The sequence below is a fragment of the Oncorhynchus masou genome, chromosome 12 (assembly GCF_036934945.1).
Source record: "Oncorhynchus masou masou isolate Uvic2021 chromosome 12, UVic_Omas_1.1, whole genome shotgun sequence".
In the NCBI taxonomy this organism is placed as follows: domain Eukaryota; kingdom Metazoa; phylum Chordata; class Actinopteri; order Salmoniformes; family Salmonidae; genus Oncorhynchus; species Oncorhynchus masou.
Window position 1 is genome coordinate 48,709,154 of NC_088223.1, and position 113,721 is coordinate 48,822,874.

Genomic DNA, 113,721 nt, shown 5'->3' on the forward strand with positions numbered 1-113,721 from the left:
ATACCACTGAGAATGTCCTGACCACTTGTATCATGGCCTGGTTGGGAATTGCTCCGTTCAAGACCGCAAGCCCCTCCAGCGTGTGGTGAAGACGGTCCAGTATATCACTTGAACTTGACATCTACTTGAAACAGTTTCTGAGGTAGTCCCGCAGCATCATCAAGGACCCCAGCCATGAGCGGTTCACTCCCTTACCGTTGGGCAGACAGTATTGGAGCATGAGGTCTGACACCAACTGGCTCTATCTACAAGCCATCAGACTGCTGAACACTTGAAATGCACTGACCACCTGCCCTGTCTATCTGCACCTTACTACACATATACACTCATGCTACACACACACATCACAACTGCTGCTGCTACCAGACTCCTATTGATAATACTGCACAATTTAAACACTTGCCCCCCAATCTGAATCATTTTAAAATATTTTACTCTAAATGTTCTTCCTTTATTAAAGCTATGCTAAAATGTTTATTACAGTCTACTGATTATACTGCTTAATTTATACACGTGTTCCCCTCTTCCCCAATACACAAGTAAATACTGGACTATAAATTCTGCCTTCATGTATTATACTTATGCTAAAATATTTATTCTGTTACTGCCATTTACTATGTTCAAATTCTTTATCTTTTAATAATTCTTATTGTTGTTGCATTGTTGAGAAGGAACCTACAAGTAAGCATTTCACTGTACAGTGTATGCCATGTGTATCCTGTACATAGGACTAATGAACCCCTGCCAGTACTTCCTGCAAGACATGCATGCAAACTGCAGGTCCAATAGTTCCCCTGTAGAGGTCCCTGTGTACCATTATATAGACTGCCTTGTGATGTACTCAGTGAACACTTCTTATTCAAATCTATCAACCAGACACAAAAAAACGGGTCTACTTGGAGCAGGTCAATCGGTGCCTTCAGAAAGTATTCAAACCCTTTGACTTATTCCACATTTTGTTGTGTTACAGCCTGAATTCAAAATGGATTACATATGTTTTTTCTCTCTCACCCATCTACACACAATACCCCATAATGACAAAGGGAAAACGTGTTTTTATAAATGTTTGGAAATGTAATACACAAATATCTAATTTACATAAGAATTCACACCCCTGTGTCAATACTTTGTAGAAGCACCTTTGGCATCGATTACAGATGTGAGCCTTTCTTGGTAAGTCTCTAAGAGCTTTCCACACCTGGATTGTGCAACATTTGCCTGTTATTATTTTCAAAATTCTTCAAGCTCTGTCAAATTGGTTGTTGATCATGGCTAGACAACCATTTTCAGTCTTGCCATAGATTTTCAAGTAGATTTATGTAAAAATATGTAACTCGGCCACATTCACTGTCTTCTTGGTAAGCAACTCCAGTGTATATTTGTCCATCTGTTTTAGGTTGTTGTCCTGCTGAATGGTGAATTAATCTCCCAGTGTCTGGTGGAAAGCACACTGAACCAGGTTTTCCTCTAGGATTTTGCCTGTGCTTAGTTCCATTCTGTAAAAATGTTTATCCTGAAAAACTCCTCAGTAATTAATGATTAAAAGCATACCCATAACCAATGTTTCCTTTAAGATGCCTGCAGTAGCCTCGAGACTGCAGGGCAGAAGAAATATGGGGCACAAAAGAAATATCAGCCCACAGAGAGAAGCATGAGATTGAACTTCACTTGAACTTTCTAGAGAAGTGGTCACCAACCGGTCAATTGCGATTGAAGGCATTTTTAGTCGATCACCAAACATTTCTGTAAAAAAAATAAAAAATAAAGCCTTATGTTTCAATTATTTTTTAAATTCATTTTGTGCTATTGGCGGAAGGTGTACCTGATTCAGCTGCCCTGCGCGCCGGGTAGGTGAACTGTTGCCATTTTGAACACGGCCCGTGTACACTACTGACGATATGCTATGGTGAAACACTACTAACTATTCATTTTAAATGAAAGGAAACCACTGGGTGATGACCAATCATGTGGAATGGTTACTGTGATGAATTTGAAGCTATGCGACCCAACGCTGGAGACTTTCTTCAGCAAAGATTGCTGACAAAAATACTAGGATGGAAGCAAATGTAAGTAATTATAACATCATAAAATGTACAGTGGAGAGGAATATGTTAGTTAATGTAGAGACAAACGATCATAAAGTTGCTAAATCGCTATTTAGCAAGCTAGCCAACATTAGCCAGATAGCTAGCTAGCTTTATGTTAGTTGTGACATGAGTGTGAAATTGAAATACGTGTTTAATGTTTTAACGACTCCTGAGAAAACCACCAAACCAGGCTGTTGTCTTGTGAAACAGTGGATGTAAATAATTTACTGCTAATTTAATGTACAATTTTGTAAGCTTGCATTGATGACATTTGCCATGCAATGCAGCTGAAGTAAAGTAGCTAGCTAACTATTTTATTGTGTAGTGGAGGATAAAAAAATACCTGTATACCTATGAATGTGATAGCAATATATCCGATCTGTGTATGGACCCTAAAAAGTTTGGTATAAATATTAGTTCAGAACAGTGGTTTTAATTGCTTCCACCAGTTAATCATTCATCCCCAATAAATTGCAGAAACTTACTGTTACATGTCAATATTATAATGTCAATGTTAGCTAGCTATAAACCTCAGCTATCACAGCCAGTTGTATTGACTTCAAGACAGTCTGAATGGCATCAATGGATTGAGTAGAATATAACATACCCGTATTGTTCCAAAGATTCAAGTCATATAGTAGTAGTTATCACCAATCATGAGTACCCCCACATTGGAGCCTGAATATATTCACTGATCATGTAAGGTGCGGTTCAGGTATGAATATCTGTGACATTCTTTTATAGTCATATCCAACACCAGGAGTATAAAACTCCAGTCTTTGAATGATGCTGTCTGCATGTATGCATTACAATAATACACTTCAACTGTGTAAGGTCTATTTGACCAAGAAGGAGAGTGATGGAGTGCTGCATCAGATGACCCCTGGACAGCAGAGTGAAGGAAAAGAAGCCAAAAAGTGCTCAGCATATGTGGGAATTCCTTTAAGACTGTTGAAAAAGCATTTCAGGTGAAGCTGGTTGAGAGAATGCCAAAAGTGTGAAAAGCTGTCATCAAGGCAAAGGGTGGCTACTTTGAAAAATCTAACATTTGTTTAACACTTTTGGTTACTACATGATTCCATATGTGTTATTTCATTGTTTTGATGTTTTGATGTAGAAAATAGTACAAATAAAGAAAAACCCAAACTTTTGACTGTTACTGTATGTTAGCAGCTCGTTTGATTTAGCCTGCACTGTAGCTAGATAGCTAATAATCCTTCTTTTTTTACATTTTCAAAATGTATTTAATTACTTGAATAGCTTCTTCCCGCCATGTGGACAATAAGTAACAGGGCAGCAAGTTTGTTTGTCACCAAAGTGGTAAGAGCATATTACTATTTACCTGTGAATAAATTCATGGAGAATGGATTAAACTATTTATCCATTTAATAACCAAACCTTCATATAAACTTGCTATGTTAAATTATTGATACACAACCGAACTACTGCCATATGCTTTTATTATTATTATTTACCTTAATTTAACTAGGCAAGTTAGTTTAAAACAAATAATTTTTTACAATGACGGCCTAAACCGTCCCCTAACCTGGATGACGCTGGGCCAATTGTGCACCGCCCTATGGGACTCCCAATCACGGCCGGTTGTGATACAGCCGGGGATCGAACCTGGTCTGTAGTGATGCCTCTAGCACTGAGATGCAATGCCTTAGACCGCTGTGCCACTCGGGAGGCAAAACGAGCCACTCTGGGTGGCCGAAGCAGCATGCCTTATAAAAAAAGATTGCAGTCAGAGTGCAGTAATACTGAGTGTGCTGCAAATACTGCGTCCAAAATAACACCTTTTTTTTACAGTAAGTTTGGTATACAATGCAGTATACGGTGCATTCAGAAAGTATTCAGACCCCTTGACTTCATCCATTTTTTGTTACGTTACAGCCTTATTCTAAAATGGATGAAATTATTTTATTTCCTCATCAATATACACACAATACCCCATAATTGACAAAGAGAAAACAGGATTTTTGAAATGTTTGCAAATTAATAACAAATAAAAACCTGAAATATCTTATTTACATAAGTATTCAGATGCTTTGCTATGAGACTCAAAGTTGAGCTCAGGTGCATCCTGTTTCCTGTTTTATACAACTTGATTGGAGCCCACCTGTGGTAAATTCAATTGATTGGACATGAGATGATTTGGAAAGGCACACACCTGTCTATACAACATCCCACAGTTGACAGTGCATCAGCGCAAAAACCAAGCCATGAGGTCGAAGGAATTGTACCGTAGAGCTCCGAGACAGGAATGTGTTGAGGAACAGATCGGTGGAAGGGTACCAAAATATTTCTGCAGCATAGAAGCTCCTGAAAAACACAGTGGCCTCCAATACCCAACCTCCAATACCCTACTCAACAAATTGGATGCAGTCTATCACAGTGCCATCCGTTTTGTCACCAAAGCCCCATATACTACCCACCACTGCGACCTGTACTCTCTCGTTGGCTGGCCCTCGCTTCATACTCGTCACCAAACCCACTGGATCCAGGTCATCTACAAGACCCTGCTAGGTAAAGTCCCCCCTTATCTCAGCTCGCTGGTCACCATAGCAGCACCCACCTGTAGCACGCACTCCAGCAGGTATATCTCTGGTCACCCCCAAAACCAATTCTTCCTTTGGCCGCCTCTCCTTCCAGTTCTCTGCAGCCAATGACTGAAACGAACTACAAAAATCTCTGAAACTGGAAAAACGTATCTCCCTCACTAGCTTTAAGCACCAGCTGTCAGAGCAGCTCACAGATTACTGCACCTGTACATAGCCCATCTATAATCTAACCCAAACAACTACCTCTCCCCCTACTGTATTTATTTATTTATTTTGCTCTTTTGCACCCCATTATTTCTATCTCTACTTTGCACATTCTTCCACTGCAAATCTACCATTCCAGTGTTTTCCTTGCTATATTGTATTTACTTCACCACCATGGCCTTTTTTTGCCTTTACCTCCCTTATCTCACCTCATTTGCTCACATTGTATATAGACTTATTTTTCTACTGTATTATTGACTATGTTTGTTTTACTCCATGTGTAACTCTGTGTTGTTGCATGTGTCGAACTGCTTTGCTTAACCTTGGCCAGGTCGCAATTGTAAATGAGAACTTGTTCTCAACTTGCCTACCTGGTTAAATAAAGGTGAAATTTTAAAAAGGGGCTTTGGTCAAGGAGGTGACCATGAACCCGATGGTCACTTTGGAAGAGCTTCAGAGTTCCTCTGTGGAGATGGGAGAACCTTCCGGAAGGACAACCATCTCGGCAGCATTCCACGGATCAGGCCAGACGGAAGTGGCCAGATGGAAGCTACTCCTCAGTAAAAGGCAGATGACAGCCCACTTGGAGTTTGTCAAAAAGCATCTAAAGGACTCTCAGACCATGAGAAACAAGATTCTCTGGTCTTAGTAAGAATGAACTCTTCAGCCTGAATGCCAAGCGTCACATTTGGAGGAAGCCTGGCACCATCGCTATGGTGAAGCATGGTGGTGGCAGCATCATGCTGTGGGGATGTTTTTTAGCGGCAGGGAGAATTGTCAGGATCAAGGGAAAGATGAATGGAGCAAAGTACAGAAAGATCTTTGATGAAAACCTGCTCCAAAGCGCTCAGGACCTAAGACTGTGGTGAAGGTTCACCTTCCAACAGGACAACGACCCAAAGCACACAGCCAAGAGAACACAGGAGTGGCTTCGGGATAAGTCTCTGAATGTCCTTGAGTGGCCCAGCCAGAGCCCGGACTTAAACCCGATCGAACATCTCTGGAGAGACCTGAAAATAACAGTGCAGCGACGCTCCCCAGCCAACCTGACAGAGCTTGAGAGGATCTGCAAAGAAGAATGGGAGAAACTCTCCAAATACATGTGTGCCAAGCTTGTAGCGTCATACCAAAGAAGACTCGAGGCTGTCATCGCTGCCAAAGGTGCTTCAACCAAGGGTCTGAAAACGTATGTAAATGTCATATTTCATTTTTTTTATACATTTGCAAAAATGTATAAAAGCCTGTTTTTGCTTTGTCATTATGAGGTATTGTGTGTAGACTAATGAGGGGGGAAAAAAACATTTAATCAATTTTAGAATAAGGCTGTAACGTAAAAAATGTGGAGAAGGCAAGAGGTCTGAATGCTTTAGAATGCACTGTAACTGTTGAAAGTTGATACTGTGAGAGACAGTCAAGAAATACAGCAAAGAGCGGCATTAAAAAAAATGTACCACTTTTTTTCTCCCCAGTTTCATGGTATCCAATTGGTAGTTACATTCTTGTCGCTGCAACTCCCATATGGACTCGGGAGAGGCGAAGGCTGTGAGCCGTGCATCCTCCGAAACACAACCCAGCCAAGCTGCACTACTTCTTGACACAATGCCCACTTAACCCGGAAGCCAGCCGCAAAAATGTTTTGGAGGAAACACTGTACACCTGGCGACCGTGTCAACGTGCAATGCGCCTGGCCCGCCACAGGAGTCGCTAGTGCGCAATGGGACAAGGACTTCCCTGCAGGCCAAACCCTCCCCTAACCCGAACGACGATGGGCCAATTGTGCGCCGCCCCATGGGTCTCCCGGTCGTGGCTGGCTGCGACAGAGCCTGGACTCAAACCCGAAATCTCTTGTGGCACAGCTAGCACTGCGATGTCGTTCCTTAGACCACTGCACCACTCGGGATGTCCTCGAGCTGCTGTTTTTATGAGTGAGTTCAGGTTTAAGTTCTTACTCAGCACCAGGGGCGCAATGTTCACTGGGGACAGGACCTCCCACATATTCTAGAATTGCCTTTTTGACCCCCCCATGCGACACTGTTGTGCTTTAGGACCTTGCAGACACCTCAGAGCAGTTGGGTAGGCTGTTTTACGGTTTTATACGGCTGGATTTAGGACCATACGGACACCATAGATCGTGCGGACAGGCTGGCTGGGTGAAGGCAAAGCTTTTAAAAGGCTGGTGTATAGGACCAGCACGGGAGAGATGAACAGAGGCAGCTGCTGTCTCTGTGTGTTGCACTTTTTCTCAGAGTTGTAAAAGCAAGCAGAGCAGAAAATGGATACTCTTTAGTTGACAGATCTAGCTAGCAAGGTAACTGCTGTTTGACAGAAAAAACATGTGTTTATTCCCAGTGCTGAGCTAGTAGTGTAACTGACATGTTACGTTAGCTAATGTTTCATCCCCTCTCCACTGAAGTGAATTAACCACTAGTAGTTAGTTTAGTTTGCTAGCTAGTAGCTACCACAGCCAGATCAGGTCTAGCTAGCCTCTAGCTATCTGTCAGGTGGCAGTATCTAACAGCTCTTGTGTGTATGGAAATGTTTTGTAGCCTTTGTTTTGTCCTGTTTCAACAGAAGTACATTTGACGATGTACCATTAGCTAGAGCTAATGGTAGCTCACTATCTTTAGCTATTAATTTATCCCCAATCACACTAGACCTGAAACAAACAATGAAATCAGCAGCAAACTATTTAACACCGATTCTGATGTTTAATTCAGTGCAATGTGAGTTTTTATTAGTCAGTATAGCAATGTAACATTGTTGATCTTCAGTTTTCCTAGCTAATTCCCTACTTTTCAAACTGACATGGGATAAACAGTTCTACAGGCGTCACTGTCATGGTGCACAGTCAGTACACAACACTGTGCTCATCATGTCTTAGCAGGATCGGATGGTGACGGGTGTTCCAGCAGGGTCAGACAGCCAGGGAAGACCAAACTAAGGAGTTTAGGTGAATTTTGCAGTACATTATAACAATCAGTGGATGGATCAACCCAAGATGGATACAAAGTTCCATCTTGGGTTGATGGGTAGCTACAGTCTAGGATCTGTGAATAATGGTAACTTCAATGATTGATCTTGGATAATATAATGTACACCAAGGTAATGCTTTGTCATTCCTCATCTGAGCAGGATCAGATGGTGACAGGGGTCTCATCAGGGTCAGGTAGCCAGGAAACTTTTGCAAATGCAACACTTTATTCTCTGCGCAGTAAACACTGGACAAGCAAGAAGTTTCCAAGATTGAAACTATTTTAAGGTAGTCTGACAAACCTCGAAGTTGACTTTCAAATTGTATCAAGGGTTGATAGAGGCTTTTCCCGATGACACAAAACATGTCAAACAAAAATGTGAGGAAGACGCTATTGATGATGATGAATGGATATATGTTAGAATGCCCAGCCATGTTCATATAATCTCAGACATAAATTACTGCAGTTTAAGACCATCCATAGAACTAACTATATACCAGTTAAACTGAATATCATGTGTAACAGTTTAGCTTCCGTCCCTCTCCTCGCCCCTACCTGGGCTCGAACCAGGGATCCTCGGCACACATCAACAACTGACACCCACGAAGCATCATTACCCATCACGCCACAAAAGCCACAGCCCTTGCAGAGCAAGGGGAACAACTACTTCAAGGTCTCAGAGCGAGTGACGTCACCGATTGAAATGCTATTAGCGCGCACCAACGCTAACTAGCTAGCCATTTCACATCGGTAACACATGCACTCAGAAATGTAATTATTCTGCTGGAGGGGTAAAACACAAAAGGGGACATATTTGTATATGTTATTTATATTTTTTGTTATTTAACTAGTAAAGTCAGTTAAGAACAAATTCTTTTTTACAATGACAGCCTAGAAACAGTGGGTTAACTGCCTTGTTCAGAGGCAGAACAACATATTTTTACCTTGTCAGCTTGGGGATTCAATCTAGCAACCTTTACGGTTACTGGCCCAATGCTCTAACCACTAGGCTACCTTGTGGTCTTGTGAATTCTGGCTGAATTCTGGCAAAGAGTATGTTCTGTCATCTCTGCATGTCTACAGATTCTGCCTGTTTTTGTTTGCTTGAAAATGTTGATAATGAGACTGTTATCAGTAGAAAATGTGTAATCTAGCATTTGTAGCGGCTAAGAAATGTATTGTCATTAATTGGAAGGTTGGTTATCCTCCCATAATGGATGGCTGAAATGTCAAATTATGTATCACTAGATTTGATTTATTACAAGATTAAGGAAATACTGTGCCAACTTTCATAACGTCTAGGTGGAATACTGTACGACAAAAAGAGTCTGTATTGAAATCATGCCCACATCAGGGTAGACACCTATTTAGGCAATCCCTAGCTGCTAGGCTGCTCAGTCCTGGCCCTGGGGTTCTGCAGTACTGTTGGTTGTCACTCTGGCCTTGGCCTAACACACATAAAACCAATAATGAATGTTTTACTAAGATCCTAAAGCTGAGTGGGGTGTGTTGGGTTGGGGCGCTGCAGGGCCGTGAACCCCTAGAGGCTGGATTGTGTGCAAAAAGCCCGAGCTGCCTGCACACCTGACCCCCTCTTTGCAAGTTAGTGAGTTATTAGCCCCGTTATAGGTCATTTGTAGTCAGCAATAGGGAAGTGATCGCTTCCTACAAGAGCACAAAACATGTACATTTCTAGACATCTTTGAAAAGAATGTCAGGTAAAGAGCCTCTTAAAGGGGTCGTGTTGTATTTTGAGACAGGCTTGAATAAGCTAAGTATCCAAAAGGCAGAGGGAAGCATAATTTGTCTGATTCTCTGTAATAATGGTATGGGAATAATAATGCATTTTATTTTGTAAAATGTCTTCTTGCATCAATCACCACAACATGTTTTTTTTCCAAAAATCTCATGGAATGTAGGTCTACATTGAACACCAAACATTGCCTGCACAGAATTTTCACAATGTTTAAGTTTGCACTCAGCAGACCTGACATTTGCTCAGAGCCAAAAAACAGGGAAGATTGCTGTGGAGAGCGGTACTCAGTAAAGTGATGGATTTGCCCCAAACATAACACTGTATTCATACACTGTGTGTATTGATACATCATCCAAAGTGTAATTAATAACTTCACTATGCTCAAAGGCATATTCAGTGTCTGCTTTTTCTTTTTTTTACGCATCTGCCAATAGGTGGCCTTCTTTGCGAGGCATTGGAAAACGTTCCTGGTCTTTGTGGTTGAATCTGTGTTTGGAAATCACTGCTCGACTGAGGGACCTTACAATTATCTGTATGTGTGGGGTACAGAGATGAGGTAGTCATTCAAAAATCATGTTGAAAACGTATTGCACACGGAGTGAGTCCATGCAACTTATTATTATTTTACTCCTGAACGTATTTAGGCGTTCAATAACAAAGGGGTTGAATACTTATTGACTGAAGACATTTCAGCTTTTCATTTTTAATTAATTTGTACACATTTCTAAAAACGTAATTTCACTTTGACATTATGGGGGTAGTGTGTCGACCAGTGACAAAACAATCCAAATGTAATCCATTTTAAATTCAGGCTGTAACACAACTACATGTGGAAAAAGTCAAGGGGTGTGAATACTGTAGACTTACAGTGACCTAAAAGTCCCAAAATAGGTTGAGAACCTGGTATCTACCTGGGGACATATTTGTATATATTAATATAATATTATCTTAGTCATGTTTCAAATCTGGATACTAAAGGTTATACATATCATTTGGGTATAACAAGGTTATATGGTTGATCTGCGAGCAAGACGAAATAGAAAACTGACCAGAGGCAAATAAGATCTCCCACTATAAAGCACCTACTTCAATAAGTAAAATCTCTATTGCATAAAATAGGAACAATGTTATTTTTCCAGTAATATAAAAACATACACTAAAGTCCCTGCAGGACTGTTGCACACATTGCAAGAGATGATTGTAAAGACACTTAATGCGTAATTCATGCGTAATTCGTTTCCCCCAAAATGTCTCCTAACAAACACAGATCATATAATTTTTTCTCAGTTCAGAACATTCTGCAATCTAAAATAGAGGGCTTGGAGGTGGGGTAGTCCAATGGATCTTTTTGATGGGGCAGGGGTTCAGAGATCCATACCCCCCCTCCATATTTCCCCCCAAAAACCAGGGCCGCTACTTGCTGGGTCCTTTAAGAGTGTTGAAATAGTCTTTCAGAGTTTCCTCGATGTTGGGCACGCCAAAGTTTTGAGCTGCAAAAATGCCTGTGCAAGTCCCAAGGACCACGCCCAAAACCGCAGAGGATCGCAGCCTAGACACAACATACCCTGCCAAGAAGCCCTTGAGGAAAGGAGAGGCCAGCACACTGCCACCCTGGAACAAATAAATACACAATAATCCTTGTGTTAGAAACAAACACAACACACAGGTGTGTAGTTGCTCTCATCTGACAGTTTGACAAGATGTATGGAAAACCTGTGCACTATGCATCCATGCACACAAACAGACTTGATATATAGCCTAATAACTACAGAAAAGAGAGGGCCTGTATGAGGTCATGTTTGTGTGAAAACACAGCCCGAGGCTAGGGTGCCCAATCAAAAACGTATCTTTGACCAATTGGTAAACTAATAAGTTAATTGTGTAGATAATCCTCTTAAAAAACCAATAGTCCAAACTTCATGTCACCCATCATAATACATTCAAAAGCTATTGGATTGTTTACCCTTATACTTTTGTAGGATGGCCGGAATTAGGGTGTCTAATTCAATGGATGCCAGAGAAAAGAATGGTGGGTCAAAGAAATCTGGAAAATTGCATCGCATCAAACTAGGCTGGATTCTGTGCAAGAGTTAAGGCTACTGGCTACCTGACAGGCTCGCTTTTTCGTTGAACTCATCATCTTTCTTCTCAAATCCGCAGGACATTAAACAACATAGAGGTAAGGTGGATATCGATTTTGAGACATGACATGTAGTATTTTCACATTTTAGTATACACTTTAAATATTAATTTGAAATTCCTTTCTCACCAACAAAAAAAAAAGATTTCTTTGTGAAATGTCAACGGAGAACTGAGGATCTATCAAACTTTTTATTTTCAAAGCGTTTTACTTTTAATTCAGCTCTTGCAATGCTAATTTTGCTTTTTTGGCGACCCGTGGAAACAACTTTGAAGACAAAGGCCACAAAATGTAAAATCCTCAAAAGTTGTCACGAGAAACCTGCACCACTAGTTAATTAAGTTATGTCAACAGATCTCGGTGCTTATTATCGTATGCACTAGGTTACGAAATCTGACTTTTTGGGATATAACGTTAAAGATATGTTAGAGAAAGACCCCACAGAACGATTCAGAACATGAACAATCATATTTGTTTTGGTCAAAAAATATTTTATAACATAAGAAAGTGAAATTTCATCACCAAAGCACGTTTTCACCTACTCATATCATGGGTGGACACCATACTGAGTCCTGTGTGCGTGTCAGGGTCCCCCCCCCCACAAAAAAAGATAAACGAAAAGACAAATAAAATTAGCTCCGGCCAATTGTCCAGGAGAAAAAAAAGAATCCCATTGCGAAAATGCATTTTAGCCTATTCATTGGTTGAAATACCTGTCAATGTAGCGCTAAAACGGATTACTACAGCTAATCAAACAGCTTGCTCGTTAATTAATGGTGGAGTGAAACATGCTTTTATAAGCCTAATAATTGGGCAACAATTCTGAATGTAATCGCTTGTTAAAAAAACAGTTTTGATGGCCACGATTAAAAAAAGAGCTAATATATGCTTCCCATTTGCCATTCAAGGACATCACACAACACATTGCAATAAGCTGGAGGCAGTATGCATTTTGAAAACATATAGGACTACTTCAATTTTTGATACCTGAACGTTTTACTACATAAAATCCAACCAAACGTGGAGTAGGAAATTATTTTATAAAGACTATGCCAATTTGATCAGTAGCCTATTCTCTCATGTTCAATTGGTTTTCAAATGTCTTTCATTGTCCAGTAGCCAAAGGCACAGTCCTAGTCATATTAGCAACCCATGCTAGTTTTTGCATCTTTAGATCTCCACTCTTTCTAAATTTCGAACAGATATTTTCATCTCGGTATGAAATCACTCACATGTGCTGTGCGCTTTTGCCAATGGTGTTTTCCCACTCATTTCATTATGGAATAAACATTCACGTGTAGCCTACTGCCTTGTGCACATTGCTGCGCTTATAATGTAAAGAAATCCTAGTTGTTCAAAATCTTAAGCTAAACGTTCTGATCTGTTGCATGAGTCTCCTTGCTTTTTAATGTTTTTTGGATGTAGCCTAGGCCTAATGGTTGTATTAATTTGGGATCCATCGTCCCACAATGGTCCCAGAGTCCATTTGGCTATTTCTCTGGCACAGAACGACAAGCTTAGTTGACCAATAGAATAGGTAAACTTTTGTACTAAAGGGGATAGTAGATTGACATAGGCTAGTGAGTTTGCTGTTCATTACTCCTCTTGTTGGCTGAGGAAAGGTAAATGTGGACAGTTCTTCAACATCTTCAAATTCGCATCGGAATTCCGTAAGAAGGGCACACAACATTGCATCCTCAAGTTGCATGTTCTGTTAAAATTAATTAGGCCTACCATCATCTAAATGTGATTTCAGTCATTCTGAGCACTGCGTGTGGACGCCATAATCAGGTTAAGCATCCAATGCATATGGGTCCGGTAAATTTCTTAAACGTTCAGTAAATTAAAGTGCTGCCGGTCAAATGTATGGCGCCACATTTTTGGAAACCCTGGTTTGTGTGTCGGACATCTGACGGCTCACCTGTGGGATCCCAGCCTGTACTTCCTTCTCCACACGGCGCTGAATGTCCTCTAGCTGGTCCTTGAGCTCTGCCAGATCCTTTAGCTGTCTCAAAGGATAGTAGTACAAGTCAAAAGTCAATTTAGGACTGCAAGCAAGGCAAGTTATTGACACAGAAAACATGTGTCTGTCCTCCCCAATTAAGGTGCCACCAACCTCCTGTGCCAGAGTGCCTAGCTGCTGCTACTCTCTGTTATTATCTATAAGTTACATAGTCACTTTAATACCTCTACCTACATGTACATATTACCTCGACTAACTGGTGCCCCGCACATTGACTCTGTACCAGTACTCCCTGAATAGAGCCTCGCTATTGTTGCTCTTTAATTGTTTGTTACTTCTATTTCTTATTCTTGTTTTTTTTAGCTATTTAAAAAAAATTGCATTGTTGGTTAAGGGCTTGGAAGTAAGCATCTCACTGTAAGGTCAATAGTGTATTAATACCTGTTGTATTTGGCGCAAGTGACACATATTATTTGATATCTAAGGTAGATCTATACTCAAGTGATTCTTTAGTCCAACATGTGTGTCCCAAAATAATCCAATATTCCATCAAAAATCCTTCCTCTTCCTGAGTCCCATTGTATGTATACGAAATCCATTCTTCGCCGATACTAAATGCATGAATGAATTTAACATCTTGATCGACTATTGATTACTCTGGACTGGTGTGCACAGTTTTGCCAAAGATATGTAAAACCAAGATATTTCATCTGTCGTTTCCAATGGGCGCAAATGAGGCATAGTAGGCCGAACAAGCAAGGAGGTGGGCAGAGCCAAACATAACCTAAAGAGATTATATGGCGAGATTAAGCCTCATTTGCATATAACAGTTAGAGAACGCGTTCCCTGTGAAGTGCGCCGTACTCAATTAGCCCCTCCAATCTTTGTAAACAACGCACATTTTTTTTAAACTTTGGCAAACGGTCACGTCTACCAAAAAAAATGTGAGCATTCTGTTCGTAACAATTTATAGTTTTGCGAGCAGAAAACTATATTGAGATCGGGCTCTTCTTCGATGAGAAAATGACCGGAATGTCGGTTCAATTCCATCTCGCTGCATAGTCCCTCGTCTCCTCGACATATTTGGAATTTCAACCGGATGCTTCTGATTTATACATCTGGTGAACACCGGTCTGTTCGTCCTATCCGTGTATTCTACCGGTTAAAACAATATGCCATATGAGCATCGTGTTTCCAGTCTACATTCTCACGATCATATCCAGTACAATTGCTAGCTATGGCCCAGCAGGTCAGGTTGCTACATGAATGTAATGTTTAGTAAACGTTAGCTAGTTCGCATAGCTGGGCTAGTTTTGACAGTTTCTTAGGAAAAACATACAGCTTGCAAGCTAAATAACGGTCACACGTAACCTTAGCTACACCGAATATACCTAAAACTAGCTAGTAAGCAACTACTACAACCGCGAATACAAGCACAAGATGTTTAACTCTCCATAGGCTAAAGTTTAAGGCACTAACCTTGTCGTCCGCCATGTCTTTAATCAATGCTTGTGGTGCTGATTATTGACTGGGCTCGATTTTCTTCCCTGCTAAAATATGTGTGACTAAAAGTCATGTGTGGTGTGCCGACTGTTTTTACTCAGTTTCCTTTCTGGACTACATCGCTGTTATATGCATTCTTTACAATGTGGACAATATCAATTAATTTGAAAATCTAGCTACTAGCGTTATTATTTATTTATTACATGATTAGAATTGGAATCGAGGGCAGTACAGTTACAGGACACGACAGGCGTAAAGTTAGCTTGCAGAATTCGCAAGTAAAATGAACTGATTTGAAACAATTAGTCATTGTAATCGGACAGCCTTTTGGGGGGATTATATGGGGAATATTTGCATAATGCTATGAAACTGAATATCAAGAAGTACAACAATATTCACAATTCTAAGAGTTTGCACAAATACATGGCTCTGCCTGATGTCATCAGAGGAGCTTTGTACATCAAGAGGGGTTGTAATTCCACAAGCGAACCGGGTGGAGGCTTCATATATACGGCTTCAACCGTAGTGGAGGCTTCATATATACACACATTGAGTGGAGGTGAGAAGAGGATGATGCAAGCAGACTGAACGATGACGGGCAGTGTGATCCGTCAAGACATGGATGCTGATTAAGGTGGACCATAGAAATAAAGTACACGATGGCACTACAGACCATGTGATGCCAGTGGCAGTCATGTTTTCCAAGATATTTCCATATAAGATGCTCAAGAGGACACGTTATTAGGCTATGTCAAATCAAATTTTATTTGTCACATGCGCCGAATACAACAGGTATGGCCATTTGATTCATGAATATGTAGCTTGGAGGTAGATTGTCTATGGATTGTACTGGCCATATGACAGATGCAGTCATAGGCTCTCTATCTTACATTGCCTCTAACGTTTTGCTCTGTTGAAACCTCTGGTTGTACTGTGATAAGGATAGTTTAACTGACAGATTATTTTACATTGTTTAGCAGACACTCTTATCCAGAGCAATTTACAATAGTGAGTGGATACATTTTCATACTGGTCCCATGTGGGAATCAAACCAACTGAGCCGCACACAACCACACTACAACATTGCATCTAGGGAAAAGAGATGGGTTTAGAAAAGCTGCAGCAACAGACGTTGCCTTTAAGGAAGCCTGCCTATAGAACACCCTTCCTCCCGATAGAACACCCTTCCTCCCTATAGAACACCCTTCCTCCTTATAGAACACCCTTCCTCCCAATAGAACACCCTTCCTCCCTATAGAACACCCTTCCTCCCGATAGAACACCCTTCCTCCCTATAGAACACCCTTCCTCCTTATAGAACACCCTTCCTCCCTATAGAACACCCTTCCTCCTTATAGAACACCCTTCCTCCCTATAGAACACCCTTCCTCCCGATAGAACACCCTTCCTCCCTATAGAACACCCTTCCTCCTTATAGAACACCCTTCCTCCCTATAGAACACCCTTCCTCCTTATAGAACACCCTTCCTCCCTATAGAACACTCCTCCTCCCTATAGACATTTACATTTACATTAGAACACCCTTCCTCCTTATAGAACACCCTTCCTCCTTATAGAACACCCTTCCTCCTTATAGAACACCCTTCCTCCCTATAGAACACCCCTCCTCCCTATAGAACACCCTTCCTCCCTATAGAACACCCTTCCTCCTTATAGAACACCCTTCCTCCCTGTAAAACACCACAGCGTACTGATGCACAGGAAATCATCCCGTATTCTGTGATGTTGCTGGCGTTGCTATGAAAAGCACTCTCAAAGTGTCCCTTCTCATATATTTTTAAGAGTAGGGCTTGGCAGATGCAGGTTCTTTGCGAGGGGCAGATTTATGTCTCTAATCTTCCTGAGACACCCCTTTTACACAGAGAGGCATCCCATCTCAAGTTGAATTCAATCCTATTACGACTCCCTCACTACACAAATACTCGATAGGCTACACCAGTCGCATTCACCCTTCGAGGAAGCACGTTTGTTTTGATGTTTGTATTATTGCCCTCTTGTTGGTCTCCATATAACTGTAGTAATGTATTTATTCTAGAAAAAGCATGCTTTTTGGGTCTGTTTGCTGGTCTGCACTGTGCCTTTGTCCTTAGTGCCTTTTCTCGGCCTCAGCAGTCCTTTTAAGGCACCGAGAGACAGGGGACAACCAGAGAGGCAGGGAGAAGATTTTTCTCCTGACCCCTCCTGTCTTAGCCTCCAGTATTTATGCTGCAGTAGTTTATGTGTCGGGGGCTGGGGTCAGTTTGTTATATCTGGAGTACTTCTCCTGTCCAATTCGGTGTCCTGTGTGAATCTAAGTGTGCGTTCTCTAATTCTCTCTTTCTCTCTCTCGGAGGACCTGAGCCCTAGGACCATGCCCCAGGACTACCTGACATGATGACTCTTTGCTGTCTCCAGTCCACCTGGCCGTGCTGCTGCTCCAGTTTCAACTGTTCTGCCTTATTATTATTCGACCATGCTGGTCATTTATGAACTTTTGAACATCTTGGCCATGTTCTGTTATAATCTCCACCCGGCACAGCCGGAAGAGGACTGGCCACCCCACATAGCCTGGTTCCTCTCTAGGTTTCTTCCTAGGTTTTGGCCTTTCTAGGGAGTTTTTCCTTACCACCGTGCTTCTACACCTGCATTGCTTGCTGTTTGGGGTTTTAGGCTGGGTTTCTGTACAGCACTTTGAGATATCAGCTGATGTACAAAGGGCTATATAAATAAATTAGATTTGATTTTGATTTGAGAGAAAGGGGAAGAGCGATAGAAAAGCTCGAGCGTGTGAGAAAGAGAAGTAAGGGGTGGGGAGAAGGAGGAGGGGGAGTGGCGGAAGCTGCAGGCACCGCTGAGCGCAGTACAAAGAGAGCGAAGCGAAAGGCAGCAGCAGTGAAACAAACAGCATCCCTCCAGCACAGATAAAGAGATAGAGACGCAGGATAGAGAGAGAAAGAGATCAGCAAGACGGACGGAGAAGACTCCCGAGAGTTCCCGGGACGGGGCTTGCACAGAGAGTCAGACAGAGAAAGAAATATATTTTGAATCCTCTTGGCATGTGAGTGTGTCCCTTGACGCTTGGCGCTGTGTGCAGTTGTAACGAGTGTGTGCGGGGAAGAGTTGTCCTGGCAACATCAGGACATTTTGGTACGGGAATGTGGTGCAGCTAAGCCAGGTTGGCCAGGAAGGAAGGAACACCTATCAGCATGCTGGGGAAGGATTACATGCTCGCCATCATCATAGTCAATTATGACGGTGAGTAAACACACACACACACTGTCCTGGGCTCCTCCAGACATTTTTCTCGCCTCGTCCCTTGTTCCTCAGAGGGAGAGGAGACGGCCGGCCGAGGAGTAGTGAGTGCAGTAGGTACTGGCCTGAGTGCAGTAGGTACTGGGGTGAGCTCATTGTCTGATTTTCACTGGTAGACAGGCTCAACTACAGGTGTTGTGTCATGTAGGGCCGGCCAGGCATTCTGTCCCACACACTTCGTAGAGTGAAACTGGAAATACATAATAATACTCATTTGGCGGGTGCTTATATTTGTCTTGTTTCACACATGTAAAAGTGTGTATTGTACGCATGTGTGCAATGTAAAGGTGTTTTTTTCTCACCTTGTCAGCTCGGGGGTATTTGAACTGGAGACCTCTCTGTTACCGTCCCAACGCTCCCTGTCGGAAAGTTTGAAGGGTTATTAAGGTTGAGTTGTGCGATTGTGTGTTTGTTGAGAGTTCAGGTAGTGAACTAGAGTGCTTCCATTAGACAAAGAACATTTTTGATCTATTGATTATTTTTGTATTTAGCTTTGAATTCAAAGGATAGTTCACCCAAATGGCAAAATAACATTAGTTTCCTTACCCTGTTAGCAGTCTACAGCAGACCATGCTTTTGGTTTAGTTTCCCTGGCACTGTTTCCAAATGCTAACGTTGTAGCATTTGTGGAAACAAATCCCATAGAGCTTGCCAGCTTGTAGTCCTTAAATCCGGAAATGAGTTACCTCTAGTTCGTTCAGCCATCCCTATGGGGAAAATGAATGAGAAAGAATAGGGTTTAAGGATGAACACCGAAAATAAGGTCTGAGGTTAACACAGGTTTAGGAGATCTTATACATTTTGTTTTATGAGATAATATCAGTCACTTAACCTGACCTTTAGGAATTATGAAGCCTTTATGTCCTTTATGAGCTTTTTTAAAACAAATTCTTACGTGCGTCAAAATTCACAGAATGTGATGTTTGCTGATGAAGATTGTCTCATAGACCAAAGGAATAATATCTTCTAAGCCTGTGTTTACCACATACCTTATTTTCGGGATTTATCCAAAAACGGCATTCACTTCCCCATAGGCTTTGTCAAACGTATCACGGCAGAGTTAGTGCCTACACAAAAAAAGCCATTACTATTTCTCTCTATTCAAGTCAAGACACAAATACAATTCAAGTCAATAGCATTTTTTTGCGCATCATTTCCAAATTATCCCAAAGTATTTAACATTTATTGTGCAGCTCAAACAAAATAATTTATAGATGATTTGAACATGATGCGCGAGAAGTGCTAATATCTATACCATGACTTGACTGGGATTTGTTTCCACAAATGCTAAAACTTTGTGACGGGGAAAATAAACCAAAACATGGATTGCTGTCATACCTTGTCTATAGACTGCTTACAGGGTAAATCAACCAATATGTAATTTTGTACTTTGGGTGAACTTTCATGATAATAATGGCGATGGTGGGGATTTCACAATCAGTGATGTATCTGTCTGTTGCTTCTAAACAGTTTCATATATTAGTGTTACTAGGTGTTCTTGCTCACACATCGTTATGGGATCATTACGCCCTTGAGAGTAGAGGTCGACCGATTATGATTTTTCAACTCTGATGCTGATTATTGGAGGAACCAAAAAAAAAGCCTATACCGATTAATCGGCCGATTTTTATATATATGTTTGTAATAATGAAAATTGCAACAATACTGAATGAACAATGAACACTTTATTTTAACTTAATATAATACATCAATAAAAATCTATTTAGTCTCAAATAAATCATAAAACATGTTTTTTGGTTTAAATGATGCAAAAACAAAGTGTTGGAGAAGAAAGTAAAAATGCAATATGTGCTATGTAAGAAAACTAACGTTTAAGCTCCTTGCTCAGAACATGAGAACATATGAAAGCTGGTGGTTCCTTTTAACATGAGTCTTCAATATTCCCAGATAAGAGGTTTTAGGTTGTAGTTGTTATAGGACTATTTCTCTCTATACCATTTGTATTTCATATACCTTTGACTATTGGATGTGATTCGATGATAAATGATTCAATGAGAAATTAACAGGTACCACATTGTTTATATGCAATGTAGGACAAGCTAGATAAACTAGTAAAATCATCAACCATGTGTAGTTAACTAGTGATTATGTTAAGATTGATTGTTTTTTCTAAGATACGTTTAATGCTAGCTAGCAGCTTACATTGGCTCCTTGCTGCACTCACATAACAGGAAGTCAGCCTGCCACGCAGTCTCCTTGTGGAGTGCAATGTAATCGGCCATGATCGGTGTCCAAAAATGCTGATTACCGATTGTTATGAAAACCTGAAATCGGCCCTAATTAATCGGTCATTCCGATTAATCGGTCGAACTCTACTTGAGAGTCCCCCCGGACAATGTTTTTTTTACAGTTTGCCCTTTTACTCTGTGTTCCCGGAGAGCCGACATGAATTCTACTCTCCATTGCATGGCTGGTTAAACTTCTGTGCATCGTATGTTTGCCACTGATCTTTATGTAATTCTTGTAATTTTGCATTTTTTTTACCCTTTTTCTCCCCAATTTCATGGTATCCAATTGTTTAGTAGCTACTATCTTGTCTCATCGCTACAACTCCCGTACGGGCTCGGGAGAGACGAAGGTTGAGTGTTCCTCTCTCCCCACACACAGTAAACGAAATCAAGCCCAGAGCTCTTATTTACAGAGGACAGGATGTGTTGTTCACCTTGGTGACTGTGTGGGCTGCCATGTGACTTGGTGTTGTTGTGGTAACTGTTGCTCTCCTGGCGTTAGGAGTGGCTGGTTTTTATTATGGAGGGTAATGCATAGCACAGTAGGCAGCAGGCACAAAGGAGAGCAGAGTCAATGGAGAGTCAATTATACGTTTGTTGACGAAAATGTTGATATTACCAAAAATGATTTATTCGACAGTATAGTATTGTAAGCAATGATGAATTAAATGTCAAGTCCAATGCATATTGTTGAGCAACAACACTGTTCATATCCTCTCTGGAGGCTATTGAAGGCTTGTACCTTTGTTGTGCCTTTTTTTGCTATCAACTTTACCCCCCATTCATAAGCCCAAACACCACAGGTTCCTCAAACAAAGCGTCTGCCTTGACTGGTTACGTCATTGCTCCCAAAATAATTCCCCTCGAAAGAGGCGGCGGGAGAGAAATGGAGAGGTAGAGAGAGCGTCATCCTTATGCTGAGCATGGTACATGTAAACAGGGACACTGTGTCAGTAGTTTATTGGAACATTGTATTGTCTAATGTTGCATCGTATACACATTATCCTGCAGGGTTGGAGGGGGTTAGGGTGGGGAATGGAGTTTTAATAGCACCCTGCGGAACATAAAACTGGTCCCATATCTGTACAGTATGTGTTTTGAATGAATTTATCTGACTTTCGTTGTCATGCTGTCCATGTTTGGGTTGGGTTGGCACTTAGGCTTCAGATCTACGACTCGTCAAGGGGTGCGTGGCATGGCTGGTAGAAAAGGATATAGCCGTCCTGCTCCCGGATTGAGAGCTGAATCCCAGATTGAAGTTGTGATCTACTCTGGCCCATAATCCCTCTGGCAGATAGAGCCCAGCTCTGACCTTGCACAGACGCACCATTGGGATTACTCTCTCTCCTCCAGATGTACTGTAGTCTCTCTCTCCCCCACCCTCTCTCTCTCTCTCTCTCTCTCTACAGTTACTGTTATATTACTGTTATTTATAGTCTCTACTTAATTCTCTCTGCATAATGTAATTTCTGGTCTCACTTTGTCTTTGTCTCTAGTCTACAGCACAGGTGTTTTACATTGTTATAAACATATTCTACATTCTTTCTCTATTTTTAATCGTAGCTCTCATTTCTAAATCCCCATTATGCTTCAATATTCCATTTGCTGTCCCAGTTACTCGTTCCCCATTCTTTAGTGTAAGGGGCAGTTCTGGGCAGAGAGAGCTACCCGACTGCAATCACTGCCATCACGACTGCTCAATTACAGCTGTTTACAGCCTCGTAGGGAGAGCAATCTGCGGTTCGGTCTTGATTGGCCATTTTGGAGTGCTTTGGTAACAGGCTCAGTCCCAAATGTGTGTTGAGAGACTCAAGTGTGTATCTGTATCTAGAGTAGAGTAGATAGTCACCCATCAGTGACAATAACAAGGGGGGCAAGGACTGTACTGTACACCCTCCCCCATAGAAACACCGCGTCCCTACATCCACTTAGTCATAATGGAGACTTGAATTATTTGAACGAGGACCATAATTAAATAAACGCCTGCCAAAATCAATGTAACAAAATACTTAGGAACACCTCTCAAGTGCAGACTGGCACCAATGAGTAAAGGCAACTCTGACAAAGCTATGGCGGATACCGCATGGTGGACTAGCTCATTTCTGCCTGTCATGGGAATAGCAGTCACATTCATGCGCATGCATCAATCTAATGCACGTGCACCACGGCGCACACAACAACAATATCACACGAATGTCTGTTCCCCTGTTAGCTCATTGGATCAGCTGGTTTACAGCAGGAGTTGCTATAGGGACTGATCACGCAGTGCAGACTCTGGGATTCATCAATAATTCACTAACACCCTCTGCTGGAGATTCACTGCTGTATGGCACACTTTCACGAGTCTGTATTCTGCTCTCTACTCCCGACACTAAGTAAAACTGTAGGAAATGCATGTGTAGCTTACCTTCTGTGCGATTGGAACACGTACACCTTTTCACCTTACTGGTCAGTACAATCCACGGACAGAAGCCAAGTACTACAATGGAAGTCATAATGGAGGCTTCACTTACATCAGATCACTAAGTATTTAGGTAGAAGAAAAGCCATACTATAGAGGAGATTATTTATGATAATAGACAGGAACTGGTTCAAAATAGCATGGCGATGACATATATTACTTCAGAGATGACCAACCACAGACTTAATTATTACTCCCCTGTGTCATTGGTGTTGAGACAATACCCTAATACTTCACGAACTTCATGAACTCCACTATTCAATAGAAAGCCCTCTGAGTCAGGAAAGGCATTGGTGCAGAGACTCCGATTGTATTCCCAAACTAAAAACGTTGACTTCAAAGTTTAACAAACCGTACAACTCTATGCAGAAGGACTACTTTTAACAATTTACACTGAACATTTTACACAAAACTCCTTCACTTTGTTGATTGCCCCATCTATATCTTTAGCTTCCACGCCTTTGCTGGCTCGAGAGGTTTTATTGCCTCGGTTGGCATGGCAGGCGCCCATCCCACATCATGCCTCAGCCGGCTTGCACGCCTCAGCCGGCTCGAACGCCTCAGCTGGCTCGAACGCCTCAGCTGGCTCGTCGGGCTCTCACGCCTCAGCCTGCTCGTCGGTGCTCTCACACCTCAGCCGGCTCGTCGGGCTCTCACACTTCAGCCGGCTCTCACGCCTCAGCCTGCTCACACGCCTCAGCCTGCTCACACGCCTCAGCCTGCTCACACGCCTCAGCCTGCTCACACGCCTCAGCCTGCTCACACGCCTCAGCCTGCTCACACGCCTCAGCCTGCTCTCACGCCTCAGCCTGCTCACACGCCTCAGCCTGCTCACACGCCTCAGCCTGCTCACACGCCTCAGCCTGCTCACACGCCTCAGCCGGCTCGTCGAGTTTCATTCAACTTGGGTTGAGCCTGACTCCTGTGGTGAAGCTGACTTTGGTCAAGAGTGTCACTTCTGTCAAGGTTCAGGTCATTGGAAAAAACGCCTGTCCGGTTCTCAGGGCTAAAGGTAAATGCAGTGCTTACGTTAAATCTAAGCCTATGGCGTTATCAGCGCCTGTCCCACATCAGTTCACTCCTGACACACTGTCTCATGCCCAGGGGCATGTGAAAGTCCATATTGATCCAGACTATTTACCTTTCATTACGGTGGGTTTTGTGTCAATGTTAGGAAGTAACGACCCAGTGCCAGTGAAGATCCTGAGACACAGGTGCCTCTGAGTCGTTTGTGTTGGAGTCTGTGTTACCCTTCTCTGCCGAGACTGATTCGGGGAATAGTGTTCTAATTAGGGGAATAGGTTTGAACACTCTTGTCAGTTCCATTCCATAAACTGATGTTGGATTGTGGACTGGCGAAAGGTGAGGTTGTTTTGGGGGTGCGTCCTTCGTTGCCTATTGAGGGGGTCGACGTTATCCTTGGGAATAACTTGGCTGGTGAGCGTGTATGGCCTGTCGTGTTTCCATCTCCAGTGGTTCCAGCTGTAAGCCGTAATTTGTAGGGATTCCTGATGAGTGCGCATAGTTTCCCAGAGGTGTTTTCTGCGTGTGCGGCGACGCGTTCTATGAGCCGTTGCGACCTGGTCACTGCGCCGGCTAATGAGAATGGCACAAAGAAATCTGTCACTGCTTTCCCTGTTATCCCGTTATCTGTACCCCTCTCTGGTCTAATCAAGGAGCAACGGACTGATCCCACACATTGGAAGAGTTGCGTGCCTGTGGAACAGTTGGTAAATGTCGCCCATGGCTATTTTCTCCGAGAGGATGTCCTGATGAGGAAGTGGGTGTCTCATGGTAGTTGTTTTGTGGGGGAGGCTATTAGTCAGGTTGTTGTACCAGTTAAGCTTCGTGAGTTGGTGTTGACAACTTCCCACGATGACGTTGCTGGACATATGGGGGTGTGGAAAACCTACAATTGCATATTAAGACATTTATTTTGGCCTAGGTTAAAGAGGGATGTTTCTGAGTTCATCAACACACCTGCCAATTAACTGGTAAACCTAATCTAGCTACTAAGCCGGTACTACTGTTTCCTATTCCTGTACTCAGCCAATCTTTTGAGTATCTGATTATTGACTGTGTTTGTCCTCTGCCTCGCTCTAAGAATGGTAGTAGTTACCTGTTGACTGTGATGTATCAGACCACTAGGTTTCCTGCTGCCTATCCTTTCCGGTCTATCACCACTAAACTGAGTCAAAGCTTTTAGCACAGACTTATCTCACTGTTTGGAATCCCTAAAGTCATTCACAGTGATCAAGGATCTAATTTCACCTCTAATCTGTTTGGTCAGGTTTTCCAACAGCTCCATATTAAAAACAATTTGTCTTGCGCCTATCACGCACAGAGTCAAGGAGCGCTGGAACATTTCCATCGAACACTTAAGTCTTTGTTGAGAGCTTATTGTACTGAGATGGATAAGGATTGGTAGGAGGGGTGGCCTTGGTTACTGTTAGCCGCTAGGGCGGTTTCACCAGAGAGCACGGGTTTCAGTCCAAATTACCTTGTGTTTGGACAGGGTGCGTGGACTTCTATCTGTTCTCCAGGATGACTGGAAGTCTCCCAAGCCCCCTCAGTCCCTGTTATCTTATGTGTGTGATTTCCGGCGACGCCTGTACGCCGCTGGTGAAATGGCTAAAGAGAAGCTATCATCTTCACAGGAGAGGATGAAGGGCATATTTGATGGGCGAACTGAGCCTCGTCACTTTTGTCCAGGTGACCAGGTTATTGCTCTGCTGCCAATTGTTGGTTCTCCTTTTCAAGCCAAGTTTCAAGGTACATATACGGTTACTTGCCATTCCAGAACGGTGAATAGCACACCATTTACATTACATTTAAGTCATTTAGCAGACGCTCTTATCCAGAGCGACTTACAACTGTGCCATGTAAATCTGTTAAAAGCATATTATGCACGTTCCTCTGAGGCTGAACGGTGGGAGTCTACAGAGGACGATACACCTGTTCTTTTGGCCAATACCGTTATTTCGCTGGGTTCTTGTCATGCTAGGTCCGTGCATGGGGAGGAAGTTCCTGGTCCTGACGATTGCTTACTGCAGGGTAGATTGAAAAATTCAGAGACACTGGATATTTTAGACGGCCTTCTCGCTCATCTACCTGTTGATGGGCGGGAAGAGATGGTCGGTCTGATTCAGAGATTTCCAGGTTTGTTTTCTGATACACCTACAAACTTAATAGAACACGATATTGACGTTGGGGATGCTGACCCCATTCGTCAGCGGTTCTATAGAGTTTCTTCAGAGAAACTACGTTGTCTGGATACTGAGGTCAGGTACATGCTGGAGAGTCAGATAGCAGAGCCTTCTTTCTCCAGTTGGACTCCTCCCTGTATCTTGGTCAGTAAACCGGATGGGACAAACAGATTTTGTACAGACTACCGTAAGGTAAATAAATGGTGTCACTAAGCCAGATTCATTTCCTCTTCTTCGGATGGAGGACTGCGTTGATCAAGTCGGAGCAGCTAAGTTTGTGAGCAAATTTGACCTGTTAAAGGACTATTGGCAGGTGTCACTGACGAGAAGAGCACGTGAAATCTCTGCCTTTATTACACCCTCTGGTCTGTACTTGTATTCGGTTATGAGTTTCGGTCTGCGTAATGCACCTGACAATTTTCAGGGACTTATGAACAGGGTTGTCTCCGGTCTGGCCGGGTGCGCTGTTTATCTGGATGATGTAGTGATATATGCAGATACTTGGGAGTAACATCTGTCCCGTATTCAAGCCTTGTTCGATCGCCTAGCTGCGGGTCACCTTACGATCAATCTGGCTAAATGTGAGTTTGCTCAGGCGACCGTTACATATCTTGGAAAGGTGGTTGGGCAGGCTGAAGTGCGTCCTGTTTGGGGCTACGGTGGTAGCTATTGATGCTTTTCCACCACCAACTACTAAAAAGGAACTGATGCGTTTCTTGGGAATGATTGGTTATTACCATAGTTTTTTTTAGGAACTTCTCTACTGTGGTCGCCCCCTTGACGAATTTGCTGAAAGCTAAGGCCGTTTACGTCTGGTCTTCTCGTTGTCAACAGGCTTTTGAAGATGCGAAGAGGTTGCTTACCTCAACTCCGGTGCTGGCTACTCCTCGCATGGATTTGTCATTTACCTTGCAGGTGGATGCGAGTCACATGGGGGCAGGTGCAGTCCTGCTACAAGCAGATCTGTCTGGGTGTTGAGAGGCCAAAAAGTTGAACCTTTATCAGTTGAACTACTCGGTCGTGGAAAAAGAAGCGCCAGCACTCATATGGGCGCTACAACACTTTGAGGTGTATGTCGGGTCAGGAGTAGTACCTATTATGGTCTACACCGACCATAATCCTCTCACCTTCTTGAGTTCCATGATGTGTCCTAACCAGAGGATAATGAGATGGTGTTTATTCCATATCAATGTGCGGCACATCAGCGGGACTGCTAATGTCGTTGCTGGCGAGCTGTCTCGTGCGCCCTGTTCCTGAATGTCCACGTGACTGACCCCTGTTATTTTATGTTTGGTGTTGTCCTGTTCTATCGCTCCTGTCTGTTCCCTTCTGGTCTCGTTTCCTTCTTTCCTCTTAAAGGTTGCTTCCTGTGCGCAAAGGTTGCTGAGGTCTGGAGAGGATGAGGTTGGCCTGGGCAAGAGGAAGTGTGAACACGTACCCCCCCTTATGGATTTGGGACGCAGGCTGGGTATTCTATTAGGATCCAGGGCAGTATTTTGTTTGTGTGACTGGTATGGTGTTCCGGGGTCCTTGTCGGTGGGCGGAACCTGGAGGGTTATCAGCGAAATGGGACTCACCTGGGCTCGGGTGTGTCCCGGGATAAATACACCTCTTCCCCATTCGTTGAGACTCTATCCATACAGACACACTGTTAGAGTTTGGTTGTGGCATTTTTTGTGGCCGTTTTGTTTGTTTGCTTTGGCACCTTTCAACCTCCCTCATTATTACATTTATGCACGCAAACACTCACTTACACTACTGATTACTGACTACACACACCATTGTTAATTGTATTTACATTACCTCAGTTAATACATATATTTTTGTTATTCCTAATCTCCACGTTGTCTCTCTTACTGTTACGGACTTTGTGCCGGTTCGTGACACATGATAACTTGACTTTTAAAAAATCTGTTTTGTTTATTGAATTACAGTAAGTGAAGTGGATTTACACCCGGTATCAGAATGATCGTAATAGAACAGCAAACTACAGTGGAGTATAGTTCTGTTCACTACAGAAAAGTAGAATATAGTACAGAAGAGTACAGTTCTTTATAGTGTACTCAACTCTAGTGTGCTCTGTGTACTCTACTGAACTCTATTCTATTGTACAGGACTGTACTTTACTCAACTTTTTAAAACTTTACTATATTGTGTTTTACACTTCTGTGCTCTCCAAACTTGTCAAACGTGGACGTCTATGATTTGGACCTGACTGGACCAAATCGGAACCAGTCATGGACGTCTGTTTGGGACCAATTGAACCAGACCAAAAATCAAAACAAACCCTGGACATTGAAATGAAAGCCTTTCCAGACCGTACCAAAAAAAAACATCTGTGAAATATCAAATAACTGCTTTTCAATGTCCATGAACACCCAGTGTTTTGTCGGTGCTCAGTGGATGCTGGTTACAGTAAATGGAGAGAGAGAGGGAGAGAGAGACCTCACTATTGCTTTGCCCACCAGAAAGAGAAAGAATTCAGTTATGAGCTGAATAACAGTACTAGGTCTACCTTGTTACTTCTGAACTACCCTTGTCCTCCCTCCTCATGAAGGAGGGAAATGAGATGTGTTATTTTTGTAACAGAATGACAAGACCCTAGACAATCTTTCTTAAACTTACAGAAAGCAAATAATTTATCGAAAATGAAATATAAAAGTATAAACACAATCTTTTAACAGATTTCTCTGGCAGATGTTTTCCAAGACCCCTTTTTCCATCTGTTTGACCAGAAATCAAGGCCTTACCTTAGTCTTAATATTTAGGATGGAACATTTTTGAAAAATGTATATATGCCTTAATTTCTCAAAGATATAGACTTGTAGCTTTCATTTGACACGAGATTTGAACTTCACATGTTAGTGCTCATGGGGTCCTTTTACATGGAAATGCCCAATTACAGATCCATGCAAACTGTAAACAGGGGCTATTTTGTGCACTGTGTCAACATCAAAATAGTTACATCAATACTATTCGCTTACCACAGGAATTGCACGGCACATTTAATCTGTTATTGGAAATCATTTTTACAGTGGAGACTGTTCATGATAGATTTTCCCATTTCACAAAGCTTTTTTTCTTTTAGTGGCTGTCCCCAAGTGTGCTTCGTCACACGATGCTGACAGCACAAGAACTAGTCAGCCAAAAACACACAAAAAAAGTCATTTGGGCGGTCATTGCTTATGGCCTGTCAGCAGAAGGCTTTGCTGCAGCCGATGTGGGAACAGAAGAATGTTTGATCGGTTCATGATTGGAGCTATTGGAACTCTCATCGGCTTCCATAGATCCCAAAAGGACAGGACATTCACTCTGCACAGTTGGCAGTCTGAGCAGTACGATGTTGCTACCTCGGAGAGGATTCGTGCCACTATCTTGGTGAATGGGGTCAGTTCCATGGAAAACGATGATTCGCTATGTTTTGGCTTTCATATTGAGGGCTTGTGATATGAGGATTACCCATCATCAGCCCTGGTGTCAGGTTATATAATACCAAATAGCTTGACTTAAACTACAAACCCACCGTAGGAGTAAAAACCCAGCATAGAAGAACCCAGGGTAACGGTAAGAACCCAGCATTAGGAGATGAAATTTTTTCCCATTCCTCCTTGCAAAACAGCTCTCATCTGTGAACCACCTTTGCAACATGGATTAGGACTCACCTTTGCCACATGCTTCAAACATAAAGATATAAAACTGTAGAAGAATTGGATATTTCAAGTTAATACTTTGGGGTCAGTTCAGTGAGGTTGGATGGAGAGCATCTGTGAACAGCAGTTTTCAGTTCTTTCCACAGATTCTCGATTGGATTCAGGTCTGGACTTTGACTTGGCCATTCTAACACCTGGATATGTTTATTTTTGAACCATTCCATTGTAGATTTTGCTTTATGTTTGGATCATTGTCTTGTTGGAAGACAAATCTCCATCCCAGTCTCAGGTCTTTTGCAGACTCCATCAGCTTTTCTTCCAGAATGGTCCTGTATTTGGCTCCATCCATCTTCCCATCAATTTTAACCATCTTCCCTGTCCCTGCGCAGGCCCAAACCATGATGCTGCCACCACCATGATTCAAGTGATGAGCTGTGTTGCTAACGTTTTGCATTTTGGCAATTTTGGTTTTGACCAGAGCACCTTCTTCCACATGTTTGGTGTGTATGGCAAACTTTGACACTTTTTATGGATATCTTTGAAATGGCTTTCTTCTTGCCACTCTTACATAAAGGCCAGATTTGTGCCGACTGATTGTTGTCCTATGGACAGAGTCTCCCACCTCAGCTGTAGATCTCTGCAGTTCATCCGGAGTGATCATGGGCCTCTTGGCTGCATCTCTGATCAGTCTTCTCCTTGTATGAGCTGAAAGTTTAGAGGGACGGCCAGGTCTTGGTAGATTTGCAGTGGTCTGATACTCCTTCCATTTCAATATTAGCTTGCACAGTGCTCCTTGGGATGTTTAAAGCTTGGGAAATCTTTTTGTATCCAAATCCAGCTTTAAACTTCTTCACAACAGTATCTCGAACCTGCCTGGTGTGTTCCTTGTTCTTCACGATGCTCTCTGCGCTTTTAACGGACCTCTGAGACTATCACACCCAGGTGCGGAGATGATTCCACAGGTGGATTGTATTTATCATCATTAGTCATTTGTCAACATTGGATGATTCAGAAATCCTCACTGAACTTCTGGAGAGAGTTTGCTGCACTGAAAGTAAAGGGGCTGAATAATTTTGCACGCCCAATTTTTCAGTTTTTGCTTTGTTAAAAAAGTTTGAAATATCCAATAAATGTCGTTCCACTTCATGATTGTGTCCCACTTGTTGTTGATTCTTCACAAAAAAATACAGTTTTATATCTTTATATTTGAAGCCTGAAATGTGGCAAAAGGTCGCAAAGTTCAAGGGGGCTGAATACTTTCGCAAGGCACTGTAGACTCAGAGCCTTTGTTCTGATCTCAAGGAGCATAATTGGGAGAAAGGCTCTACTCCAGTCTGGTATGAGCAGTGACAGCATCAGCCATTGTGATATACAGTAGTTGTTTGTGACAAGTACACTTTGCCATTCCATTTTTAAAGCAGAAAATATCAATTTCTTTCAAACTGTCATACATTACGATGTCCCACGGATGCTAGTTCTTACAATCCCTCCCCTGTCTTACTCACTGGTCAATAATGGGAGAAGGGAGGCTACAGTAGGAGAGCTCTGTGCCAAATTGTCTCCTCTGGAGGCCTCGTCCTCAGGGTTGGGATGAGTTCTAATTCTTCACACAGCTTCATCACGCCCCGGAGATGGTGCACTGACCCGTCAATCAGACTGTGAAATGTATTGAATAGTAGTGTCATCCAAGCCCAGGAGGCCTGCCCGCCCGCCTGCCTGCCTATAGAAGCATCCACGAAGACTGAAGAGTTCTGCCTCCATCTCTCTCTAACACTGCGGTCTCTTATACACTGCTGTCTCTTATTGATTTGTCTCTCCCTGTAGCAGGGTTCAGCTGATCTGTTCCTGGGTATAATCTTCCCATGCCATTTATCCCAGGGATGCGTGGTGCTGTTTTTCATTGCCAGACACAGGGGTGACCAGGGTTAAAAAGCCAGACGAATGGGGATGAGATGTACAAGGCATGAAATCACGTCAAATTCATTTGGGTCACGCACACACACAAACGACAGACCAGAATGAAATAAAGAAAAATAGGCATCAGTGCTTTTTGCATGCTTGATTTAGCCTCTCTATTTTCATTCTGTGCCCCCAGGTTGAGGGTAACACAGCCACTGTGGCACTCTGCTGTGAGAGAGACACCCGTGCCCAGGTGACCTCGGCGGTGTCCCAAATTGCACCCTATTCCCTATGTGGCCTGGTCAAAAGTAGTGCACTACATAGGGAATAGGGTACCATTTGGGACACAGCCCTCATGTCACTACTGACCCACTTCTTGCGTTCTCTCTCTCTCCTTACATTTTTTTTTACCACCTCTCTATTCGGCTTGCTCTCCCTTCGAGCTGAGCACATTGAGTTAATGTGCAGAATTTGTCATTTCGTGAGTGCGTTACATAATCATTTGCCCTTTCCGAACTCGAAGCGGTTCCATCACATATTCAATGTTAGGAGAAAACAAAGGAGTCGAGCCTCAGACACTGTAGCTATTGCTAGCCAGCTGTGATGCAGAGGGACTGCTCCGAATTCCGATCTGGCATTTGGCAGAATTAGCATGTTGCCAGGCTGTGGAGAGTAAGGTCAGCCGTGTGGCTGTCATGGGCTTCAGACTGGGTGAGGCTAACGATGCCGATGGGATGCAGCCCCCTGGGTACGATGGACCCCAGAGCTGTGTTTGTGCTACGTCCAGCTACAATTATGAACATAATGAAATATATAGATCTGAAACTACTGTTAATTATCGTCCTCATCACTTCATTCACGTGACACCAAATGCACTGTAATATTGGTCATGGGCACTTATTCATTAAGCTTACTTGCTTTCGCCTCCCATCGTTGGGATCCCTGCTGTGTTCTGTGTTCTTCAGACAACATCTGGAATGACCCGAGTCTTGATCTGGACACTGACCTGCCGTCAGGGTGGCGCACCATCCGGGACAGCACTGGCACCTACTACTGGCACGTGCCTACAGGCACCACACAATGGCAGCACCCATCCTACAGCAATGAGGAGGACCAGAGCGCCGTCAATGGCGTCACTGCCACGGACCTCAAGGTTAGGGTTTCAATTTCAAAACACAGTTCAGTCCTGCTGTTTGACTTTGGCTGCTTTATACTTGGATGTGATTTCGTCAGAGAGGAAAGGATCACACCTCTAATAATGTCCCATGTCCTATTTTCCAGAGCCTGGATGCTGGTGGCAGACGTGGCTCAAGGGCAAGGCTGACAGAGAGCCCAGTGGCCTCCGTAAATGACAGGTACTCCTTCAGAATCCTCTGCAGACCCACACCAACACTCATTCACCTTCACAAGCACTGTAGCCTTGTTACAAACTCGTTCAGGCCATCCATGGTAGAGTATTGAGTACGACACAATTAAGCTCCGTGCCAAAGTTATTCTACAAGGTTAATGGGTCGATGAGGTACATTTGTATCACCTGCAGATCCGGATGCTTGCGGAGCTCTTTGAAATAAAATACGTTGATTGTGTAAATCAAATGAGAGGGTTAGTGCATGGGATGTATTCTCTCTCTTTGAATCTGTTTTGATGGCAAAAGGGCTCATGATGGCTTCACTGGCCCGGGAATGTGGCAGACCACATATCCCTATGCCTCCTGGAACAACACCCACTATTCAATTGTCTGTGTTCTGAGCAGAGGCCAGATCTGTCCCCTGCCTTATCGGGAATGGATAAGTTCTTTGAAGCGTCATGTGCAGATGGGACAACCACTACGGCATATCGTTACAGTCCAGCCTTTGTGCCATAATCTGAATACATACAGGCAATTGCAGGGGGGGGGGGATCTGTTCAATATAGTGCCTGAAGATAAGTCTAAACCATCTGTCACACAAACCAGTATTCTAAGGTTTCTTTAGCATAAAGCAAAGTACAACCTGTTTGGTCAAATCACCTGGGTGGTTGTTCATAAGTTCTTTAACATTACATATGGCTGCCTTGCTTTTACCATTACGGGCAAAAGTACACAACAATTCCATTATCACAAGTTATTCTGGCACTGTGTCCTGTAACATGTAGAGGTTGTTGAATCCACCGATAAGCACAGTCTCTGCTGCAGTGGTCATGTGTGGAATCAGGGTGCATTTGACACCTGGGAGCTTAACATTCTGTATGGGCAGAGATTGCGGAGAATAGTGAAACTCAGCTCACTGAGCACAGCATCAAGAAATCCATAGGTCTTATAATGGACATAATCGCATCCTACTCTGCTTCACCAAAGAGTGCAATGGAAAGGGAGGGAGAGTCTTGACTCAGTGGGCTCCTGGTTGCAGGAATAGCAGCCTCTTGGGATTGTCTCCAGTCAGCTGTATCAGAGGGCTAATGAGAACTCCACCTCTGAGTCAGTCCGCATGAAGGCGATCAAACCAGCTCTCTGTTTGTTTTTGTCATCCACTGCTCACTCAACAGCTGTTTCCATCAGTGGCAGGCAAGGGCTTTACTTTCAAAGTCAAACACAAAACAGATCAACAAAGGACGAGATGGTGACATACAACACAATATTCCACACAGCATCATCCGGGGAAGCAGTGAGGGATGCAGAAAGGGCTACCGTGTCATTTGTGCTGTCGTGGTGGTAATCCTTCATGTAATTTAACTGTTCTGCTAATCTCCCACAGAATCTCCTGGCAGGACGATTATTTCTGCACCAACATGGATCCTGACTCCAAGGTAGAGTGGGCTACGGTGTCCAAATCCCTCTCCTTCTGCAGCACAGCATGTTCTGACCAATAACATCCATAAAACCAGATTTGTCCAATTACGTCAGCTTATTGTAAAACGTTTTTCTTTTTTTCATGCATTCTAGCTGAATCAGAACTCTAAACAGTATTTGCCGTCATTTATTCGCTGAGGGTTAAAAGAGGACACCTTTTTTTTTTTTATGCAAGCCCTGGTCGATAGTTGTTTTTCTGGCCCAGGCTAGGCAGCTCTTAGAGGAGTTCATAGACCATGTCCACTAAAAGGATGTGAGAGTTATCTTTGAAGTCACAGTGAGGAGCAGTAGTGATTGAAAGTCGCTAAATGCATTTCGTGGATGCATCATGTTGATATACTGTAGATGCCGAAGACACTTATAACCTTTTAGGCTGCACATGATCGGAAAAACACTGCGCATCCATATGCATATCTCTCTCTTACACTCTCTGTTCATTCCCTTTTCTTTCTGCCTCCTCCTCATCCCTACCATCCACTCCTCTCCGCTGCCTCCTGGGCCCTGTTGGCGTGGTGTGGTGTGGTTGTCTTGGTCAGTGTTTTGCGGTGCGCTCACTGGGCTGGGTGGAGATCCCAGAGGAGGAGCTGACCCCGGGGAAGAGCAGTCTGGCTGTCAATAACTGCATCCAGCAGCTGTCCAGCAGCAAGGCTGAGGGCCGCGATGCACTAGGCGCCTGGGGAGAGGTAAGAGGAGGCGGGGGGGGGGGGGGTTGAGGGAGTAATGGGGGTGGTGAAGTAAAATACAGTAACATTACTTGTTTATTAGGTTTTGTTTTAGTTTGGTCTATTTTGGCAAGCAGTACATGGCTCATTGTGCAATTGTTTATTGTGCGTTACTCCTTTAAATGAAACCATTAGTAGCTTTGACAACCCCCAGTACCTCATTCGACCTTGGGTTTGGTCCAGTACATGTGAGCTTGCAATTTGCTTGCAGGCCAGATTACCCTTACTGCCACCATAAAGCAGTCCCACTGAAGCAGTCCCACCCTGTCACCTCTGTCTCTCCCAGGGCCAGGACATGATGATGGTGCTGAAGAAGGACACCCTTAGCCTGATGGACCCAGTGGACCGCAGCCTTATCCACTGCCAACCTATCATCAACATCCGTGTGTGGGGCGTGGGATGCAACAACGGCAGGTGGGCCAACCTGGGGATCGTATGGGCAAATACCCCCAATCCTCTCTCCCAGAATCAAAATATCACATCATTTGGTCAGCTTTGTGATTTATTTCTGGGTCCATAGGTGTTCGAAATTGGGAGTTCCGGTTTACGAAGTCTCCCCCCTCGCAAAAGTAAACTCTCAGCCATAGCTAATTTCACCACACGCGCGAAGTTCCCCCGTCCTGATATGTACAAATAATCAGTGACGAAAACCCAAGCAACGGAACCAGTGCTGCTCATTATCCTACACGCTCCATCCTGTCTACAAGAGATGAATATATCTGTAGTTACATTTTGAAACACGGTATAATATGGTGAATTGACCAACTAAGCACAATGCTCTTGGGTTGTTCGGTCAGGAAAGACTGTTCAAAGTTGTTGTTATTGTGTATACTTGATGACATGGAAATATTCCATTGAGTGAAGAAAGTAAATGATTTATATGATATTGTTTTTCTATGGGCTATACAGCCTTGGGTAAGGTTAGTTCTTCTGGGTCACAGATGTTTATGGCCAATTGTAATACACTGGGAGCTCATGTTGAGTGGATTTGAGGGCAGCTATATTTCCGTCTATGCTCTTGGTGGAGAACATTCAGGCATTGATCTGATGGCAGTGTCAGTGGAACAACATCTAAGTAGAATGGAATAGCCCCGAGGAAGAAACGTGACAATGATAGAAAATGCTAAGGATTTGAAAAATCCAAGACTGAAACGAATGAAAATAAGTCAATATATAGGTGCAACATTTTTACACACACTACGCTATATTGTGTTATGATCATAGTTGTAAACCAATGCAAGAGTTTTGTCTCATATTTGAAGTAGTTGTAATAATGAACTTTCTTTCTTTTTTTTAACTGCCACTCATGAAAACAGAGACAGGTAATCACTCTCTTCTTGGTCAACTCATTTTCTGTTGACGTGCCATTTGTGACTTTAACAGCTTGCATCATGGTCGCAAGTGAACGCTTGGCGCCTCAGGAAGCTTCTGTGTAGTTTCTGTAGTCATGCTCTAGTGTCTCATCGATAATGTAACGTGCTTCTGTCGACATGTAATGTACTGTGTGTGAATGCCTGCCCTGTTTCTCATGCATGTTCAAAGGAACCCATGTCTATTTCCTTCTCGACTTGTAGTGACCCTTGTTTCTTATGCAATGTGCTGTTCTGTCCTTGTCTCACAACAAAATGCCCACTCAGTACTATCCCAGGCGGTTGTCTTGCCAAATTATTACTGCTGATGATTGATCGATAAAGTTAGATTCATAATGGTATACAAGTATACCTGAGGTAAATTCAGCTCAAACTGCATTTGAATCAATTAGAAGCCATAGTGATTGCATTCCTTTGAGAGCCAAGTGGAGGACGCATCAATGTGTTTCTTACAGTGTGTATCTCAATGTTCATCTCACAGGTTTTCTACTACAGTTGAATGGGCTCTTTTTTTTGACGAATGGACCAGGAGAGATTGCTGGGTCGTGTCCAATTGATCAGCTCCCCTGAGCCAAGTTGCACTCCTTTCTACACTGCCAGTCTGAGTTAAACTGTAAAGTCGCACCTTTCACCGTGACAAATACTCCCCATATACAGTGCCTTCAGAAAGTATTCCCCTTGCCTTATTCCACATGTTGTTGTAGTACAGCCTGAATTCAAAATGGATTAAATATATATTTGTTCTCACCCATCTACACGCAATATCCCATAATGACAAAGTGAAAACATGTTTTTACAAATTTACTGAAAATTAAATACAGAAATATCTAATTTACATAAGTATTCACATCCCTTCTAACACACATATTAGAATCACCTTTGGTGTGAGTCTTTCTGAGTAAGTCTCCAAGAGCTTTGCACACCGGGATTGTACAATATTTGCACATTACTCTTTTAAAAACACTGTCAAGTTCATTGTTGAAGAGCTATTTTAAATTCTTGCCATAGATTTTCAAGACGATTTAAGTAAAAAAAATGTAACTATACCACTCCGGAACATTCAATGTCGTCTTGGTAAGCCTTGTGTTTTGGGCTATTGTCCAGCTGAAAGGTGAATTTGTCTCCCAGTGTCTGTTGGAAAGCAGATTGAACCAGGTTTTCCTCTAGGATTTTGCCTGTGCTTAGCTCTCCCTAGTCCTTGCCGATGACAAGCATACCCATAACATGATGCAGCAACCACCATGCTTAAAAATATGAAGAGTGGTACTCAGTAATGTGTTTTGTTGGATTTGGCCCAAACATAGCACTTTGTATTCAGGACGTTAAGTTAATTTCTTTGACTAGTTTTTTGTAGTTTTTTGTAGTTTTACTTTAATGCCTTTAAACAAGTCTATATACGATGTGAGCAAATGAGGTGAGATAAGGGAGGTAAAGGCAAAGAAAGGCTATGGTGGCAAAGTAAATACAATATAGCAAGTAAAACACTGGAATGGTAGATTTGCAATGGAAGAATGTGCAAAGTAGAAATAAAAATAATGGGGTGCAAAGGAGCAAAATAAATAAATGAATTAAATACAGTAGGGAAAGAGGTAGTTGTTTGGGCTAAAATATAGATGGGCTATGTACAGGTGCCGTAATCTGTGAGCTGCTCTGACAGTTGGTGCTTAAAGCTAGTGAGGGAGATAAGTGTTTCCAGTTTCAGAGATTTTTGTAGTTCGTTCCAGTCATTGGCAGCAGAGAACTGGAAGGAGAGGCGGCCAAAGAAAGAATTGGTTTTGGGGGTGACTAGAGAGATATACCTGCTGGAGCGTGTGCTACAGGTGGGAGATGCTATGGTGACCAGCGAGCTGAGATAAGGGGGGACTTTACCTAGCAGGGTCTTGTAGATGACATGGAGCCAGTGGGTTTGGCGATGAGTATGAAGCGAGGGCCAGCCAACGAGAGTGTACAGGTCGCAATGGTGGGTAGTATATGGGGCTTTGGTGACAAAACGGATTGCACTGTGATAGACTGCATCCAATTTGTTGAGTAGGGTATTGGAGGCTATTTTGTAAATGACATCGCCAAAGTCGAGGATTGGTAGGATGGTCAGTTTTACAATTGTATGTTTGGCAGCATGAGTGAAGGATGCTTTGTTGCGAAATAGGAAGCCAATTCTAGATTTAACTTTGGATTGGAGATGTTTGATATGGGTCTGGAAGGAGAGTTTACAGTCTAACCAGACACCTAAGTATTTGTAGTTGTCCACGTATTCTAAGTCAGAGCCGTCCAGAGTAGTGATGTTTGACAGGCTGGCAGGTGCGGGTAGCGATCGGTTGAAGAGCATGCATTTAGTGTTACTTGTATTTAAGAGCAATTGGAGGCCACGGAAGTAGAGTTGTATGGCATTGAAGCTTGTCTCGAGGGTTGTTAACACAGTGTCCAAAGAAGGGACAGAAGTATACAGAATGGTGTCGTCGGCGTAGAGGTGGATCAGAGACTCACCAGCAGCAAGAGCGACCTCATTGATGTATACAGAGAAGAGAGTCGGTCCAAGAATTGAACCCTGTGGCACCCCCATAGAGACTGCCAGAGGTCCGGACAGCAGACCCTCTGATTTGACACACTGAACTCTATCAGAGAAGTAGTTGTTGAACCAGGCGAGGCAATCATTTGAGAAACCAAGGCTGTCGAGTCTGCCGATGAGGATGCGGTGATTGACAGAGTCGAAAGCCTTGGCCAGATCAATGAAGACGGCTGCACAGTAATGTTTCTTATCGATGGCGGTTAAGATATCGTTTAGGACCTTGAGCGTGGCTGAGGTGCACCCATGACCAGCTCTGAAACCAGATTGCATAGCAGAGAAGGTATGGTGAGATTCGAAATGGTCGGTAATCTGTTTGTTGACTTGGCTTTCGAAGACCTTAGAAAGGCATGGTAGGATAGACATAGGTCTGTAGCAGTTTGGGTCAAGAGTGACCCCCCTTTGAAGAGGGGAATGACCGCAGCTGCTTTCCAATCTTTGGGAATCTCAGACGACACGAAAGAGAGGTTGAACAGGCTAGTAATAGGGGTGGCAACAATTTCGGCAGATAATTTTAGAAAGAAAGGGTCCAGATTGTCTAGCCCGGCTGATTTGTAGGGGTCCAGATTTTGCAGCTCTTTCAGAGCATCAGCTGAACGGATTTGGGAGAAGGAGAAATGGGGAAGGCTTGGGCGAGTTGCTGTGGGGGGTGCAGTGCTGTTGACCGGGGTAGGAGTAGCCAGGTGGAAAGCATGGCCAGCCGTAGAAAAATGCTTATTGAAATTCTCAATTATGGTGGATTTATCAGTGGTGACAGTGTTTCCTATCTTCAGTGCAGTGGGCAGCTGGGAGGAGGTGTTCTTATTCTCCATGGACTTTACAGTGTCCCAGAACTTTTTTGAGTTAGTGTTGCAAGAAGCAAATTTCTGCTTGAAAAAGCAAGCCTTGGCTTTTCTAACTGCCTGTGTATAATGGTTTCTAGCTTCCCTGAACAGCTGTATATCACGGGGGCTGTTCGATGCTAATGCAGAACGCCATAGGATGTTTTTGTGTTGGTTAAGGGCAGTCAGGTCTGGGGAGAACCAAGGGCTATATCTGTTCCTGGTTCTGAATTTCTTGAATGGGGCATGTTTATTTAAGATGGTTAGGAAGGCATTTTTAAAAAATATCCAGGCATCCTTTACTGACGGGATGAGATCAATATCCTTCCAGGATACCCCGGCCAGGTCGATTAGAAAGGCCTGCTCGCTGAAGTGTTTCAGGGAGCGTTTTACAGTGATGAGTGGAGGTCGTTTGACCGTTGACCCATTACAGATGCAGGCAATGAGGCAGTGATCGCTGAGATCTTGGTTGAAGACAGCAGAGGTGTATTTAGAGGGAAAGTTGGTTAGGATGATATCTATGAAGGTGCCCGTGTTTAAGGCTTTGGGGAGCTACCTGGTAGGTTCATTGATAATTTGTGTGAGATTGAGGGCATCAAGTTTAGATTGTAGGATGGCTGGGGTGTTAAGCATGTTCCAGTTAAGGTCTCCTAGCAGAGGGTGGTCTATAGCAGGCGGCAACGGTGAGAGACTTGTTTTTAGAGAGGTGGATTTTTAAAAGTAGAAGTTCAAATTGTTTGGGTACAGACCTGGATAGTAGGACAGAACTCTGCAGGCTATCTTTGCAGTAGATTGCAACACCGCACCCTTTGGCAGTTCTATCTTGTCTGAAAATGTTGTAGTTTGAAATTAAAATTTCTAAGCCAGGATTCAGACACGGCTAGAACATCCGGGTTGGCAGAGTGTGCTAAAGCAGTGAATAGAACAAACTTAGGGAGGAGGCTTCTAATGTTAACATGCATGAAACCAAGGCTATTACGGTTACAGAAGTCGTCAAAAGAGAGCGCCTGGGGAATAGGAGTGGAGCTAGGCACTGCAGGGCCTGGATTCACCTCTACATCGCCAGAGGAACAGAGGAGGAGTAGAATAAGGGTGCGGCTAAAAGCAATAAGAATTGGTCGTCTAGAACGTCTGGAACAGAGAGTAAAAGGAGGTTTCTGGGGGCGATAAAATAGCATCAAGGTATAATGTACAGACAAAGGTATGGTAGGATGTGAATACAGTGGAGGTAAACCTAGATATTGAGTGATGAAGAGAGAGATATTGTCTCTAGAAACATCATTGAAACCAGGAGATGTCATTTCATGTGTGGGTGGTGGAACTAATAGGTTGGATAAGGTATAGTGAGCAGGACTAGAGGCTCTACAGTGAAATAAGCCAATAAACACTAACCAGAACAGCAATGGACAAGGCATATTGACATTAAGGAGAGGCATGCTTAGTCGAGTGATCAAAAGGGTCCGGTGAGTGGAGAGGTTGGTTGGGGGTCACGGCGATTTAGACAGCGAGCCAGGCCATCGGTAGCAAGCTAGCATAGGATGGATGTCTGTTATTAGCCACCTCTTGCATTCCGTCAGTAGATTAGTGGGGTTCCGTGTGGTAGAGGTGATTAATCCAAATCACACAACAACAACAAAAATAAAAACAATAGATATAGTTAGAGGCCCAAGAAGAAGAAAAAATAATAATAAAAATAAATAAATAAATTGTCCGATTGTCTATTCAGATAGCAGCAGATAAGACAGCTAACGGTTAGCAGGCCGCAGATGGGCGTTCAGGTAACGTCGCGACGGAGGAGCCAGCCGGATAACTCCTTCGGGTAGATAACGTCGGCAGTCCAGTTGTGAAGGCCCGGTGGGGCTCCGCGTAGGCAGTAAAATGGGTCCGGATAGGTGACTGCAGCCCAGGAATGATTGATGGAACTCTTCAGCTGGCTAGCTCCAGAATAATTGATGTTTGCTCCGGAATTGACGAAAGCCGATAGTCACACGGATAGCAGCTAGCTAGCTGTGAGATCCAGGTATGAATGTCCAGAGTTAGCGGTAGAAATCCAGGGACATGGAGAGAAAAATTGGTCCGGTATGTTCCGTTCTGAGCCACGCTGCGCCGTACAAAACTGGCGATAGATTTTCGAGCTAAAGGATAGCAGATGACTACAAACCGTGGTTAGCTGAATACTAACGATTTGCCAGTAAAGAAGCTAACTAGCTTCTGACCTAGCTTCTGATTAGCTTCTGGATTTGCTTCTGGCTAGCTCCTGGCTGGCTTCTGGCTAGTTTCTGGCTCGCTTCTTGGAGTTTCTGGCTAGCTTCTTGGAGGATTACAGATTTAAGGTAAATAATACTTTTTTATAAATATAAATTGGTGAGGCGGGTTGCAGGAGAGTGTTTTGAAGATGGGTTTATGGAAAATTTTAAAAAAATGTATGAAAAAAGTTGTAAATATATATATATACGGGACACGACAAGACGAGGACAAAAGACGTCTGAACTGCTATGCCATCTTGGATCTAAGAATGACGCCTGTATCCTTGTTGTAACTGTTTGTATTGATTCACCATCCAAAGTGTAATTAATAACATCACCATGCTCAAATGGATATTAAATGTCTGTTTTTTTTACTTTTACCGATCTACCAATAGGTGCCCTTCTTTGCGAGTCATTGGAAAAACTCTCTGATCTTTGTGGTTAAATCTGTTTTTGCTGGACTGAATTAACTGCTTGACTGAGGGATCTTACAGATAATTGTATGTGTGGGGTACAGAGATGAGGTAGGAAATATTATGTTAACTTCAATGGGATAGCCCCCCCCCCCCTCCATAAGACGGTTGAGCTAACGCAGGCTGTTAATGCGATTAGCAGGAGGTTGTAAGTAACAAACAAAATATTTCAGGGCATAGACATACAGTATCTGATTTGAGCAGAAAGCTTAAATTCTTGTTAATCTAACTGCAGTGTCCAATTTACAGTAGCTAATACAGTGAAAGAATACCATACTATTGTTTGAAGAGTGCAAAATTATGAACTTGAAAATGTATTAATTAACTAATTAGGCACATTTGGGCAGTCTTGATATATTTTGAACAGATGTGCAATGGTTCATTGGATCAGTTTCAAACATTTCACATACACTGCTGCCATCTAGTGGACAAAATCTAAGTTGCACCTGGGCATGAATAATACATTATGGCCTTTCTCTTGCATTTCAAAGATGATGGTAAAAAAAGAAGATTAAAACATGTTTTTTCTTTGTATTATCTTTTACCAGAACTAATGTGTTATATTCTACTACATTAATTTCACATTTCCAAAAACTTCAAAGTGTTTCCTTTCAAATGGTATCAAGAATATGCATATCCTTGCTTCCGGTCCTGAGCTACAGGCAGTTAAATTTGTGTATGTAATTTTAGGCGAAAATTTAAAAAAGGGTCCGATCCTTAAGAAGCTATACATTATTCTTGCACATAGAGTGAGTCCATGCAACATATTATGTGACTTGTTCAGCACATTTTTACTCCTGAACATATTTAGGCGTGCAATAACAAAGGGGTTGAATTACTTATTGACTCGAGACATTTCAGTTTTTAACTTCAAATGAATATTTCTAAATATTTCAAAAAATATTTGACTTTGACATTATAGGGTATTGTGTGTAGGCCAGTGACACAAAATCATAATTTAATACATTTTAAATTCAGGCTGTAACACCATCTTTTGGGGGGGGGGGAGTAAAGGGGTGTGAGTACTTTCTGAAGGCACTGTACTCCTCGCTTTTACTGTATTACACCCAAACCAAAGACGTGGATTATGCAGGGTCGGCTCCGAGCATAAGCGACATAAGCGGTCACTAAGGGCCCCCCCTCTCAAATTACTGCTCAGTGTTAGAATAGTAGAATTCACAAAGTGTAATTTCGAAATTTGCTTGTGCATCAGCAGTTTTTCTCCTATGTCAGTCACTGACAGTCACTCAATTAGCCATATCAGCTAACACATTTTTTTATTGGTATGTTAGTCTAGCCAGCTATCTAAACTTGTAGTAATCATGGCCGACTACCGATCGGCCGTGCAGGGCATGTGCCCAGGGGCCCTGACCTCCAGGGGCCCCTATTGATTGTTTTAGTTACTCTCACTCAGCTATTATTAACATGACATATAAGTCTTAGTAACATTTGTAGAATTGCAGGAACTTTGCTTTTAAATGGAAAAAATGTCTCTCCACTCTGGAGGCTGGTGAGGGAAGAACGGATCATAATAATGGCCAGAACGGAGCAAATGGAATGGCATCAAACACCTGGAAACCATGTGTTTGATACCAATACCACTAATTTGGCCCCAGTCATTACCACAAGCCCGTTCTCCCCAATTAAGGTGCCACCAACCTTCTGTGCTCTCCACCCCATGGTAGAATTAGTATAATTGCATGAAAGCTTGCTTTAAAACTGCAACATTTTCTTTACTCCCCATGGCAAACTGTGTAGAATTGCACGAAATTTGGCAAATGTTCTCTCTGCTGTCAAGTGCGGGGCCTCTAAAAGGTTTTGCCCGCTAGGTGGGGAGGCCCCGCAACCTAATCTTGCTTAAGGCCCCCAAAAGGCTAGCGCCGGCTACGTCTGTCATGAAATAGATTCACTCTTCTTTTTTTTTTGGTGACGTGGTGGCAAGATGCTGTGTGGACAAGATCAGAGGACATAGTGGCCTGCACCGACTGCCAATCTGTTTGAGTGGTTCCCTGAGATTTAATAGAGAGGAAGGATCCCACCCTACCGTTTGTGGGCCCACCTTTGATGCCAAAAGGGAAGCCCATCTGTTATTCCCTCTTTTCCCTCAATAATTCAAAAGCTGCAGGTCTCTTAGTTCTTTTTGCAGGCATCGGCATATCCTGGTGCACCAGAGTTGTGGACTATAAAACAGCACTGTTGCTCGAAGTCACTGAGAATGTTATAGAGATAATTACACACGTAAAGCCATCAAACTGCAACCATAGAGCTTTTTCCCAGTTAGCAACTGCACATATGCACACCGAACAGTTCTTTATGAACTGACTACTTGTCAGAGAGAGTTTACATTACAATGCCAGTTGAGTGACTTTGCTCTGATATGTGAATATAGTGTAGAAGAGATGGTGAGTCTCTTGTCCCTTTTCTGATATTAGAAATTGGTGACAGGGCGACAGCATTCCATGTCCCTGTTCCTTAAAGTCCCGAGAACAACGTCTTTCCATATGCATCACTGGTACTTATAGACCTGACATCTGACGCGGCCTGCCCCTATCAGCTGCTGAGGGACACAGCCAGAGGTCACAATGTGTTGAGCCAGAATGGAACTGATAGCGTCAATGTTGCGAGAGCCTGTGCTGTCTTCAGTGCTCAGTTGCTTAGTCGTTTGATGATTGTGCATGTTATCAAACCAACTGTTACGTGATACTGGCTGGTGTACCACTGGTTTCAGTTCAGTGGACCAACGCGGTCATGCGGCACAGTAGTTGTGCCGAAGAAACGATAGTTTGATGTGTCGCGTGTGTTCAATATGGCTTTGAATTCCATCCCATTCATACTAATGCTATTATCTTGTCATACATACAGTACCAGATCACCAGATGAATTGTGAAGTCGGTTAACTTCCACACAAACCAGACATATAGATGCCCGTTTCTCTGTGTTTAACCTCTGCTTTTGTGTTCCGCACCGTTTACAGAGACTTTGCCTTTGTGGCCAGTGACAAAGACACCTGTATGCTGAAGTGCCATGTGTTTCGCTGCAACGCCCCAGCAAAAACCATCGCCACGGCTTTGCATGAAATGTGTTCAAAGGTAACCAAAGATTTCCAAGCATAGGAAGTGGTTGAAGATCCCTTTCAGCCCACTGTAGGAGTTTAGGTTCCATTCCATGATGTGTCTGTGTGTGTATCCAGATCATGGCAGAGAAGACGACTAGAAGCCCATCTATGGCCCGCTCCCTCACCATGGAGAACATCTCCCCCGAGGACCTGCCACGTCAAGGTGCTGTAGCCTGGCTGAGTTCAGAATTTGTAGGGATTTGTCTGACTGGAGCCATGTGTAGTTTATATGGATGGTAAACTCCATAATGTGGCAGAAGTCATGTGATACATTATATTCGTATTCTGCTGCAGTGGACTTCCTGGATGCAATGAGGAAAAGGGTGCAGAAGTTTGAGGTGCAGTACATCGGAAACCTGCCTGTCTCCAGGGCGATGGGTAGGTTTACTGTATTCTAATCTCACCATATTGATTTATTAAACTGGCAAAATACCATCAAACTTGTCATCTAATTGAACTAGATTTTTTTAAACGAGCCAATGTTCCCTTTCCTGTAACAACCTTGAGAGTCAACAGGGGAAGAGGATCTGTAATATCTCATCACCAGATATAGAGGATTAGACCGCAGCAAGGAGTCACAGGCATGTTTAAAATTGAGGCCGGATAACGGGACAGAGGACATCGTCTCTTTATCCTCAGCAAATACGCCGAGTCACGTCTCATGGCTAGGTAACTCTCAGGTTCACTGTGTATTTGGCTGTCCCCAGGCGAGGCGTCGTCTCGCAGTATGTAACACGGCACTCTTTCAGAAAATTGATTATTGATTACAGGCTCCAAAACGGTAGCATCCATCAAGGTGTTGTTAGCTGGATCAGCTGACTAACTGACATAAACGCCCAGTCCCAGATGCTTTATGTCGGAGATATTGTGCTCCACTTTCGGAGATTATTCCACAAGTAAGGTGCAAAAAAAACTAATGGCAGATTAACCTAACTCAGTGGAGATAGAAGGGATCCCCAGAGTTAGCCATCCCTGATACCGGGTCTGGTAGCTCGTACTGTCTGTAGGTTAACAATGAAGTAAGGTACTGTGGAACTTTGTGCAAGAGGGCTTTATGTACAAAAAGAGTGCGATGCAACGATCTATGAGACTTCTGAGAGGGCCAGTCTACTTTCTGATACAGAAAGCAGTAATGTGTACTAAACCTGTTGCCTGTCATAAACTGTGTTCAATGGCTTCCATACTGTGGCAGCTGCATGCATATAGACAATATCGCCATAGTCTAGAACCGCTATGAATGTCAACTGAATGATTGGCTTTGTGCTATTTAACGAAAGGCATGGCCTATTCCTATAAAGGAAGCCCATTTTAAGTCTCAACTTCTTAAACATTAAGATGCCCAGATATTTAAAAGGCGATCCACCATCCAATGTATATATGCATAAATCATCAGATACATTTTTAAGCGTTTTGGAAAACAACATATGCTTGGTTTTACCTGCATTAAGTACCAATTTCAGTTGACTAAAGGCTTTCTGCAAGGCAATAAAGGCAGATTGTAGCTACCAAAGAGGTTTTCTTATTAATGATGACAAGCCATTAGTCGTCATTGGAGACTACACACCCGAGGTGATGATCGCATAGGTTCGCAATCACCGGAATGTCGTTTGATTATACTGTGTAGTACAATGAAGAAGAGTTGAGGCTAGGAGCATTTCCTCTCAAAACAGGTGATCTAACCCTAACCTTGGTTTTTACAGTACTTTTAGAAGTCACTGGGCTGTTACTGAAGCAGCTTTATTAAGGGGCTTTATGTGAGATCCTCTGGCAGGTATGGAGGTGCTAAACCGGGCCATAGAGAGCATCATGAACACCTCAGACAGTGACGAGTGGGAGCCCATCGTCATCCACATCTCCGACACTGTGCTTTCACTCTGGAAAGGAGAGGTGAGGAGTGCTCAGGAAACCTGTAAATGCAGTGGTCGGACCAACCAATGAAATGATTACATTTCTCTGTCTCCCTGATGCTCTCTTTCTCTCGCTCTCTCTCTCTTACACTCTCTCTCCCTTTGTCTCTCCCTTTGTCCCTCTCTCTCCCTTTCTCTCTCTCTCTCTCTCTCCTTTCACTTTATTTCCCTCTCTCTCTCGCTCCTTCTTTCACTTTCTTTCTCTTTCTCTCTCTCCCTTTCTCTCTGTTACCTTCTCTGGGATTTCTCTTTCAGGATGGAGATGATCCCTTCTGGGAATGTCAAGTGCGTTACCTGACCTTTCTGGGTGTGGGCCATGACACACACACCTTTGCAGTGATAGTGGACTGCGGGACGCAGCGGTTTGAGTGTCATGTTTTCTGGTGTGAGCCGGACGCAGGGATCATCTCTGAGGCTGTGCAGGCTGCGTGCATGGTGAGTGACTAAGGGATGAAACACAGGGCTGGAGAACTAACGTACAAAATGGCTTTTGTAGACGCAGAGGTAAAGCTAGCATGATAAATACTTGAATTTAAACATGCTATCATGGCTGAATGATGAATATTTTAACGGAATTTGTAGGTACTGGTAGAGAATGTACTAGAGCCATGAGTCATGTATGGTATCTTTCTAAAATGAAAGGGAATCTAAGGTCACTGCTTAACATGGCTCCATTGTGCCCCCTGCAGGTCCAGTACCAGAAGTGCTTGGTGGCCCAGACTCCACCACCCAGGTCCAAAATGTGGCAGGCGGGTTCCAAGGTGAAGAGGGCCAACTCCATGGACGGCTTCACTTTCCCAGCTCCCCTTCACCAAGGACTGTCCCCACCCATGACTGGCTCCTCCACAGCCAAAAAGGGCATGCTGGCGTTTTTTGAGACTTTCAGAAATAAACAGTCAGCAGTTTCCACACCATAACAAACAGATAGGGAGGGAGGCGGGAGGGAGCAAGTGAGAGAAGGGGACGTGGGTAAAGGGAGGTACGGCAAATCAGTTTTAGGGCGAAGGGTAGAATGTATAACAGATGTATAACCAGCCATTAGAATGTGAAGATTGAAGGCCAGCTGAGTTTCTATTTGACCAGGCAAGGATGACCATTATCTTAAACAAAACAAACTTTTTCTGCATTTCTGCTTCTACTGTGTTTCTTTGGGTATACAACATATCTCAACTAGGCTGGTTTGTGGTACAGATTTAGAAAAGAACACTGAGGTGCTGTACTCTCACATTCCACACCTTTCTTATCAAGGAAGAGTTTAAGTCATTAGGATCTTGACTTGTGCTTTTATTGCAAAATACCATCAAATACACAACAATGGCTCCCTGGTTCTAGGTGAAACATACAGTAGCAAAAAAATATGGTGCAGTAATTGACTACTTTAATATAGTTATCTGATATTGAACATCAGCAAAATGTAACAGTGACCTCATTCTTGTACAATCAATGTAGCTGGGTAGGTTGTGTTAAATACGTATACTGTTCTTTCTAATAAATGTAAAGGGATCTTTAACTTCAGATATATTCATAGAAGTGTGTCAACTTATAGCCTATAGTCCCTCTGACAGTTGACAACAAATAGATTTCAAATGTGAGATTAGGCATCATAAAGATAGGAGAGAAGATATCACACTCTACATTCCTCCATTATTCAAATTAGATGTGAAAAAATCGAGAATCAGACCGACGAACATCCTAGACCCCAGTTTGTCAACAGCAAATGAAGTCCAATCAGATCCGGGCTTTGGTACAATTTTGACGCAGCATACTCAGAAAGAATCCCTTTGAGCAGGATTCAGGAGTGGCGCCAGTGCCACAGTGGTCTTCACATTAGAGTGAAAGAGAAGGTGTTTTATTTCTGTTCTGAAAAAGGTTTGTGTTAGTACAAGCAGCACAAAAAGCATAAAAGTGTAAAAGAAAAAAAAAAGATTTAGAAAGGTATGTAGACAGTCCCCCGAAGCTCTACAGAAGCACTGCATGCTTTCGCACACGCCTGGGAATGAAATGCTTTGCTCAGGTACTTTCCATGCTATTGGCAATGAAAAAAAATGAAAGACTGACTCTCACTAGTAAAACTGAAAACACTTAGAAATCAAGTCAATGACTAAACTCTAAATGCAAAACAGTCCCCAACACTGAAAGCCTGTGTTGTGTTGCTCCTATTGGATGACACTCTAAACAGCATTTTCACTTGAGAAAACACCAAAACACACTGAATCCCCCCCAAAATACAGACCTATTTGCACTGCATTGAATTAAGTATGGGGGGAGGGGGGAAGGCACTTGGTTTATTGCATGCTGATTTTCAAAGTCATTTGCTGTATGCTGTGAAACACTTGGGCACATAAAAGAAATGGCACTTCAGAGAGGTCATGCTATATATTACCGATATGCAACAGCTCCTCTTCCCCCATTCTAAATAGGCATAATATGAGAAAACAACTCAGGTCTCCATATTAGTGGAAGGTTCATGTCAAAGTTGGAAGAATGAAAAGGTGGAGCTTTGGCGTAAAATAACATAGGTGGAGAAGTGAAATACGTTTTATCCAGGAGAACTTGGGAGGTGATGTCATAAAAATGCTAATGTAGCACCTTGAGATTTTTTTGGTTTCTGCTATTTATACTACTAGTAAATACATATGTCTCTCTATATATATATATATTTGCAATATTTTAGCACAAAAGAAAATAGGATGTCATGTAAATGCAAACTATTTTAAATTGTGATTATTTCTCGCAGTTGTACCTCACTTGGTCCACACTGTGGTGGTCTATGCTGGAATAATAAATTGCTTGGAAATCCTGTTCTCTGTTTTTTGTGTGTTATGTTTATCAAAGTTCAACTCCTCTTTTACAAAGAAAGAGCCTTTTATTTCAACATGAAGTCTAGTCTCATTACTCAGAATCTGGCCACTTTGCTCTACATGAAGTCATCCACTGTTTACTAGACCAGAAAAATGAACTAATTTCCTCTATTCTATTCTATTAACCAACCGGACATGCGTAATGTCAATGCTCAACATCCTGTCCACGTGTCCCGGAAAACAAGTTGATTTGTTGTATATGTAAGAAGAAAAGAAGCCATGGAGGCGAAGGACCTTTACATCAAACCAGGTATGTTCTGTCCAATTTAATAGTTCTACTTTGTTTATTTAGCGAGAAAAGTTCGCTGACGATAGACATCAGTCTACTGCACCTGTGCTAGGGTGATAATGCAAGCTACTTTGAAGACAAGCTAGCTAGCAGTAACTATCAAACTACATTGCTCTCTTGCTAACAAAGTTGTCAAAACATCTTGAAGATGCGTTTGCGTAGACTTTATACTACCTCTTCACTTGAGTTATTTCCCCATATAATTTGAGCGTGACTACAGGTAACGTTATCACGTGATGTTGATCATGATTATAAACATAATCAGTTTTGTTGACCTGTCAGTACCGTCATGTTCATCTCAAGTTGGAAGTTTACATGCACTTAGGTTGGAGTCATTAAAACTCGTTTTTCAACCACTCCACAAATGTCTTGTTAGCAAACTATAGTTTTGGCAAGTCTGTTATGATATCTAGTTTGTGTATGACACAGGTAATTTTTCCAACAATTGTTTACAGACAGTTTATTACAAGTGAAGTAATCACAATTCCAGTGGGTCAGAAGTTTACATACACTAAGTTGACTGTGCCTTTAAACAGCTTGGAAAATTCCAGAAAATGATGTCATGGCTTTAGACGCTTTTGATTTGAATCAATTGGAGATGTACCTGTGGATGTATTTCAAGGTCTACCTTCAAACTCAGTGTCCCTTTAATTGACGTCATGGGAAAATCAAAAGAAATCAGCCAAGACCTCAGAGAGAAAATTGTAGACCTCCACAAGTCTGGTTCATCCTTGGGAGCAATTTCCAAATGCCCGCACGTACCACGTTCATCTGTACAATAGTACGCAAGTATAAACACCATGGGACCACGCAGTCGTCATACCGCTCAGGAAGGAGACGCGTTCTGTCCTAGAGATTAACGTACTTTGGTGCGAAAAGTGCAAATCAATCCCAGAAAAACAGTAAAAGAACCTTGTGAAGATGCTGGAGGAAACGGGTACAAAAGTATCTATATCCACAGTAAAACTAGTCCTATATTGACATAACCTGAAAGGTCACTCTGCAAGGAAAAAGCCACTGCTCCAAAACCGCCATAAAAAAGCCAGACTACGGTTTGCAACTGCACATGGGGACAAAGATGGTACTTTTTGGAGAAATGTCTGATTAAACAAAAATAGAACTGTTTGGCCATAATGACCATTGTTATGTTTGGAGGGAAAAGGGGGATGCTTGCAAGCCGAGGAACACCATCCCAACCGTGAAGCACGGGGTGGCAACAACATATTGTGGGGTGCATTGCTGCAGGAGGGACTGGTACACTTCACAAAATAGATTGCATCATGAGGAGGAAAATTGTGGATATATTGAATCAACATTTCAAGACAGTCAGGAATTTAAAGCTTGGTCGCAAATGGGTCTTCCAAATGGACAATGAATGACCCCAAGCATACTTCCAAGTTGTGGCAAAATGGCTTGAGGACAACAAAGTCAAGGTATTGGGAGTGGCCATCACAAAGCCCTGACCTCAAACCTATAGGTCATTTGTTGGCAGAACTGAAAAAGTGTGCGTGAGCAAGGAGGCATACGAACCTGACTCCGTTACACCAGCTCTGTCAGGAGGAATGGGCCAAAATTCACCCAACATATTGTGAGAACCTTATGGAAGGCTACCCAAAACATTTGACCCAAGTTAAATCATTTAAAGGCAATGCACCAAATGCTAATTGAGTGTATATAAACTTCTAACCCACTGGGAATGTGATTAAATAAATAAAAGCTTAAATAAATCCTTCTCTACTATTATTCTGACATTTCACATTCTTAAAATAAAGTGGTGATCTTAACTGACCTAAGACAGGGAATTTTTACGAGGCTTTACATGTCAGGAATTGTGAAACTGAGTTTAAACGTATTTGGCTAAGGTGTATGTAAACTTCAACTGTGTGTGTGTGTGCTAGCTGGTTAGTAAACGGTAGGTCTTTTAAAATAAAACCCTCTCTACCTCTGTTAAGGTAATCAGGAGCGGGGCTGGAATGACCCTCCACAGTTTTCCTATGGTTTGCAGACAGCAGCACAAGGTGCACCCAAGAGGACCCCTCTCAACAAGAGAGTGCCCCCACCTCAACTCACGGGATCCCCTTGTACGTTCTAGGCTTTGGCAGAGAATTGGACATTGTGCCTTGAATATGTTTTAAATTCCTTGATCTTTTGAGTACCTTGGTACTTTTGATGTTTACTCAGGGGGTTGTGAGATTGTCTTTCTGATGACTGTACTTTCCCCAGACTGTCAGAGCAGATAATGAATCATCCTGGTTCTATTTATCTACAGGTCCTGTCCCAGGAGATTTTCCTTCCCTAACAGCTCCAATGACTCCTCCTACCAACCCACTGGCCCCTCCATGTAGTATGAACACGCCCCCTCGTCCATGTCCTGTCGCAGCCCCTCCTCTTGGTGGGGTGATGATGATGGCCACACCTCCACCACCTTTCCCTGTGGTAGAGCACACAGACTCTGCCAGTAGCCAATCAGAAAATGAGCCAGATGTAGACGATGTAGTCACTCTTCTCAACTGGGCACTGACAGCTTGTAGACACACAGTCAAAGTAAGAATGATTTCTATAGCTCAAATTCCCAGCCACAGTTGACAAACCATTTACAAATTGCATGTTGTATCTATCTCTGTCATGGTTTTAGTGCACTGTTTTGAAATGACACTCACTGCTTTGCTAACCAAATTGCTGAATGTTTTACTTGTGCCCCTTGCAGAAACAGGTGTGTAATGATGTGGCAAAGCGTCTGAAGCTCTTTGAGGACATGTGGAAGTCTGGGAAGCTGTCACTTCCTGTTAGGAGAAGAATGAATGGACTGGTGCAAGGTAGGAGAACCTGTGTAGTTTGATAGATGAGGTCATATTTGTACGGATGAAAAATAAATCAGGGATGCAAACTGGTGACCTCTGTGATTCGTGTAGATCCGATGAGAAGTTTTTTTTGGGGGGGGCTGGATCACAACTGGCTGTATGCAATGGGGTAATGCGCGTTTGGAGCAATATTGACTGTGTCCAAGGCTCAGCCCATCGTTCACATAACAGAAAGCAACACGTCCCCTGAACGATAGCGAAGAGGTAGATGAGAAGCCTAACCACGGAGACGGGGGCGTGAAGGTGTTGACGTGTACTTCATGAGCTGTAACCGAAAAACAACTTGCATTTGGAAAGTTTGAAATTAAGGAGAAAGTGTGGTGGAACAAGTATTAGCATGGTTAAGTATCTTGCTAGCTGGATCGAATTCTCCGTTCGCTGGCCAGAGAAATGTTGAGCAAAATAAGACGACTTGCTAACTGATCAAATAATTGAGTTTATGGTGTGAAAATTAGCTGGCTAATAAAGTCAGATGAGCTAACCGAACCAATTTGTTATAGTATGAAATGGTATAAGTCTCCCTTTCCTCAAGTTATAACGCGTTAGTTGCTTACTGGACCCTGGCAATCTGTGTGAAAATTGAACTCGCTACTATCTGTGAACTAATGTTTTCCCTCTAGTTATGTGGTTAATGTTAATGAGAGAATTATGTGAAAATGAGGCGTTGCTTGTTAAACAAGTGGATTCAGGGATCGAGTGTAGCTGGGCCTGGCTTAAACAGGATGCCACTATAGAAGTGAAAGGAACACCACACATTTTCCGGGGGTATGCCAGGTGTACTCTCTGCAGAAAGTGTACAATGTAATAATGTGCAGTGTAGCCCAAATATATTGTTTTTGTTGTGTTGAATTTGACAGTATGTGTGTGATTTTAGGGGGGTTTATAACATTTTTTTTACTCTGTAAATGATTTTTTTGCACACATGTAGCCGTGTGTATTTGATCAATATCTACTATCGTGGCCACTATAATAGAGCAAAAATACAGTGGGGCAAAAAAGTATTTCGACAGCCACCAATTGTGCAAGTTCTCCCACTTAAAAAGATGAGGCCTGTAATTTTCATCATAGGTACACTTCAACTATGACAGACAAAATGAGAAAAAATCCAGAAAATCACATTGTAGGATTTTTTATGAATTTATTTGCAAATTGGAAAATAAGTATTTGGTCACCTACAAACAAGCAAGATTTCTGAATGAATGAAACAAAACATTCATTCACAAAAAATGAAACAAACAGGCATTCTATTTCTACTTTAAGATGTTTTTCCCCCCCAAGTGCAATATTTAGATGTGTGTGTGTGGTCACAAGTGTTCTATTATAAAGGCTGTCATGGCTAACTGCAATATTAGTGTATTGTTGTTTTTTTCTCTCTCAAGACTTGAGTGTCATTTGCAGTAAAGTCTAGGCAACAAATAACATTGGATTGCTTTCTTTTATTGATTTATTTTTTAGCTGTGAGGTTCAAATTAACCACTTATTTTACACAACAGAGACTGATCATGTAGATCATATTCTTTGTTGTTTAATTAGTTAAAAGCTGCAGTTCCCCCCCCCCCAGCAGGGATTTTTCTTTGTGTGTTTCAGTGCAACAACAAAAAACTGTCACCTTTTTTGGTCCCTCAGCAGTTTGCATCTCTGATTTTAAATGGGTCACCCACCATTTTTATATGAAGCAAATGTTCAAATGACCTAACCACATCTCTGATGCTCCTGTCTTTATGCTCCTGTCAGAGTTGAAGAGTTGTAACTGGGACGCTGCTGATGAGATCCACCGGGCTCTGATAGTGGACCATGTTAACGAGGTCGGTCAGTGGATGGTGGGGGTCAAGCGTCTCATCGCTGAAACACGCAACTTAAACCCAGACCTCCTGCACACACAGGAAGTAGAGCAGAGTCTAGACACCAGCAGCACTGCTAACTCTGACTAAATCAATAATGACACTTTTCTATTAGGTTGTGGAACCATGAGGACTCACGGTCGTCCATGTGAAAAGCCATTGAAATTCAACTTTTAGGCTTACTCTCTCTTTTGCTTTCGTATGTGGAGATTCCACATATTTTGACATGGTTTTCCTGTAATTATTCAATATGCATATACATTTTTTGGGACTTTTTTTAATGAATTGCATTTGATTGCAGTGTATTGCTATTACCGAGCTCCACCAATTCTGACAATACAAAGATGCCTTTATCCCTGTTTTATGTCGATCGTTTACGTTTGATACAGCCTTTCCCCTATTGTGTCTTGTTTGGTTAAAGTGCTTATATCAGAAGTGTCAGTAATGGAACATTTTATTTGGATCGTTCTCTCCTCAAAATACTCTATAACCTCCCTTGGACAGCCTTGTAAACATTATTTTACTGGAGCTAAGATTGCTTTAATTGTACACAAGGTCCAATGTATTTTTCCTGGTTTAGCCTACAGTTTTCAATGACTTATCATCCCCCATGTACATAATCATAAAAGCAATAAGAATGTTTTAAAGACTGTGGTCTGCTTCTGTTGACGGTGGCATTGCATTACATGTGTATCATACACGATGAGACCAAATAAAGCTGATTTGTGGTGGAAGTATTCCATTTTAAAAAATGTTTTAAAAAAAAAAGATATAATGTATTTTTATATGGCAGTAGGTTCATGTCATGAACTGTTATTTATATCGGTTTTGTAGTTGAGGATTTGTAGTTGCAATGAGGATGTTCCATTCTTCCAGATTTTCTGACTTGTCTACCTCCGTGGACACAGATGCAAGTAGAAGCCACCACAAGGTGGTGTCTTAAGGCTTGACTTTTCACCGATGACAGTGTTGTGGCTATGATAACTAGAGAAACTTGGGCACTTTATAGGAAGGGTTACACAAGATTTTATGCCTTAAATTTTATAGCGCTAGAGGACTAGCCACCATGAATGAGGCGTGGCTTTGTTTTGATCGTCCAAGGCCTGTGACAACACTTTTATTGTTGCTAAGTGAGACTGTAATTGATGTGAACTCATTATGGATAATGTCATCATCACATTATCCATTATTGTCCCAGTCTACCCATAAAAGATTAGATCATGTTGGAGTAAAGTTTGAATGTTTCCAATTAAGTCATGGAGCCATCTGAATCTCCTCTCCTTTTGTCATTGTTGTAGAAAAGTGGGTTTAAATGAGGAGAGCTTTTCCTCTCATGGCATAGTTTATTCAGCTCTCCTGTGTTTGGGTTTACAGCTGCTGATTTGAATAATACAGTATGTCTGGGAGAGCTTGGGTTGTATATCGGGAGAGAGTGGGGTTGCAGGGTTGAGATTTTTCTGTAGAATCTGTGTTTACTAATTCCCACACTGTATCTCTCTGGCACTGGGGGTAGGGCTGGTGTAGGGCTATAATCATGTTACCGGTCTTCCTGGGAGCTGCAGGCCAACACTTCTCACTGACATCAGCTCTACATTACCTGTACTGTGTACACGTTAACAATAGCGTCTGCTTTGCGTACTGTAGTAAACTCTGACTAATCATGTAAGGCTGGCAGTATAACAGCTCTGGCAGCAAGTGTTGTCACAATGCCATTTGCCAAACTCACTCCATGTGTGTTTATTTGGTGAAAACATTGACATAAGAAATACGGGGAAGTGAACTTGAATTGAACGAAAGGAATGTGGATTTACCGTGTTGATTTGAACAAATACTGTGTAGTCTACAGTGCAAGCAGACACTTGCTGGGGAGGTTGAGAAATTATCTTGTGTTGTTTTAAGTGGAAATCTGTAGTTGGTACATTTTTATTTTTTAGACTTTTTAAAATTAATGATATGTACTCTTTTGATTCGTGAAGGAAAGAACTTATGAGCTTAGTTGTCCTACCCCATCAGAACCCAAAGTATAAGCTTGTTTTTAAATCTAAACAAACACGGTACACCCGCAACTATAATGTTGATATCATGGACGGTCTGTCCGTGTCTCCAAAGCTCTGACAAGGATTTTGAGAGTGGTTACATTATTCCAGCCCCATCCCTCAGCTGTTTGCCAAATCAGTGGCTGGGTGCCACGTTGTTATTGTTCAAACTGCGGATTGCTGCTTTAATGCACACATCACACCATACCGGTGCATCACAACTCAAGTCCTGAGAAGCTAGTTGCGATTGGCTGTTGTGTCGGATGTTTTCTCACCCAAGCAATCGTGTATTGAAAGGTGAAACACCGTCCTCGGATTAGCGCTTATGTTTCCTGATTCTTCTCCTGATTACTTGGGGGGGGGGGGGGGGGTGTTTTCATTCCAGAAAGTTAACTTGTGTCACACATTCCAAAATCTTGGCAAATGTGAACGCGTTAACATGGTCTGACACAGTTCCATCTACAAGCAGTTTCATTCCAGAGGTAACTGATTCTATTTGTTTGCGTCTTGCCAAGATCTTAGGTCTCCACTGTGTTTTTTTTTTTTTTTTTTAGGTCTACCACCTACAGTATATGATCAACTGTTGTAAACGTTCCCTTTTTATCTCTTTAGAAAATGCTAATCTTTGTTATCTGTTCAACAGTTCTGTGTGTTAAATGTGTTCCAACAGTTTTTTTATTTTATTTGCACTGTTTCTTGTAGCGGGAGATGCCGTGTGTCAAATGTATTACAGCATTCACAACACAGCTCAATCAGCCTCACAGTCACAGCCCGTCTATACGGTCATCATTTACTACTAGGCAAAACAACCCAAAACAAACTGCAAATGCAGTCAACGAGCTTGTAGAGTCACAAGCTTGATTTAAATCATTGCGCACTAGGAATATGACTGATTTTGCCCAAATACTTGACGACTTCACATGAGGGGGGGGGGGTATGAAAACCACCTCAAATACAAGACAACATTCTATAGTCGCTTCATATGAAACAATTTTGATCTCAAATCCAAAACACTGGAGTATAGAGCCCCAAAAAATAAATTATCCTTCACTGTCCAAATACATATGGTGGGAGTGTATCTTCACTGACAAATAGCTTCAAGCAGAAGGGGTACTATACCACACTTCCTTAGAGAGGAACAGACCGGGCTCCACAGGCTAGTTTCACAGAAATCAATATTTCCTAAAACATGGGTGTCTGTCTCAAGAGACCTCTGTGTTTGAACAGGTGGTGGAGGAAAAGGAAATTGACAGGAAAGCCATCATTCTATTCCTGCGCGGCCCCATTTGGTTGTATATGTTAAGATACTGTGAGACTGATCATCTCACGCTGTTGCTGCTGTGAACTGGCTGAAAGGAGAACCGACACCCAATCACAGTAATCCTGCTGGGCTATTAAACGCCCTCTCTCCAGACATGAGTGGCAAAGCAACAGTCACTCTCTCCCGCTGTGGTGGTGACTGCTGAGGCCTCAATAAGCACTCATATACATAGCCCTAGCAGCACTAATACACTTCCAATCGCTTTATTGCTACATCTCACTTTTGAATGTAGACAGATGGTTGCAATCTTAGGGCCTCTCTTACGCTACGCTACTTTGCCGACACAAACTAGGTCCAGGAAAGCTACTCGGGTAAAGAGACACGATTTAGATAGAAATCTCACTATAAGCGACGTCTCCCACACTACCACTGATTCAGAGGGGTTGGTTTAAATGTGGGAGACACATCTCGGGTTGAATGCATACAGTTGTACAACTGACTAGGTGTCCACCTTTCCCTTTCCCAGTAATTACACCAATTACCCTTTTAAAGGGACACTTCCCGGATTTTGGCAATGAGACCCTTGATCTACTTCCCCAGAGAACCATTTTTAAGTCTCTGTGTGTTAAGGACGTTGGAGGTAGTGTCCCTAGCCAATGCTAACTAGCGTTAGCACAAGGACTGGAAGTGTATGGGTATGGTCTAGTGTGCTTGCAGATACCCATAGACTTGCAGTCATTGTGCAGCGCTAGTTAGCCATTTCTTTAGAACTGCACGCAGGATTTTAAAATATCCACACATTTGCCAATCATTGCATGTATCAACTGTGCAATATGGTTTAGATGAGAAGCACCTGTGCAGTTTGAATTGCTATCCTCACTTGGTTTGTCTATATTGTATTTACAGTATGCTAATAGGTGCACACATGAAGCAGGAATGTAGCTTTGGCCACACCACATCCAAGGCTGATGTTGAAGAGCGAGATCTCACGAGACATATTTTAATCATGTAAATCCACCCTTCTTACGCCCATTTTATACTTTTCTCTCTCTCCTGTTTTTCCATGAGGTGAGAACTCGTGAATGAACGTGTCCAGCATCACATAATGTGTATCCAAATCAAAGGTTGCCGCAGTCAGTTGTTTCATTCAGATGAATTTGTGATGATTATTAAGACTTCAGATTGCAGATTCAGACTTGAGTGTCCTGGCCAGGCAATACATAGTAACTTTACCGCAATTTATGCCAAGAGAATTGTGTGTATCCATTCCTCACCCCCAATAATGGCACCCGTTGATGGATTAATGAATGCTCCAGGTTTAAGAACAACACAAGGCAGGAAGAAAGAATTTAATTTTCACAAGACGATAGATACTTTATGTAAGATTGAGGTGCAGCCTTGAAATTGAATAGCTTTTCCTGTTGGTGACATTCAGTGTTTAACCTTGTAAAAACAAAACGATGTGACCTCTAAGAAAACATATCACCCTTGATAAAAAGTGAAGTCAACCTTCCTGTCTCAAGTACTGTCTCGACTCTGTATGTATTAACCAAACTTTTTTGAATATCACAAACGAAAGATACTATCACTCAGTTTAGCTATGCGGTCACATATCTGTACAGAGGAATGAGCTGGTTTAGAGTACCAACTGTGGATGGCAGTTTCTACAGACACAAGCCAGAAGGGAATTAGATCTCTCTGCAATTGACCTCGGTGTAGTGTGTTTATTGTTCCGGACACATATGGCGGGTATGAGGAATTTGAGACGAAGGTCCTGGATCCATTTCCACTGCAGGGGTGTGTGTTTTCATTGCTTTTCTTTTGTGATTGGAGAAGGTGTTGTGAACACATCACACACCATGGTGCTAGTCTGGTCTGGTTCCCATAGTCTGTTGCCAAACTCCCTGACATGCAACCAACCCAGCTAGCATATATGGTTCCTTGGAAGTTGTGGGAGCGTACGTTTTTGGCTTCCCATTGGTTCTAGGAACGAAGCCATAAGTTTCCTTACCAGTAAAATTGAACGTTTTGAGTGGTTCTCAGAACATTTTACTAGTTTCCTGAAAGTTTTCCTGAGAGGTTTTTTTAACGTTCTGAGAATGGAAATGAAAGGTTATTTTGAGTTTTTAAATAATTTCCTTAACTTTCACTGAATGTTTCAATAAGACTTGTATTAACACAGCTAGCTTAGGTTAACTGTTTTGAACTCCAAGCACAGATATGACATATTGAAATTAATTTCCTTAGGCATTAATCATGCAAACACACAAATTTTTTTGTGGCAGTGCATCAGTGAGATTCAAACCTATGATCTTCTGTTCTCTATACATGGATTTAGTCCATTGTGCCACATGGATAGCATGCCATGTTTTTTTTTTTACTAAGACTAAAATGAACAGTTATGTATATTAAAACAGACCCCATTTCAAAGGAAACAAGCACTCATTAAGATCAGGTGTGGTCAATTAGTGGGCGCGGCCAACACACTTAACAAGATAGAGGATAGAGAGAGTTTTGTTGACGCTGAGAACGGAATATATATGTTGTTCTTTGAACGTTACTAACGTATTAATGTTCTGAGAACATGACTTTAAATGGAAGAATGAGGAAACCTGCATAAAATGTTATGCTGATGTACTGAAATTCCCACAGAAGAAAGTTGTTTCTGAACATTCTCTGAACTATTTGAGGATATTCCCAATGTCAAACAAGTTGGAGAACGTTCCTGGAACATTACCAATGCAATTAATTGTAACTTATTTAATTTGAACTTTTAGGAAACGTTCTGTTAAAGTAATGAAACGCCAAGAAAATTGTTATTTTGTCAAATTCCTTAAATGTGCTGAGAATGTTCCAAAGCCAAGCAACTATCCTGCACCATTCCCAGAATGTTGTGGGAAGGTTGTATGCAAAATAACCACAGGACAACACGTGCTCACCGAGCATAGGATTCTCAGAATGTTATGTGCTACCAGGGAATACCCCTTTTAACACACTTGTATCAAACACACACTGTACACATTTACCAAAGCCAATCAAGTTTTATTTTAAATACCATACAAATATGATAAGACATTAAAAACACATACACCACGTGGCCAAAAATATGTGACCACCCCTTCAAATTAGTGGATTTGGCTATTTTCAGCCACACCCATTGCTGACGGGTGTATAAAGTCGAGCACACAGCCATGAAATCTCCATAGACAAACATTGGCAGTAGAATGGCCTGTTCTGATGAGCTCAGTGACTTTCGACGTGGCACCGTCATATGATGCCACCTTTCCAACAAGTCAGTTTGTCGCATTTCTGCCCTTCTAGAGCTGCCCCGGTCAACTGTGGGTGTTGTTATTGTAAAGTGGAAACATTTAGGAGCAACAGTGGCTTAGCTGTGAAGTGGTAGGCCACATAAACTCACAGAATGGGAACGCAGAGTGCTGAAGCGCGTAGCGCGTAAACATCGTCTGCCCTTGGTTACCGAATTCCAAACTGCCTCTGGAAGCAACGTCAGCACAATAACTGTCATGGAATGGTTTCCATGGCTGAGCAGCTGCACACAAGCCTAAGATCACCATGTGCAATGCCAAGCATCGGCTGGAGTAGTGTAAAGCTCACCGCCATTGGACTCTGGAGCAGTGGAAACTTGTTCTCTGGAGTGATGAATCACGCTTCACCATCTGACGAATCTGGGTTTGGCGGATGCCAGGAGAACGCTACCTGCTCCAAAGCATAGTGCTAACTGTAAGTTTGGTGGAGGAGGAATAATGGTCTGGGGCTGCTTTTCATAGTTCGGGCTAGGCCCCTTAGTTCCAGTGAAGGGAAATCTTAACGCTACAGCATTCAATGACATTCTAAACGATTCTGTTCTTACAACTTTGTGGCAAACATTTGGGGAAGGCCGTTTCCTGTCTCAGCATGACGATGCCCCCAGTGCACAAAGCTAGGTCAATACAGAAATGGTTTGTCAAGATCTGTGTGGAAGAACTTGACTGGCCTGCACAGAGCCCTGACCTCAACCCCATTGAACACCTTTGGGATGAATAGGAACGCAGACTGCGAGCCAGGCCTAATCGGCCAACATCAGTGCCCGACTTCACTAATGCTCTTGTGGCTGAATGTAAGCAAGTCCCCACAGCAATGTTCCAACATCTAGTGGGAAGTCTTCCCAGAAGACTGAATGCTGTTGTAGCACCAAAGGGGGGACCAACTCCATATTAATGTCCATGATTTTGGAATGAATTGTTCCACTTACTTTTGGCCATGTAGTGTAGACACACACTTTTCATTCACAGTCACCACTGACTACAGTATGTCACACAAGTTAAGTCACACATTTTGTACAATACAGTATATGCATGGGTCTTACATTTTAAGTATTATTTTCTTCCTTCCCAATTACATCATGACTTTGTCATCTCAGAGAGGTGCAGGGTCACTTACAATAAATATAAATGTAATTTTTTTTAACTCATTTTAAATGCAGCACATACTGTACACTGCCTTGCAAAGTATTCATCCCCTTTGGCATTTTTTATATTTTATTGCATTACAACCTGTAATTAAAATAGATTTTTGTAGTAGTCCAAATTGGTGAAGTGAAATGAAAAAAGTAACTTGTTTCAAAAAATTCAAAACAGAAAAAACAGAAAAGTGGTGCATGCATATGTATACACCCCCTTTGCTATGAAGCCCCTAAATAAGATCTGGTGCAACCAATTATCTTCAGAAGTCACATAATTAGTTAGATTGCACACAGGTGGACTTTATTTAAGTGTCACATGATCTCAGTATATATACACCTGTTCTGAAAGGCCCCCGAGTCTGCAACACCAGTAAGCAAGGGGCACCACCAAGCAAGCGGCACCATGAAGACCAAGGAGCTCTCCAAACAGGTCAGGGACAAAGTTGTGGAGAAGTACAGATCAGGGTTGGGCTATAAAAAAATATCAGAAACTTTGAACATCCCACAGAGCACCATTAAATCCATAATTAAAAATGGAAAGAATATGGCACAACAACAAACCTGCCAAAAGAGGGCCACCCACCAAAACTCACAGACCTGGCAAGGACGGCATTAATCAGAGAGGCAACAAAGTGACCAAAGATTACCCTGAAGGAGCTGCAAAGCTCCACAGCTGAAATTGGAGTATCTGTCTATAGGACCACTTTAAGCCGTACGCTCCACGAGCTGTGCTTTATGGAAGAGTGGCCAGAAAAGAAGAAAATAAGCAAATGTTTGGTTTTCGCCAAAAGGCATGTGGGAGACTCCCCAAACATATGGAAGAAGGCACTCTGGTCAGATGAGAATAAAATTGAGCTTTTTGGCCATCAAGGAAAACGCTATGTCTGGTGCAAACCCAACACCTCTCATCACCCCGAGAATACTATCCCCACAGCGAAGCATGGTGGTGGCAGCATTATGCTGAGGATGTCTTTCATCGGCAGGGACTAGGAAACTGATCAGAATTGAAGGAATGATGGATCCCGCTAAATACAGGGAAATTCTTGACGGAAACCTGTTTCAGTCTTCAAGAGATTTAAGACTGGGACAGAGGTTCACCTTCCAGTAGGACAATGGCCTTAAGCATATTGCAAAAGCAACACTCAAGTGATTTAAGGGAAAACATTTAAATGTCTTGGAAGTCAAAGTCCAGACCTCATTCCAATTGAGAATCTGTCTGATGACTTAAAGATTTCTGGACACCAGCGGAAGCCATCCAACTTGAAGGAGCTGGAGCAGTTTTGCCTTGAAGAATGGGAAAAAATCCCAGTGGCTAGACGTGACAAGCTTATAGAGACAAACCCTAAGAGACTTGCAGCTGTAATTGGGCAGTGAATAGTTATGCACGCTCAAGTTTTCAGTTTTTTGTGTCTTATTTCTTGTTTGTTTCACAATAAAAAATATTTAGCATCTTCAGAGTGGTAGGCATGTTGTATAAATCAGATGATACAACCCCCCCCAAAAAAACACAATTTAATTCCAAGTTGTAAGGCAACAAAATAGGAAAAATGCCATTGGGGGTGAATACTTTTGCAAGCCACTGTATCGGAGGCAATGTCAAAGATGTCCATGACTGCAGTATGTAGACAACTACATAATGTTGATAATTGTGGAATGGGGACTGTGCCCCTGGCCTGAAGATGGAGAACATGTTGATCATGGCCTATCAGGAGAATTTATGAAAATATTCCCACAGTCTTGTCTCCGTGTTGTAGAGGGAATGTGAAAGGGTTTCGAGATACATATAGCCTACGTACTTGCTGTACATTGCAAACATAGCTATTGTTGGTATTTATTACAGAAGTTACAGCGAGTTCTTTTGTCACTTTTCACAGATCAAAACGTTATAATTTATAACACAATGATTGTTACAAAGGATTGGGTTCGTTCATTACATGATATTTTAGTGACATAAAAAATTCATCTGTTACAAGTTGCTTACTCTTTTGGGGACCATTTCAGTACATTCTCATGTGCCAAATTAGTTAAATGACTCCTCTTAGCTGAATTAGTTAAATCAGTGGCTTCCAAACTGTGGGGCAGTCGGCAGAGGGGGAGGGGGCATGTCAGCTAACATTTTTGTATTAGGGGGCCCTGAGTGAAAAAATTTGGGGATTCCTCACAGCTGTATCAGTTAAATGGCTCCTCCTCACAGAAGTAGAAATATACTGAACAAAAATATTAAAGCAACATGCATCAATTTCAGTGAATTTACTGAGTTACCGTTCATATAAGGAAATTAGTCAATTGAAATAAATTCATTAGGTCCTAATCTATGGATTTCAAATGACTGGGCAGGGGCGCAGCCATGGGTGGGCCTGGGTGGTTATAGGCCCACCCACTTGGGAGCCATGCCCAGCCAATCAGAATGAGTTTTCCCTCACAAAAGTGCTTTATTAAAGCCAGAAATAATCCTGAGTGTCATCAGCTGTCCAAGGGGTTGATCTCAGACAATCCCGCAGGTGAAGAAGCCGAATATGGATGTCCTGGGCTGGCGTGGTTACACATGGTCTGCGGTTGTAAGGCCGTTTGGACGTACTGCAAAATTCTCTAAAACCACGTTGGAGATGGCTTATGGTAGACATTAAACATTAAATTATTACATTAAATTATCTGGCAACAACTCTGGAGGACATTCCTGCATTCAGCATGCCAATTGCACGCTCCTTCAAAACTTGAGACATCTGTGGCACTGTGTTGTGTGACAAAACTGCACATTGTAGAGTGACTTTTTATTGTCTCCAGCACAAGGTGCACCTGTGTAATGAGCGTGCTGTTTAATCTGCTTCTTGATATGTGACACCTGTCAGGTGGGTGGATTATCCTGGCAAAGGAGAAATGCTCACTAAGAGGGATGTAAACAAATGTGTGTTTTTGGGGGGGGGGGGAATAAGCTTTTTGTGCAAATATCAAATTTCTGGGATCTTTTATTTCAGCTCATGAAACATGGGACCAACAGTTTACATGTTGTGTTTATATTATTGTTGAGTATAGAATACCATTTGGTCAGTGTCCTCTCTGCCACACCTTCTTCTCTATTCCGGCCCATGTGGACAATGGTTGTGGTCAGGTCAGCCTTCATTTCTGCTCTATTTCACCATACAGTTACAGTACATTGCAGTTTGGCACCAGTGCTAGTGACACCAGCTTTGTCAGTTCCACTCCTCTGACCTCATGTGGTTGGGTATGCACTGACAGACGTAGTGGCTGTAGTAGAAGCCAGTTGGACAGCTCTTGTGTGGCTTTCTGCAGGGCAGCCGGTAACAGCTTGGTGGAGGGGAAGAGAAACCGATAGAACAGTTGGTTTTACGCAATGTACTGTAGATTCAACTCAACTGTGACCCACTTGCATGACCCTGTGTGTGTAGGCGAGTTGTGTGTGTGATCTCGGACCAATCCCCATTGTCTCATTGATAAAACATGCTCTAACTCTTTCCGCTGTTTGGATAGAACATAAAACATAATTTTTAATCTCTCGCAAGAGGGGAATTCTGTGCTTTCTGGAAAGTCTGGTTTCTACATTCCAAAGAAATGTGGCAGGTGCCTTTCCTCGTTTATCCAGATTCATTGTAAAGGGCCGTAAACAGGATATGAATTCTCACGCTGGAGTAGTTCTTCACATTAATGTCTTGTCATTATCCGGAAGTGTGAAATAATATTTGTATAACTATCATCACGTTTGAACAGATTCCCCTGAAATACATATTGCTCATGATACAGTATCTGGATTCAGACTTCACACTGAGTTTTGAGTTTTGTCTATTTAATTCCTCTCGGTCTCCTCTTTAAGTGGAACAGGTTGTGTGTTGCTCTTGCCAAATTAAAATAACCTGTAGCTATAGCAGTTATAGCTTTTGTACTATGTGTTCCCAAGTTGTCACACGTAGGTCAACCGCGTATTATTACTTCGACCCGCATCATAGTTCAGGGAATAGTTTTCAAGAAATGGCAATGGGGATGTCCACCGGTGTCATGAGGCCTAATGAAATGTGAAGTGTTTGAACTTTCACCCTCTTCTGTTGTGCTGTCTGTGTTTTAGAGTCAATTGTTTTACCTGCAATTGTGTGCGTTGAACCTCTTGCCTTGCAGCAGGCAGGTGTGAGGACTCTCCCTGCACTTGCACAGGCACGTCTCTGGGTTCAGAGGCTGACTACGGGGGCACTCTGCCCGGCACACACAGCCACACAGATCTGGGTCCCAGCGTTGGTTGGGTGGGCAGGTCCCTGGGCCGGGCTGGTCCTCACAGAGACACTCACAGGACTCTTGGTCTAGACGCCAGCCTGGCCCACAGCTGGCCTCCGTCAGACCGTTCTGACACACACACTCACAGCTGTCCTCATCCAGGACTTTGTTGGGGCCACACAGCTCCAGCAAGGCTGACTCCAGGGGCTCTGCAACAGATGGTGGAGAGGAGAGAGGATAGTTAGTGTCACTTCTTGACCTCTAGACAGACATGTGGTTTACTACATTTCACTTCAATGCGGCGAGGCATTATATCATTCTCATTTACCAACTCCCTGACCTATGGGCTACAGTATCTCTCAGTGTTGGCAAACGGAAACGACTGTACTGGGTTTGTATGGGTATGAGCTAGTTTAACTTACCTAGCTCTCTCTCTGAGAAGGAGCTTGTGTCCATGGGAACACACAGGCAGCTGGTGGGGTCCCAGACCAGTCCTGTACTGCAGGGAACATCTGGCGGGGAACACCTGGAGAGGGAAGGAGGGACACACAGGCCAGGATCAGATCAGAGGTCTTGGCTTAGGGGGACTGCTACTCTCACAAAGCATTCCTGTGAATGGGCTGGACACCATGGGCGGTCTGTGAGAGGGAACTGAATCCCCTGGCCCTCCTCCCTGCTGGCCTTGGCCTGGCAGACAGCCTACACACAGCCGTCTGGAGCAGTTAGGCTGGACACAGAAAGACGAGGAGAGAGCAGGGGGAAACATGGCCTCTTCTCCATGGCCTCAGTTCAAAAGCAAATGCACACGCAAAGCACTTGTGACGGAATAGCTGATGGTCTCGCTCATTCACTTGCATCGTCAGATGCTGGTCCACATAAAATAGGATTAGATGGAATGGTTTAGTATCCTTGGCTTAGTCAGTCAGCTATATTATTACATTGCATTAAAACTGGACGATATTGTTTAATATAAACCAAATACTGTATTCCTTAAAGGTCCAATGCAGCCATTTTTATCTCAATATCAAATAATTTCTGGGTAACAATTAAGTCCCTTACTGTGATTGTTTTCAATTAAAATTGTAAAAAGAATTAACAAAATACATTTTCTGGGAGTGGTTACAGTTGTTGGCAAGGCTTACGGCCCCATCGATGCGCACGCATAATTTTTGTGACGTCAGCCAACCCGTCCATATAAAACACAGGAAAACCCACATTTTTGACTGCACTGGGCCTTTAATAATAATGAAGTGTGTGCGTATGTGCGTGTGTGTGCGTGTGTGTGTGTGTGTGTGTGCGCACATTGTGTCTCGATCGGCAGCGTCAGAGGTTACGTCTTAAAGTGGACTAGTCCTCACTACTCACTCACACGGTGAGGTGAGCTGCAGTGGCCCTCCTGATGACGGAGTGCAGGGGCCTCTTGGAAAGACACTCACAGGACGTGTGGTTGACGAACGCCACCATCACCATAGAGCGGTCACGGTGAGACAACTCCACCAGCTGAGGCCACAGGGGGAAACAACACGGTGTCAATGACTAACATTTGGATTCGGCATCTATTGAATACAATGTTGTTACTAAAGCTGTGCCATTGGTACAACGCGGGTATAAGAGAGACTTGATGTAAAGTGTTACGCTGTACAGTAGGGTCATTTTAAAATGTTGAATGATATCTAGTTTGTCCTCCGCTGCTCACCGTCTTGTTGATGTAGATGTGGCTGGTGTTGGTGCAGTACAGACCCTCCTGGGGACAGCAGCCCCCACAGCGGTGCACAGACACACAGCGAGGCACGTAGAAGTGACTGGTGCTCTCCGGGTACTCCTTAGACACCTCCAGACACACCTCCCGAGGAGTACACATGGTACGCTGGATCTCCTCCAGAATGACTGGGGATGTATGGAGTGGCGTTAGCAGAGACAGGTTATCAGGGATGATATAATACAATATGCAGTTTAGCAGACGCTTTTATCCAAAGCGACTTGAGCGTGCGTACGTTTTACGTATGGGTGGTCCCAGCGGGAAACGAACCCGTGGCGTTGCAAGCACCATGCTCTACCGACTGAGCCACACAGGACCACCAAGGTCTAGAGAATAATATCTAATCCTGACTAATGTGGAATAGAATCGTTGGGAACATTCTGTTTTTGACCATCTTCAGCCACCCAGGTAATAATGTAGCTGCATTATTAGGCTATATTGCTGCGCTAATTGGTTGCAACCTCATCGACAGCATCCCCCACCTACAAATTTGGTTGGATTTGTAAAGGGCAATTTCCTTTTGGAAAGCCCATCCCAATAACTTAACCACAGAACCACACTGCCACCCACTAAGCCACATTGTGTAAGAGTAATGTCCATGTTTTAATAGATTGAATTCAACAAACAATTTCCTTTTTAGTGCAATTTCTGTTGTCGGATGATCACCGCAACAATGTGCAATTTGTCTCGGCAACAGAATATGAGGACAACAGACTGCAAATACTCAAAGAGAGGAGAATGAGAAAAGCTAACCCCTAATGATATTAACTTTTTAGACAACTTGGCGTCTGGCCAATAAACGTCTATTATATTGTCTGATGGAAGGACACAATAGGTGGCTTTGACTGTGTTTGCCCAGCTCTTTCATCTTGGGATTGGGATGTCTCTTGTAAAGTATCATTGTTTAATGTCTTCTAATTCAATCTGATGTTCTACTTTCTGCCACTGGTCGATTGTCCAGCATGACTGTTTGATTGTCCAGCGTGACTGTTTGATTGTCCAGTGTGACTGTTTGATTGTCCAGCGTGACTGTTTGATTGTCCAGCGTGACTGTTTGATTGTCCAGCGTGACTGTTTTTATTGTCCAGCGTAACTGTTTGATTGTCCAGCGTGACTGTTTGATTGTCCAGCGTGACTGTTTGATTGTCCAGCGTGACTGTTTGATTGTCCAGCGTGACTGTTTGATTGTCCAGCGTGACTGTTTGATTGTCCAGCGTGACTGTTTCCTTCATAAGACCTTTAGTCACTGGAGCTGACTGTTTGCTTAATTTTAGTCTGTGGATCTGATGTCCTTTCTTTGAATTGTTTCTGGCATCATTTCATAGAGGTTGGGGCTGGTCAATGAAAGGCAATGGAGCAAGATCAACAGTTTTGTAATGTGCCCTTTTTACAACTTTCTCTCAATGGCATCTGGAGGTCTGTTGTGTAAATGGGTGAACTGAGGCCAGGCCACCTCCTATCATTGTCCTTTAGGTTATAAGGGTCCACTCAGCCTTAATCAGTTCTCCAGTAGGGCCTATATCTTCTGTGGTGAGCTCTTGTGATCAGGAAGCAGACACAGCTAGTTTATACTAGAGCGCAGAGAGAGAGAACACTCAGTCTCTGATGAGTGGGGAGGGAAGAGTGAGGGGCCTCTTTAACTGTTAGGAAAACAAGAACAGGCTTTTCTCTCTCCTTTTTAACAACGACACACAGCTGTACTGCTCCCATCTGTGGGTTTGGGGGGGGGGGGGGGGGAGAAATGGGCTATCACGCTAGCAGTTCTCCCGTGTGAGATAGGCAGACAACGTTCTCTTTTATTTTTTTATATTTTTTTATTTAACCTTTATTTAACCAGGTAGGCTAGTTGAGAACAAGTTCTCATTTACAACTGCGACCTGGCCAAGATAAAGCATAGCAGTGTGAACAGACAACACAGAGTTACACATGGAGTAAATAATTAACAAGTCAATAACACAGTAGAAAAAAGAAAAAAAAGGGGAGTCTCTATACAAAGTGTGCAAAAGGCATGAGGAGGTAGGCGAATAATTACAATATTGCAGATTAACACTGGATTGATAAATGATCATGTACAGGTAGAGATATTGGTGTGCAAAAGAGCAGAAAAGTAAATAAATAAAAACTGTGGGGATGAGGTAGGTGAAAATGGGTGGGCTATTTACCAATAGATTATGTACAGCTGCAGCGATCGGTTAGCTGCTCAGATAGCTGATGTTTGAAGTTGGTGAGGGAGATAAAGGTCTCCAACTTCAGCGATTTTTGCAATTCGTTCCAGTCACAGGCAGCAGAGTACTGGAACGAGAGGCGGCCGAATGAGGTGTTGGCTTTAGGGATGATCAGTGAGATACACCTGCTGGAGCGCGTGCTACGGATGGGTGTTGCCATCGTGACCAGTGAACTGAGATAAGGCGGAGCTTTACCTAGCATGGCCTTGTAGACGACCTGGAGCCAGTGGGTCTTGTGACGAATATGTAGCGAGGGTCAGCCGACTAGAGCATACAAGTCGCAGTGGTGGGTAGTATAAGGTGCTTTAGTGACAAAACGGATGGCACTGCGATAAACTGCATCCAGTTTGCTGAGAAGAGTGTTGGAAGCAATTTTGTAGATGACATCGCCGAAGTCGAGGATCGGTAGGATAGTCAGTTTTACTAGGGTAAGCTTGGCAGCGTGAGTGAAGGAGGCTTTGTTATGGAATAGAAAGCCGACTCTTGATTTGATTTTCGATTGGAGATGTTTGATATGGGTCTGGAAGGAGAGTTTCTCAATTGGTGTTTGCTGTTGTTAGGGCCATTCGACTGTAGAGCCTTACCTTCAATTGTGCTGTCAGACTTGACCAGTGCCAGCTCCCTGGGCTTGCCCCAGGCCCAGATATCGTCTTCAGCATGGAGAGGAGGGGAGGTGCGCAAGGCTTTCCTACGTAGGCAGTGCTGCACCAGACTGTACTCTGGGTACAACAGCTCCACCAGCTCGTCCACATTGGAGACGGTGTCCAAACCACTAATACCTTCGCCAACCAGTGGGGCCTGATGAGGAATCGGGAAAATGAGCAATGAGAACATCAAATTCATATCGTTGATCTACCAAAATTCAGTTTATGTTGATCATCCACTGCAATATATTATGTAGAAAATAATATATAAAATGACACGGATAGGTATCTCAACATATAGAAAAAAACATGTTTTTAATAAAGACCATTTGATAATTCAGAACTGTCTGTAACTAAGTTGTAATCTGTCACTACTACGGTAAGAACCCTAAGGGCGTCACTGTAACATTATCACTGTCTGCCTCAGAGATCAACACCCACCAAGCAGCCTGGGTGCTACCTTGTCATTATCTCTTATGGAAACAAATGCTGTTATTTTTTCCCCCAGGTTGGTAATGCTAGACTGTCACTTCTGTCAGGGATGGAATGGAAACTGAGCCAGTATGGAGCACTGTGTCTGTCTGAGCCCAGGGAAAACAAAGCAACGCAAGATCATATTTTTTTCCATTGAGATCAGCCAAGTTCTTTCCTAGAGATAAGGAACAAGGTTATTATGTCTGTTACAATCAAAGGTCTCCATTTTCAGATGAAAGCCTTGAGTTCACTATCAGACATTTTCAAATATACGTTATAGGTCCTTCAGAAAGTATTCACACCCCATGACTTTTTCCACATGTGGTTGTTGTCACAGCCGGAATTGTCACTGGCCTACACACAATACCCCATAATGTCAAAGTGGAATAAGTTTTTTTATCTAAAAAAAAACAACATTTATTTTTTATTTTTACAAGTGAATTAAAACCAAATGAAATGCTGAAATGTCTGGAGTCAATAAGTATTCAATCTCTTTGTCACGGCAAGCCTAAATAAGTCCAGGAGTAAACATGTGCTTAAGTCACATAATAAGTTGCATGGTCTCTGTGTGCAATAACGGTGTTTAACATGATTTTTAATTGATTACCTCACATACTAGTATCTGTTCCTCAGTCAAGCAGTGAATTTCAAACACAGATTTAACCACAAAGACCAGGGATGTTCTCCAGTGCCTTGCAAAGAAGGGCAACTATTGGTAGATGGGTAAAAAAAATAAAAAGCAGACATAGAAAATGCCTTTGAGCATGGTGATATTATTAATTACACTTTGGATGGTGTATCAATACACCCAGTCACTACAAAGACACAGGTGTCCTTCCTAACTCAGTTTCCGGAGAGGAAGGAAACTGCTGGTGACTTTAAAACAGTTACAGAGTTGAATGGCTGTGATAGGAGAAAACTGAGGATGAATCAACAACATTGTCGTTACTCCACACTACTAACATAGATGACTGAGTGAAAAGAAGGAAGCATGTACAGATTAAAATATTTAAAAAAAACATGCATCCTGTTTGCAACAAGGTACTAAAGTAATGCTGCAAAAAATGTTGCAAAGCAATGAACTTTTTTTGTCCTGAATACAAAGTGTTATGTTTGGGGTAAATCCAATATAACACATTACTGAGTATCGCTCTCCATTTTCAAGCATAGTGGTGGCTGCATCATGTTATGGGTATGTGTGTAATCATTAAGGACGGGAGAGCATTAAATGGGATGGATTTAAGCTCAGGCAAAATCCTAGAGGAAACCTGGTTTAGTCTGCTTTCCACCACACACTGGGAGATGAATTCACCTTTCAGCAGGACAATAACCTAGAACACAAGGCCAAATCTACACTGGAGTTCCTTACCAAGAAGTCAGGGAATGTTGGCCGAGTTACAGTTTTGACTTAAATCTACTTGACAATCTATGGTAAGACCTGAAAATGGTTGTCTAGCAATGATGAACAACCAATTTGACAGAGCTTGAAGAATTTTTTAAAAGAATAATGGGCAAATGTACAATCCAGGTGTGAAAGCTCTTAAAGCTATTCAAATGCTGCAAAATGTGCTTTCTACAAGGTATTGACTCAGGGGTGTGAATGCTTATGTAAATTAGATGGTTCTGTATTTCAATTTCAATACATTTGCAAAAAAATCTAAAAAATATATTTTCACTTAGTCATTATGGGGTACTGTGTGTAGATGGGTGAGAATTATTTTTTTTAAATACTTTTTGAATTCAGGCTGTAGCACAAAAAAATGTGGAATAAGTCAAGGGGTTTGAATACTTTCTGTAGCTGCTTCTAACGTTGTTTATTATTCACATTTTGAACGTGGCCTTTTATGTAAGCCGCTTGTGTGATTTCGGTTCCACTGGACTTGCAAATGTCACCCCTTGTGGCTGACGGTAAGCTCCTGCTCAGATCACACAACATGAGGTCATCCCCTTGGCAACATGAGGTCATGGCTGACCAATAGATAAATGGTGTATACCTCCCACACGATCGATCGCTCAGGGTGAGTGTTTATCATCACACACAACCCATTGTCAGTTTACCTCACAATTTAAACAAGGTAGCCAACTCAATTGTAACCATCCCTAGTCACTTTTGCTATTCAACCTCACTCGTCTCCTTTTGTCCAAATTGACAGTCCCTCTCTCTCCATTCAACCTTTTCAACGGCAGACGTCTGTCTAAAGGTATTGCCTACTACCCGCCTCAATAGTGGAAGTAGACAGGTACAACATGACTAACTCATTCACCTTTAATGATGCACAATGTAGCCACAAGGCGAGGAGGATGTTTTATTGCCCAACTAAAGACACACCCGCTGTAGTGAAAGCACTGACGAGTAACAAGGAAACTGCCTGTCTCTTTTAAAAAAAACTATTGTGACAACTAATTTAATCAACACACTGATTTAGTCAATAACAGTAGTCTATTACCTTCACATGCCTATTTATTTCTGTACTGAAATCAGAGTTCTGAGCATAATGAAGGTTCATCGGGAAAAAGCCTCGTCTGGCCAATTCTTATCTGTACCGTACAATATGACACATCATCCAAAAGCAGCAGCGTGTTGTTTAGTTACTCACCTTTGTGTCCTCCTCACCCGGGTACTCATCATAGTCATAACCATGAGTGAGATTGGTGACATTGAGAATCCAAAGGACTAAAGATAATATCCACATGGTGTGTCTGGGATGAAAGGGGGAGCGGGAGGAGGACGAGGGGGAGATGATGAAGGATCAGCTAATGCCCCACAGTTGAACTCTCATCCCACAGAGCACAAGGATCTCCTCGTTCCTTAGCCAGGAACTGACCTTGAGATAAGATGAGCCCCGTAGAGTGCCTTTCAAACACAGCATTTTCCTCCAGGAAGTATTTTCTTTCACTTCGTACAACATGTAAGACCACTTTCATTGTTTCATTCCAAGTATTTCCATCGCTACTCCCTTGAGTTTCCCTCTGAAGGCTTTGTATTTGGAATCAGATCCTTGTAGATGATCTTAATCAGAAAAGAGGTGTAGAGTTTGAGAGGCCAGATTCCATAGGGGCTCCTGCAGGTCCAGATGGGGTGAGAGAGTGTAGGGTTGTGTCTGTCTCCAGTGAAGCCCGAGTACAGAGGAAGTGAGCGCAGACACATGTGACAGCAGGCAGGCTCCCTCGGCAGAGTGCCCTCCTTTCTCTCTCTCCCTTTCACTCTCTCTGTTTTGGGAGTAGCTGCCACCGCCTCTTCAGACTGGGAGTTAGTGTGTGTGTGTGAGCCTGTGCACCAGTGAGTACTGTTGTCTCTGATGCTTGGTGAGCACACTTTTTAAGGTGCTATATTTTCCATATCTACAGTATAATCTCTTATTTTCAAATGCTCACTCTGTATATTTCCCTGTAACATGCCGAGGCAATGTGCTTCTCCAGAAAGGTGTTCGTATCTGACTTGGCCTCTTCTCTTATCACCATACCACCTGGCCTCCTGCTTTTCAGGGTGGTCTACTGTACTGTTCTGTAAAGAGGGGAGAGCAGAAGCACTCATTCTATGATTCAATGCTATCGAAACATAACCTACCAAACTGCATGATCGCCCTTACTATTTGCTGTATGATTGTCTACTGTCCTCCTCGACCCTCCCAGTCTACAGTAAACTTTAGATATGTCATGCCTGTCTTTGCAAATCCCTGACATGGGTGTCAATGCTGGCATGGTGGTCTAGTGAGTGAATAGTCAGTCCAACTGTACAGCAATGTTTATTTTCATGGATGATTGAGCAGCAGGAGTTGTGGTCATTTGTACCTAAGTTGGTAGAACATAGTGCTTGTAAAGCCGGGGTAGTGGGTTTGATTCCTGGGACAACCCATATTTAAAAATGTACACATGCATTACTGTACATTGCTTTGGGTAAAAACATCTGCTAAATGGCATTTGTTTTTATTTTAGTAGTACAGATAGGGCTGTTTATGAGTTACTATGCTGTATGAAAGGATTTACACATTTTGAGTCATTGAATATGGCTATGCTGAGAAGTTGACTTCCCTGATTCCTTGGTACAGTCTTAGAAAAAAGGTTCCGAAAGTGTATTTCGGCTGTCCCGACAGAAGAATCATTTTTGGTTCCAGGTAGAACCCCTTTGGGTTCCATGTAGAACCCTCTGTGGAAAGGGTTCTACCTGAAACCCAAAAGGGGTTTTACCTGTAACCAAAAGGGTTCTACCTGGAACCAATAAGGGTTCTTCAAAGGGTTCTCCTATGGGGGCAGCCAAATAACCCTTTTAGGTTCTAGATAGAACTTTTTTCCCCCGAAGAGTGTATTGATGCAATGGTCTTTAATCAATATCTGCAAAGCAATCTCACATCTTACTTGTTGAATGCGGTTGTTTGAGTCCACCTAGTGTACAACTGCTATACATCTGTCGTCATCATGCTGCTGGCGTGGGGACAGCCAGCCAGGCAGCGAGTATGGCTTGGCTCTGGCCAGCCACAGTCATTACACTTAATGGGCTCAATCCTCTCAAGTAGGGCCATGTTTATCCCGCTCCTAATGAACATCTCCCCATCTACAATATCTGGCTAATTCAATTCTCCCACAGCCAAAACACTAATTTCCACCCAACAACTGCTCTGTTTCCCCCATTGTTTTCTCCCGGGTGATAGAGACTCACTGTAGCCTGGAGTTTTGTGTGTGTGTGTGTGCGTGTGTGTGTGTGTGTGTGTGTGTGTGTGTGTGTGTGTGTGGGGGGGGGTTGTTGTTTTCAAACTGAGACACACTCACATAACATACTGTATAACTGGAGCACAAGTGTTCTGTATATGAATTGTCTCTAAGTTGGAGTAACAGAGAAAGTAAATGGAAGACGAGTGGTATTGCAGGGTGAAAGTCAGCAGCTGGCCATCGTATGCTGTAAGCTCAACAGCTCGTCCTTGGGACTACCAAAGATTGCTCCAGTTTGTAGACTAGACAATATTCTGCATGACACAGTAGTGATGAGCAGCTCCTCTCTCGGGCCACAACTCTCTTCTCTCCACATACCCTTTTTAATAAATGTCAAATTTTATGAGTACAAATCTTACTAGTGCCTTTAGTGCTGGAGGCGATCAAGGCTTTTGTAGTGCACAGTAGCAGGTCTTGCCAGTGCATATCTGAGATATCTGTGTGCGGTAGATCCCTTACTATTGGGGACGTGTTGGAGCTCGCACCTAACGCAACTCACAAATGTGAACTCTACAATGAGGCAAAGACTAAGTTGTGACGGAAAGGGGATTACAATATGGCTGGATTGGTAGACAATAACCATAAAATAGATCAAATCTACGCTGCATTTTGGGGTTGGATTGGCACATTAAATGTGCACGTATCAAATTTGAAGGATGTGTAAAGCATGAAGTTGGTATACGCGATTCATAAACGCTGTTAGATGCAATAGATCTCTGTAGATTCTCTTAGCAGATGTGATCTAATCACAACGAAGGGTTGATGGGCAACAGATGCCAGAAAATGAGTTTTATTCTGCCAAATAAAAGAAGACAAAGGTAATTGAAATGTCATCCCAGTGTGTAACGTTACAGACAAAGGCTGCAGGTGAGACATGAGAACAAGGCGGAAGCTTTTCAGATCCAGCCTCAGACCCAGTAAATCTCTGCGATGTGAGTGACAGGCAGGTTCCCAGGAACCTGCTCTGGATTAATGGCAGGAAACACGATGGAATGTTGTCTTTCTCCAACATACACTGTGGGCCATGGCCTGGGGCCCTCAATGGTTTCACAGGAAAACACAAACCCAAACACCATTATCATAGAACCAAGACAGATCTATGTTACTGTATGTACCCATTAGAGATTGAGGTTTCAGCACTTTTCAGATGGCAACTCTGAAAGCGAAGCCTTCATTTGGCTTTGTTTTGTAATTCCTTTAAATATAGAAGGCCTCTCAAACTATTTTGTCTCAGACAAATATAGCCCTCAGGCGTCTTTTAAAATGCAGGAGCTTTCATGAAAGTTTGGGAAAGGGCCCGAGAGGTTAATACAGCAATGTCCTTTGCTGAGAGCACAGTAGGGAGAATTCTTTATCTGACAGTGGACCTCGCTTTCATGACTATTGTATCTCTGTGGGGTTTTATTAGAAGGAAACATTGGTCTCAGGTTAGTCTGAAGTTACTCTCAGCGAGCCACACTCCAAGCTGTCTGGCTCATAACGACGTAATAGAACGGGCTATAGAAAGTACGTGACGTGGCCACACAGTGAAGAGGATGTCGGTGAGGGTCAATCTGAGATGGAGCCCGAGTGGCTGTTTCGTTAGAACTCTGTTAATAAATTGTGTGCAAGGGTACCCCCTAGTGTCACAAACAGTCACACACAGGGGAATGAGTTAAATTGGGCAACTGTCCATGAAGGATCAGCATAAATGACAGTTATTCACCTGTGGATTGTCATCACTCAGACTTACCTTTTTTTATATCCAACCCCTCTTCTGAATTCTTATTTTTTTATGGTTAGTTTTTGTGGTTATGAAGGGAGGGTGTCATCTTCCAGAATTGCAAAAAAGTAACTTGACCGTTTTTTGCAATGTCTGGACTCTTTGTTTTCAAGAAATCTGTGCAAAATTCAGCACTTCCTGGTAGTAAAAATAAAAGCTAATATGCACATTTTTGGGTATGTGTATACACACTCGACTTCCTCAAAACAAGTTATATGCACGGGAAAATGTACCCTTTACCGGGACTGGTTTTGTGGAGTCAATGAAATTCATAGCATAACACTCCACAGTGGTGTCAAGTTGGTTGGATGTCCTTTGGGTGGTGGGGTATTCTTGAGACGCACAGGAAACTGTTGAGCGTGAAAAACGAACCAGTGTTGCAGTTCTTGGCACCTACTACCATAACCTGTTCAAAGCACTTAAAGCTATTGTCTTGCCCGTTCACTCTCTGAATGGAACACATACACAATCCATGTCTCAAGGCTTAAAAATCTTCATCTACACTGATTTAAAGTGGATTTAACAAGTGACGTCAATAAGGGATCATAGCTTTCACCTGGATTCACCTGGTCATCTGGTCGTCTTTAATGTTTTGTACACTTAGTATATATTTAAGTGATAATGCCCGAGAAGCCGGTGTTTGTAGGATATATTGGCACGAACACCGGCTCTGAGGCAATTATCACTTTTATAAAAGGGGTTACCAACATTTTCAAAAAATGATTGAAATGATTGAAATGTGTTTTGAGGAATTTATTCATACTATTTCATACTTCCACGAGATATAGCCCTGACACAAATCTAGGGTTGCGTTTACTCACACAGTGCATTCGGAAATTATTCAGACCCCTTGACTTTTGCCACATTTTGTTAAGTTACAGCCTTGTTCTAAAATGGTTTAAATCGTTTTCCCCCTCATCAATCTACACATAATACCCCATAATGATAAAGCAAATATAGGTTTTTAGAAATATTTGCAAATTTTTTTACAAATAAAAAAACTTGGCTGTGTGCTTAGGTTCGTGGTCCTGTTTGAAGGTGAAGGTCTGAGGTCCTGAGCGCTCGGGAGCTGGTTTGCATCAAGGATCTCTCTGTACTTTGCTCCGTTCATCTTTCCCTCAATCATGACTAGTCTCCCAGTCCCTGCCGCTGAAAAACATCCCCACCGCATGATGCTGCCACCACCATGCTTCACCGTGGGGATGGTGCCAGGTTTCCTCTAGACGTGACGCTTGGCATTCAGGCCTTCGAGTTCAATCTTGGTTTCATCAGACCAGAGCATCTTGTTCCTCATGGTCTGAGTCCTTTAGGTCCCTTTTTGGAAAACTCCAAGCGAGCTGTCATGTGCCTTTTACTGAGGAGTGGCTGTCGTCTGGCCACTCTACCATAAAAGCCGGATTGGTGGAGTGCTGCAGAGATGGTTGTCCTTCTGGAAGGTTCTCCCATCTCTACAGAGGAGCTTTGTCAGAGTGAGCATCGTGTTCTTAGTCACCTCCCTGACCAAAGCCTTTCTCACCCGATTTTGTCAGTTTGGCCAGGCAGCCAGCTCTGGGAAGAGTCTTGGTGGTTTCAAACTTCTTCCATTTAAGAATGATGGAGGCCACTGTGTTCTTAGGGACCTTAAATGCTGCAGACTTTTTTTGGTACCCTTCCCCAGATATCTGTCTCAACGCAATCCTGTCTCGGAGCTCTATGGACAATTCCTTCGACCTCGTGGCTTGATTTTCACTCTTACATGCACTGTCAACTATGCGAGCCTTGATATAGACAGGTGTGTGCTTTTCCAAATCATGTCCAATCAATTGAATTTACCACAGGTGGACTCCAATCAGGTTGTAGAAACATCAAGGATGATCAATGAAAAAAAAGATTCACCTGAGCTCAATTTCGAGTCTCATAGCAAAGGGCCTGAATACTTACGTGTGTATGGTATTTCATTTTTTTATATTGTAATGAAACAGCAGGGAGCAGGTCTCGAACCCTCGACCTTCGAGTCCGAGGTCCGGCGCGCTATCGACTGTGCCGCAAAAGCATGCTCGTGCGGCAGAGTCGATTTCTGCGCTTATAAACCCAGGGTTGTTACAATATACATGTGCAAAAAAAATATAAAAACCTTTATTCCCTTTGTCATTATGGGGTATTGTGTGTAGATTGAGGAAAATGTTTTATGTGCATTTTAGACTTAGGCTGTAATGTACCAAAATGTGGAAAAGTCAAAGGGTCCGAATGCACTGTATAAATATACTGTACCAGTCAAAGGTTTGGACACACTTACTCATTCAAGGTTTTTCTTTATTTTTACTATTTTCTTCATTGTAGAATAATAGTGAAGACATCAACACTATGAAATAACACATATGGAATCATGTAGTAACTAAAAACAACACAAATGTATTTTAGATTGTTCAAAGTAGCCACCTTTTGCCTTAATGACAGCTTTGCAAACTCTTGGCATTCTCTCAACCAGCTTCATGAGGAATGCCTTTCCAACAGTCTTGAAGGAGTTCCCACATATGCTTAGCACTTGTTGGCTGCTTTTCCTTCACACTGTGATCTAATTGATCCCAAACCATCTCAGTTGGGTTGAGGTCGGGTGATTGTGGAAGCCAGGTCATCTGATGCAGCACTCAATCACTCTCCTTGTTCAGTTACACAGCCTGGAGGTGTGATTTGGGTCATTGTCCTGTTGAAGTCAAATTATAAGCTCAAACCAGATGGGATGATGTATTGCTGCAGAATGCTGTGGTAGCCATGCTGGTTAAGTTTGCCTTGCCTATAAAAAATAAATAAGAGAGTGACACCAACAAAGCACCATCACACCTCCTCCTCCATGCTTCACGGTGGGAACCACACGTGTGGACATCATCCATTCACCTTTAGCGGTTGGAACCAAAAATCTGAATTTTGGACTCATCAGACCAATGGTCAGATTTCCACGTGTCTAATGTCCATTGCTCGTGTTTCTTGGCTAGTCTCTTCTTCTTATTGGTGTCCTTTAGTAGTGGTTTATTTGCAGCAATTTGACCATGAAAGCCTGATTCACGCAGTCTCCTCTGTTATTTCGGCTGCAATCTGAGGTTCAGTTAACTCTAATGAATTTATATTCTGCAGCAGAGGTAACACTGAGTCTTCCTTTCCTGTGGCAGTCCTCATGAGAGCCAGTTTCATCATAGCGCTTTACGGTTTTTGCGACTGCACTTGAAGAAACTTTGAAAGTTCTTGAAGTTTTCCGCACAATAACTGATTGGCTCAAAAACATTAAGAAAGAAAGAAATTCCACAAATGAACAAGGCACACCTGTTAATTGAAATTCATTCCAGGTCACTATTTTGTGAAGCTGGTGTTGAGCGTGCCAAGAGTTACAGTACGTTTCAGTTGAATGTACAGCATTTCTTACGCTGAAGGCAAGACAAAAAACAGAAATCATTTGTTTGGTTCCATTGAAGTTCACACACTTCAGATTTTCAAACACTCAAGAAAAACTTTCAAAAGAGACTATGTTGCTACTATACACTATAATAGTAAAACGTTTGCAATAACTATGTCTTTTTGTGCTGCTTAGGCGTGCTGAAATGTTGATCTCAGTTCAGTAAAATTGGTGTTGAGAATTTTGGGAGTTTTGGAATCATAAAGCTGCATATGTAACTGCCTTTATTCTCCAATAGACATTCATCAAGTTTATCAAGCCGGTTAGATCAGTTAGTAAAGTATCTCATAAATGTTAAAGGTACATTATCTATAAATCGCTCAGCCATTTCCTGGTTACTAACATTCTAATAGTATGCCTCATTTCAGTTTATGACAAAACAAGCAAGTATAGTGTTGTGAATCATTGTACCGTCTAAACCGCTGTGAAATAACAACATATATTGTTTTTTTCAGCTGCTTGAAGCTTGTCTACAAAATAGAAAGTGAAAGATGCAAAAACTAAACTTGTGAATGGAAAAGCAGTGCACAGAACAGAAATAGTGCACAGAACAGATCTACTGCTTCTTAGACTTGCTTTCACTGCGAATGACAGATCTATACCTCACATTTCTATGTGAATTTGGTGGGGTCACCCAAAAGCGTACATATTGCAGCTTTAAAGATAATTAGATTTATATGACCTAATTATGAGCTTTTGGTCATTTGATCAATGATCAAGGCATAACATGATCAAGACATAAAAGCTTAGTTCCCAATGTGGCTTACTGGCAGCTACTGTATAGCACTGAAATCATGTTCAGTACAATGAGAATCAAGACATTTGGATAAACTGGTGTGTATCCACCCATCTCTTGCCTGTGATTGACAGATGTTAACGTGAATGTATAGTCATTGATGATGGCCTGATGTGCTCTCAGCAGAACTGGTAGTTGTTCTTTTTCATCAGGGGCTCCTCCTCTCCCTCCTGGTTCAGTGTCTGATCACAATCCCCATTCGTCTTAGCTGGGTCCCCCTGCTCTCCTGCCCCCTGCTGTGGAGTCTTATCCTGCACATTCCTGTAGGTCTGGCAGAAGTCAGGATACTTAGTATCACATTCAAAAACTTTTTTTCCCACCAAATGATACACTTCCACAAACTCTAAATACATTTTAGAAGTACAGTAGATCTAGCTGTAGGGAATGATTAGAAGTTAGTGGAATGCTAAGAGAGAGACTAAACTTTAAAATATGTTCCACAGTGAAAGGGAGATTCCTAGTCTGTTGTACAACTGAATGCCTTCAACTGAAATGTGTCTTCCGCATTTGAATCAGAGAGGTGTGGGGGGCTGCCTTAATCGACATTCACGGTGCCCGGGGAAGAGTTTGTTAACTGCCTTACTCAGGGGCAGAACGACAGATTTTTACCTTGTCAGCTCGGGGATTCAATCCAGCAACCTTTCGGTTACTGGCCTAATGCTCTAACCACTAGGCAGTGTGTCACTTAAGTCCATCTTACATGGTCTGGCTGGTCAGGCAGTAGCCTTTGGATAAGTTGGCCGATGGTACTGAAGGTTGGACGCTCTGTTGGTTCCAGGTTCCAGCACATTTTCATGATGGTGTATCTGAGGAGAACAATCAGTTTCAGATAGTGCAGCAGGCTGTCAGGTAACGTCATATCTCGTCACTGATTTACCAATCTTGAAGTACAATACTCACATTTCTGGAGGGGCAAAGTCTGGCTGAGACATGTAGCATCCATCTTTGATCATCTTGTAGAACCGGTTGTCCACCACAACATTAGGGTATGGGCTCTTACCTAGAAATACCAACCAAATATTTATTTCAGATATTTCATTTGGACACAAACTTTGATTAATTCAACATAAGACAGTATTTTTGTCATCACATGCCAGTGTGACCCACCCAGAGAGAAGATCTCCCACAGCAGTATCCCATAGGACCAGACGTCACTCTTCACTGTGTACACACATTCAAAGATGCTCTCAGGGGCCATCCACTTCACTGGCAGACGGGCCTGGGAATACAATAGATTTAGAGATCATCATCATATCATAGTTCGCAATCATTCAAGGATCGGAGCCTCTAAAACTAAAGTGATATCTTGATATGTTATTTACTCACATTTCCTTTCACCACATAGTTGGAGTCATTCTCGATGTCTCTGGCGAGGCCGAAGTCGCAGATCTTAGCCACACGGCCATCGGTCAAGAGGACGTTCCTAGCCGCCACGTCCCTGTGAATGCACTGCACGAAGACAACATAGGCGTCATTCATATGTACATGTGTGCATCTGCATGTTATACTACATGAGTTATGTTATTAATTCCATTTGTATTGTTCTATTACATTTTTGGATGCCAGGAAGTCCATTCCCTGAGCCACCTGAGAGGAGAACCTCAACAAGTCTTCAATGTCCAGCGACCAGGTGCCTGTCTCTGGATCCTCACATAGGGAAACTATCAGGAAGAGAGAGATGATATGAGACCTAGGGTTGCAAAGGGAGGGTATATTTCAGATAACCTTCGAAGTTTACCAGTAAACTACTGACATTTTGGACACATTCAAGTTTTTTTATGGAATTTTCACAACATATAATATATATAACATATATATTATATAGGTATAGAATAATCAAATATAATTGTAATATAACAAATGGAATGACAAAGCTGTAAAACATTATCCTAAATATATCCCATCAACTAAATGAATAACATTGGTGTTTAATATGATAGTTTTTCAGCATGAAATATCCTTTATATATTGCACACACTTCTATTTATTTTACAATGCCAATAGGTCTTTGTTGTAAATGTTTTGGTGCCAAACTGGTGTCAGTTGTGAGAAATGTAAATCATTGGAAGTGTTGCATAGTTATTTGTTAATCGAGACCTTGGGAGTATAAGGATCTATCTGACATGTTGGTCAAGAATGGGTTGTTCACATAAAGCTGTTCTTTAGGTGGTGTCACGGCTGTCGTAAGAACAGGACCAAGGCGCAGCAGATATTGAGTACCACATATTTATTCCAAAGTGAAACTTAAGCCAAAAACAATTAATCAAATAAATGAACAACGGAACGTGACTACGTGGTGCACATGCACAAACACAAAATATAATATCCCACAAACACAGGTGGGAAAAATAGCTACTTAAATATGATCCCCAATTAGAGACAACGATTACCAGCTGCCTCTAATTGGGAATCATACAAAACACCAACATAGAAAATATAAACTAGAACACAACATAGAAATGATAAACTAGAATACCCCCTAGTCACGCCCTGACCTACTACACCATAGAGAAACAAGGGCTCTCTATGGTCAGGGCGTGACAGGTGGTCCTTCACATCTGAGATGTCAGATTTGTTTAAAAGTCCATTTACAATGAACAAAAAAGTTATGTCTGTGCCAACACCTTTGAACTTGGTTCTAGCTGCAATCCAAACACACAATGCTGGGTTGTAAATACAAAATAATTGTATGTAAGGTGATGTACTTATTGAGTCATGAGAGAAGAAGACAAAACAGTTCTGAGATCTGGGACTTGAAAAATACTAATTATCTCCAACCACACATTTTGCAAATAGAACCTTCATTTTGCACAAGTCCTTCATTATTCGTATCATAAGTTCTGGTCTGCTTTTGCAAGTACTTAGACATTTTTCACCACTTTTTCTGAAGAATGGTCTTTGCGGTAAAAATAATTAAATGCAGCGGCCTTACAGCTTGTTTAAGGCCGATTGGAGAGGCATCGCTATTTTGTTGACTTGTTCTATAGCAATATGAAAACTAAAATAAAAAATGTACTACAGTTTATTGATAACTAGCAAATAGTTTACTGATTTCGGGTGTCAGAGACCAGAAAAATATATCACCCAGGGCTAAACTTTAGCAGTGTTGCTAGTTTTCCATAGGATATAGAGTATTTGTCAATTTAGTGAACTATCGCTTTAACAAATGTGTGATGAACATGAATAAATACAGTGCCTTCGGGAAGTATTCAGACCCATCAACTTTTTCCACATATAGTTACTTTACAGCTTTTTTCTAAAATTGATGAAATAAAAAAACTCCATCGGTCTACACACAATACCCCATAATGACAAAGCGAAAACAGTTTTTTTAGGTTTGCAAATGTATTCAAAATAAATAACAGATACCTTATTTACATAAGTATTCAGACCCTTCACTATGACTCGAAATTAAGCTCAGGTGCATCCTGTTTCCATTGATCATCCTTAAGATGTTTCTACAACTTGATTGAGTCCACCTGTGGTAAATTCAATTGATTGGACATGATTTGGAAAGGCACACACCTTTCTATATAAAGGTCCCACAGTTGACAGTGCATGACAGAGTAAAAACCAAGCAATGAGGTCGAAGAAATAGTCTGTAGAGCTCCGAGACAAGATTGTGTCGAGGTGCAGATCTGGGAAAGGGTTACTAAAAAATGTCTGCAGCATTGAAGGTCCCCAAGAACACAGTGGCTTCCATCATTCTTAAATTGAAGAAGTTTAGAACCACTGAGACTCTTCCTAGAGCTGGCTGCCCTGCCAAACTGAGCAATCAGGAGAAGGGAAGTGACCAAGAACCCAATACTCACTCTGATAGAGCTCTAGAATTCCTCTGTGAAGATGGGAGAACCTTCCAGAAGGACAACCATCTCTGCAGCACTCCACCAATCAGGCCTTAATGATAGAGTGGCCAGACAGAAGCCACTCCTCAGTAAAATGCACACGACAGCCCACTTGGAGTTTGCCAAAAGACACCTAAAGTCTCAGACCATGAGAAACAAGATTCTCTGGTCTGATGAAACCAAGATTGAACTCTTTGGCCTGAATGCCAAGCATTACGGCTGGAGGAAATCTAGCACTATCCCTACGGTGAAGCATGATGGTGGCAGAATCATGATGTGGGGATGTTTTTCAGTGGCAGGGACTGTGAGACTAGTCAGGATCGAGGCAAATATGAATGGAGCAAAGTACACAGAGATCCTTGATAAAAACCTCCTTCCAACAGGACAACAACCCTAAGCAAACAGCCAAGACAACGCAGGAGTGGCTTCAGGTGTCACACCCTGACCATAGTTTGCTTTGTATGTTTCTATGTTTTGTTTGGTCAGGGTGTGATATGAGTGGGCATTCTATGTTACATGTCTAGTTTGTCTAGTTCTATGTTTGGTCTGATATGGTTCTCAATCAGAGGCAGGTGTTAGTCATTGTCTCTGATTGGGAACCATATTTAGGTAGCCTGTTTGGTGTTGGGTTTTGTGGGTGATTGTCCTTGTTCCTGTTCTTGTGTTAGTTTGCACCAGTTTAGGCTGTTTCGGTTTTCACGTTACGTTTATTGTTCTTTTATTGATTCGTGTTTCCTTTGTTTTATTAAACATGAATCTAAGTAGCCACGCCGCATTTTGGTCCGACTCTCCTTCACGTAAAGAAAGCCGTTACATCAGGACAAGTCTCTGAATGTTCTTGAGTGGCCCAGCCAGAGCCCTGACTTGAACATCTCTAGAGAGACCTCAAAATAATTGTGCAACAACGCTCCCCATTCAACCTGACAAAGCTTGAGAGGATCTGCAGACAAGAATAGGAGAAACTCCCCAAATACAGGTGTGCCAAGCTTGTCGCGTCACACCCAAAAAGACTCGAGGCTGTAATCACTGCCAAAGGGGCTTCAACAAAGCACTAAAGGGTCTGAATACTTATGTAAATGTAATATTTACGTTTTTGTTCATATAAATTAGCCCACAAAAATGTTTTCGCTTTTTCATTATGGGGTATTGTTTGTAGATTGATGAGGGCAAAAAAATGGATTTAATCAACTTTAGAATAAGGCTGTAACCTAACAAAATGTGGAACAAGCCAAGGAGTCTGAATACTTTCCGAAGTCACAGTATATTTGATGTGTTTAGAAAGACGTAAGGGTATTATCTTTATTTATTGATTAAATGTCTGCACACTGCTCTTGATAGTATCACTGCTCTTGATAGTATCACTGCTCTTGATAGTATCACTGCTCTTGATAGTATCACTGCTCTTGATAGTATCACTGCTGTTTAGTAAGTTTACGCTTTTGTGAATTAAAAAACAATAATTGCACCCTTATGTAGACCTAGCCCCACCCACATCCGTTCCACGCATCGAATGGGGTTGGAGTCGAGGGAAAACAAGTAAGCGCTACCAAATATAACAATCTGCATTTCACAAATATTCTATTACAGTGCGTACATAAAACGTATTAAACACGCCTGTAAAATCACAATGAGGACATCGACCTACCAAGCAAGTTTTCATAAATCATTGGGTACAGCGCAAGCAAAACGTCAGAGCAATCTGAAATGGGGGGCATTCATTTATGTTCACATTCACAACATAACATATACATCGATTTTTCGTCATTAAGACCTTGAGCAAATAATGTCTGGATTGTGAAAATCCCAAAACATTCTCATTTGCTGGGAGTATTATTTTTATCACCTCCCCTGTCTGACATCTTAACTTTCTCTATGCCACAAAATAATCTAAAAGGTGGAAATGTCATGTTTTAGGTCATTAAAATGTACTGCGACTGGATAGTCCAGTTTCTCCTGATTGAACTTTTATGTTCAGTCATTTTTTGTTTGAGAGAACGAGAGTTTTTACCAACGTACAGCCCACATGGACATTTAATCATGTCGATAACATGATTAAACATGCCAGTGTTTCTCCCACTCTTTTGTTATGTTCTATTGGAATTGAAAGAATTGTAACATTCTGTATCAAATTGAACCTTATTGTTCTGAAATGTCAATCTGGGTTCAGCCATATGGTTCTATCTGTGATTGTATGCTACTGTGATGAGTAAAAGGATGCTAATTACCCATAGGACAGTGTTTCGGTCTCTGCGCTGGATGCATTTCCAGGAAGTTGTCTGAGCTGGAGCAGGAGATCCCACTGTCACTGCAGACACACAGAGGACTAAGAGGTTTGTTCTGTTTTGTGCGGCAGAATTACAGAACATTATTTTATTTTTTTAAATTTATTTCACCTTTATTTAACCAGGTAGGCTAGTTGAGAACAAGTTCTCATTTGCAACTGCGACCTGGCCAAGATAAAGCGTAGCAATTTGACACAATACAATAATACAGTAGAACAAAAGAAAACAAAAAGTGAGTGCAAATGAGGTAAGATAAGGGAGTTAAAGGCAATAAATAGGCCATGGTGGCGAAGTAATTACAATATAGCAATTAAACACTGGAATGGTAGATGTGCAGAAGATGAATGTGCAAGTAGAGATACTGGGGTGCAAAGGAGCAAAATAAATAAATAAATACAGTATGGGGATGAGGTAGGTAGATAGATGGGCTGTTTACAGATGGGTTATGTGCAGTGAACTGTGAGCTGCTCTGACAGCTGGTGCTTAAAGCTAGTGAGGAAGATATGAGTCTCTAGCTTCAAAGATTTTTGCAGTTCGTTCCAGTCATTGGCAGCAGAGAAAGACGACCAAATGAGGATTTGGCTTTGGGGGTGACCAGTGAGATATACCTGCTGGAGCACGTGCTACGAGTGGGTGCTGCTATGGTGACCAGTGAGCTGAGATAAGGCAGGGCTTTACCTAGCAGAGACTTGTCGATAGCCTGTAGCCAGTGGGTTTGGTGACGATTATGAAGCAAGGGCCAACCAACGAGAGCGTACAGGTCTCAGTGGTAGGCAGTGTATGGGGCTTTGGTGACAAAACGGATTGCACTGTGATAGACTGCATCCAATTTGTTGAGTGGAGTGTTGGAGGCTATTTTAAAGATGACATCACCGAAGTCGAGGATCGATAGGATGGTCAGTTTTACGAGGGTATGTTTGGCAGCATGAATGAAGGATGCTTTGTTGCGATATAAGAAGCCCATTCTAGATTTAATTTTGGATTGGAGATGCTTAATGTGAGTCTGGAAGGAGAGTTTACAGTCTAACCAGACACCTAGGTATTTGTAGTTGTCCACGTATTCTCAGTCAGAGCTGTCCAGAGTAGTGATGCTGGACGGGCGAGCAGGTGCGGGCAGTGATCGGTTGAGGAGCATGCATTTAGTTTTACTTGAGTTTAAGAGCAGTTGGAGGCTACGGAAGGAGAGTTGTATGGCATTGAAACTCGTCTGGAGGTTAGTTAACACAGTGTCCAAAGAAGGGCCAGAAGTATACAGAATGGTGTTGTCTGCGTAGAGGTGGATCAGAGAATCACCAGCAGCAAGAGCAACATCATTAATGTATACTGAGAAGAGAGTCGGCGAGAGAATTGAACCCTGTGGCACCCCAAAAGAGACTGCCAGAGATCCGGACAACAGGCCCTCCGATTTGACACACTGAACTCTATCAGAAAAGTAGTTGGTAAACCAGGCAAGGCAATCGTTTGAGAAACCAAGACACAGCAATGCTGTGAGGGTGATAAGCACAATCGTTTGTGAACTGCAGCCCCCCAAACAATTAATTCCCGAGTTTAAATTCTTTTTGAGGAGAGGGCGTGTATGTTTTGGTTCTACAAAGCTGTGTCCATTATAAAATTCAATGACACATTAATTGTAGTCATTCTTGCACCATGCGATCTATCATGAGTTCGAAACATGTATTTTTTAAATTCTCTATGCTCATTATCTATTTTTCTGCGAGCATAATGACAGGCAGTTGGTGGACGGAGCAGGTCTCTGGAGCCACTGAGCTGGAGGAGTGTGTATCAATCCTACAGTAGGACTCATTGCGGCCAGCACTAGCAGGTCAAACGACTAAAATGAATGAGTCATGACTCTCGGGTCAGTAAAAAGAGTCGTTCAAAAAGAACGAATCGTTTGCGAACTGCACATCACTACGGAGATGATGTAGTGATATGGAGAAGAAGAGTATGCATGTGCAGATGATGTTTGTGATGGATGATGTTTGTGATGGAATGCTTGGAAAGCTTGCAGAGTAATCATACCCTTTAATTATACCCATTGTATCCTCATGTTACTGAGCCTGCTACATGACAAGGTTACACTACAGTCTACACTGTACATATATTCTGTGTAGGCATGATAATGCGTGGTTTCAATGAAAGCATATAGACCTTGACACGTGTGAAGAGGCATGCATGTCTTGTTAGAATGGTGATTGTGACACGGCACCACAGAGAGCAGTGAATAAAATCGGAGCACATGAGGTCACTGACTAGTGGAATACACATTACATAAACCATTTGTGGAGACTGAAACTTTGTCTCACATCTGTTTCTCGTTCTGGTGTGCTTTCACTTAAACAGGAACCATGTGTCTGCTGGGAGATTGGAAAAAGAAGAGTGAGTTGAGACGAGAAAGGCGTGTTGGTGATTATTACAGCCTACCTCCTTACACGGGACTCCTGTGCACATGTGTTCTTGTAGTGATCACGGTTCTCTGGAACCCGTGGATCCTCTGGAGTCCCTGGTCCGCTCGGGATGGAGTACAGGAACAGCTTGGCCTTGCCATGCAAGAAGTTCAGCAGGTCGCCATAGCTGCAGTACTCCGTGATCATCAGCATTGGGCCTGTGGCCGAACACAATAAATGGGATGATCGATTTGGTTAACAATGACACTCGCCAAGTCATGCTGACATTGTTGTATGGAAATGCAAGTACAGAAAAGAGCTTGTCGCACCTCCTTGAGTACACGCCCCTAACAGGTTAACAATGTTGTCATGACATCCCAGGTGACTGAGGATCTTCAGCTCTGACATCAGAGCTTCTCTCTCTTCGGAGTGGGCGCTTGCTGAGGAGGAGAAGTCATTTTTTCATTATTACATGTACTGAGGTAGTGCTTCTTCTACGATGGGTGCAAGTATCCAACAACAGCAAGTATCCAATAACAGTTATCTATTGTACAAAGACTTTGACGTCCTTCTGTAATGTAAATGCAACGCTGCAGGAAATATTTTACACACAGTATGAGGAGGCTAACTCACGCTTGAGCATCTTTACTGCCACGCGCGTGGTCATGTTGTCATCTGTCCCCAGACCATAGGCAGTGGCCTCCACTACTTTCCCAAAAGCCCCTGCTCCCAGAATCTGGCCTGGAACACACAGTATTCAGTCAGTCATTACTGTTTAGTGTACTGGTCTCTGTTTTTACCCCCAAAAACTGCAATAAAACACACCAAGCCTCAGCTTGTCACGAGGGAACTCCCACTTCTTGTTATAAGGAAGTTGTGTAGGGTCAATAAAGGTGTAGTTATTCCCATCATTGGCCTCAATGATCTTCCACCGGACTTCATATTTTGGTTTCTATAAGAGAAAACATATGTTGTGTAATGGTCTAACTGCACATGTCTTTAGGCATTGATTGCTAGTGAATGGGCCAGTAAATGCAGCTCACCTGCTTGTAGTGAATGGGCCAGTAAATGCAGCTCACCTGCTTGTATTTGTACAGGACGATGACAAGCAGAAGGAACAGAAGGGTTGCTGTGCTGGTGGCTCCAATGAAAGTGGGTGTGAACAGCTTGGGTGTTACAAATGTTGGTAATGTCGCAGCAGGGACACCTAAGACATAATAAACAACATGCCCCTGAAGTCAGCTCATGACATTATTCAGTACTGAAAAGTGATATTAGATATAAATCTACCTGTAGCTGTTTTAATACTAGTCTTGATGTGATAGAACCAGCGCCATGTGAGAACCTCACGAAACCTTTCTTTGTACAGTATATTGTATATCTGCAAAGGTTGTCTTACGCAATACGAAGATGTCCCGCTCTTTACCAACCAGGTTAAAGGTCACACACTCCACTGTGACCTCTATACTTGAGGGACTGAGGGTCAGCTCACTCTGCACCTCCATGGTGCTGGTGAGAAGAGGCTGCACCTCCACGGTGTCATTATCACCATCACACCTGACAACAGAGGAACATCAGGATGAGCACAGAAGAGTCAAAACAGCTCTCTCTCTCTGCATCTTGTGCCTTTGAAAGATCTTGTTCGATTGCAATCCAGTTAGAGAATCTACAATCCATCAATCAAATGTATTTTATACAGCCCTTTTTTACATCAGCAGTTTTTACACCTACGTGTTTTGTATTCCTGGGCACTGGTACCAGAGGATTGTGGGAGCTGGGTATCCAGAGGCGGTGCAGGTCAGGGTGGTAACATTCTTCAGTCTGACCATGGCACTGGGTTTCTCTACTCAGTCAGAGAGGACAAACGACATCACGCTTTTTAAGTCGGAGTCACGTTCTCAGATCGGGTCACAATTGCGGTCCATATTTTCCTGCCAGTTTGAATGCTGATGCGACCGATCACGCTGGAGTGAGATCACTTACGGTAGACTTGGACATTGAAGGTGATGGAGCCATTGAGGCATGCGCTCCTGGTGTGGAGGGTGTACTGGCCTCTCTCCTCAGACCTCACTCTCTGTAGCAGCAAGCTGCTCTCGTACCTACAGGTTGACCGTATTAGTCGGTTTCAAATAACAGCGCAGTTTCAATAAATAGATTCTGTACTTACTTTATAAATGATGCCATACAAACATTCAGAATCAGACAAATCATGTCCAGTGAAACTAGAGGGGAAAACAATGACCTGTTATTGAATCGGACGGCCCATGTGTCGTCATGAGTGGAGATGTTGTGATTGTGAGACATGGGGATGTCCCACCACTGCTCCTTGATTTGGGGATACGCCTCGATCTGAATGTTTATCTCAAGGTTTTCTCCTTCGTTCACTTCAACTAAGGAGCCATTTAAGTAGAGATCTGGTGACAGGCGGGGTATGAGCCTCATGTAAGGCTTATCTGATGAGGTGAGAGGGAAAATAAAGTGAACGTTATTGTGACCACGAACTTGAACTAAACTGAAAATTGAGATTGTCACACCCCAATTTCCTTTTGAGGATGCTGAGCTGAGTTTCACTTTTAAAACAGGTTTCCGTGTTTGGTGTTTGTGGAAATCAACACGAGCCTCGTACTACCATCCCGATCTTGTAGCCTTACATAACTACTGTATGTGTCTGTGTAGTGAAACATATTAGACGCTAGATCAACACTCCCTAATGCTTACCTACAACCTGCAGGTAGGTGGTGGAGCTGTTGAACCCAGCCTCATTCATGGCTGTACAGGTGAAGTTTCCTGTGTGAGACATGGCCACAGCTGGGATAGTCACACTACTGGTGATGTGCACTTGATTACTCTGGTCCTCTTGTATCATTTTATGTGAAAAGTCCAATACCTATAAAAACAACACCAACATATCAGTTCAGATCTTCAGAAATATACTGTATCATACAAGTTAAAAGCACACCTAGGTAGGGAAAACATCTATGATTTAATGACAGAAATTGACAATAGGCTACTCTTTAACTGACTTTGAGGGAGGAGTGTTTCCACGTCACGTTGTAGAAGTGGTTAGGGTTGCTGGTAATGCAGGGGATCAGGAGCTGCTCTCCAACAATACGAACATACCCATTTACCTCAATTAGCACAGATGGTGGCAAACACAAGCCTGGAACAGACGTAGAGAAGTGTTTAGATGTGTTGAAATGCTTTGGGGCTAAATAACCTCAATATCCGACAAACACAAATGCACAGACATCAACTTCATCTTACTTTGAATGACGAAGATGGGGACAACTTTGGAGACTTTAGTGACCCCATTGATCTTTGCACTGCAGACGTAGTCTGCGCTGTGGCTGGTCAGAAGGTATCGGATGAGGATTCCTCTCTTTGGGTTGACAGTGAAGTTCATGTCAGGGGGTGTAGGGTCTCCGTTGGCCATACGGACAGATAGGTCGGTGGCTATGGGGTTTGTCAGCTGACAGAGGAGAACATCACTGCCCTCCTTCACATCTCCCAGGGTTCGAGGGGTCACCAAGATGTTATGGGGATCTATAAGGAACATAACATGTGATATATGGTGCATGTGAGTCTCCAGGTTGAGCAATGAATATGACAATACTTATACACTTACCTTTCACATAGATGTGGACCTCTGAGATGAGGTCTGGTTGGTTCTCATACATGCACTTGTATGTTCCAGTGTAGTCTACTGTAAGGCGCCTGGTGGTAATCACACTCCCCAATCTAGTTTTCCTCATGAGTTTGAATGCTGTGGTTGACCAGGTGACTGTGCTGTACCCTTCACAGGTCAATGTGAAAGATGAGGTTCCAACAGGGATAGTCCACACAGCCTCCCTCAGCACCACCGAGTTCAGCTTGATCACTGGAGGGCTCTGCTCTGTCAACAAACCAAAGACAGAACCAGGAATTAATAACACACATAAACAAATCTAGCAATCTCCTGTTTCATGGAATGCAGACATAGTCTTACACAGCTATTCCCAAACCGGGGTACGTACAATGCCGTCGGGGGTACGCCAAACAAAAATGTGATTCACATTTTCTTTGTTTTCCTTTAAAAAAAATTTTTTTTACCCTGTTTTTCTCCCCAATTTTGTGGTATCCAATTGTTAGTAGTTACTATCTTGTCTCATCACTACAAGTCCCGTACGGGCTCGGGAGAGACGAATGTCGAAAGCCATGCGTCTTCCGAAACACAACCCAACCAAGCCGCTTCTTAACACAGCGCATCCAACCCGGAAGCCAGCCGCACCAATGTGTCAGGAGGAGACACCGTGCACCTAGCGACCTAGCGCCCGGCCCGCCACAGCGCTGTGCGTCGCCCCATGGGCCTCCAGGTCGCGGCCGGCTGCGACAGAGCCTGGGCTCGAACCCAGAGTCTCTGGTGGCACAGCTAGCCTTAGACCACTGCGCCACCCGGGAGGCTGTGATCCACATTTTTTTCTCTCGCCTGAGTAGCCTCGTTTCACTGCCAAAAATAAAATGAAACTATCTAGTGTCCAGCGAAATAACAACAAAATGTCAAATACGGGTAGCCTAGTCAAATAATGAACATCCAATCACATTAACCGTTACTCTCTTGTGGGAAACTTCACTCTTGCGCAGACATTTAGAAACAAAACATGACAATTTGAAAAATAAGCCAAGGGGGTTTTTTGAGCGAGAATAAAGACGATTTTTGAGTAGTAAGTCATGCATAAAAGCAACAGATACCATTAATAAGAAGGGGCTAGAAGCATCTTATATGGTGAGCTACCGAGTGGCTAGGACAGGCAAGCCCCATACTATTGTGGAGGACCTCATTTTTCCTGCTGCTGTGGATGTGGCTGGGTCACTGCTGGGGGGAAAAGGCCAAAAAACTATACAGACAATAACTTAATCAAAAAACACTGTTTCACAATGCATCACTGACATGAAAGGAGATGTTTTGAAACGTAATGGAGGGGGGCGGGAGGTAGCCTAGTGGTTAGAGCATTGGGCCAGTAACCGAAAGGTTGCTGTATTGAATCCCCGAGCTGAAAGGGTAAAACTCTGTCGTTCTGGCCCCGAGCAAGGCAGTTAACCCACTGTTCTCCGGGCACCAAAGATGTGGATGTCGATTATGGCAGTCCCCCGCACCTCTCTGATTCAGAGGGGTTGGGTTAAATGCGGAAAACACATTTCAGTTGAAAGCATTTAGTTGTACAACTGCCCTATTAAGGAGGACATACTCTTCTGGAAACCAGGACAACAGGAGAGGATATTTTTAAAGGACTGGACAGCTTTATGACATCAAATGGACTTAAGTGGTCAAGATGTGTTGGTATCTGTACTGATGGTGCAAAAGCCATGACAGGGAGACATAGTGGAGTGGTAACGCATGTGCAAGTCGTTGCTCCCGTCGCCACTTGGGTACACTGCAGCATCCACTGAGAGGCTCTTGTTGCCAAGGGAATGCCTGACGGCTTGAAAGATGTTTTGGGCAATACATTGAAAATGGTTAACTTTGTTAAAGCAAGGCCCCTGAACTCTTGTGAGTTTTCTGCATTATGCAATAATATGGCCATCGACCATGTAATGGTTATCAAGGGGCAAAGTATTGACACGTTTTTTTTTAAATTAAGAGACGAGCTTAAAGTTTTCTTTACTGACCGTTTTTACTTCTCTGACCGCTTGCGTGTTTACGAGTTTCTCACACGACTGGCCTGTCTGGGTGATGTTTTTTCTCACCTGAATGATCTAAATCTAGGATTACAGGGACACTCCCCAACTATATTCAATGTGCGGGACAGAATTGAGGCTATGATTAAGAAGTTGGAGCTCTTTTCTGTCTGTGTTAACAAGGACAACACACAGGTCTTTCCATCACTGTATGATTTTTAGTGTGCAAATGAACTCAAGCTTATGGACAATGTCAAATGTGATGTAACGAAGCACCTGAGTGAGCTGGGTGCACAATTATGCAGGTACTTTCCCGATATGGATGACACAAGCAACTTGATTCGTTATCCCTTTCATGCCCTGCCTCCAGTCCACTTACCGATATCTGAACAAGAGACCCTCATCGAAATTGCAACAAGCGGTTTTATTCTAATTGAATTTAATCAGAAGCCACTGCCAGATTTCTGGATAGGGCTGTGCTCAGAGATTCTTGCCTTGGCAAATCGCACTGTTAAGACACTGATGCCCTTTGCAACCACATACCTATGTGAGAGTGGATTCTTGGCCCTCACTGCCATGAAAACTAAATACAGGCACAGTGTGTGGAAAATGATTTAAAACTGAGACTCTCCAATACAACCCAACATTACAGAGTTATGTGCATCCTTTCAAACACACCCTTCTCATTAACCTGTGGTGAGTTATTCACCATCTTTGATGAACAAATAAGGTTTTATATGTAAGATGGCTAACAAAGAGCAAAATGATTGATTATTATAATATTTTTATTTGTGCCCTTGTCCTATAAGAGCTCTTTGTCACAACTTTGCTCATGGGAAGTGACAAAAACTCACACTCATTCTTATGTTTAATAAATGTATTGTATAGTGTGTGTGTGGCAGGCTTACAATGATGGCAAAAAAAACAACATTTGAGAGTGCGCTAACCCTGGTGCTAGAGGGGGTACAGCTGGAGGTTGAGTGTATGAAGGGGAACGGGACTATAAAAAGTTTGGGAACCACTGGTCTACTGTAATGATATACTTCATATTTGAATTAACACATTTGTACAGTGCATTCGGGAAAGTATTCAGACCCCTTGACTTTTTCCACATTTTGTTACATTAATAATTTCCCTTATCTATCTACACACAATACCCCATAATGAAGAAGCAAAAACAGGTTTTTAGACATTTTTGCAAATGTATTAAAAATTAAAAACAGAAATAGCTTATTTATAAAAGTATTCAGACCCTTTGCTTCGAGACTCGACATTGAGCTCAGGTGCATCCTGTTTCCATTGATCATCCGTGAGATGGTACATTTGATTGATTGGACATGATTTGGAAAGGCACACACCTGTCTATATAAGGTCCCACAGTTGACAGTGCATGTCAGAGCAAAAACCAAGCGATAATGTCAAAGGAATTGTCCATAGAGCTCTGAGACAGGATTGTGTCGAGGCACAGATCTGGGGAAGGGTACCAAACATGTCTGCAGCATTGAAGGTTCCCAAGAACACAGTGGCCTCCATCACTCTTAAATGGAAGAAGTTTGGTACCACCAAGACTTTCAGCTTTAATTTGAGGGTATTTACATCTAAAATTGGTGAACGGTGTGGCAATTACAGCACTTTTTATATGTGGTCACCCCCTTTTTGAAGGGACCAAAAGTAATTGGACTATTCGCTCCTCAGCTGTTCCATTGCCCGGTGTGTGTTATTCCCTCATTAGTTAATTTACGAGGTCAAGAGTTTATTTCAAGTGTGGCATTTGCATTTGGAGTCTGTTGCTGTTAACCCTCAATATGAGGTCCAAAGAGCTGTCACTGCCAATGAAGCAAGCCCATCATTAGGCTAAAAAATCTAAACAAACCTGTCAGAGAGATAGCTAAAACATTAGTTTTGGCCAAATCAACTATTTGGTTCGTTCTTAAAAAGAAAGAACGCACTGGTGAGATGAGGAACACCAAAAGGCATGGAAGACCACAGAAAAAAAACTGTGGTGGATGGCAGAAGAATTCTTTCCCTGGTGAAGAAAAAACCCCTTCACGACAGTTGGCCGGATCAAGAACACCCTCCAGTAGGTAGGCGTATCTGTGTCAAAGTCAACAATCAAGAGAAGAAAATACAAAACGGTTTACCACAAGATGTAAATCATTGTTAAGCCTCAAAAACAGAAAGACCAGATTTGAGTTAGCCAAAAATACACATTTTAAAAAGCCTGTACAGTTCTGGAACAACATCCTATGGACAGATGAGACAAAGATTAACTTGTACTGGAATGATGGGAAGAGAAGAGTATGGAGAAGGGAAGGTACTGCTCATTATCCGAAGCATACCACCTCATCTGTGAAGCATGGTGGAGGTAGTGGTATGGCGTGGGCATGTACGGCTGCCAATGGAACTGGTTCCCTTGTATTTATTGATGATGTGACAGCTGAAAAAAGCAGCAGGGTGAATTCTGAAGTGTTTAGGGCTATTATTATCTGCTCAGATTCAGCCAAATGCTTCAGACCTCATTGGACGGCGCTTCACAGTGCAGATGGACGATGACCCGAAGCATACTGCGAATGCAACCCAATACGTTTTTAAGGCAAAAAAGTGGAATGTTCTGCAATGGCCAAGTCAATCACCTGACCAGAATCCAATTGAGCATGCTTTTCACTTGCTGAAGGCAAAACTGAAGGCAAAACGCCCCAAGTACAAGCAGGAACTGAAGACTGCAGTAAAGGCCTTGCAGAGCATCACCAGGGAAGAAACCCAGGATCTGGTGACGTCTATGGATTCCAGACTTCAGGCAGTCATTGACTGCAAAGGATTTGCAAACAAGTATTAAAACTCACAATTTAATTTATGATTATGTTAGTTTGTCCAATTACAGTTTAATTTAGAAGTTTACATACACTTAGGTTGGAGTCATTAAAACTCATTTTTCAACCACTCCACAAATTTCTTGTTAGCAAACTATAGTTTTGGCAAGTCGGTTAGGACATCTACTTTGTGCATGACACAAGTCATTTTTCCAACAATTGTTTACAGACAGATTATTTCCCTTATAATTCACTGTATCTCAATTCCAGTGGGTCAAAAGTTTACATACACTAAATTACATTTACATTACATTTAAGTCATTTAGCAGACGCTCTTATCCAGAGCGACTTACAAATTGGTGAATTCACCTTCTGACATCCAGTGGAACAGCCACTTTACAATAGTGCATCTAAATCATTAAGGGGGGGGGTGGTGAGAAGGATTACTTATCTTATCCTAGGTATTCCTTGAAGAGGTGGGGTTTCAGGTGTCTCCGGAAGGTGGTGATTGACTCCGCTGTCCTGGCGTCGTGAGGGAGTTTGTTCCACCATTGGGGGGCCAGAGCAGCGAACAGTTTTGACTGGGCTGAGCGGGAACTGTACTTCCTCAATGGTAGGGAGGCGAGCAGGCCAGAGGTGGATGAACGCAGTGCCCTTGCTTGGGTGTAGGGCCTGATCAGAGCCTGGAGGTACTGCGGTGCCGTTCCCCTCACAGCTCCGTAGGCAAGCACCATGGTCTTGTAGCGGATGCGAGCTTCAACTGGAAGCCAGTGGAGAGAGCGGAGGAGCGGGGTGACGTGAGAGAACTTGGGAAGGTTGAACACCAGACGGGCTGCGGCGTTCTGGATGAGTTGTAGGGGTTTAATGGCACAGGCAGGGAGCCCAGCCAACAGCGAGTTGCAGTAATCCAGACGGGAGATGACAAGTGCCTGGATTAGGACCTGCGCCGCTTCCTGTGTGAGGCAGGGTCGTACTCTGCGGATGTTGTAGAGCATGAACCTACAGGAACGGGCCACCGCCATGATGTTGGTTGAGAACGACAGGGTGTTGTCCAGGATCACGCCAAGGTTCTTAGCGCTCTGGGAGGAGGACACAATGGAGTTGTCAACCGTGATGGCGAGATCATGGAACGGGCAGTCCTTCCCCGGGAGGAAGAGCAGCTCCGTCTTGCCGAGGTTCAGCTTGAGGTGGTGATCCGTCATCCACACTGATATGTCTGCCAGACATGCAGAGATGCGATTCGCCACCTGGTCATCAGAAGGGGGAAAGGAGAAGATTAATTGTGTGTCGTCTGCATAGCAATGATAGGAGAGACCATGTGAGGTTATGACAGAGCCAAGTGACTTGGTGTATAGCGAGAATAGGAGAGGGCCTAGAACAGAGCCCTGGGGGACACCAGTGGTGAGAGCGCGTGGCGAGGAGACAGATTCTCGCCACGCCACCTGGTAGGAGCGACCTGTCAGGTAGGACGCAATCCAAGCGTGGGCCGCGCCGGAGATGCCCAACTCGGAGAGGGTGGAGAGGAGGATCTGATGGTTCACAGTATCGAAGGCAGCCGATAGGTCTAGAAGGATGAGAGCAGAGGAGAGAGAGTTAGCTTTAGCAGTGCGGAGCGCCTCCGTGATACAGAGAAGAGCAGTCTCAGTTGAATGACTAGTCTTGAAACCTGACTGATTTGGATCAAGAAGGTCATTCTGAGAGAGATAGTGGGAGAGCTGGCCAAGGACGGCACGTTCAAGAGTTTTGGAGAGAAAAGAAAGAAGGGATACTGGTCTGTAGTTGTTGACATCGGAGGGATCGAGTGTAGGTTTTTTCAGAAGGGTGCAACTCTCGCTCTCTTGAAGACGGAAGGGACGTAGCCAGCGGTCAGGGATGAGTTGATGAGCGAGGTGAGGTAAGGGAGAAGGTCCCCGGAAATGGTCTGGAGAAGAGAGGAGGGGATAGGGTCAAGCGGGCAGGTTGTTGGGCGGCCGGCCGTCACAAGAAGCGAGATTTCATCTGGAGAGAGAGGGGAGAAAGAGGTCAGAGCACAGGGTAGGGCAGTGTGAGCAGAACCAGCGGTGTCGTTTGACTTAGCAAACGAGGATCGGATGTCGTCGACCTTCTTTTCAAAATGGTTGACGAAGTCATCTGCAGAGAGGGAGGAGGGGGGAGGGGGAGGAGGATTCAGGAGGGAGGAGAAGGTGGCAAAGAGCTTCCTAGGGTTAGAGGCAGATGCTTGGAATTTAGAGTGGTAGAAAGTGGCTTTAGCAGCAGAGACAGAGGAGGAAAATGTAGAGAGGAGGAGTGAAAGGATGCCAGGTCCGCAGGGAGGCGAGTTTTCCTCCATTTCCGCTCGGCTGCCCAGAGCTCTGTTCTGTGAGCTCGCAATGAGTCATCGAGCCACGGAGCGGGAGGGAGGACCGAGCCGGCCTGGAGGATAGGGGACATAGAGAGTCAAAGGATGCAGAAAGGGAAGAGAGGAGGGTTGAGGAGGCAGACTCAGGAGAAAGGTTGGAGAAGGTATGAGCAGAGGGAAGAGATGATAGGATGGAAGAGGAGAGAGTAGCGGGGGAGAGAGAGCGAAGGTTGGGACGGCGCGATACCATCCGAGTAGGGGCAGTGTGGGAAGTGTTGGATGAGAGCGAGAGGGAAAAGGATACAAGGTAGTGGTCGGAGACTTGGAGGGGAGTTGCAATGAGGTTAGTGGAAGAACAGCATCTAGTAAAGATGAGGTCGAGCGTATTGCCTGCCTTGTGAGTAGGGGGAAGGTGAGAGGGTGAGGTCAAAAGAGGAGAGGAGTGGAAAGAAGGAGGCAGAGAGGAATGAGTCAAAGGTAGACGTGGGGAGGTTAAAGTCGCCCAGGACTGTGAGAGGTGAGCCGTCCTCAGGAAAGGAGCTTATCAAGGCATCAAGCTCATTGATGAACTCTCCGAGGGAACCTGGAGGGCGATAAATGATAAGGATGTTAAGCTTGAAAGGGCTGGTAACTGTGACAGCATGGAATTCAAAGGAGGCGATAGATAGATGGGTAAGGGGAGAGAGAGAGAATGACCACTTGGGAGAGATGAGGATCCCGGTGCCACCACCCCGCTGACCAGAAGCTCTCGGGGTGTGCGAGAACACGTGGGCGGACGAAGAGAGAGCAGTAGGAGTAGCAGTGTTATCTGTGGTGATCCATGTTTCCGTCAGTGCCAGGAAGTCGAGGGACTGGAGGGAGGCATAGGCTGAGATGAACTCTGCCTTGTTGGCCGCAGATCGGCAGTTCCAGAGGCTACCGGAGACCAGGAACTCCACGTGGGTCGTGCGCTGGGACCACCAGATTAGGGTGGCCGCGGCCACGCGGTGTGGAGCGTTTGTATGGTCTGTGCAGAGAGGAGAGAACAGGGATAGATAGACACATAGTTGACAGGGTACAGAAGAGGCTACGCTAATGCAAAGGAGATTGGAATGACAAGTGGACTACACGTCTCGAATGTTCAGAAAGTTAAGCTTACGTAGCAAGAATCTTATAGACTAAAATGATTGAAATGATACAGTACTGCTGGAGTAGGCTAGCTGGTAGTGGCTGCGATGTAGCTAACCTAGAAAATCGCTCTAGGCTAAACAATTGACTTAGATACAAAGACGGCTATGTAGCCGTCTTTGTATGACTGTGCCTTTCAACAAAATTCCAGAAAATGTTGCCATGGCTTCCGGAAAAACAGTGGGATATTGGTCATGTTGCATGATGAAAATTACAGGCATCTCTCATCTTTTTAAGTTGGAGAACTTGCACAATTGGTGGCTGACTAAATACTATTTTGCCCCACTGTATATATACTTCAATGGGTCTTAAAATGTCAAATCAAATAGCAAACTGATCCATGGTATGACCTTCTTAAAACAATGCCAGATAGCGTAGTAGAACCCCCTCCCCCGGCTTAGACAGGGCTTGGACTGTAATGGGTTTTAAATATATCACAAGCAAATTGACTGTCTAATCTAATTATATGCCTTATTGACCAAGCTTGGTTTAGTAGCAGGTTGATGCCCACAATCTAAAACTGTATTGAGCTGCTTAGTTTGTTATAAAGCTTTAATATGCATCCTGATTGGACAACCTGTCTCGTGCAGGTTAAGATCTGAGCATCTCATTGTCTGGGAGCGGCAGGGTGAGCTTTGGGTTTCTTGGCCAGGTCCTGGAGGTGGGTAGCAGCAGCAGGGTCTGGTGGTTCTCTACCAGGAGACTCTGGTGTGTAGCCAGGTTCCACAGCTCACTCAGGTGCTGTGCTCCCTGGTCCTTCATAGCCTTCAGCAGCTTGATGACCTCCCCTTAGCCGCTGGACACCTCTTGGTGCTCCTGGACCAGTTGAGACAGCACCTTGACCACCTCTCCTCTCCAGCTATCAACCTCTTCGCTGGTCGTGGGTTAGTTGGGAGAGTAACTGTTTCAGCTCGTCCACGCCACAGCAGAGGGATGGAGGGGCTACCACTGGGGGAGCCTGACTGGACTCTGGGTTGGCAGGGAGGATGGCTGATTTAGGGGCCCCCATGGTCATGCCAACTGGTTAATTGGCAGGGGCTTCTTTGTTACCTGAAAGAGAGTAATGTTGGGTGGTTTCTCACTCTACTATAGGCCATTTCGGCCTTGAGACTGTGTGACTATCAGCACGGGCAGGCAGTTCTCATCCTGAGATTAAAGCAATGCATTTCCATTACCCAGTACTTTTCCATCATTGCGCCTTGCTAGCATACAAAGGTTATCACATATATACAGTAATCATGGCAATGGTGTAGCCCCACACCCGGCCCACAGGGTAATAACGTTGCCCTCTTTGGGTACAGCAAGCACCATCCCCCTCTCCCTGCCTCCCCCTTTCCTCCTTCAACTAGGCTGCTGTGGTCAGAGAGAGGACGCAAATTCCTGAGGATCTCCTCATGGCCACACAGTATAGAGAGAGTGAAGTTTCATAGAGAACAAAGGAATTTCTTCCACCTCACAGAACTTGAGGTCCGAACAATGTTTACGTTCCGGAGAAGAATCTTTGATAAAAACTGTGTGTCTTCAATTTAATGATAGTAAAGACACAACAACCCCAACAGTGAAAACAAAGAGATTTTGTGGTGAGTGAAGACATCCCATTTTAATTCATGGCAACAAACCTGCAATAATTATTTTAATTGTTTTACTGTACAACATAGTATTTCACTTTTTTTGTGTAAAATACTCAAATGGGCATCAAACAATCCCCTTACTTTAAGTTAGTGAAGCGCATCTTCTTGAATTTCTCCTCTGTCAGGAATGATGCCAACACCTGTACCAAAGTTATGTAATTTGCTGTTACTGACACGATAGAATTGTCTCATAATGATGAATGATGAGTTACTTCAGTGGTGTCCCTTAGAAATCATCCATAGAAAAAAGGAATGATTCAAGGAAAATGTCATTTCTCGGTGTGGTCCAACTTCAACAGAGAGAATTATTTGGCATATTTCTTATTTGTTTCGAATTCTTTTCAGTTTTTTTTAGGGAGAAAGGGGAAATGAGAGTGTGGCTGAATTGGTTTCACGTGTGTCTTTGTGTGTGTGGAAATGTTTGAAACGAAACCCCACATAGCATCTAGTTCCAGGAAACACATTGGGCTGGGGACCTGCTTAGGCGGATCAAGGTTTTTGGGGGCCTGTTTCCCATTCTCACTCTTACTTCTGCTTTTTATGAGGATGTGGGGAAGTGAGTGGGGGGGGGTCACCAGGAACTGGGCAGGTCCCGTTACCTCTGCCCACCCCCCAGCTCTCAGATGTCAGAACCTACAAAGCTAACTAAACACCTGTTCTCACTGTAACCGTCTTCACTGACGCAGAACACCTCAAAGTCACTATCAATTTGAGTAAAAATTATGTTACACCCATGGTTACATTTTTATGTTTTGTCATGAACTCTTAATTAAGACAAAATATAATGTATCTATATTGTAGAATATGTCAAATATAATACAACCACGCAGAATATTGTGGGTTTTTATGTGTTTTACAAATTCATTAGAAACTACAGAAACATTTTACATGAAATATACACTTTCGGAAGACTTTTTTAGAATTATGTAATGACAATTTATCTGTGAAAAATACAATAAAATGAATATTTTTATAAATCAAAATAACTCATGACACATTTATTACACATTTTAGTGAATATTAACAGAACCATATGATTTTAAATTAGGTCTCGTTGGTTAAGAAATCCCAAGTATTCGAAGAACAAAGACTGCGTTTACGCAGGCAGCCCAATTCTGATATTTTGCCCAGTTTTTGCCAAACGATCTGATCTGATTGGTCAAAAGACAAATTACGCAGCCATAGGAGCTGATTTTCAACTACTTACAGTATTACTAGGGTAGCATTTGATTCATGTGCTTACCTTGGGCTGTGCAGCAGACCATGATGCCCAGGAGAAGGGCTAGGAAGAGCATCTTCTGTCCCTCTCACTGCCTCTGTCTGTCTCTGACTGCTCTGTCTATATGTGTAAATGTCTGTCCGCTCTACTCCAGAGTAGTTAAGGAACTGGTTGATTGGTGTGGCTTCTCAGTCCTTATAGCCTAATATCATCAGAACTTCCCCTTACTCACCTCGCACAGTGCATACAGCCAGTACATGTTAAAGTTTTCTTTCATCCTTTTGATGGACGAGTCAATGAGTACGGTTGTGTGCACACAATAATGTGATTCCTGTGAACAGTCAGATTAATATAATAGTTTGATTTAAAAGTTAACAAGCTGTGCATGATTTCCATAATAATCCTGTTTACATGGACACATCTGAAATCAGGCTTGATGGGACTTTGACAAATGCAGAAAATCCCCAATCAAAATAAACGTTCTACCACAGCGCCCATGCTATTTTTTTGTGAAGAATGTTTGATTCTGAGTTCGGAAACGTAATGTTTGTATGTGAAAACTCTTTCTAAGATGCCTACTTTCAGCTATTTCGAGCTCACTTCTGTTGTGCAAAAGAAAGAGGTTTGCGCTGCTTGTGCTAGCACATGCGCTGATCAAATGCGCCACTATAATTCTGATGGAAGGCTTTTCATGTAAGTGATGAACACTGACGTTGCGGAGTTCATTTGGACAGAACCGAGGCGTTTATCCCGTGTTTATCCCACTATACCACAGTTGCCAAAGAAAACAATCTAAAGCACACATTTACGGGTAGCAATAAAAAAAAAATGCTAATGATAATTCATTATTTCTCATCTTTTGGTTGCTTGAGACGCAACCCAGTTCTATGTGTTGGCAACATTCTTGTCCCTTGCTTACTAACTAGACAACACAGTCTCGACCTCTGCAGCCAGAATAACCGCAAAGTAGCTGCATTTGTTCAGGATATTTTCTATTGATAGTCATTCGAATACATCCATAACAATGAACTAAGTATGCCTGGAATAGCTAGAAAAGGTTGCCTTCTCATCGAGCCCTGAATGCAAAGTTCTTTGGGATAGGGGGCAGTATTCGGAAGTTTGGATGACTGAGGTGCCCAAAGCAAGCTGCCTGTTAGTCAGGCCCAGAAGCTAGGATATGCATATAATTAGTAGTATTGGATAGAAAACACTCTAAAGTTTCCAAAACTGTTAACATAATGTCTGAGTATAACAGAACTTATATAACAGGCAAAAACCCGAGGAGAATCCATCCGGGAATTTGTTTTTGAGCACACCACTCATTATAATGGCTGTCTATGGGAATATGAATGGAATACCTCCCAGATTGCAGTTCCTAGGGCTTACAGTAGATGTCAACAGTCTTTAGAAAGAGTTTCAGGCTTGGTTTTTGAAAAATTAGCTAGAATTTGTAGTTTTTCTAGGTCGCTCCCATTTTGGCTGTAGTGTTGTGGCGCATGTTGGTGAGGGCGCGCACTTCGTTATTTATCTCCGGTAATGAACATACTATTCTCCGTCTTAAATTTGATCATTTATTTACATATTAGGGTACCTGAGAATTGTTTAGAAACGTTGTTGGAATTGTTTGGGCGAAGTTTATTTGTTATCTTTCGGGATTCATTTGTATGCATTTTGAATGAGGGAAACCGGTGGTTTACTGAGTCAAGCACGCCAATTAAACTGACTTTTTTGGGATATAAAGAAGGACTTTATCGAGCAAAATGACTATTTGTTATGTAGCTGGGACCCTTGTGATTGCAAACAGAGGAAGATCTTCAAAGGTAAGTGATTTATTTTATCGCTATTTCTGACTTTTGTGACGCCTCTGCTTGGTTGAAAAATGTTTGTAATGCTTTTGTATGCGGTGCGCTGTCCTCAGATAATCACATGGTGTGCTTTTGCTGTAAAGCCTTTTGAAATCTGACAAAGCGGCTGGATTAACAAGAATTTAAGCTTTTAAAGATGCTAGACACTTGTATTTTCATGAATGTTTAATATTACGAATTTTGTATTTTGATGTATCCAAATGAATGTCAATAGAAAACAGCTTAAGCAAACGCAAATCCGGCTACTTGCTTTTATTCTGGCTGCAGAGGTTGTGACTGTGTTAGCCATAGCTAGTTGGCAGGCTAGTTCCAGTAGCAAGCAAGGGACTAGTATGTTGCCAGTATGTTGCCAGTGAGCATGGCAACAGAGCATATAGAATGAACAACTCTGTCGCGTCCATAAATGTTGAACTAATCGAACGAAAGACTGGGTCGCATCTCTAGCAACCAAAAGTTGCGAAAGTATGAATTATCTTCTAAAAATGAAAATATAATTTATACCTGTAAATGTGTGTCTTAATATTGTTTTCTTTGGCAATTGTGGTGTATGCATGATAAACACCTGTTATGTACATTACCTTGGAAAAATGAACTCCCCAAAGAGACTCTCCTGCTTCATCCATTGTTTCCAAAGTAATGTACAGAACGTTGATGTTTATCACTTACATAAGTCTAAAGATTGCTCAGAAAACCAGGTGTTTTAGTTAGTGCATACTTACTTCGATTATGACCTTACGCCGATTAAGATCAGCAGAGTACGGCGTTTACATGACTAATGCCAGAACCGACCTACTGCTATAATCAGTTTAATATCAAATTATTAGTGTGCATGTAAACTTACTCATAGTGTTGTTGTTGTTCACAGTTAATACAATGTATTTACAGATGGTCAATTCAATTAGACATGAGTGGAAATAATAGTGAACATCTTTATTGCATGTACAGTAGAATGTGCTGCCCATTCTTCACTTTAACGGATATAACAAAATATGCAAGCAAATGCCTTTAAAAAAAACTCGCAGTGCATTTGCTGTGTAGCAATGTATGCATCTCAATTAACATATGAAGTTCATTAAAAATAGAAATGTGCACCTTTTTTCCCATCTAAGATGTTTAGATATCGGCAATATTTTTCAAACATCCCTCTGCCGTTTGCCTTTCCATCTTAGTATTATTTACAATTTAGATACCTAACAGAACAGGGAACACATACATGTTTTGCCAGCCCTGGTTACAGTAATGAAAAGTGTATATTTAAGCAATAAGGCCCGAGGAGGTGTGGTATATGGCCAATATACCATGGCAAAGGGTTGTTCTTATGCACAACACAATGCGGAGGGCTTGGATATAGCCCCTTAGCCTGGTATAATGGTCATATACCACAAATCCCTGAGGCGCCGTATTGCTATTATAAACTGGTTACAAAAATAATTAAAAGTAATTTTGCATCATATCTGTGGTATATTGTCTGATATACCACGGCTTTCAGCCAATCAGCATACAGGAACCTACCCAGTTTATAAATAAGAATATACTATCATTGCTTTGATATAGAGGTACCATATATTACAGACTGTATACGAATGATACCATACCGAGAGTACAAATTGAAAGATTATGAAGAAAATGTTAACAATAAAGGCACTTCATTTGAAATTAAACCACATGAAAAATCATTAAAACAACATTAAAACTAAGTCATTTAGTACAGCTCAAGAAATTGCATGTAAAGTATCAACTGCCCTTTCAATGTGTCCGAGTTAACACTCAAGGATACATGCCACAGACCTTTCAATATAGAGTTGGAAATTCAACAGCATTTTGTACAAGACAGTACTCTAGCCAGGCAAACAGATTAGAAACAATGAATATATACTATTGATGAAAAATGTAACATCACAAATTAATTCGGGCATTTACAATCAGTACCTTTTAATATGCTGACGAAACCTGATGGAACAACCCTGACCACATGAGAACCCTTGGAAGGAATGAGATGTGGTGCTTAAGGGGGGAATCTGCAGTTCAAACAATAACAAAGCCGGCACCCTGCCCCTGTTTTGGGCAAACAGCTGAGGGATGGGGCTGGAGAAATGCAACCCCTCTCAAATTCATAGACAGAGCTACGGATGGAAGGACTGCTTTAGCTGACATCCACAAGGCAGCTGCTTTGGCGGTGTCTGAGGTGGAACTGTGTTAAGCTTACCATTTGCTTCCCAGTCTAAACAGTTTGCTTATATACAGTGCAATCGGAAAGTATTCAGACCCCTTGACTTTTTCTACATTTTGTGACGTTACAGCCTTATTCTAAAATGCATAAAATCAATTTTTTTTCTCATCAATTTATGCACAATACCCCATGATGACAAAGCAAAAATATGTTGTTAGAAATGTTTGTAAATTTATAAAAATGTAAAACTGAAATACCTCGACACAATCCTGTCTCGGAGCTCTACGGACAATTCTTTCGACCGCGTGGCTTGGTTTTTGCTCTGACATGCACTGTTAACTGTGGGGCCTTATATAGATAGGTGTGTGCCTTTCCAAATAATGTCCAATCAATTGAATTCACCACAGGTTGACTCCAACCAAGTTGTAGAAACATCTCAAAGATGATCAATGGAACAGAATGCACGTGAGCTCAATTTCGAGTTTCATAGGGTCTGAATACTTATGTAAATAAGGTATTTCAGTGTTTTTTTGTTAATTGTGCAAAACAATTCTAAAAATCTGTTTTCGTTTTGTCATTATGGGGGATGTGTGTGTAGGTTTGCTGTGGATTTTTTCTATTTAATCCATTGTGGAAGGTTGTAACATAACAACATTTGGAAAAAGTCAAGGGGTCTGAATACTTTCCGAAGGCACTGTATATGTGGACGCTTTAGAGCTGTCAAATCCACAAGCGGCTCCTAGAATTATACCTAAGGCGGACATCGCCATTGGCTGCACGGAGTCACATTAAAAGAACACCCATGCAGCATTGTTTACAAGTTCGAACACTGGAATTTGTGATGTAATTTACACCTCAATTAAGATAATTTGAATCCTCTATTTTGTTGAATGATTTTTCAATTTGGGCAAAATTATTTCTATGTACTCTCAGAAAAAAAGGATTTTGGCATTATTAGGGAGCGTTGCTGCAATTGGCGTTTTTCCAGCTGTGCCCATAGGAGAACCCTTTTTTGGCTCCAGGTATAACCTTTTTTGGTTCCTGGTAGAACTCTATTGGGCTTCATGTGGAACCCTCTGTGGAAAGCAGTGGAGGGTCCTCAGAGAACCATCCTCAGTGAATTTCAGAATATAATTTTTTGGTGAAACATTAAGAAAGTTATCCTTTTTTAGACACAACTATGCTAAATATATTCACGTCACCAAACAATTGTTTGCAATCAACATCTACAGTAGCCTCAACAGCACTCTGTAGGTTAACACCACGGGGGGTGTAGCCGGAGGACAGCACGTGTCCATTCTCCTCTGGGTACATTGACTCCAATACAAAACCTAGGAGGCTCATGGTTCTCACCCCCTTCCATAGACTTAGACAGTAATTATGACAACTTCTGGAGGATGTCCTCTGACCTATCAGAGCTCTTGCAGCATGAACTGACATGTTGTCCACCCAATCAAAGGATCAGAGAATGAATCTAGTATTGAAAGCATAAACCCAGCTAGCTAGCACTGCAGTGCATAACATGTGGTGAGTAGTTGACTGAAAGAGAGAGAAAGACAATAGTTGAACAGTTACATTTACAGAACGAATACATTTCTTCAAAAATGAAGATCAAAGAGAGGGAGAGCTATATTTTGGTTTTTTTCCCTTTCACTTTCTTAGCTAGGGAATGCAGCTAGCTAGTTTAGCCTACTCAAACACCTGGCTCAAACAGAGATGGATGCTATGTTACCTAGCTGACTATGGCTATTCAACAGTGGATCTCTTCCAAGTCAAGGTAAGCTTTTGGTTTGATTAATTTATTGCCACCGGGGCCCGCCAATGTAACGGCTAAACTGCTTGCTAACTGTACGGCAATGTAGTGGGTTTATTAACGCATTAGTTCTAGTAGCTCTGTTGACTTGACATTAGATAATATGGTGACAAAGATGTAGTCTGTGTTTTTTTCACCTGGTCACAGAACAGCTGTTATGTTGTGCACTGAAGTCCACTTGCGAAGGGAAAAGGTGAGAGGAGTAGATGCAAGAAGGAATTCTACAACGATCAAAGGGATCATGCTGTTTGTATGTGGCTGCTATGAAATTGAACTGTTTGAGTGTGATCAGGGGTGTATTCATTCCGCCCATTCTGTTGAAAAAAAAAGCTGAAATGGGGATAAACATAACTGAATTGGTCCAATAGAAACTCTTGTTTGCAACTGTTGGACTAATGATCACACCCTAGATCAGCCAGATGCAGGCAAGATTGTGCAAGGCGGATGAATGTGTCAATGTCTGTCACCTTGATTACTCAAATTTCTCTCGACCTGTGCGCGCCTATGTTTTAAACTCATTCATAGGCTTGGTTTTTAGCAAACTCATGATGGGTACAGGGAAAATTAGAGTATCATGTAGTAGCCTAAACTTATCGATGTTACGTTGAACTGGGTGAATGGAATATGAATGACAAAAAAAGGGTTCCACCTGACAACAAAAAGGGTTGTTCAAAGGGTTCTCCTATGGGAACAGCCAAATAACCCTTTTAGGTTCTAGATAGCCTACACTTCTAACGCGAGTGGGGCGTGTGTTGCTTCTTACAATGATCGCAAGAGCAGCTGCTGACTGATTTGATCGCTCCAGTGCAGTTCCAACACCGCCAAAGCATCCTATGCAGCTGTCTGCTATCGCAGGTTAAGGCTTGATCTGATTGAATTTGGGCCCATGTTTCGAGGCAGTGT

At 42.7% G+C, this 113,721-nt stretch overlaps 5 protein-coding genes across 9 annotated transcripts; 2 read left to right on the forward strand and 3 right to left on the reverse strand.

Annotated features, from left to right (window-relative positions):
- Positions 1-3,374: 3,374 nt before the first annotated feature.
- Positions 3,375-15,270, reverse strand: LOC135550240 (SLC35A4 upstream open reading frame protein-like). 2 transcript variants are annotated; one of them, XR_010457097.1, is made up of 4 exons: positions 15,166-15,270; positions 13,645-13,728; positions 10,212-11,194; positions 3,375-3,562 (listed from the first exon to the last, which is right to left on the reverse strand). XR_010457097.1 is itself a non-coding variant. In XM_064980859.1 (3 exons), exons 1-3 carry the CDS (start codon positions 15,178-15,180, stop codon positions 10,997-10,999), a joined length of 297 nt encoding a protein of 98 aa, XP_064836931.1. In that variant the 5' UTR covers positions 15,181-15,270; the 3' UTR covers positions 7,585-10,996. The 2 variants fall into 2 exon arrangements, 1 of the variants encoding a protein (XP_064836931.1); XM_064980859.1 differs by lacking the exon at positions 3,375-3,562 and having other exon boundaries at positions 7,585-11,194.
- Positions 15,271-18,071: 2,801 nt separating this feature from the next.
- On the forward strand, positions 18,072-50,812 carry LOC135550241 (amyloid-beta A4 precursor protein-binding family B member 3-like). The gene is made up of 12 exons (XM_064980860.1): positions 18,072-18,444; positions 32,932-33,119; positions 33,248-33,321; positions 34,699-34,750; positions 35,330-35,476; positions 35,802-35,929; positions 45,963-46,077; positions 46,179-46,266; positions 46,398-46,481; positions 47,875-47,990; positions 48,266-48,445; positions 48,700-50,812. Exons 1-12 carry the CDS (start codon positions 18,396-18,398, stop codon positions 48,925-48,927), a joined length of 1,449 nt encoding a protein of 482 aa, XP_064836932.1. The 5' UTR covers positions 18,072-18,395; the 3' UTR covers positions 48,928-50,812.
- A 223-nt stretch (positions 50,813-51,035) lies between these two features.
- Positions 51,036-56,599, forward strand: LOC135550244 (steroid receptor RNA activator 1-like). Its single transcript, XM_064980861.1, has 5 exons — positions 51,036-51,121; positions 53,113-53,241; positions 53,430-53,704; positions 53,868-53,976; positions 55,756-56,599. The coding sequence occupies exons 1-5, from the start codon at positions 51,091-51,093 to the stop codon at positions 55,950-55,952; spliced, it is 741 nt and encodes a 246-aa protein (XP_064836933.1). The 5' UTR covers positions 51,036-51,090; the 3' UTR covers positions 55,953-56,599.
- A 5,581-nt stretch (positions 56,600-62,180) lies between these two features.
- LOC135550245 (vascular endothelial growth factor C-like) lies at positions 62,181-76,131 on the reverse strand. Its single transcript, XM_064980862.1, has 7 exons — positions 75,542-76,131; positions 72,411-72,624; positions 69,539-69,729; positions 69,212-69,342; positions 68,265-68,368; positions 67,715-68,051; positions 62,181-66,927 (listed from the first exon to the last, which is right to left on the reverse strand). The coding sequence occupies exons 1-7, from the start codon at positions 75,635-75,637 to the stop codon at positions 66,813-66,815; spliced, it is 1,188 nt and encodes a 395-aa protein (XP_064836934.1). The 5' UTR covers positions 75,638-76,131; the 3' UTR covers positions 62,181-66,812.
- A 4,020-nt stretch (positions 76,132-80,151) lies between these two features.
- On the reverse strand, positions 80,152-107,123 carry LOC135550246 (macrophage colony-stimulating factor 1 receptor 1-like). 4 transcript variants are annotated; one of them, XM_064980866.1, is made up of 22 exons: positions 106,995-107,080; positions 104,698-105,170; positions 95,776-96,037; positions 95,415-95,693; positions 95,174-95,310; positions 94,869-95,037; positions 94,393-94,603; positions 94,134-94,249; positions 93,882-93,993; positions 93,550-93,707; positions 93,230-93,357; positions 92,976-93,102; positions 92,784-92,891; positions 92,480-92,590; positions 92,188-92,368; positions 89,707-89,786; positions 85,188-85,297; positions 84,963-85,085; positions 84,744-84,855; positions 84,537-84,636; positions 84,337-84,442; positions 80,152-83,905 (listed from the first exon to the last, which is right to left on the reverse strand). In XM_064980866.1, exons 3-22 carry the CDS (start codon positions 95,900-95,902, stop codon positions 83,756-83,758), a joined length of 2,745 nt encoding a protein of 914 aa, XP_064836938.1. In that variant the 5' UTR covers positions 95,903-96,037; positions 104,698-105,170; positions 106,995-107,080; the 3' UTR covers positions 80,152-83,755. The 4 variants fall into 4 exon arrangements, with proteins under 4 accessions (XP_064836938.1, XP_064836936.1, XP_064836935.1 ...); XM_064980864.1 differs by having other exon boundaries at positions 95,776-96,042; XM_064980863.1 differs by lacking the exon at positions 104,698-105,170 and having other exon boundaries at positions 95,776-96,042; positions 106,995-107,123.
- Between the last annotated feature and the right edge of the window lie 6,598 nt (positions 107,124-113,721).

What these genes read in the sequence shown, in the direction of transcription:
- LOC135550240 (XM_064980859.1), bottom strand. An exon ending in TACAGGCTGGGATCCCACAG is followed by an intron (nt 11,195 to 13,644) that starts GTGAGCCGTCAG and finishes TATTTGTTCCAG; the next exon opens with GGTGGCAGTGTGCTGGCCTC.
- LOC135550241 (XM_064980860.1), top strand. Translation starts at nt 18,396, where the DNA reads ATGCTGGGGAAGGATTACATGCTCGCCATCATCATAGTCAATTATGAC. An exon ending in TCACTGCCACGGACCTCAAG is followed by an intron (nt 33,120 to 33,247) that starts GTTAGGGTTTCA and finishes CCTATTTTCCAG; the next exon opens with AGCCTGGATGCTGGTGGCAG. An exon ending in ACATGGATCCTGACTCCAAG is followed by an intron (nt 34,751 to 35,329) that starts GTAGAGTGGGCT and finishes TGTCTTGGTCAG; the next exon opens with TGTTTTGCGGTGCGCTCACT.
- LOC135550244 (XM_064980861.1), top strand. Translation starts at nt 51,091, where the DNA reads ATGGAGGCGAAGGACCTTTACATCAAACCAG. An exon ending in TCAACTCACGGGATCCCCTT is followed by an intron (nt 53,242 to 53,429) that starts GTACGTTCTAGG and finishes ATTTATCTACAG; the next exon opens with GTCCTGTCCCAGGAGATTTT. An exon ending in CTTGTAGACACACAGTCAAA is followed by an intron (nt 53,705 to 53,867) that starts GTAAGAATGATT and finishes TGCCCCTTGCAG; the next exon opens with AAACAGGTGTGTAATGATGT.
- LOC135550245 (XM_064980862.1), bottom strand. Translation starts at nt 75,637, where the DNA reads ATGTGGATATTATCTTTAGTCCTTTGGATTCTCAATGTCACCAATCTC. An exon ending in ACATCTACATCAACAAGACG is followed by an intron (nt 69,343 to 69,538) that starts GTGAGCAGCGGA and finishes CTGTGGCCTCAG; the next exon opens with CTGGTGGAGTTGTCTCACCG. An exon ending in ACTGCAGCTCACCTCACCGT is followed by an intron (nt 68,369 to 69,211) that starts GTGAGTGAGTAG and finishes TTCCCTCTCCAG; the next exon opens with GTGTTCCCCGCCAGATGTTC.
- LOC135550246 (XM_064980863.1), bottom strand. Translation starts at nt 107,046, where the DNA reads ATGCTCTTCCTAGCCCTTCTCCTGGGCATCATGGTCTGCTGCACAGCC. An exon ending in CCCCATCTTCGTCATTCAAA is followed by an intron (nt 95,311 to 95,414) that starts GTAAGATGAAGT and finishes CGTCTGTTCCAG; the next exon opens with GCTTGTGTTTGCCACCATCT. An exon ending in GCCGTCCGATTCAATAACAG is followed by an intron (nt 94,250 to 94,392) that starts GTCATTGTTTTC and finishes GTCAACCTGTAG; the next exon opens with GTACGAGAGCAGCTTGCTGC.